Genomic DNA, 144,179 nt, shown 5'->3' on the forward strand with positions numbered 1-144,179 from the left:
GTGGCACACTCCGTTTTAATGCATATTAATGAACTTAAACGGCCCGCTGTAGAGATGAGACAATAGGGTGGAGGAGGGCTGGCTGTGTGCACAAAGCCCTGCTCTCTGGTGAAGCAGAACATGTGCAGCTTTACGTGGAATGACTCATTCAGTGCAAAAAGAATAATTGAATAGTTAATATTTTTTTTTTTTTTTTCTGTGTTCTAAATGTTTCGCCATACTGCTGTGTTACTACCAAAGACATTTTGTCATTCAAGTAATAATTTTTCTCAAATTATCCAAATCAACTCTCATTAGCAGAATGTAGCTCAATTTCCTCTCTTTTGACACTGATTTTCTAATATTTTAGTCGTAATTACATGAGTTGTGATGAAAGTTTATTTTGCTTTCGAAAAGGAATGTCGTAAAGGAATGATTTGTATTGAATCGTATTTGTATGTTCTGTTATTATTTAGTTGTTTATACCAGTAAAATAAAACATATGGAAATAACCCATATAAAACTTCACTGTGAAGTTTTGATACTGTCTGAAAGTTTGGTGGTGGCAGCATTGTACTGTGGGAATTCTTTTCTTCGGCAGGAACAGGAAAAGCTTGTACGATACTTGTTAAATACAATATAATCCTGGAGGATACTTGTTAGACGCTGTAAAACAGGCGAGACTAGGGCTGGGGTTACCTTCTAAAAGCAAAATGGCATTATACAAACGAACAGACCTACAATAGAGTGGTTACATTTAAAGCATATTCACGTGTTAAAATGGTAGAAAAAAAAACCCCCCCAAAGGACTTGTTTGGTTCTAGCACACCACAATCCACAGATATTCATTTGTAAAAAAATCTAAAAACAATGTATCCTTTTCCTTCCACAATTATGAATTCCTTTATGTTGGCCTATCACACAAAATCCCAGTAAAACACAGAAGTTTGTGGTTGCAATGTGAGACAATGTGAAATAATCAATAAGTATAATACTCTTGGAAGGAAGTACTGATAATCTGAAGTTGGAGGCTATGAGCAGATATCTTTATTACATCTAAAACATGCCTGAATTTACCTGCTGACTCTACCAGCCTTAGTACAAGTTTCACACAGGACGATAACTGGTGGCGCACTGCCTCCAACCTAAATTTCCTGTGCAAATAATCATCAGTTGTCTGTGTAAATGACCCAGTGCCCAATGGAAACTTGATGACCATTAAAAGGTTAATAAAATGGTGTTTGCATAAACTGTATGGTGTTCTTTAGATTAGGCTTGTGTTGAGGCAGTAACGGTCCTCTCACAGGTTAGCTGATAGCTTCACGTAATTAAGTAATTTGTTTATAAATGATTGGGGTGAAGTTAAAAACTACAATATCTTTTGTTAAAGTGAACTCTTTCTTAGGAAGCACTGATCAGTTTCTGCCAGGATATGACTTCCTCAAGTAAAATAAGCTTAAGCTGTCATTATGGGGCCCGGATATGAAGGCAGGTGTTTTATGCTTGACAATCTGTGTCTATATTTGATGCTTTTATTTTAAAGTAAGAAAGGAAAAACGTTTTGATATGCCCTGATGTGTTGACAGAGGCAACAAACAACGGCTTCTTTTCGGGCTCGGTTGACTGCAAAAGCACAGAAGAAGCAACTAAAACTTTTAAATGGTATGTGTTGCATAATTTTAACTATTCTGTAGAAAATTCTAGATGATGACAGCACAGATACCATCTATTTGTAAGCATTTGCCGCAAAACTAAATGGCTGTTTCATAGTTTTAATAAGTGTGAACTGCATTTGATCATTTCACCATTTAAAATACAGACACAATTTAGATTGAATAAACATTTTTTTCTATTTGTAAAAACACAAAAAGGAAGCATTTTCTATGTGCTCTGGGCAACCTTATGATTACACTATTATAGAAAAAGAAAAAGAAAAACACGTTAACCCTGGAATAAAACAACATGCATTCTGAGTGATCACAGACCATTTGAAACACAGATTATGGAACCTGTCCTCATTTTGTGAAAACCCAAATTTGGGATTCCTGTTCTCCCAAAAGTAAAGTTAGAATCTTGTCTCTTTGGTTCTTGTGAACCCAGTATTGCCTGTTATGATGGATATATTGTTACATTCCTACTAAACGAGGATAGTGATCTGCTGCGGGTAAGAAAACAATTTAAAATCCCTTCAAGAATCATAAACTATCTCGTTAAATTAAATTCAATAAATAAAATTGCAGATTTTCTCTGCTTCAGGGGAAGAAAACACAAAGAGGGAAGTTTTCGGTGGAATTGGTACAGAATGCTTGTGATGCTGTGGACCCTCCTATGGGGGCCAAAGAGTAAATCAGTTTAAACTAAACCACGCCCCCATGTTTTATTCTGGGGAATTTATCAGTGCCTACACACTGAAAGCTCTGCAATCCAGACTCAACAAGAGAGCAGAGAAGAAGTACTGGACAGGCTCCCCATGCCCACAAACGCAGCATCCGAACTGTTTCTTCACTCCTGTTGACATTAAACCCTGCAGCTTTGACAGGATGGATTTCTTGGACATGCGCTCTCCTTATGACTACACGTTTAATTTCTGGAACGATTATCTTGGTCTATCCACTCTTGTCGCTAAAAACAAGATCACAAGCCCGTCCTGCAACCCAAACTCCATCACAGAGTCTCTGAAAGCGACCCTGGGTTTGGAGGACGACTCTCCGGTTTGCTCCTGCCTGGTCGGGCAGGGCAGAGACGCGGACGGACCCCTGGACAGTTGCTGCTGCTGCGGGGCGGCCCCGGGCTCCCCGCCGATCTCCATCTACGACCTAAAAGAGCGCATCTCTCTCCTCAGACCGTACGAGCAGCTGGGGGGCAGAGAGTCCCCCTCCCACGGAGGGAGCTTCACCGCCTTCGATCTGTTCTCCGCGGAGCGAAGGCGCAAGCAGATTCAGAGGGGCAAACCGGAGCCGAAGGTGTGCGTCTTCTGTCGGAATAACGGCGCCCCGGAGGAGGTCTACGGCACCCACATCCTGAAGACGGTGGACGGGAGAGTCCTGTGCCCGATTCTCCGGGCGTACACCTGCCCCCTCTGCAGCGCCAACGGCGACAACGCGCACACCATTAAGTACTGCCCGCTTTCCAAGGACCAGGCGAGCCAGAGGGTTCCCAAGGGGGGCAGAGCGTTTGGCAAAAGACTGAAGATCTTCTGAACGACAGCAGAAATAAAGCCGAAGTTGCACTGTTTAAAATTACGAATGAGAGGGAGGACGACTTGAACAAAACACAATTCCTATTTGTTTTCTATGTGTCACAGCTTTGTTTGTAAACGCTTTGGTCTATATTGTAACCGTATGAGCACATAGTTTAAACTCGGACGCATTGTGCGCCATAGTCGCCCCTTGCACTCTAAAGATAGGAACCAAAGTACAGCTCGACCTGTGAATGACCACTTCCATGCTGCCATGTGAAGTTTAAACAGACAGTCCTGTGCATGCAGCCAGCTCATGACATGCCAACGTAAGTGAATATGCAGCTCTCTTTATACTAGGTGAATGTCTGTTGTCCACTGGTCTGTGAGTGTAAAAAGTCCAAGAGGCCAAGATGCAACACTTTCTTACATTCAGCACATATTTTCCTGAGATAAAGGTTTTCTACCAAAGGAGTACACTTTTATACTGAAACGTATACCACAAGGTGATTTTTTCTGGACTGTTTCTATGTTGGATGTCTTATATTCTGTGAGTTGCAGTGATTACAAATTTCAGCTAATTGTACAATAGAGGAAAATGAACCTGACATGCAATTCTGCCTAAACTAGTTCCCTTTTGTCCAAAAAAAAAAAAAAAAAAAAAACGCTTGTTTTTTTAAATGTGGATTCTTGTAAATGTATAAATACTTTTAGAAATGAAAATCCTGACATTCCAAAGTCTTTAAATGTGAAAACGTTTTATGTACTTATTTTGACCTTACGTGCCACTGGGGAATATATTCACTGTTAAAAACTTCTGAATAAACATGTGATTTGCAGATAAGTGTGACTACATGCCACTCTGACTTTAACTGTGGAGATCCACGAACCAAGGACTTTTTAATGAAGTCAAACATAAATCAGGAGTCCTTATTTAAGAGTATCTAAAATGATCAATAACTAAAATACACAAGTGTGCCCCCTAATGCTTAAAGCTTTCAACAGCAATATCACTACAGATTTTAAGGTAGAAAGCCTTAAAATAACTTCCATATTTTAATGCAGTAACATTATCTCTTTCTGAAAATTTTAGAAAAATCGAACCATTCATTTTTCAGTTTATTTGTTTATTTCACATGTTAAGAAAAATGCTTTTAACAAAACCCACTTAGCACAATTATTGGCAATCCAAATTTTCCCATATTTTAATAATAGTGTCAGATTGACTGAATTTCTAATTAGTAATCTACATCCTTCTGTTTTGTTGGGTAGAAATCTGACATAAAACAGAGGCCCATTTCTTTTAGCCACGAGGCCCGACAAGGACCCATATTTATTTTGTAACCACGCTCAGCGAGCAGTATTTTCACTGCTAGAGAACTACAGCAAACATCCTAGGGTTTTCAGATCTTCATCATAATCATTAAATAACATTTATGTGCCCATGAGCAGTTTGGAAAGCTTTTTCTGTCCCACCATCACAAACAGAAACACGTGGAATTTGCTAAGCTCTCGAGAATTTGAGCACGACTGTGTGTCTTGGTCAGATGAGACTTTTGGAAACAAACTCTCTGGGAGGGTTTGTTGTGAAGCATAGGACGAACATGTGGAAAAGCCACTCATGCTCACAGATAAGTATGGTGAAGGATCTGTGATGCTGTGGGTCTGTTTTACTTCTGAAGGCCCTGTGAACCTTGTGAATGTGCACGACACTGTGAACTCTGTGAAATACAAGGACATTTAAAAAAAAAAATCTAGTGGACTCTACCAATAAACTGGATTGTCACTAGCTCTTTCAACAGATCCCAAACATAAGGCCACTTCATTAGTACCCTGACTAAGATCCTAAAGAAAATCTGTAGGGTGAGCTGAAGAGAAGACCGCATGACAAAGGATGATAAAACCATGTAAAATGTTATAGAAAATGACTAAGTGCTGTCCTATCGGCAATAGAGGTTTGTACCTAGTAGTAAATAATAATAATAATAATAATAAAAATTGCCACAAAAGAGATTCATTCATTTTAAGACATTTTACACATATTAATCAGGCATTTCAATAAATGTCGCTGGTACTCAAGATTAGAAGTCCTTCAGAAATCTGCAGATGGATTTTTCACATGATCTAGTGTTAGTAAATATAGCAAATAAACTATGACCACTGATTATTATTATTAAGCCCACATTTTAATAGATATACACTGGCTACACGCTAAAACCGATTATAACCTCATCTAAAAGATAAATAACTGCTAAAGTATTCACAAGAGAAAAACAGATCAATATATGCTCCATCCTGGTTTGTTCTGTTCAGTCAGTAAACAGACCGGCTGTGCAAGGAGAGCATTCATCAGAGAAGCAGCCAGAAGGCCAATGGTAACTGCTGAAGAGCTGCAGAGAGCCACAGCTCAGGAGGCAGAATCTGTTAGCAGAACCAGTTAGACATGCGATTCACAAATCGGGCCTTTATGAAAAGTGGTCCAATTTGGTCTGCAGTTTGCCACAAACTACCACTACACACCATCCTGAACACACTATCCCAACATGTTGGTGGCAGTATCATGCTATGGGGAAAGTGGGTTCTACATAGTATTGACTAAAGGGACCTGAAATGCATTACACGGTTATGAGACACGTTTATATGTATTTTCTTTTTTATTAATTGGATTTTTTATTGTGTTATATTCTTTCCACTTCACAGTTATTAACCACTTTGTGTTGGGCCAGCGAATAAAATTATACAAAAATACATTAAAGACTGGGGGTGTAACAAGTTGTGAAAAAGTTCAAGAGGTATGAATACTTTTGCAAAGCACTGTACAGCTGTTTCATTATTTCGCCGTCCTTCCCTGTTAAATACACAACTAATAAGCTATTGAATGAAAATATGGCACACAAGAAAGAGTCGAAAATAAGTTTTATCCACCTTTCCTGCCAACAACACCACACATCAATACCCATTTTTTCTAAAATCGTAAGAAGGAATTGTCGCCTCAGTAGTGCAGCACAGTGTTGTATAATGGCGCCACCTGCTGGTTCATTTATTATTAACAGATGAAAATGTATTCGGCTTGGGAAAAATGTGATGTTTAAAATACAGGCATTCAAGGCTGTGAAAATGACACTTCACAGCTTTTCTCTAATATACTAAGCTTTTGGTTTACCTTGGTGTTATTAGCCTGGATGTGCACAAAATCCTCTGTGTCGATTAAGACCTACACTGATAGTCATCTTTCTATGCTTTGTTGTATTCTACGGACATCTTAACCAGCAGATCATTGTCCAAGGGTCAAGTTGCTTGCAGAGCAGCATGACAAAGCCTGCCCGGGTTTAACAACCTGTTCAGACACGTTCATCAGTCTGAACATGCCCACCAATAAATCTGTGTCACCGTGCGTGGGTCGTAGCTGTTCACTGCATTGGCCTGATGCTTCTCAGTCAACAAACAATGATTTATATGTACACTCTGACTCTTTGATGAATGATAAACAACAGGGGGGGTTTTGTGTATCGGCACCTTCTTCATCAGTTGTGCCTCCCACACACTGTCAAAGTCAGGACAGCTGGAGAGCATCAATGACTCATCAGTTTGCAATCTAATTAGATCAGATATATCTAGACAGTCATGAAACAAACTGTAGAAATGCAATCTGTAAAGCACATTTACAACATTATAGATGCCAATAAAGTTAGAGAACACTGTAAAGGAAAGAAATTATCTGCAGCTAAATAAAGCATGGGATTCTACCTTCTAAAAACACATTTAAAGAAGAGGTAGAACATCTATTTAAAGTGCAGAATATCTTTGAAAATGTAATCTTTCCTAGAGTACGTTTCACCCCTGGGAAAAATGTGTAGTATCTTTTGACTTTCTCACACTTTCTGTCACTGTTAAGCCATTTTCAAAAGGGTTTACTGTATTTCTGTCTCATTTAATTTCTGTGTTAATATTTGAGATAATTATCTAATCCTGTAATGAAGGAATAAAACATAATGATATGCATTTAGAAAATTCTAAAATGATTTAGAGTTTATTGTTGTCAAAGTCCTTTTAAAGGCACCATAAACAAAGATCTGCTCCAAAGAATTGACTTGAACTTTCTGACCTATGTTAAGTGTTACTGAATCTCCCTGAACACAACATCCCTGCAGTGAAACACAGTGGTAGCAGCATCATGCTGTGGGGATCGGCTTCTTGGGGGCTGAAAGGAAAATGGTTAGAGTTGAAAGGAAGACTGATGGAGATAATTACAGAGCTATACTGGAAGAAACCATGTTAGAAAACCTGACTCGGTTGTAGGTTCATCTTCCAGACCACATCATCCTGCGAAACATGGAGGTGGCAGCTTATTCTGTGGGGCTGATTTGTTTTAGTTCAGATAGCTGATGGCCAGAATTAATGGGAACATGAACTGAACTTAATACAGAGCAACAATGTATGAAATCTAGTTATAGACTGCAAAAGACTTGAGATTGGGGCAGAGGTTCACCTTCCAGCAGGACAATGACCCTAAACATACAGCCAAGGTTACAATAGATCGTGGATGTTAAACTTTAAGTCTTAAAGGACCAGGGTCCTGCAACTCAAATGCTTTTGATTTAACACACCTGAATCAAATATTTAGGTTATCAGCAGGGCTTTGAAGAGCTAAATGACATGCTGAGGAGGTAGTTGACCCATTAGATTAAGATCTGTTAGACCAGGGACATATCTAAAAGTGGCCCTTGAGGACTGGAGTTTGACAGCCTTGGTATAGATCAAAACATGTTCATGATTTAAATAACCCAGTCAAATCAGAGACATATTAAGAAACTGTGGCAAGTCTTGAAAATTACTTAACAAGGATGCACTCTGTTCAGTTTGACAGAGTTTGAGCTATTTCGTACAGAAGAATGGGTGAAAATCTCAGTCTCTTGATGTGTAAATCTGGTAAATCCATGCTCCAAATGACTTGCAGCTGTTATTGCACTGAAAGGTGGGCCCTGCTTTGCCAGTTGCTGCCTCGTTTTATTTAGATTTATCTAAGCCTGCAGTGAGAGAAGGAAACAAAAAAACAAAAAACAAAAATAAATCTGGAAATCTACACTAAACGTGAGCTAATTGTTTTCAAAGTCCTCTTAAAGACAGTATAAAGGAACGTCAGCTTTGACACAGTGACTCTGGCTGCCTTGCAGAGAGAGATAGACTGAAAAGCAGGATCCTCTCTCTTCACTGCAGAGGCTTGCTATTGGTCTAGCAAATGCTGACAGCAGTGATGTTTCTCTGTGGAGGAGGGTGGGAGCAGCCTCACTCTATAAAGGCTCAGGATCTGCAGCATCACTGAACTGGTGCAGTGCAAAACGCACACACATCGTCACTGATGGTGTGCAGAACAAGGGGGACATAAAAAAACCTTCAGAAACTAAAACATACATTTTTTCTTAAAACCCCAAAAAAAGACATAACAAAAAAAACCATCATGAGCTACGAGTTCTTCTTCTCTCACCGACGTCCTTGGGACAGCTACAAAGGCTCCCGACCTACCATCAAACCTTCCATGTCTGCCTCTCTGTACTCCTCTCCTCGAGCTTCTCCATCTGGGAAGAGGATCCTGAAGATGGCCTCCTCTTCCCTGCCAGACGGGTCTCAGAGGATGGATCTGATTCAGGCAAGCACCATCAACACAGAGCTGCTGGAAATGCGGTCCCAGGAGAAGGAGCAGCTTGTGGACCTGAATGACCGCTTCGCCACCTACATCGAGAAGGTGAGGCACCTCGAGCTGCAGAACCGAGCCCTGCTGGCCGAGCTGGATGCATTGAGGAGGAGGCAGAATGACCCATCCAGGCTGCAGTCGTCCTATGAAGGGGAAACTCGGAGTTTGAGAGCCATGATTGACACAGAGAACAACGAGAAGTTGCAGATGGAGGCAGAGAGGGACTACCTCAGGGACGTGTACGAGCAGATGAAGGAAGGCTATGAAGAAGAGGCCAGGCGCCGATTGGATGCTGAGGAGGGCCTGCAGAGAGCCAGAGAGGAGGCGAGCCGGGCCGTGCTCTACAACTGTGACACAGAGGCCACCGTGGTCTCTCTGTGTGATGAGATAGTCTTCCTGAAGAAAGTTTTTGCAGAAGAGCAAGCAGAGCTCCAGGCCCAGTTGCAGGTGGCAAACATCAGCGTGAACGTGGAGTTGTCCAGGCCTGACCTCTCCTCCGCCCTGCGTGACATCCGGGCGCAGTACGAGCGGCTTGCCAACAAGAACATGCAGGCCGCTGAGGACTGGTACAAGAACAAGTTTGCGAGTGTGGCGGAGATGGCCAGCAAAAACAACGAAGCTGTGCATGCCATCCGGGAGGAGACTATGGAGTACCGCAGGCTCCTTCAGTCCCGCTCCTCTGAGATCGAAGCTCTCCGGAATGTCATCAACTCACTAAACAAGCAACTGGAGGATCTGGAGGACACACAGGCTAAGGAGGTGGAGAAATACCAGGTAAGAATGATAAACACTTTGCTGCACCTGATGTGTTTTTTTCTCCTATAATACAATCAGAATGCTGTGTTATTATGATTACAACTTTCCTATCATTTGTGATGATGTGCAGCTGTATTTGATCTATTTGTAGATGAGGATAAGTGAACTGGACCAGGATATTACTGAAGCAAAGCAGGAGATGGCGCGCTACTTGAGAGATTACCAAGACCTTCTCAATGTGAAGATGGCCCTTGACATTGAAATAGCTGCATACAGGTGAGAAATTGTTTTGTTTGCTCTAAGAAAACTCACTCCGTTTGCTGTGTTTGATGCATATGCTTTGTTTGTCTTTTTTCTCTTAGGAAACTCTTGGAGGGGGAAGAGATTCGGCTGACCTACCCTTCCTTTCCAGCTCTGAATTAAACATAAACGTTTCCAGCGTAGAGAAACACTGATTTCGTCCCATCCCTTTTATCTGTTCCTTAAACGTTCTTCCCCGCCATTATTTCTCCACTCTGCCCTCTCCCTCACCTTTCCTCTAACGTCAGTCTCTCCAAAACACCCGTTCATCAACCCTTCCAAGAAACAGACCCAAAACAAAAACTCATCTCTCTCAAGACGGCAGCGCCCTTGTGCTAAACAAGAGGTCCATAAGAAGTCCCCCTTTTTCTACACACGTCTTGACACCACACACCATGAAGATGGCGACCTGTCCGACGCAGAGTGGCTGCACTGCATTAGTTATGAAATCATGGCAGGTGGCTGTATTGTTTTGGCTGAGTTCCTCTTTGTGAAGCAGGCTGAGGTCCAAGCAACTGTGTTAACCGCTAGACTTTCTCAAAGCCTCTGTATCCGAACATTTGACCAACTGTTTGTGAAGGAGGTGGGAAGAAATCCAGCTATCTCTCAGCGCTTGGATTTTATCTGCAGCATTTTTTCACCTGGAACTCAACCAATCATTTAAGCAATGCCCTGCATCCGGTTCTGCGGTAATAATTTAGAACATATTTTTAAATCAGTGATGACTACAGATCTTAGTCTGTTCTATGACACAGTAGTGCAAAAATTTGTCGAATCTGCTCTTTATAAATTAATAATTTGCTCTTCAGATTTATAATAAACTACACAAATTCCAAACTAGTAAATGCTAAGTAATTTAAGGGTTTTCCCTTTAGGATTTGTTTGTCTCATAGACTATTTGCGCAAAATTTCCTCTACAAACTTATTGAAAGCTAGAAAAATATCAACATGACAGATCTATCTACGGGAACTCCTTGTTGTTTGTCGGCTGATTTCAGATCTAATCGGTGCTTTAAACCTGTGAAACCCGTGCAAAGTAGGCACCATTATGATCCATGTTCTTGTAACAACGAACAACAAGCTGAATAAACACATAACTGACCTGCATCAGTGTATTTGTGTATTCATTTGTATGTAAGATTGCTTTAGTTACGTTTTATTTAAGCCATGTCCTCTGTTTGTAACCTGAACAAGACTTAGATCTTATGGAATTTCTGATTCATACATTTTATGTATTTTAGGGCGTCAGAGACATTTCTTCATAGACTACACGAATTAGATCAACTGGAACTTTGTAAATTACAGTAATAAAACATCATGCTTATGTGCCTTCCCACTTATAGCACGGATGCATCTTTACTGAGTTGACAGATGCCCTGAAACTCTAAATAACTTCTAACAAAAAACTCTAAACAGAACAAAGTTAACTGCAGATGCAGCAGTATGACAACATGAGTAAGCAACTTTTGGATGTACTTCACTTCACTCGGGTGACTGAAAGCACCAACACACACCTCCCACTGTCACAAACAGTTGAGGAGAGGTTTCCCTGCAAGGAGGGAAAAGACTATTTTTGTGGTTAATAATAACAATAAGAGATAACAATATTGCAGTCACGATGAGTGCAGAGCAACTGTGTCACCATTAAGATTATTCATCCCATCTGGGTCTTTTGAAGCTATTTTGGCCTAAGGGTACTCTGAAATACATCTAAAGCAGCCATCTTAAAAGAAATGAGTTTAAGGTTTCTCTGAAGCTGCTGCTCTTCGGTTTTAGAAAAAAATCTGCTGCAAATAGAAGTAATCCGTGTTAGTAATGCCTGAAAGTTGATATGTATGTTGATATTGGCAGAAATGATCTTAATTACTATAAATATACAACACTCTGGCTCTTATTTGTTAAAGCCCAAAATGTTCAGATAGATTGGATGGAGATGGTCTTTCAACATAAATTTTCAAGTCTTTTCCACAAATTCCCAGCTGCATTGTGGACTGGGCTTTGACTGGGCCATTCTAACCCATGAATAGGCTTTGCTCTAAAATATTCCATTGCGGCGCTGGCTACATGCTTAGGTCCCTGAGCTGCTGAAAGAGGAGCTTCTACCCCAGTCTCAAATCTGTTGCAGCCCTCAAAAAGATTTTCTTCCAAAATTGTCCCATACTTTGCTCTATTCGTATCAACACACCAGGTGTGACCAGCTTCCTTGACCCTGCTAAAGAACATCTCCAAGGCATGATGCTGCCATCATCATGTTTCACTGTAGGGATGGTGTGCCCAGGATAATGTGCAGTATTATGGTTTCTCCACACATACAGTTTTGTATGCAGGCCAAAAAGCTCAGTTTTAGTTTCATCTTTCCTGAGCACCCACTTTCATATGTTTGGTGTGTCCCCTATGTCTGGTGTAAACGTCTTATGGCTTGCCTTTAACAATAGCTTTCTTCTAGACAAAGGGCCAGATTTGTGGAGAGCACACCTAGGGGTTGTCTTGTCAAGATCCTCCTCTAAGATGTGGATCTCTGCAGCTCTTCCAGAGGCACCATGGGCCTCTTGGCTGGTCAACTGATTAGTTCCAGTCAGTCAGTCCGTTTAGCTGGATGGACATTTCTTGTAAGGGTTTCCGTTAGTTGTTCAGAGGTTGAGATTGTTTCCTAACCAAATCCAGATTTAAAGTATTCCACAACTTTATCTTCATTATGCTGTTTGTTCACTCAGGTTCTCTAACAAACCTCAAGCCACATTTTTAAATAGCTTTTTGTAAAAACGTTAAAATGGATGTATCATTTTCCTTTAACTTCACAGTTATGTCTTACTTTTTGTTGTCAATTACACACAACCCCAATACATAAATTGGTGTTTGTGCTTGTAACGTGAAAAAAAAAAAAAAAAAAAATACTTTACTTAGACTTTATACAAAATACTTTTTCATGACACTGTAGGTCTAAAGGTGAAAATTACTATTTCGTGTTTTAGCTTTTTTTTTATTTAATATAAATAGCTTAATGTCTTACATAAAAATGATGAAAAAAATGATAAAAGTTCTTGTTTGCCTACAAACAACTGGTAAAAATATATTTCAACATGACCCGTTATTTTGAGCTTTTAACAATCTGAAACGCTTTATACCATCTGCCGACAGATGGCAGTAAAAACACCAATAACGTCCGGCCTTTTTATTACTTCCGCTTGTCATAGGACACAAAAATGGCTGCCATGTTGTGTCTCTAACACTTATGTCTCAATGTTAGCTTTCTCCACAGGTTAAACACCTCAGTGCTTTAAACCAACAGACACACTTACCAAACCAGGTCTTCATTGCTGCCGACATGTTCCAGGTCATCGGTGGGAGGAGCCTCCAGGCGGTCCGGCTCCTCGCGCCCAGGAGCGCGGTGCTCGTGGAGGCTGTGCGGGGCCGAAAGTCCCGCAACGACCCGGTGGCCAAATCTAAAGAAGGGCGAATTAAAGTGCCTCCCCCCGTCGATCCGGTGGAGATGGTGGTCCTCAAGGAGAGATACTCGGAGTACGAGCTGATCATGAGGGCGCTTCGGTATGTTTACTTCTTAGTGTGTTTCAGTCCGAGGTGGGGTCACTGACTCCAGGCTACTCAAGTCAGTCAGTGGAAACACTGTTGATTTATTCTAAGTTAATTACTGTTGCAGAAAATAAATACAGGATTATTAGATGGCACACAGCTTCCATTGCTGTTATTTGCTCATTTTTTACATATTGCATTTAAAAAACACAAATATTACTCAAGATATTTCTTAAAATTAGTTGTACCTACATAAAATATAATGTCAAATAAGGCAAATTTCTCTTTGTGGTATTGAATCGATTTTCTTTGAGGTCTGACCTGCTGATTTCAGTTTTGACCAGGGGTGCACCGTTTGCAGTTTTCTGGCTGATAATCGATCATGGATCTTTAAAAAGCCTGACCTGCCGATTCCGATTTTGGCCGATTCCGATTTTTTATAACTGACAGTGTTGGGTGTTATAATGTCACAATACACCTTCAATGTTTGAATCGTATTTGTTTTTTAAAAACATTGAACAATACCGGTGAAACACTACAAACTTGTTTTAAATGCACATGAGGCAGTGTTCTCATATATAAATGAAAAGTTTAGAGCATTGCTGTTCCTTTAGTCTTTTATCTTTCTTAACTTTAAAAGCAAACACAACTTGCAAAATAGGTTAGACAAGTAGATGAGATCACTGGATAAGATCGGTGGATAAGATTGATTTCAGGTGTAGGTTTCGGCCGATCACCCAAATTAAATTCAAATTAAATTGAATAGGGATAAGAATTCAGATTTTTGGTATTTGACCTTCAGATCATTAAACAGAGCCAATCAAAGGAAAACTATCCGATCCCGATCACTGGCTGAGTGATTGGTTTTAGAGCAAAATGCCTCTTTTCCATAAATATTTCAGTCAAACTTGACTGTGGTTGAAATGTTCAACTTGTTCTGCCAGGCTGGAGTTCAAGGAGGAGGTGCTGCGTAAGAAGTACGAGAAGGAGACGGGTTCGCAGGCAGAAGAGAAGTCGAGGCAGGAGAAGGAGGAGCATCGCGCCCTGATGGACTGGAATGATCAGGAAAACCTCCAGATGCTGAAAGCCAGGTTGGGAAAACTTTTAACAGAAAATAAATAATTAGGGATTCAAAGTTAGGATGTCGTCTCAGTTTTATATGTGACATGGTTCAATCATCTTATATTAGAATATTACGGATCCAAAAGGAAGAGGAGGAAGCTGAGAGCAAGACAGTGGAAGCTGCCATTCAGCGTGAAGAGGAGCTACAGGAGTTCATCAGACAAAAAGAAAAAGAGATTTTACAGCTGCAGGTATACATTTGGCACATATGCAAGCCTCAGTTGTAGTCAATAAAATAAATTCATTAAGCTTTAGATTAATGAGCTTAGTACAAATTCCCACCTTTGTTCAGTTGATCTCACAGTGATATCTGTTTGAACTGCTAACAGGAGGAGGCTAAGAACTTTATCACCTTGGAGAACCTGGACCAACGAATCGAGGAAGCTCTGGACAATCCAAAGAATTACAACTTTGCCATTGACAAAGAAGGGAGTGTGGTCAAAAGGACAGTGCTACAATGAAGCGGCTGGTTTGATATGTGTGTGTAATTTTTTCATCAGGACTTTGATCAGAACTCAGTGGTCCATTTTATTCTAGGAAATGATGCTTTCCCAACCTGAATGCTGGAAATAGTTAATGTACCTGAGTACGGAGAAACATCCTGGAATCTCTGAAAACCAGTTCATGTCTGGACCTGGAGGTTTAACTCCCAGCCGTCATGTTCCACATCACATTTCTGGTTTGTTCCTTTTATCAGCTGTTACCACAAAATGATCCATTAAACATCTCCCTTACTCAACGCTGTGTATATTACTGTAAACATGTGCAGCTTGTAGACGTTTGGAACATTAAAGTATAAAAATGCGATATATGACGTAAGTATTAGACTCCATTTATTTGTTTTTAAATATTAAGTCACTCTGGAATATGTCACCAACATCTTTGTAAGAAGTTACTGGAGGGAAATTGTGTCTAGGTAACTTACAGCCTTCAGGTAACAAAACTGGGTGTAAAGCGAAGTTTTTGTTCACAGTGCTTTGTAAAAGCAATTATATCTGTTGCATTTTTTTCAAATTTTGTCACATTACAACCTCAATATGTTTTATTAGGATTTTATGTTTTAGATCATTACAGTATAGTGTATAATTGTCAAAAATACATGGTTTTCAACATTTCTATGAATAAAAACCCCAATTGTTGCCTTTGAACTCAACCCCATTCACTATTACATGCCCAATAAAATTCAGTACAACCAATTGCTTAAGTCAGTTAAGCAATAAATAAAGTCCGCCTGCATGCAGTTCAGTCTCTGTGAATCCAGGGGTTCTGTGACGGCCTCAGAGCTTGTTAAAGAACATCAGTGGACAAACATCAGTTTTTGATCTTAAGCACACTTTGGTTATGCAACAGGACAATGATTCAAACACATCAGCAAGTCCGCCTCTGAATGGGTCAACAACAAAGTTTTTGAGCGGTCTAGTCAAAGTCTAGAATTAAATCCTATTGAAATGGGGTGGCATGACCTTGTGCAAGCTGTCCTTGTGTAAAAAACCTCCGATGTGGCTGAATAAAAAAAAAAAAAAAGGTTCTGCAAAGAAGAGTGGGCCATAATTCCTCGGTAGAGATGCAAACCCTTGATGACAGGTGTGACAGCAACTAGTTATTAAGTTTAGTGGGGAATTACTTTTCCATATAGAGCCATGCTGGTTGGGATAGCTTTTATCCCTGACTAAAAGTCATTATGTGAAAACAGTATTTTTTGAATTACATTGGAAATCTTTGATCATCTAAGATTCGTGTTGATCTGAAACATTTAAGCGTGGCAAAAATATGATATAACCCATTCATAGAGAGAACATGAAAACTCCTCACAGAAAGTTATCTTGGAGAACCAGATATGCTCCACATATGGAACATCTTGCTTGTAATCATTGCTTCAGTTCTTAGCAGCTGAATTCTGACAAACATTCAGAGATAAAGAAAAAAGTACAACAAATGGCTTACCATGTGCTCTAAACATTTCATAATATTCTTGTAGAAGTTTAGTTTTGTGTGTGACAGCAGTGAGTTGAACACGACCCAAAGACATCCTGCAGTCCTGCTGTTTAACTCCAAGTGGCGCTCTATGAAGCTCTCTCCTATTTTCTTCACATCTTGAGTGATTGCACTTACACCTCATGGACCAGCTCATGTATGACCACAGACCTGTGGAATTTTATTCATTCAGGCCAAGTGTGCATGTTTATGGGATGAAGGTGGTCAGAGGTCAGTCAGTCAGTCATTTTCTACCGCTTATTCCATAGTGGGTCGCGGGGGAGCTGGTGCCTATCTCCAGCAGTCTATGGGCGAGAGGCGGGGTACACCCTGGACAGGTCGCCAGTCCATCGCAGGGCAACACACAAACAACAATGCACACACTCATTCATACCCCTAAGGGCAATTTAGAGTGACCAATTAACCTAACAGGCATGTCTTTGGACTGTGGGAGGAAGCCAGAGTACCCGGTGAGAACCCACGCATGCGCGGGGAGAACATGCAAACTCCATGCAGAAAGATCCCCGGCCGGGAATCAAACCCAGGACCTTCTTGCTGCAAGGCAACAGTGCTACCAACTGAAGACCTCAAATAAAACTCCAGAAACCTGCCCCAGCTTCATTGCGCAAATAAATGAGACCTTTACTCTCAGCTAGTCAAAAAGAACAGGACTTAGAGCACTTTTAATATGGATTTCCAATCTAAATTGTATTGTAATTGTGTGTAATAAGGCACTCCATCTCTTACAAAAGGTGCATAATAATACTACATACTTGTGGGAGTAATCTGGTATGAAGCTGTGCACATGGTTATTGTGATTGTCTCTCTATGGTATTGAAGGGCTGGATTAGCATTGGATTGGGATGAACCCAGATCAGAAGGGGCCAACTAGCAGCATGTTTTACAACTCACCCAGTCAGAACATCACGTTTGTGTTTATGACATCCTGAGGTCTGCAGATTTATTTGAAAACAGATGCTTTTAAAATGCAATGAAGTGAAGAACGTCTGGTCTGTTCGGTCTCAAAGATGCAGAAGGATCTTTCATTTTAGCTTTATTTGATGCAGCGATGTGGTTATATTAGCATACATACACATCTTCAGGTAAAGGCAGGTTCTTTTTGCAAGTGCAGAGGGACGTTAATGACTAAAAGACTGGAATAATCCCAGGCTGAAATGACATAGAACTTCAAACTGGTTCAAACGTCTATTGATTTGAAATAATTGGCAATAAACACAAACTGTTTATGAGCATCTTGATACTGGAAATAAATACATTCTGAAAATATTGTAATTGTTCTAACCAATCAAGCAGTCAAAAATTGCATATAGAAATTTGGGATGGAAGATAGATTTTTCGAAGGTGTTTGTTCACATTTAAGCTTCTAGCTATCCTGATCAAATCAGGACATAACGCCTAGTGAAAAAGAAAACAGGTATTTTTGTCTATTATACACAGTTTGAGAGCACTAGGACACTCATAAAGATGCATTTCGGTAAATTTGTTCTCTGCCCCCAGTACCGTGACTTGGAAAAATATTTATACCTTTTGCACAACCATGTTTTATCATGTTACAACCACAAACTCACCCTCTGAATAGTGTATCATCTCTGCTAGAGTACAGCATCTCCACAGCATGATGTTGCCACCACCAAGTTGCCACTAACATCAGTTGGTCTATTACATTAAATCCCAATAAAATATACTGGAACCCTGTTTGTTGTTGTAACGTGCCAAAGGGTGAAAAACACAAGATGTATACCATTTTCAAAGTCACTGCAGTTCTGAGGCTTTTGATTGTGTTCAGGTTACTGAAGACAATTTAAATATGGGTTCAAGGCTTTACTGAGGTCCATGGCTGGAATCATAAAATAATAAAAGAAAATAAATCTAGTTACATCATGTTTAAAAACCAAACGTTAAAGCTTCATTCAGGTTTTGCAGCTAAAACATTCAATCGAAAGCTGTACATCATGTCAAACATAGACTGTAAGACTATAAAATCTACATTTGTAAAAAACAAAAATATAAACTCACATTAAACTAGAGGACATAAACATTACCACTTGAATATTCAAGTATAATTACAAGACAACTATGAAGAAATAATGTGGTAGGGATTCATGTAAGCACCTTGAAGTGTTTGTGAGTTTCTGTATGAACTAGGGAGGTTTATATCTATTCATCCATCCTAAACTGTCGACTTTTCCATCTAGACTGAGTCCTGATTAGGAAATCTTGTTGTTTATCTGTCCAGGGTATTTCTCAAATCTCTTCTCTGCCTCCTCACTGAATGCATCGCCTGCAAGACATCAAGAACAACAAATAAGTAGCACCATTTGTATATTTCAGCAAATTTCACATTGTGTTTTAATGGGTTGGGTGTTTCAGGGTGGTTACCAATGTGGCAGTTATGGAGCCAAATCCTATGTCCATCATATTTGCAGTTGCATCTCATGGCATTGTTTGTGAAGTCGCTCTCTGCCACTTCATAATTTGGATTGATCACAATCTGAGTGGGTCAGAAACACAAAGGCAGATAAAGAGGAGTGGCTGCCCTGGATTTGATCCATCAAAAGCTTCAACTTCGTAAACTCAAGGTAATAATCAAGCAGATTAGCTCATTTTTATCTCAACGAGAGGTTGTCACAGAAAGATCTGTAAATAGGTCACAGAGAAACAGGATAAAACCGGTAAATGCTAAGCGGACGTTTGCCACTGCCTCTCGGGTTTCAGACTTGTTTGGATGTTCTCACCTGCATGATGTAGTTTCCGGGTTTGACGTCTGTGATGTCAAGCCACTGGCAGTCAATGTCATGGCGGTACAAGTCCCAGCAACCGACGGTGATGCCCTGATCGCCAAAGTTGGCACACTCGTATCGTTTTGAAATACCTGATCAATACAGAGGGTGGGTGTTGCAGTTTAAGTCTATAAATATCAACTCACAACATACTACTTAAACCCCAAATTATTTATACCCAATATTTTCATTATACCAGCATGTTTCTTCTGACTGGAAGTAATATTACCTTTTTTCAAGGGGCCCAGCCAGAGTCCCAACCTGAATTTGATTGGGAATCTTTGCATGGAGCTGAATACTAAATGGACTCATGCATAAGCTGTTTCATGGTGGTATGGTTTTGTGTGTTTTGCAGGAAATGTGTGTGCATTTGATCAACTGATTTTGTGTGTGATCAGTTGATTTAAATAGTTAAATACAACGTGCCCACCTGCTTGTAATTCAAATAGCTGATATCCTTTTTCTTTCTTTTCAGCCTCCAGGCATGATTTATGATTTTAAAATAGCTGGCCATTGTGAAAAACTTTTAATTCCTCTTCATGCTTTGGCCAATTGGTAAAGAGCAGTGTGTTCACGTTACATTTTGACCCTACTCAGCCCCGATGTTACCTGCTCCTCAGCAGGGGCCGAGAAAGCCAGTAGCTGGCTGCAAAACCCAGTAATGGAAACACTCGCAAAACGGGATGAGTGGAGTGGAGCCCACCTTAGAGAACCGCCATAAGGGGATGGCAAGAAGGCTTTCCAACCTTAAATACTCAGAGCTCATCTCCACAAAGAAATCACCAACTTACTGGTGAAAACGTGCAAAGAAAGTGGTCAGCAAGTACAAGAAAGTTTTGATTGCTGTAATACCTACAAAGAGTTTTCCATTAAGTACTGGGAATGGTATAAAGAATTTTCTACATGCCATTACTTATCAGAAGCAAACTTCTTTGTTGAATGAAAATATCATCAAATAATAAAAGTGTGGTTACACAGATTTTTAGATGCAAAAGAGCCTAAACTTGTCAAGGCACGAGACTTACCTTCTTGACAGTCTGTGTCCTCCAAGCAGAAACTGGCTTTGTGGCCTTCTGCCACTTTGCTGCCATTAGCATTCAGCAGATCATAGTGGGTGAAGATATCCATGCTGTGATAGTGGCTGTGTGAAAAGATGGAATGCTATGTATCAGACCTAAACTGAAAAACGATCCACTCGAAAGTCAAAATAATGTTTACTTTGATAAATGGCCAATCAAGAAAGCTGTGGTTCTTTGTGGCTAAGTTGCTTTATTCTTTCCTGAAATATCCAGCTAATAGTAAAGAATTAAAAAAAGTGTACCGTACCATACAGTGCCTTGCAAAAGTATTCCGACCCCTTAATTTTTTTGACATGTTACAATCACAAACGTTGATGTTTTCTATTGGGATTTTATGTGCAAGACCAACAAAAATTAGAAGAAAAGAGAAAAAAGGTTGTCTAATAAACAAATAAAAACGAGAAAAGTTTGGTATGCGTATTATTTAACCCACCTGAGTAGAAAGGTCTTTCAGTATAATTAAAACTGCAAGACATTTGGATTGTGTCTCAACCAGCTTTCCACATCATCCAGGGACTGTAATATTTGCTTATTATTCTTTGCAAAAATAACTCAAGTTCAGTGACATTAAATGTAGAGCATCTGTGAACATAGATTTTCAAGTAGTCTTGCCACAAATTCTCATTTTCCTTTTAGGCCTCAACCTTCACCAGACCATCCTAAGTCATATAGTATTGAGTACAAATTCAATAAATGTAATTCGTTTTAATCCAAATATGACTTGTAATTTTTTAGTTTGGTAACCTTAAGATTAGACATCAATAGCTTTATGAGACCAAACATGGTCTTTAACCAATTTTTGTGTTGAAAACCTAACTCCTTATACTGGTTTAGCACCATGATCCAACTCGGTCATGCTAAACCAACTCACAGCTGTACCGGTAAATATCTGATGCAAAACTGGGTTTGAAAATTAGCCCATATTAGGTAATTTTTTAACCAACAATTTTTGAGACTAAATAATAAATGTGGTGTAAATCCAAATGAAAAAGATTAAAAATCCAAAAATGTTCTTCTTAAAAAGGTTATTTTGACCTCCAATAAAAATATGAAACATTAACAATTAAAAGCCCTGGTTTTTTATATTTATGTTGCATTGTTTGGTGCTTGTTCTGTCTTGGCTTCACATTTCTAACTGAACTGAGGATGTAATTCATTTATAATTACATTACCCATGACAGGAATGCCACACCCACGAGTGCCGCCCTGCTTTTGGCTTAAAGTCAGCCCTCCCGATGTTGCGGATCTCGGATGAGAAGCGGAGCAGCCGTCTGTGTCCGTATGGCCAGTTTGCTTTTGCTGCAGATTTAGACAGGCAGTCCTCCTCAGCAGCACAGTAGAGCATGTGCAGAGGACGATCCTCAATATAAACTGTCTGCTGGACCAAAGGAGCATTCAGAACGAGGTCAGAGGCCGCTGGATGCAGAAGGGGAAAACAGCAATGGGATTGTGTTATTGTTTCATTTTGAATTTCCATTCAAAAGTATATATTTGTGGATGAATAGAAAAAAAAATTGAAACATTTTTATTCCAAATTTTATTTAAATGATGTGAGTCTGAACATTTATATGAATAAAACATCTAATTTTGTTAAATTTTCAAGGCATTTTCTTTTGCTTTAACTCACTCTCTGAGCAGATGACTCCTGCTGCAAACTTAGCGGCCGCTTTCTGGCAGCTGACGGTTTTGTGATGCTGGCACTGACTCAGAGCCATCTCGTTTCCTGTGCACTTCACGCCGCTCATCACCATCTCTGTAACATTGCTGCTGTCCCAGTACCAGGTTTCCTTACCGGGGGTTAAATGGGGAAAACAAAATAACAGAAACAAACAAACAAAAGAAAGAAAAACAAACAGTACACGGTGATGAGGACATAATCATTCACATGTGGAGCTTCTGAGTGTTCAGTTTTTATGCAGCTTCTCTGTAAAACAGATGTGCAGGACCTGGCTGCTCACTAGGGACATGACGTTTTAGACCTCTTGAGGACAACTTTCATCAGGAAAAAGTGTTCGAATTTAAGACAATCTCATAAGACACTATTAAATAACTCATTGATAATATATTGATTTAATTACGAATTATGTTAAGATATACATATACAAAAGCCGTGCAGAAGTAGTCACACCCCTTGAATTTTTTTCATATATTTTTTGTCAACACAACCACAAACTTCAATGTGTTCTATCGGGATTTCAGGTCACAGACCAACACACAGCATATTAATTGGGAAGTAGAAGAGAAACGAAGCCTAGTTTTCAAGATGTCTTACAAGTATAAAACTGAGAAGTGGTGCATGTATTTGTTTTCAGATCTTTAAACCATGTATCCTTTCTGTTCCAGATCAGAATGATGTGCCACCCTCTCTTGGTCTATAATATGAAATCGCAGTAAAATACACTCACCGGCCACTTTATTAGGTACACCTGTCTAACTTCTCGTTAACACAAATTTCTAATCAGCCAATCACATGGCAGCAACTCAATGCATTTAGGCATGTAGACATGGTCAAGACGATCTGCTGCAGTTCAAACTGAGCATCAGAATGGGAAAAAAAAGTGATTTAAGTGACTTTGAACGTGGCATGGTTGTTGGTGCCAGATGGGCTGGTCTGAGTATTTCAGAAACTGCTGATCTACTGGGATTTTCACCCACTACCATCTCTAGGGTTTACAGAGAATGGTCCGAAAAAGAGAAAATATCCAGTGAGCGGCAGTTCTGTGGGCACAAATGCCTTGTTGATGCCAGATGTCAGAGGATAATGGCCAGACTGGTTCGAGCTGATAGAAAGGCACCAGTAACTCAAATAAGCACTCGTTACAACCAAGGCATGCAGAAGAGCGTCTCTGAACGCACAACACGTCGAACCTTGAGGCGGATGGGCTACAGCAGCAGAAGACCACACTGGGTGCCACTCCTATCAGCTAAGAACAGGAAACTGAGGCTACAATTTACAGGCTCACCAAAATTGGACAATAGAAGATTGGACAAACATTGCCTGGTCTGATGAGTCTCTATTTCTGCTGCAACATTCAGATGGTAGGGTCAGAATTTGCCGTCAACAACATGAAAGCATGGATCCATCCTGCCTTGTATCAATGGTTCAGGCTGCTGCTGGTGGTGTAATGGTGTGGGCGATATTTTCTTAACACACTTTGGGCCCCTTTGTACCAATTGAGCATCGTGTTGACGCCACAGCCTACCTGAGTATTGTTGCTGACCATGTCCATCCCTTTATGACCACAGTGTATCCATCTTCTGATGGTTATTTCCAGCAGGATAACGCGCCATGTCATAAAGCATGAATCATCTCAGACTGGTTTCTTGAACATGACAATGAGTTCACTGGACACAAATGGCCTCCACAGTCACCAGATCTCAATCCAACAGAGCACCTTTGGGATGTGGTGGAACAGGAGATTCGGTGTACCTAATAAAGTGGCCAGTGAGTATACATCGATATTTGAGGTGTGATATTTTTGTGATGTATCATATACTGTTATACTTCTGCATATGGCTTTATTTTTTAGAATCAAATATGTTATTAACATCACTTTTAACAAGAATCAGATCAGAAGATTCATTGAATTTTTCACTGTACATAAAAAGGCAGACTTCTTTATTGTTACTGGATTAGTGTTATTGAATTCACATTTATTTTTTTAGCTTCATACCTTATGTTTTTGTGAAAGATTCCCATTACCTCTGCTATGATGTTTAATCACCCTTATATTAGAGCTGTTTACACAGTACCTCAATAAACTGTAAACAGAATTTATTTTTAATGGCAATGGAAAATATTGAGACATCACTATTAAGTGTTTTAGCTTGCTTGTTTTGTTTATAATTCATCTGATGGGCCATAAAATGTTTTAACTGTTTGCTGTCTACCTGTTGAAAACATTTTATAATTTTTTTTTTTGGTCCTACTTACAGTGACAGCATGCATGGAGTAGCCGAGCCCTAGCTGCCTGCAAGCCACCATGGCCTCCTTTGTGGTCCAGCCTGTGCTGCACACTGTGCCCCACTTGGACCCAACCTGAACCTCGACCCGGCCTTCATAACTGCTACGGCCGCCCACTATCCGGATCTGCAGAAATGTCCTGCTGGGAGTCAGACTGGGGACACAATTCCTGTCCTGTCTGCGAACTATTTAAACTTAAATTACCCAGTGTTTAAACGGAGTCCTCAGGCAACGGAAAATTTGTTGTTGAAGCAGCCGTTTGGTTAGTCTTTTGAAGGAAAGGAGATCAGCATGTTTTCCAGATGAGGTCACCATGTGACTACAGGGGTTAGAAGCTTTGTATGTGCCAATTTTAGTTCTTTCACATGGAACAGGCCTATTAAAAGTATGTAATATTCCATGTCCAGAAAAATACATATTGCATATAAAAAATTATAATAATACTGTCGTACATTGATGCATAGTTCTGCACATTTATGATGGACAAAATAAAACTACATTTATTTCAACAATAAGAATGAAGTAAAGCCTGTTCATATAAACACATTGATAACATATGACTCCTGGTGTCTTATTTTAATATAAATGCACAAGCCATAAGCAGTGGCTAGCTCCTAACATTAGATTCCTCTGGGTGTCTGAATTGAGCGAGGCTCTTTAGTTGCCGCTGCTGAGCCAGACACATTATTATGTGACAGTAAACACACTCTAGTCGCTGCTGCCAAAGAGGCTGGATCCAGTATCTCAGATACAGGAATAAATTAGTTTTTTCTTCTTGAGTTTGCCAAGAAGCAGACCAATGCTGTGGTAGGACGCTGCTGAAAAGTTTACATACACTTAAAGTGGCTTTTTCATGGTGGAATGATGCTACAGGACACTACCTCATTACATTTAAATAACGAGAATTAGGTGAAATTTGAAAATATTGTGCCTTTTGTCTAATCTACATAGTGTCAAACTTATACATACAGGATCAAATATATAAACATACACCCTAATAATATTTGTTCAAATATTATGTCCCACAGCTTTTTAGCCATCAACAAGTAATTGGCTTCCTTCTGGCTGGATAGTGTTCATTTAAAATGATTGGTTTCTTGGCACTGACATGGCTTTTAGTCATAGTCCATGAATTTTTGAGGCTGTAGCCATTCCAGATGCTATTAGCCTGCTTTTTTCACCCTAAACCCATCTGAACGTGTATTTGGGATCATTGTTCTGTTGAAAAATCCAACTGTGTCCAAATCTAAGATCTGCTGATCTGCAGGAAATTTGAAGAATTCGCAGGTAGTCCTCTTTTATTATTCCATTTAAATTCTGCAATGCAGCAGTACGACTAAATGGATCCTAAGTAAGATGCTACTACCACCATGCTTGACAGCTGGTGCCTCACCTCGACTTCTCTAAACATAATCCTTGTTATTGTGGTGGCCAAAATCTCTCTTTTTTCTGGTCTGACCATAGAGCTTTTCTCCAGAAAATGTTTGGTATGCTCATGTGGGCAGCTACAAATTTTAGTTAAGCTTTAAGGTGTCCATTATGGAGAATGAGGTTCTTTCTTAGTCAGCATCCTCTCAGTTTAATGTTAAACCTGCTTTATATAGGACAGAGATACTGGTGGCATAGCAGCTTCTAGTTTATGACAGGAGCTTCATAGTTCCTTGATTGTTCATGGTTTGTTGTTGAACATTAGAATTAATTTCCTTCATTTAACCATCTGAGTCAGATGGTTAAATCTTGGACACTACTGGGTGTCCAAAAATAATCCCAAAAACGTCTAAATAGGTACTGGAATCGAGATAGCAGGCTAGCATTAAGTTTCTGAAAGCCTATTGACTGTTTGTGAACTAAGTCTGATTAAAATCCATGCCTGTGCCAGGAACCAAGTGATTTAAATGAAACCATTGCTGACTGGTCAAATATCCAGCCATAATTATGACAACACCTTGCTGATGGCTCCAAAACATGTCAGTTCTTGGAAACTTTGCAAAGGGAGGTTTTTCCAAATCTATGTGTGGGTGTGTTTATATTTCAGCCTCTTGGAAGGAGGATTAAAGGAAATCCGCAATAAATTCAAACATCTAATTCTGAAGCTAATTCTTCTAGTTGAAATTTTTTAAGCCATTTGTTGCACATTTGTTCTACTCAGAAAAACGGAGATGTCCAAATGCATCATCCATTTATGCCCATAGTGAGAACATGTTAGTTTTAACTGACTCTGTAAGAGGAACACATCAAAAGATTTTAAATAACCTGTGCAGATTCCTAAGCAGAACCGCTCATCTCACACTGGGTGTACCTGACAGTATTTTAAATCACCATATGCAATATATACCAAAAGAATGTAAATATTACTTGCAGGCCCTGGTTAGCGTAGCCCAAACCCAGCTGCCTGCAGGCCACCATGGCTTCCCTAGTGGTCCAGGTCTCACCACAGATCAGACCCCAACTCTCAGTCCCATCTACGTCAGAGCTCAGCACCTCCACGCGGCCCTCATAGCGACTTCGTCCGCCTGTGATTCGGATCTGTGTGAGACCGAGGGGTTAGGAGACTAGAAAGCAGCATGTAGATACAGAGGGAGCAGATTCTTCAGAAATCCTTCTGAAACAAGCGGAAGCTCGTATTTTGGTCAAAAATATCTCTGCTTATATAGGATAAAAGCTCAAAGTTATTAACGGTAATAAAGAAGAATTATTAGAAAGCTACATGTGAGTTTTTGCAACGACGTTGCTCCTACAGTTAGGTTTGCATCCCACATTTTTGTAACCACAGACAAGTGTTAGAGAGGCACATAAACATGTACAGGAATATTTTTTGTGACATCAGACACGGAATCTCATATATAATAATTATATAGACTCATGGTGTTAAACCCTAATCGGCTAATTAACCCAAAACGCCTGTTGAGGTTTTGAACCTCTGAACCACTAAATGGTCTCTCAGTCTGGGTCAGTAGGCTATAGAATCAGGAAGAAGAGTGCTGACAGGACATATGTCCAGAAGACAGTCATTGACACCCTCCACAAGGAGAATAAGCCACAAAATGTCATTGCTAAAGAGGCTGATTGTTCATAGGAAGCTGAGTGGATGGTAGGAAAGATGCGTCGGCAACAAGAATAACCACAGCCTTGAGAGGATTGTCACACAAAAACCATTAAAGAGTTTGGAATCCTACACACAGGCTACAGGTGTCTTACCTGGACTAATAAAAAAAGAACTGGACTGTTGCTCAGTGGTTTGCATTTTAATTTGGAAATCTAGGTCCCAATGTCTGGAGGAGTGGAGAGGCACAGAATCCATGTTGCTTGACGTTCAGTGTGAAGTTTCCACAGTCAGCGATAATTTGGGTGGCATGTCATCTGCTGGTGTTGGTCCACTGTGTTTTCTGAATTCCACAGCATAACAACATAACCATCCAGCAGGAAACCTTAGAGCACTCCATGCCTTCTTCTGCTGACAAACTTTATGGAGATGCTAATTTCATTTCCCAGCAGGACTTGGCACCTGCCCACACTGACATAGGTACCAAAAGCTGGATCAGTGATCATGGTGTTACTGTGCTTGACTGACCAGCAAACTGGCCTGACCTTAACCCCTTAGAAAATCTATGGAGGATTGTCAGGAAGAAGATGAGAGACCAGACCCAACAATGCAGATGACCAGAAGGCCGCTATCAAAGCCACCTGGGCTTTCATTACACCTCAGCAGAACCACAAGCTGATCGTTTCCATGCCGTGCTGCATCCATGCAGTAATTCATTGCTAAAGGAGCCCCAATCAAGTATGGAGTGCATAGAAATGAACACACTTTCCAGGACCCTGACATTTCTGATTCAAATATTCTTTTTTGTCAATTTATAAAATCAAATTTTTTGAGAGACTGAATGTTAGGTTTTCCTTATCTGTAAACCATAATCATCAACATGGCAAGAAATAAAGTCTTGGAATATTTCACTCTATGTGTAATTAATCTATATATGAGTTTCACACTCTGTGTGACAAAAAATATTTTCAGGATAGTAAAATATATTTAAATGTAGCTGGAAACAGACACAAATGAAAGCACAGAACAGAGCAGAAAATAAGTATTTTAAATGTTTTCTTATTCTGCTGTACTAAATATATCTGAAACTAATACAACCTAATTTGAAATACTCAATAAGTCAATTTTTAATTGTTAATCCAAAATAACAGAAAAACACGACAATAACGTCAAATTAACCATCCAAATAGTTTTAATCCACATTTTAGTAAGGAGGTTAGGTCTGACCGAGTTCTCGAGGCCCATGTAAGGGATGTTGCAGCGAACAGCGGCATCTTCCATGTGCTGACAATCCTCTGATGTGATGTTTTTAAATGGGCAGTTCCAGATCGACTTCTCATTTCCAAGACATTTCACCTCGTTCAAATAGATCGGACCCATTCCTGATAAAACAGAGAGGCAGTTCTGTGGTCAAAGTAGTTAAAGGATTGTATGGAGCAGATTCAAAGACGGTTGAAGGGGAAATACATTTTTTAGGTGAAAAGAAAATATGCTGTGCCTTGGAAAAATATTTACCTCCCTTGATGTTTTTACTAAATAGTTTTAAATTACAACCACCAATGACAATGCATTTTTTTGTTTTAGATGATTGACCTATGCAAGTTAAATATTTGTGAAGTGGGAGGGAAAGGATGCATGGTTTTTAAATAAAAATCTGAAAAATGTTGAGTTCGTTTGCATTTTTATTAATATCATTTTACTTACCAAGATGTCACCTAATTAGTGGATACAGTCTATTTGTGTTTAATTCAATTTCAGTATAAATTCTGCCTCAGAGGTTTGTGAACAAACAGCATCAAAAAGACCAAGGAGCAAAGCAGATAGATCAGGGATGAAGTTAGCTGAATACAAATGTGTGGCCACACTTTTCACTAATTTAGAAAACCATGTGTCATTTTCCATCCACTTCACAACCTGTGCTATTTGTGTTAGTCTGTCAAGTAAAATCCCTCACCTTGTCCCAAGCGGGCACCAGTAAGAGCTTCCTTTGCGCTGCCGAAACCAAGCTCCCTGCAAACAACGCTGGCTGACAGCAGGCTCCAGCGGTCATCACACACTGTCCCCCACTCATTGTCCTTCAGCACTTCAACTCGGCCTTCTCCCAGCCTGGCGCCTCCTTTCAGCCTCACATTGCTCTAAAACACAAGGGGCACATTTCTACATGTAGCGGTACATTTAGAAGCCTCATCGCTAAGCAGTCTGGCAGATAGTAATAATCTAATTTAAACAACAATTTCATCAAGTTACAGCCCTTTGCAAAAGTTTGTATATTATTGAACATTTCTACATTTTGTCACCATACAACCAGAAACTTCAATGTATTTTATTGGGATTTTATGTGACCCACCAAAAGGCGTAATAGTGAAATGGAAGGAAAATGATACGTGCATGTCGGTTTTTACAAATAAAAATCTCCAAAATACAGTGTGGGGTGCATTTGTATTCATTGCCCCTGAATCAGAACTTGTGGGTATGTCTCCACCAGCTTCAAAAATCTAATAAATTGCACAAAGGTTTGAGCTCAATCAGATTTGATGGAGAGGACCTGTGAACATCACTTTTCAAGTTATGTACCAGATTCCCAATTGGATTTAGGTTTGTGCTTTAACTGGGCCATTTGACAGCGTTTTTATGAATGCTGTATGCTTTGCTCTAAGTGAATCAAATTTATATTTAGAGTTGCCCTATTGATATGCCAACCTCTGCCTCAGGTTCAACTTTTTTGCAGCCACTAACAGGTTTTCTTCAGTTATTTATCTTACAATCAGCTCTGACCAGTTTCCTTATCCCAGCTGAAGAAAAGCATCCCCACAGCACGATGCTGCCACCAGTACGTTACACGGTATGCACGGTGTGTTAAGTATAATGTGTTTTTTGACACTCAGTTTTTCACATTGGGCAAAACCTGAATTTTGGTCTCATCTGATCAGAACACTTTCATCCATATGTTTGCTGTGTACCCTACATGGCTTTTAGGAACATTACAAAATGGACTTCTTATAGCTTTTTTTTTCAACAAAAGACCCTCTTCCTGCCACTTTTCCATAATAGCAAAATATATTGAAGTTTGTGGTTGTAATGAGACAAAATGTGAAAAAGTTCAAGTGTGAATACATTTGCAAAGATACTGCATTTATTTAATAAAATGCTACCTATTAAAATGTTTCATTTGTCTAGCTTCTATTTCTGATGATTACCGAGATTTTAACTTTCTTTTTCAAACCGCTGTTTTGCATAAACAGGGGGCCGGGCATACAGCTCACAACAACCGGCATGCCGCCTGCACAGGAGGATGTGGCGTTTGGCTTGCTGAACTCTAACGGACAGGCTGCCAGATGGACCTCTGTGCCTGTACACGCCAAAGAGTGGATGAGGTAGTAGTTCTTTTGGCGCTCCAAATACAACCTGAGGGGAGCAGAGATGGGGAAACAGACGGTGGTGAGTCAGTCACTTCCTGAATTGCAAGACTTGGTTGTATTTACACCATACAGACAAAATAGTAGCATTTAGGTCATGCAATAAAATATTTTTCCACAAATGACCACATGAACAAATCGAGAAAAATAAGACTGTGTGATAGATATCACTCAAATCTATAAAATAGCATCAAAAATATAGTTCTGAAAAGTAGTTTTTATACATTTTTGTTTTCTTTTTAAAACCTCACCGCATATACAAAATGGTTTATGATCTTTGTTAGGAAATTGAAAATAAGACTGATTCTCACTTGCAAAATTGCAATAAAGGAAGACATTAGATTCCTAAAATTTGGATGGAAACCTTTTTTAATTTCAAATGGAAAATATATCCCACATGCTAGCATAACTAGGCTAAAAGAGTATAACTAGGAAAAGTTTTGGCTTTTAAATTTTCATCTTTATAGTCGTTTCAGTTTTGTATTTTAATTTTGTTAAACAATAACAAAAAGGACAAAAGAAGTCCAGTGAACTTATAATGAAGAAATTAATTGTGTAATTAATATAGATTTCAAAAGATTATTAAGGTCACTTTGCGTTGCAGCAAGGTCTCAGTAAGGAGAAAACTAGTTGGGTTATAAACTTCTAAAAGTTTGAAATATTTAAATAATGTGTAATTTTAGCACAATAAATATTTTAGTACTAAAATTCAAACAGCTTCAATGCAAGTAAAAATGGGCATGATTACTGTAATAAAACCTCTGAGTAAATATACTCAGAGGTTGACAATACTACACAATAATATAAAAAAATTTGAAAAAGTAAAATACAATCTGCTATTAAAAATAGCTTAAAACCAAATTGAAAATATGTTATAGTTTCACTGAAAAAAGACCTGCTTCCTCCCATAGTCCAAAAACATGACTGTTAGGTTAAGTGGTTTCTCTAAATTGCGTGAATTGTGCGAATGAGTGTGTGCATAGTTGTTTGTCATGTATGTCTCTGTGTTGGCCTGCGATGGATTGGTGGCCTGTCCAGGTATACCCCGCTTCTCGTCTGTAGACTGCTGGAAATAGGCACCAGCTCCCCCCATGACCCACTATGGAAGAACCGGTATAGAAGACGAATGAATGAATGAAAAAATACCTAGTAATAATAATCTATAAAATATTATGCTATATATTACTCTGAAGCATGTTGCACTGAAGACATCTGTGTCTTTCAGACTCCTCCTTTTTGTAGCACTTTGTTTATCTGCTTGCTAACAATAAGCTTGTTATGCAGCTATTGTTTGGTTATTAAGTTTGTTATGCTTGACCTATTCATAAAGAGTTTTTTTGCGGAACTTACTTCTATATTCTGTACAACAAACCATTTGGCGCCTTTGTTTACCTCAGTTGCCTGGCAACTGATTGATAACGATCCAAGGTGTACCCCACCACTGACCCTCCTACCCCTTAATCCCATCTTTTGTTTTGAGGTACAGAGGGTAGTGTTTCTATCTATATCCTTTGCTAACTACAAAACTAAGACTAACTTCAGCTTATCAACATAGCTTTTATTCAGATGTGAAATAGGTATCAATCCTTGTATCTTGAACATATCTTTAAAGATGCTTATTTTGTCTTATATACTTTTTGTTTTCCTATAAATAAAAGACCTTGACTTTATCGGTTTAAATGCATAGCTTGTTTTTATTTATGAAGTTTGTAGAAGCAGCATAATTGAGCAGTAGCTACCTTGCAGTAATTTCAAGTTTGGAACCTTTGAACAACTTCTGATACTTTCCAACCACAAACTTTAGTGAATTTTATTGGGATTTTCTGATAGATCAGAGGAAAAAGGGGTTAAACTCTGAAGTATAAGGAACAGGATTAGGAATAGGTACATTTCGCATTTAAACCGATACAGTACCAATGCTTGTGCCTGGGAATTATGTAAGTTCTCAACGGTACCAATTTTCCGTACTTTTGTGTGTGTTTGTTTGATAAGAAAATCTATAATTTTTTTATTTAACATATTTATTTCTCAATATGTAATCTTTAACGAATATGTCAAAGCAACATCCAGCTGTTTGTAATGTAACATCTCAGTTGTTTCAAACATTTCTTCTCCCATGTTTCTGGCTGCAGACGACGAGTCGCTAACGGATGCCGGCGTGCTAACAGTGCCGAATGTAGGAGTTGTAGCCGTAGATCTGAGGCTGATGAGAAAGATATTTTGCTTAGCCAGGTGTTTCCTCAGGTTAGAAGTATTCCCAAGGCTGGCCTTGCACTTCGCATCACAAATATTGCAGTGAGCGTAATCTGCATCGCATTTTGAAAAGTGGAGCCACACTTTCAACCGCTTTCTATCAGTCATGCTTTGTTGACTGCACCAGCGGCTACTGACGTCATTACGTTCATGTCCAGCATGGAAAATTGCCCACTCCTTCACTCTCTCATTTAGGTACCAAAACATGGTACTATTTGATTTTACGTGAATAGTTACTCAGTAGTACTGACGGAATTTGGTCGGTACCTATAAAAGTACGGAATTTGGTACCCGTCCCTAACCAGGATTCATGATTTTTAACATTATGAGTGAAGTGCATTTGTATTTGCCCCTTCTGACTCTTACTTTATAGAATCACCTTTTGCTGCACAAATAGGTCCAAGCCTATTGATGTGGACTGAACCAGACTGAATATTTTGGGCCATTTTCCTTTGCAAAATAACTCAAGCACTCTCAGACTGGACAGAGATTGTTTGTGAACATTAATTTTCAAGTCTTGCCACAGATTCTCAATTAGGTCTAGGTCTGCACTTTGACTGGGCCATTCTAACGCGTGGATATGCTGTAATCTTAACAGGTTTTCTTCCACAACTACCCTGTATTTAGCTCCATCCATGTTCTTATCAACTCCGGCCATCATCAGTATTCCTACATAAAGGTAGGCGTCTCCACAGCATGATTCTGCCATTATCATGCTTCATGGGTGTGAGGGGAGGGAGTTTGTGTTTAAGGAGATTGTTAATTCTGAATTTTATTGTGGGGTATCAGAATAAAAGGGGCTAAATAAATGTGTATGCCTAATTTGTCTGATTTTAATTTGAAGTAGGTTTTTAAAACCACGTATCATTTTTCTTCCACTGCACAATTATGGGATATATTGTACTGGTCAATGTCATCATCTCCCAATAAAATACATAATAGTTTGTGGTTCTATTTGACAAAATAAAATGTTTATAAATTGAGTGCGTATAATGACTTCTGCAAGGCAAAATAGTTTTATGTTAGACACCATCTATCAAGTGAGTTGTTTCTCCTCAGATTACCTTTTGCCACGGTTGCTCTGTTTAGACCTAGAGTTAGCTTTAGCTTTGGATGGTTGCCTGCAAGGTAAAAACGGGTGAGACTACACAGTTCGGAGGTGAAAAACAGGCAACACAGGGATAAAGAAATCATAGCAACATAAGTGATATGATGCACAATTATGGTAAAACTGTAGTTACACCATTTAAAAAGATGCGTCACATTCAACACAGTTCTCAAACATCGGACTATATTGGCTGCATTTTGTAACATCACACTTTTTTCAAGATGCTAACAAAGTATGTACATAAAGGTAAGTTGAACTAGACACACCAATCTGATATACACAAACAAAAACATAAAAATTGCCAAAGAAAAGTATATGGACATCTTTTTATATAATATTCTGGTAGGTAGTTTATGTCATCGGCACTGAAGTAGAAGTACTGAATGTACTGTTGGTAAGTCCATATACTATAGCTTTGGTACTAAACAGAGTGATCAATGACATATAGTAAGTACAAAGTAAACTATTCTGAAAGTAGCTACACTTTAATGTAAATGTGAACATAAAGTCCCAACATTTAACAACTTTGGACTTTGTATGGCACTGCTACGTGAAAAAGCCTGTGTCACATTCACCAGTAAAAGCCAAATGATAATGTACTGAATCACAACATGTTTCGTTGATAGATTCTTCAACTGTCTTTGTGCAGAGGATAAATAATAGTCCCCTGGCTCTTAATAATATCTAGATGATAGATTTTAATCTGGTCAAGAGCTAAATCAGGTAGAATCAGCAAATGGCAACATCATACAACACAAAACAAACTCAGATATGGGCCACCATTTTAATCAAAGAAAACGTCATACTTTCTTTGTCAGTGTACCCCACGAAAATAAACTCCAATGTATATAGAAACAACAAATCAAATGAAAAAATACCTGAAAAAAGTCAAACTGGTAAAATTGCATAACATCGTCATTTAATATTAGAAACAATTTTAATCATTTTTCATGAACACAAACCTTAAAAAACTAATTCTAATTAAAATATATCAGATATGTCTTAACTTGTTGATAATACCAAGTAGAAGGAATTGTGGCGACACCCAATGACTGCTGGGAAAGGACCCCAGCTCAAACCACACCATCTACACCTGCCTACTCTGAAAGGATAGACAGGTATGGAAGATGGTTGGATGTCTAAATTTAGTTTGTGGACGGCCTTTGTCCTCTATTGAAACCCAAATCTTTTGGAGAGATATGTATTCTGTTTTTTTTTTTATTTGATACAGAAAAAGCTGTTTAAAATGTAAAAATAAATAATCAAAATCTTAATTCTCTCACAATTTCCCTACATAAATACATGGCTTTTAAAGGTAAAAAAAACATTAACAAGAAAAATTGTAAAGAGATTTTCATCAGTATGCACAGGCATCACATAAATGACATTTAATATATATGTTTTGTGACCAAACTCAAAAAGTATACTTTAATTAAAAAGACATACCAGCTAGTTTATGAAGCTAAAGGGAAGAAAGGAAGACTGATTTTGTGTTCCCTCTTTATGGCAGGTTATATAGTGTCATGTACTACTAACTAAAGGTAAAAACACTAGATCTATGCCTCTAGAGCATAGATCTAAAGTTTTGATCCTGAACTTTGAACCAAAAAAATGTATATTAAACAAAAAGAGGTGACGATTATTCCGCTTTATATTTAAACATTTCACTTTTATATATGCATATACTTTCTTTTTTTCAGTTTCAACTTTCTTTTTCTTCAGGTTCAACTCTTTTATTAAGGCGAACAAGCATTATGGCTTTCATTAATCTCCATATTTGTTAAGGCTTGCAGTCAAATTTAACTGATCAGGAAATCTGAGTCGTTTCAAACAAACATGGCAAATTCTTTGCAGATTCTAACAGATGGAGCTCTTTTCATTTTGACCTCTGACCCAAAGGCCTGCAAGTAATTTAGTAAGAACCCAGGACCCCTTCAGAAGGGCATGCCATAAGGATGAAATGCATCTCTAGCTTCTATAACAGATAAAAAGCACTAATAAGCGGAATAATATGCCAGTTTACAGCCAATGCAAAGGCAGGTGCTGACATCTACAAAATTTAGGTGAAGGAAAAGGTAGAAAAATCCTTTTTGTTTGGTTGCTTTAACAATCGTAATAAAATGAGTTTAAAACAGAAATACTTTAGGTATGAAAATGTAAGGAATACATCTTGGTAAGATGGCAGTCCGTATCTGTGCAATGGTGTGGCAAAAAGAAACATAAGGAAGTATTCCCACACAAGGTAACAAAATGTTTCCGTGTATGAGAAGTTTAAACAAGCAAAGAGCAGCAGCAAACTACTATTATCTAGAAGCAAAGGTCTATTTTCTAAGCCAACAGGAAACCCACTGCCAAAAACTACAGGCAAGAGAGGACAGACCAGAGTGGGTTTTCCTGCAACAGTGTACCTTCCACCAGCTGAAACATTAACCTTTGGACCGGAGACCCTCTCAGCTGCTCGCTTTTTCAGATGTCTGTAACAGTGAGACAGTCAAATTCCATCACATACAAGAGAGAAACTACATGCAAACACTCATTTTAACTGGCTGGATGCACGATTCTTACACAAACTGTCTGTGTTCTACACCATTTATTGGTGAGCAATAAACAATGCGCCGACGATGGCTGCCTCGGAGCTTCGCTCTCTCTTTCTTTGTGTATTTTGTGTGTTTTTATGTTTTTCGAGCCACAGTTCTGTGGTCTCATTCAGTAGAGAGGAACGTCTCAACATCAGAGAGTCCTCTCTTGGGATTTTTTTTCCCCATCTTTCATCGATCTGAGGTTCACTGAGCTTCTGGCAAGCGGAGCTGCGGCAATATACGGGATACTGCGTCGAAAGCGCCAGAGGGGAAAGCGTGCTGGCGCGCTGGTAAAGCTCTGCAAAAGAGGACTTCGCACACCACTGCCTTCAATCCACCTGGCAAATGTCCGCTCTCTCAACAACAAGATGGACGAACTGCTTCTTCTTACCGGTAAAAACACGGACCTCCGCGGATCAGCGGTTCTCTGCTTCACCGAGACATGGCTGAGTGAAAACATCCCGGACCGCGCACTGCTGTTGCCGGACTTCCAGCTGCTCAGAGCGGATCGCAGCGCGGAGCTATCGGGGAAGAGGCGAGGAGGCGGAATCTGCTTTTATATAAATGAAGATTGGTGCAGAGACATAAAATGCTGGAGAAAACATGTAGTCCTGATCTGGAGGCATTTTATATAAACTGTAAACTGTTAGGGAGAGAGTATTCCTCGTTTATAATAATTGGTTCATATTTTCCACCGCATGGCTGCACTTCTGCTGCGGAAAAACATCTTGCTGAGCTGATTACAGACGTGGAGAAAAGATACACGGACTCTTTCATCACAATACTGGAAGATTTTAACAGAGCAAACCTCTCCCATGAACTCCCCAAATACAGACAGCATATTAAGTGTCCCACCAGGGACAAAAACACACTGGACCATTGTTACACAGCTTTAAAGGACTCATATCATGCTGTTACCAGGGCTGCTCTGGGTTTTTCGGATCATGATCTAATCCACCTCATCCCGACCTACAGACAGAAACTAAGAGCTTCCAAACCCAAGGTTCACACTGTTAAGAAGTGGACTGAGGAATCAAAGCAGATGCTACAGGCCTGCTTTGAATGTACAGACTGGACTGTTTTTGAAACCTCAGCCACTGACTTAAACCAACTAACTGATGTGGTGACATCATACATCACTTTCTATGAGGACGTGTGTGCAGACCAAGACCCTTCTGCACCTTTAGGAACAACAAGCCATGGTTTACTCCACACCTCAGGAATCTGCACAAGGACAAGGAAGAAGCTCACAGCAGTGGAGATTGGGCACAGAACAAACTAACAAAGGAGATCAAAGCAGCCAAGAGAAGCTACAGTGAGAAGCTCAAGAACAGCCTTTCTACTGGTGATACTTCGGCTGTGTGGACTGGTCTGAGAAACCTGACTGCCTACAGGAGCCACCCCACCCATCCTGAACAGAGTCGTCTCCTGGCCAACCGTCTGAATGGCTTCTACTGCAGACATGACAAGAAGCCATTCACACCTCAAATCATCCCCTCTACATCCCATTCAGGAACAAGTTCTTCCCACAAAGCTACCAACCCCCTAACATCAGATCCTCTGCCTGCACTAAAGATCTCAGAGGAAGATGTAAATAGGCTCTTTTAGCGCATGAAAACAAAGAAAGCTGGAGGACCTGATAACGTCTCCCCATCATGTCTGAAAGCCTGTGCAAATCAACTCTCTCCGATCTTCACCCGGATCTTCAACAAGTCACTGGAGACATGTGAGCTCCCCTCCTGCCTCAAACGATGCACCATCATCCCGGTGCCCACGAAACCCATCATCTTAGGATTAAATGACTACAGGCCTGTAGCCCTGATGTCTGTGGTAATGAAATCCTTTGAGTGGCTGGTTTTGAAGCACCTGAAATACATCACAAGCCCCCTGCTGGACCCCCTGCAGTTTGCTTACCGAGCAAACAGGTCGGCAGATGATGCTGTTAACTTAGGTCTACACTTCATCCTGCAACACCTCGACCACCCAGGGACGTACGCCAAGATCCTGTTTGTAGACTTCAGCTCGGCCTTCAACACCATCATACCAGACATCCTCCACCAGAAGCTCACACAGCTCAACGTCCCAGCCTCCACCTGTCAGTGGATTAACAGCTTCCTGACGGACCGACGGCAGCAGGTGAGACTGGGAGCATCTTCTCCTGCAGCAGATCAATAAGTACTGGTGCTCCCCAGGGGTGTGTTCTATCCCCACTCTTCTTCTCTCTCTATACAAATGACTGCACCTCATCAGACTCGTCCGTGAAACTCCTGAAGTTTGCAGACGACACCACTGTCATTGTTCTGATCCAGGACGGTGATGAGTCTGCATACAGACAGCAGGTGGATCGGCTGGTACACTGGTGCAGTCAGAACTACCTGGAATTCAACCCACTCAAGACTGTGGAAATGGTGGTGGACGTTAGGAGAACACGACCACCAAATACTGCCCTCACCATCCTCAACAACACCGTAGCAGCTGTGGACCACTTCAGGTTCCTAGGAACCACCATCTCTGAGGACCTAAGATGGTCTTCACACATAGACACTGTTCGAAAGAAGGCCCAGCAGAGACTGTACTTCCTGAGGCAACTCAAGAAGTACAACCTTCCACAGGAGCTGCTGATCATCTTCTACACTGCCATCATTCAGTCTGTCCTGTCTTCATCCATCTCAGTGTGGTTTGGCTCATCCACAAAACAGGACAGGTCCAGACTGCAACGAATAATCAGGTCTGCAGAGAGAATAATCAGGGCTGACCTTCCCTCCATCCAGGACTTATACAGGTCTAGGGTCAAGAAAAGAGCTGCCAAAATCTCTGCAGACCCCACACACCCTGCACATAAACTGTTTAGAGTTTTATCTTCAGGCCGCCGCTACAGAGCACTGTTCACTAAAACCAGCCGCCACAGAGACAGTTTCTTCCCCCAGGCTGTTTCTCTGATAAACATTCAATAGAGTGCCAAAACAGCATACAGATGTTGCAAATGCACCTTTTTATTTATATATGTGTATATTTGTATATTGTATATATGTATATTTTGTAATGCAAAAACAAAAACCAGAGAGCAAAGTGTACCGGAGTCAAATTCCTTGTTTCTATGTACGAACTTGGCAATAAAGCTGATTCTGAACATTTTTGACATTCCATGGGTCTCTAGTAGATCACATTACAGCGCTCAGACCATCAGAGCCTCATCAGAATTACATAGCTCTTCCTCTTTTTGGTTTTATGGTGGCCGTTTTTAATTAGAGCAACTGAGCTTCGCCAGACACCAGATTCCTCGACCCTAGGCTGCTCCCCAGAGCCTCACACACGCCTGAGAGAAAACACACATTTTCCCTCGTGCTACTGTGAACCATCTGCAGAGGGTGAATGAGGAGACCTGAACCAGAGCCCAACCAGGAATGTGTGCCCTCATTCACTAAGGACCAGATGGAAAAAAAAAAAGAGGGTAAAAAAATTGCAATAGTATTTTTTGGTTTCCACAATAATCACTAAAACTGAAACCAGAGGGGACACAGAAAGTTTTACACACTCAAATCAAAAATCCATAATGATTCCTAATTAAATAATAATTAGTTGCCCAGTTTTTTTGCCCTTTAATTTCCTGCTGACAGATCTTTTATTTCTGCTGTGAAAATTGAATGCACAAGCTGATAAATATTCGCAATATTCACATCACACTATTGAGTATCTGCCTTGTGTTTCAGTGGCATAGGATGACCTGCTGCCATAGGTGGATAACATTCCAGCATTGCCTTGCTACAGAACTGATACTGTAGCATACGCAATTTGCACATAAGTCAGGCTGCCATGAATCTTCTGCAGCCTGATCATCACAGTTCTGAGAAACCCACATATGATGCACAGGAGAGCCACTGCTACAGAATTTACATGAATGCAAGTCAAATGTCAGAATGCCATTGTTTAATCTCACTGCACACTATGCAGACGCTTTGTTTGCACTGATGAATATTCACTCAACACCATATGCTGAATAGTCGAAGCAGCTCAAACTTATGGCAGTCTGTCCTACTTTCTGATTAATCCAGCTCTTATATATATTTGTACCCCCATCCCGAGATGGTCGTTTGATCCTTAAATGTGGAAGAAAAATAAAAAAAGAGACATTGTACCCCATCTTGATTTTACAAACATCCTTTGTATGTTCATTATACAAAACGGGCATATCAAATGGGTCACACATACTTCAAAGATATGGCTGGACTTGATGTTCCACATATTGTGCTTCATTTTCTGGCTTTCAGGCTCATATATTGTTTTTTGTTCAACACGCCAGCAGAAATTGCAAAACAGGAAACAATTTCACAGCAGCTTAATGATCATTCTTTAGCTTCTTCTCCAAAACAAACAATAGAGGCCAAGAAGATGACTCATGTGACCCTACAAAAGCATAATTTCTATCTTAACGAAAACCATAAACATTCACATATGGACAACATAAGACACAGAAAATAACAATCATACAAACATTCACTTATGTCATGAGAGCTGCTGTCACTTAGGACATTTGGCATACTGTAGACAATGTCTGCACACATTCCCCTTCATAACTACAGTGATCAGCTGCCTCCACAGTCTTAGCTCTCTAACAAAAAAGCTGAGAAAATCCAGCTTGTGGTTTGGTCAAAGGAAGGACACTTTTTCTTCTAGTTGGAAACTACTGTAATGACAGCGAAACCTAAAGGAAATGTCCCATCTTGAGGCAATGATAGTGTCCCCAAAACCTTCCCAAACAGGACAATCCCTATTGTCAGGACTGTGTGATAATGTGATTATACCTGAAAAGTTCTCCCTTTATCTGTTCTATTTCCATAAAATAGAAATTGCTGACAATGTGTTGCATAGAATGTTTCCAAATTCAAAAAGTAATTGTGATAATCAACTATGGTGTCAATACTGAAAAAAAATATTGTTTTCCTCATTGACAAGGCCAAATAGAAAGGACACCTTCTTCCAGTTTAACGGTTTTTACATATCAGGACCTAATAAGAATGATTTGTTTATTTCCAGCTTCTAAAGTTTTTCAAATCCATACCTTCAAAAGATCCAACCATGTCATTATTTGTTATTAAATAGAAATTAATCCATAGTGACCACTTCCATAAGAATGCCTATACATATTCTTAAAGACGAAATCGTTGCCACCCATCAAGCTGTTCCATTATTCTCACAGATTATCCATAAGGTCAAATATTTATGACAGTAGGCAGCTAAACTCTTCCCAGGATTCCTCTGGGTACCTTGCAGTCAGTGAGTCGAACGGGTCCACGTCAGCTCACAAAAATATTCCAGAGTGAAATGTGAGATCATCTGTCCAACAAATAAAGCATGGATAAAACCTTGTCACGCATTAGTACACTGATCCCATACATGGCTGTAATGTGTACGAGATCAATGAGAAAAATAAATAAATAAATTGTTGCATTGTCCCAGTCAAGGTCCAGACTGAAATGCTGTGGAAAGTCACAAAGCTGTGATTGAGCAAATGTCAGCAAAGTTCAATGAACTGAAGCAACATTTTTAAAATGCGTTGACCAACTTTCTTTCACACAGATTAAATCATAGGGTTTATTTAGCTTTTCCACGCGCAGCATTGCTTTTTCAAACATCATCTTTGCTCAAAAAGTCTGGAATCTATTGTATGTTTTTGTTGGGCTAACCTCAAGCTAACTTGAAGTGGGCTTAAATAATTTTAGAAAACAGTACGATTCCTAAGCCTAACAAGGCCAGATCATTTTCATTTTGTCTTGATACATAAAAACCAACATCAGCTGTACTTTGATTTCCTCATGGCTGTATTTATGTTTCATGCAACCAGATGGTAATATAATGTGACATCCATGAAAAACAGTTTTAGCTTAAACCTTACAAACTTACCACAGAGTAGAGTTTTAAAGACTATAGTTGAGCCAGTTGCTTACTTGTAGAAGTTCTTGTTGACCTTCCTTTCATGCGGGAATCCCAGCATGCCACAGACTACGTGGGTGTTTTTGATTGTCCATCCCAAGTCACAGATCTGTGCCCAGCCGTCTTTGTGTTTCACCTCCACCACACCCTCAGTGATGGGCAACTTCTTCCTGCCTGGGGCAATGACAGAACGGAGTCGCACCTCCTCCACTTTCTTCTCATCAACTTGGGCCTGAAAAGAACGGGAAAGCCATAACGAGATCAATTAATGCAGGAAAATGTGTTTAACTGATTTGTGAATTAAATGAGTTGACTTCAAAACATTCTTTCATGACAGGGATTTAACCACCGCCAACGCTTAATTACAGAATCCTCATTAGCGTAATTAATTGTTCCTTATTTTTATATTACCACTATATCCCAGATTTTCTCTAGCATAACAAATTTACAGTGAGTCATAGCTGTATAAAAGAGTAATATCAGATCTCATCACACATATGAAAGCCAGATTTGGAAAAAAAATGGCTGCAGCCAGAGATTAAAGTCTGGTCCCATTTGACTGAGGCACAATAACGGACAAAGATTGGAATTTAATGTTATGATCAGTTTTCCTACAATGCATAACAAAGGGGCATCTTGAAAGCATTGAGCCTAATTCTAGAGGGTAATACAGATTTTGATGAAACTAAACTGGTTCAAGCTGGACCATGTGTGAACGTACATCAAACACACATGAAAGTTAGCATACTCTCAAACTGTGGTTCTGTTGCCAACGCTAACCTCAGATGAGCATACATATTTATACCAGCTGGATTTTCTTTTAACATTTTCTTAAAGTACGTTGAACTCTATAAGCCTGCGTTGCCACTACAGGAAGCAGGAAACTAAAGACTGTCTGCATAATCACAGCTGTGGAAGCAAACATCTCAAACAGTGGGCCTCAAAGTCAGCGCCTTGCAAAAGTATTTCAAACTTTTTTCACATCAAAACAACAAACTACAGTGTATGTCACTGGGATTTCACGTGATAGAATGAAACAAAGTAGGGCACAACTGTGATTTTGGTTTATCACATAAAGTCTAAATAAAGTACATAAATTGTTCTCTCATCAAACTTTGCAAGACACGCTGATAAGGGTTTTGTTCATCAGTAGAGCAAAAAAGGAAATATGTGATAAGTTAACAAGTACAGTAAGATACAAATTCATCTCGGAACAATAGTATTATTACTGCTTTTACCACACATACTGTAGAGCAGAGGTGTGTGGCAACCAGAGGTCAAATAGCACAGAGGTACTGAATCAACACCATTTTACATAAACCATTGTCATTAACCTGAAATGAAATTCTTCATTAATCGAAGAACTCAGAGGAAACAGAAGGTCCTCAGTGGTTTTTTATTTTTAGCAACTTACGTCAATAATGTTTGAGTCTACAAAACCAGGAATCCTCTCATCTTTACAAACAACTCCAGCATCTTCATCATGAGTGCAGTCACTGTTTCCCCATCCTCGAGACTTGCAGAGTCCTATGCTCTTCTCACCTCCATTACACAGCACATTGTCCAACCAGATTTTTCCTGTGAAGGCAGCAAACAGACACTGAGGCTCCAGTAAAACAAAATATCCTTGCATTCTGTTGTGAAAAACTAATTTAAAAAAAACTTTTTTTTTTTAGATATTGCACAAGCTTTCTTCCCAGAATTTCAATGGAGGCTAATCTAAATGCTATTGGGTTTTCTTCAGAGATTATTCTTTATTAGCTACATCCCTCTTCTCGTTAACTCTCACCAACTTCGCTGTCCCAACCGAAGAAAAGCATCCCCACATCATGATGCTGCCACCACCATGTCTTTGCATGGGTGATTTCTGTCAGAAATTGCGTTTTGAATGTAAGCCAAAAAGTTCAGTGTGGGTGTTCTTATATCATAGCACCTTCTTCCATGTGTTTGCTGTGTACTCTCTGTGGCTTGTGGCAAACTGCATGCAGGAATTTTTATAATAACTAATAATGGTAATACATCTGAAAACATTTTGGTTGCACTAGGTTTTAGAGAGTTGTGTCAGAGTAAAGGGGGGCTGAATACAATACATGTCACACTTTTCAGATTTTATTTGTGAAGAAAAAATATAAATAATGCATCATTTTGCTGGAAAGTTTAGTGGAAACTTTACAATATTACAATACTACTGTATGTGTTGGTTTTCAACAAGAAACTCTAACTGACTGTGGTGGAAGGAGACACATGTCTTTTAATTTAGAGACAATAAAAACTCAAACAGGACGATATTTATTAAAGTTAAAGTTAAATGCGACTGACTGAATGGGGCTCTTACCTTGGCCTTTGCCGTATTTGGCGCTGTGAATCCATCCAGTGGCCGAGACAAAGCCCAGCTGACGACAGAGGACGTTAGCGTTGGCTATTGAGAAGTCGTCATCACAGATGGTTCCCCACTCTCCTTTGTAGAACAGCTCTACCCGCCCCTCATTGTGTTTTCGGGGGTACCCACCCAGTCTGACCTTCAGCTGCTCGGGCTGAGCCTGAAGTGACCCAGATGGAGTAGATGCCAAGTTGGCTCTGCTTGGCGGTGTGGTCTGGGTTAAACAATGAGGAAGCCACAACCCAAACAGAAGACTGACCACTAACTCCTGCCTGTGCCTCAACTTCTCCATTATTTCAGCTGCATGCCAAGATAAGAAAAAGACAAGAGTGAGGACAGACGTTTTTTAATCTTGAAAATGTATAAAGTTGTTTGATTAACAACAATTTACTCTGCATGTTGGGCCCTCACATTTGTTAACTTGACCTCTTAGAGTATCTGTGCACATCCTTGTATAAATTCAAGGGGTTTAAGGTGGATTGCAAAAAGCCAAAGCACTGTTGCTTGAACTACAACAAAGAATAATTTAAAAAGGTTCAACAAATACAAAAATGTCCCAGAATTGAGCAGAAACCAGTCCAGCATATATGAGGAAGTTAATGTGAGTGAGTTGAACTACTTTGGCATTTTAATTCATACCATTTGGTCAATGTTGATTTGATCTAAAAGGATAACAGCAACAGCTTAAGACCTGTAGGCCTAAAGTCAACCTCTCAGGATTCTTAAACCTGAACCCATTCATAACAATTCTCAGATTAGTAATTTTTTTTATCCTTTTAACTCTTAAGATAACTTGCTAAATTACTCATACCCCTTCAACTTCAGGAGATTTTGTCATGTTACAACAAATGTCAATGTATTAATGTTTAATGCACAGATCTTCATTGGCATTACAGTCAAATGATAACTGACCAGCTTTTTGCATGTTTCCACTGTTACTTTGGTGATGAGCTCCAAGTCTTTGAGGTTGGAAGATCTCATTTCCATCACCCTAATCTTTAGCTCCCTGTACAGATTCTCTATCAGACTAAAGTTAGGCTACTCCAGACTGATTACTTTTACTTCCAGTCACAGGAAACACTGGTAAAATCAAACTTATATCTTTCAGGGTGTTAATAATTTTGGAAGGACTTGTGTGTCTCTACCAGTTTTACAAATCTAGACACTGAAATTTCTGCCCTTTCCTATTGTGCAAAATTGACTCCAGCTCAGTCAGATCGGATGGATAATGTCCATGAACATCAATTTTTAAGTCTTGTAGCTGCATTTAGGTGTGGACTTTGACTGCGTTATTCTAACACATGAATATACAGTCATTTGATCTGATAGTGAAGCCCTGACTGTATGTTTAGAGTGTCCTGCTGGAAGGTGAACCTCAATCCGGATTCAAGCTTTTTGCAGCCCTTAACAGGTTTGTTTCCAGTATTGTCCTGTATTTAGCTTAATCTGTCTTGACATTACGTCTGACCAGCTTCCCTGCAGCATGTTGCTGCTACCCACACATTTCACTGTGAGGTTATGTTGAGGGTGATGGGCAGTGTTAGATCTCCATCATACAAATCAATTTGCATGTGGGCCAAAAGGTTCTGTTTGGTCTCATCTTACACAGGCTTGATGTGGAAGAGGTTCCTCTACCTGAAAAATGAATCTCTGCATCTCCTCCAGAGTTACCAAGGGCCTCTGGAAAACATGATGGATGCTCTCAAGAGTTGCACAATATATCCAGTTTGTTATCACATTTTCAATTTGTGCAATGTCACAGTTGCAGAGGACTGCTTGGATCCAATATTTGGTGCTGTTTATTTGCTGTGCATTAAAGTTCTGCAAGCAGATATAATCTGGTCAGCTGGATAGTCATACCCTCTACTTGACCCTGAAACCTAATACAGATTTTAGTGGCTGAAATGCTATAGTTCAAGGAAAATGGTGGGAAGATTGTGACAATGAAAATCAAGCTAAGATGAAGAGTGATGAAAAATATGAGTTAACTGCCAGCAGCGTCACCATCACAATATTAGACCCCAACTTTTCATCTGAATGTTTTCCTAAAATTGTGCAGCCCCAATGCTCTGCTCAACCAGCTTGTCAGTTTAGGTGGACGGGCATGTCTTAGCAGGTTTGCAGTTGTGGTATACAGATGCTCAAAGCTTGGGATATTGTTATATAACCTAACCTTGCTCTAAACCTCTCCACAATGTTCTCCCTGACCTGTCTGCTGTGTTAGTTCACTAATGGTTCTCTAACAAACCTCAGAGGCCTTCAAAAAAACAGCTGAAATCATACTGAGATTAAATTGCACAAGAGTAGACTCTACGGTGGGCTGAACTGCACTTTAGTTTGGGCTATTGGAGTAAAATTTGGCTGATTTCAAATGTACACCTCACTTATCAGATTTTAGTTGTGAAAGAAAAATGAAAACCATGCATTCTTTTCCTTCCACTTCACAACTATATACCACTTTGTGTTAAATACATACATTTGTTGTAACATTAAAGAATAGGAAAAGGTTTCAGCAGAATGAATAATTTTGAAAACAGTGCATTTAGTTTTTTTCATTATGGGTCAAAATTATTCCACAAAATTCTTTTCCACAAAATATTCCTTATAAAGTTTTTAATCTGCTCTGATTCATATTTACTTCTGCGGCAGGTGGTTTACTGGGCGCTACATAGGCCTCCTATTGATAACTGAAGAACTGGACTCCTAAGCTTTTAGTGAGCGGCAAATGCTTTTGGGACGGAGCGTTCTTCAGTGACACAAATACCGTAGTGTGATGTGTTTGTACAGGAACCACAAATCAGACTTACCCTTTCCAAAACAGAGTATTGGACTGAATACATACTCTGAGTCCGATTTCACAGTGTTTGGAAGGACATCCATGTTTAACAAGCTTTGGTGTGGAAGAGCTTTTGGTGGTGGAGCCACTGTGTCTTTGAGCTGCATTTTGAAGACATGTTCTGTAACCTAACTGAGTATCGAAGTGAAATGTGTCTGTTTTAGCAAGATCAAGATGTAGATCCCAAAGAAATACGAGGGAAACAAGGTACCAATCTAGGAAAAATGTGTCACAAAGAATGTCTTTATTGTTTTACGTTGTAGACTGCAGTTTCCGCTTTGAAAGGCTTTTTTGCACATGCAGACATGTTTTCTTCTATTTAGAGTAGGATTATTACTATAGGATCAGATCTGCAAACCTTTGATTATTTAACTAATGGAGCTTGATGTAAAAGATGTATGTTTGTCTTATTTAAACAACTGCAATAATTCTCTGTCAGCCATCTCTAACACATCTGTTCCTGGTCCCCCCCCAACCAAAACTAAAGCAGGTACTTACTGTATTAATGTGCTATACTAAACACTAAACACTAAAACCCACCAAGCAGAGCTCATTGTTTCCACATGCAGATCGCTCTGTCATACTAAAGTCCTCCAGTGCAGCACTGCATAGGCCCACAGTTGCCATGTCTTCTATAATGATTGCCACCCCTTCTTAAAGCAAGCTGGTGTCCTCAGAGAAATTGTATAAAGGATTTTTTTTGAAACAGCATCTATAAGTTATGTGGTTAATAGAATAAGCTATTTAGCAAAAGTAATCCTTTAACTTTTTTACATTTTGTCACATTGCAGCTGCAAAGTTCAGTGTGTTTTAGAAGCTTTTCATGTGACAAATTAGCAAAACGTAGGGCATTACTGTGAAATATCTTACAAATTAAAATCTGACACATGCACTTACATTCTAATACTTTATTCTAGTAGCATTATATAAAGTCCAGTGCAGCCAGCTGTATTCTTTTTGGCCTTTATGAAAAACACTATGTGTGAACTAACTTTAACAGACATGGAAATGACAGTTTTATACTTTGGGGATGCTTTTCTTCAGCAGGGACAGGGAAGGTGGTCGGAGTGGACGGGTAAATGGATGGAAATAAATACAGAGAACATCCTAGCAGAGAAGCTGTTAGATGCTGCAAAAGACTGCATCCAACAACCCCAAACATACAACTAGAGCTACAATGGTGCATTAGCTCAAGGCAAAGTCCAGATCAAAATCCAATTTAGAAACTGTTGCAAAACTAGAAAATGGCTGCTTACAGCTGTGTAAAGCTATAGCTGTAAATGTAGTGAAAGGTGATTCTACAAAGCACCGACTCCGTAGGCTAAGCACATACGCATGCCACACTTTTTAGGATTTTGTTTTTGTAAAAGAAAAAAACAAAGAAAGTCATGTCTCAGTTTCCCTCTACGTCAGAAATACACAGTAGTATGCCTTGGTCTCTTACATAAAATCCCAGTAAAATACATTGAAGTTTGCAGGTGACAAAACTCAAAAAGGTTCAATGTAAATGTAAGTTCATGTAAATACATCATACTCATGAACAGTGAGAGATAAGACTTTGATTTGAAAAAGTGTGCTACTGTGGAAAATGTGGTGTCCACATGGTGTCTTGTCCTTCTGCAGAAAATAAATTGCTTTGTCTTTTTAAATTCTTTAAGACATAAAGAAAACCCACCTTTAAGGGTGTTTGCACCATGCTGTGGTTCATGAACATTCTGAACTGCATATTTAGCCAAACAACTTTTACTGGAAAAGTGATTACAACAGTATTTACTATAAAAAAATAATTTAAAAAGACCATAAAGTGATTTTTTTCAGATCCTTTTCAAGACAAAAGGCTATTTCTCGACATTGTTTTAACTTTTATCAGATCTTCCAATCCTCTAAGTCTCAAATTTCGGTCTGAAATGGCAAATATTAGTCAACAGAAGATTAAGTTTGCCATTTTTAAACCAAACAAAATTTACAGTCACACTAGTGGAGTGAATGGATATTAAAAATAAATAAATGATCTAAAAAGTAAATTCAGCTTGATGCTTTTTTTCTCAGTGGTTTTTTTTTTTTTCACTGACTTCTGTTATCATATCTAGGTGGTTAAATCGTGACTTTATATTATACTTATAACTGTCCAATAAAACCATATCTCTTACCTTATGGTGCCAGTATTAAGGAGGTTGTAATGGTTCCAGTGGAGAGAGCGGTGCTGGTTGCTTAATCTGTTGTTCCAGAACTTCATGGACTGAGGCCCCTTCGACAGAAGATTGATAAATAAATCAGTACCTGTTTTAACTCTTGTCCTCCATCAATCACGGGTACAATCAGCAGGGCAGCGTCCCACCAGTTGCTCCGTGTGGCGACTCTTGTCTTAAGTTGCCAGCTGTGCAGCTTTCACAGAGGAGGAGGAGGAAGAGGAGAAGGAGGAGGGGGAGGATAGGACTTCAGCGTTGGAAGGAAGGGGCTGGATTTATTCCCTGGCAAGACACTGACCCTTTTCACATCTGGTCTGTAGCAGGGCTCTCTCTCTCCCTTACGAAATGCTAAAAAGCTGAATTTTTGCTCCTTCCTCAGACAGACGTGTAAGTGCCTGATGAAGTGCATGTGTGCTGAGAAAAATTTCCAGCCACACTGAATGTTCTTTTTTTTTCTGAGTTACATGTTAGTGCTGCATTCTGATAACTGCCACATGCATGGAAATTCTCATTCCTCCTTGCTGACAATAATGGAAGTCCATTTCTTCCACTGAAATAATTTCTAAAAATGTATTCCACTTTATGTCTTTCAATTATGACAACTATTATAATTATGAGGTTCTATTCCATAACTTCACATCTCATAATCTATCTCTATATCTCCTATATCACAATTGTATCTAAGCATCTCATAATTATGACTTCATGTATCATAACAATGAGTTTATATCACATAAATTAGCCATCATGACTTAGTATCTCAGACCTATAAGAAACCATGAGATATGAGAATTTCATATCTCATGTTTAGCATAGTCATAATTATGACTTAATATTTCAGAATTCTGATAAACTATGAGATATGAGATCCAACTTATACTATCTCGTAATTATGACTCAGTATCTCATAATTATAACTTTATAACACATGATTTAGCTATCTTATAATTATGACACAATATCTCATAGTTAAGTCATAGCAACTTAGCATCTGATAACTATGAGGAAATATGAGATATGAGATCATATCTCAAATAATCTCATAATTCTGAATACAAATCTCAGCTACCTCATTATTATCACTTAATATCACATAATTTAGCTATCTTATGATTATGATTTTATATCTCATAATTATGACATTATATCTTATAATTTAGCTGAGTTATAATTATGATTTAATATCTCATAACTATGAGAAACTATGAGATATGAGATCATATCTAATACTATCTCATAACTGTGACTTAGTATTTCACAATTGTGACTTTGTCTCATAGCTATGTCATGATTATCACTTTACATTTTATAATTTAGCTTATTTGTAATTGGGATTTAGCATTTCAGAATTATGAGAAACTATGAGATTCTACCTTATATTATCTCATAATTATGAATTAGTATTTTGAGATTATGACTTAACTATGTCATATTTATGGCTTAGGAACCCATAAACATAAGAAGATATGTCATTATTTTCAACTGCTATTTAGCTATCTCATAATTATGAAATATAATCTCTTAAATTATAAGATTTAACTCTGTATGGTACAATGTTGCTCTCAGGCAAAACAAAAACAAAAAATGTCTTTAACATTTGATAGTTTGCAGCTATTTATTTATTGATTAAATCATTCTTGAATCGCTACTCTTGCTTGAGGCAGCAGTGAACCTTTATGGTATCAGTACTGGAGCATGACATTTTTAGTGTGTGTTTAGGTATGTATACAGCAGGTAATTACATTAAAAATATTACCAGTTTTTAAGATTATTATTAAATATATTTCTAAAGGTGCAATTGACATTAAATCCTTACATGTTGGTAACAACCTATCCAGTTCACACATAGAAATAAATAAAACCATAGACAACCATACATCAAGTGATGGTTAAGTGTAATAAAATGGTATAACACATGGAAAGGTGTTGAGCTTTTCATTTAATAGATTGACATAAAAACATGTGTTGGTGATGACAGCTCTAAGATGACTCCTGGATAAAGAGGCTAGTTGTATGAATTGCTCAGATGTAATTTCGCCCAATTCTTCCAAACAATCATCAAATCCTGAAGGTTCCATGGACTCCTTCTATGAACTCTAAGCTTCAGTTGTTTTTGTGGATTCAGGATCCAGGTCAGGTGATTGGCAGGGCCATTTTACCAGCTTTATTTTCTTTCTCTAAAACCAACAGATAGTTCATATGGCTGTTTGTTTGAGATGATTATCTTGCTGAAACATCCTTCTTTGTTCCATCTTCACCATCCTGGTAGATGTCATCAGATTTTTATCAACAATGTCCATTTTTCTTTCTGCAACAATATGAAGTCTGTCAGCTTCATATGCTGAAAAACAGCCAAACACCATCCAAACTTCACCTTTGGTATGATGTCTTCAGGGTGATATGCAGTACCTTTTGACCTCCAAACATCCAAAGAGTTCAGTTTTATTCGCATCTGATAGGAATATATTCTCTTAGGATTTTACAGGCTTGTCTAAATGTTGTTCAGCAATTGTTGTTCTCCCATTGAAAATGTGTGGCACATTATGAAGCACAAAATATGATAACAGAGACCACCGGACTGTTGAGCAACAGAAGTTGTACATTAAGCACGAATGGGGAAGGATTCCACCTACAAAGCTTCAGTTACTGTCCTGAGTTCCCAAACGCTTATGGAGGGTTGTTAAAAGGAAAGGCGATGTAACACAGTGGTAAACATGTCCCTGTCCAGCTTTTCTGGAACATGTTGCAAGCAACAAATTCAAACAATTGTCTGTTTCAACATTAAATCTCTTGCCTTTGCAGTGTATTCAGTTGCATATAGGTTGAACAGGATTTGCACATCAAATGTATTCTGTTTTTATTTACAATTTACACATCAACCCAACTTGATTGGAATTGGGATTGTAAATGCTAATTTCAGGTCTTTCTGAAGCGGTCCTTTGCTCCTGGAAAATTCTTTGTCTGCAATCTTGCAGGACCACTTTCTCATGGCTGCTTTACGTTCTTTCCACTTCCGGATTATAGCTCCAACTGTTCTCACTGGACCCTTTAATAGTTTAGAAATTCTTCTGTGGCCAAAGGCCTCAGTGTTTTGCAACAAGGTTTGTGAAGGTCTTTGATTGGTTTTCTCATCATGAAATGTTTCTTGTGTAATACTTTGGTAATTAACCATTTGATAGGCTATCAGCTTGGACTGAACCAGCTGATTTTGACTGAAAGGATGACTTTGTAGCTACTAATAGATTTCAGCTGGTTATTTTCCATTCTTTTCTGCACCTCCCTTTCTTCATATGTCCAAAACCTTCTCTGTTATTTGATTTTATTAAACATAAGCTTCTTTATGGAAATCTATTGGTTGATTTCCTTGTGTGTACAGGTAGGATGGGTTGTTACTGACATCTGGTGGGAATTTCATGTCAACTGGACCTTTAGAAATATATTTACAAAGAAAATGGGCGATGTGTTCAATGCTTATTTTACCCACTGTATATGAAAAGTTCTAAGCCATACCATTCCTTAGGTTTCTTTGTTACTTACAGTGTAATGAAGATAAATTATGCTTGCAGTTATGTCAAGTTCAGTTTGACAAAAGACAAGTCAGTGTTAGAATACTGTTGCACAAATTGATGCCTAAACTCAAAAGTTGGACACTTTTTGATACTGCAGTATTGTAGTTCCTGTCTTAGCCTAAATAATTAATGTAACATACTTCCTAAAGTTTTCATTTTAGAAAAGAAGCAATAAGCTGTATGAAAAAAACACATTTTTAATAGATTCAATAAATTCAAATTCATCAGGAAAAAGAAATTCATTTTCTATGCAACATACAAGAAAGATGGAAACATTACAAAGATGATCTTAAATCATTAAGAATCAAACTTAATGCTGAACAGATTTTATTCTACAAAAAAAAAACCCAAAAAAAAATAACATGTCAGGCACTTAAAATCTAATTATAATCTGTAGTTTTCAATCACAGACAATGAATGAGACACAGATTATGGTCCCTGTAATCATAAAAGGATGCTGTATCATTACAATAGAAAGAACAGGAGTATAACTGCCTATAAACAGAACAGGTGTGGAGAAAACATTTTACACCTCCATTGGAGGGAAACAAGAGTTTCACCATAAAAAAAAATGCATTAACTCAGAATATTAGAGATTATAAACATTTTGGACCTGTAGTTTCTGTGCACATTTCTCTAAGTATACTAAGCTCTCCTCACAGACATGAACTGGCCTGAAGGCACTTCAGTAACACAGATGGCTGTAGATGTTCTTGTACAGCAAGTGGGCTCGTTAACTTAACAAGCATTGATATTTCAGTCAAGAGAAGAAGTGACAATAATATTTATCAGTCATAGAAAAAAAAAAAAAACAGTGTAAACATAACATTAGTGAAATTTAAGGACTTTATTTATGGGTAAAATGCCTAGAGCATGCAGCAACTGGTAAAACCTTGGCTGTCCCATTATTCAAACCCCTCAAATTAGTTTCAACCACAATGAAAAGCTCAACATGTAAGACAGGAATCGGATGTTAATAACTGTGGTTCAACTTAAAGAGTAACCATGTGGTTCATGTGATGACTTGTTTACTCTAATAACCTTTAATAATTAAAAGCAGCTGGAACTAGTTTCACTGTAGCAACAGTTGCTACGATTTCAGTGACTTTCAAAAGTCTTGCTAAAAGTTTCCCATTTATCTTCTCTAATATGAAGACTGAAACCAGAAAAGATCATCTTAAGGTTTAGAAGTGCTTTTAACAACAAGCACTTATAAAAAGGGCCAAAGTAACATTTAGCATGCATCATCCTAGTACCTTTGTGAACATTTGGAGTATTTCAGTAAAGTGGCCTAGAACCGGACACCCATAGAGGGGTAATGACCAATAAGCTCCAGTCAATAAGACAAAACTACCTGATGACAGGTACTTTTAAATAAAGTACTTCGGGCAACATTGTTGGATTTCCTTGAAAACATCAAATCTGAGAAAGTTCTGAAAATACTAAATCAGTCAGACTTTCTGCATCCAACTTAAACCACTGTCCTAAAGACTGTTCACAAACATCTTACCAACATTCAAGGACTTACAAGCGTGTGACACCTCGATTGCAAACAGGTGGACTTCGGCCACAACAAACTGTACTAGTAGGTGGCTCGGGTGACGTCATTCTAAAATGGGATTCCTGACAGTCTAAAGTGCTTCTGGTTGTTGCAGCAGATTGACTTTTGGTTCCTTGGTCGACAGATTAGGATGGATGCAGAAGCTCCAGCAGGGCTCCAACGGCACCAAAGTAACCCTAGAGAACAAAAACAGCATGAAGGAAGAGTGAGACAGCACTTTTAGTCAAGACTAAACATCGGAATGCTTTGAGCTGCTTTGCATTTAGACATGGGTCAGTGTCTGGTATCAAAACCTACTAATCCATCCACTCTTTAGTTAATGTTAGCTAGCTACGAGCACCATGTCTGGAAAGCAGCAGACAGCAGACTTTAGAGCCGACTTATTAGCCAGCTGATATCTGATTGGTAAATTATTGGCATGAGTGCATAAAATAGTTCACCCTGACTCTCCATCTGTCTATGTGTGTCTAAGTAGGAATAATTGCTGCTTTTCTGTTTAAAATAAAGAAATTAGACCATTTTGTACCTTTTTTGTTTTAAACGTATGCATAAATACAGGGTTTTACTTGCCTCATGTCGAAGGAAAAGAGCTTTGAGCTGGCCTTTGGACCAGTAGTCCATGGCGTAGGCCAACAGCTTCATAGAGAGGGTGTTCACTCTTAGGAAGTTCCCAACAAACACCACTCGCTCAATGTTCTGAGCAAAAAACACAAAGCATAATGAGAAGTGGTAAGAAATATTAAAGGCCGAACAACAACAACATTATCTCCAACAACTGGAGATAATGTGTTTTTTCCTATAATGTTGACCAAATTAACACCAGCCCCACTCCACTTCAATCTGATCATCCACAGAGCTATCAGGTGTGACCTCCTCTACGCCTTCATAGCCCTGTACAATGCTGCTTGATCAAAATGCCACAAGGCAGCACCGTAAAGAGGCTGAAAGCACAAAGGAATGAGATGATTCTGCTTAAGTTGATAGGGAGGCTCTTCTCAAACCTTTTTATACACCACCAGTCTGAACCAACATTCCAATATTTCTGCAGAGAGCAGGAAAATGAAGTATTAAGTCTGTCAGAATAACATATGTCTTAACATGTTTGACTTCACCTTCTTATATAAAACCAAATCATCTTAGAACAGGCTTAGACCAGAGATGCTCCAAGAAATTGGCTGTTGACCAGTAGTGGCTAATTTTAAGTTTAATTGACAATGAAGGACTTGATAGGCCTGCCGGAAACTCGAAAACATTTTTCCAATCAGCAAATGCAGTATGAAGTTTGTTCGTTCGGTTTGGTTGAAGTCCCTGAGCGAAGAAGACTCCATCTTAGGCATTTTCATATCAGTGAGGTGCTAAAATGAAGTCTGAGGAACACGGACCTAAGGAGCCATTTAAAAAAGGAACCAGTTTTATACGACATCCCAAGAGATGTCTGCAGGCCACTCAGGCAGCAGGAGTGCGAGAGCACCGATAACAGGAAGGCTGAATGGAGTACCGCAAAGTTGCCGTTTTATGCTTTTGGAAGGATAGATGAGGTCAAGGATCAACATCCTCTAGAGGAATACACATGGAGACTGTTTCTGTTATCCTAGCCTCACTAACCTTTAACATAAGATGCAAAAACCTGTTTAAAAGTCTTCTCCAAAATCATTCTGTATGTGTTGTAAAATGACTGATGAAGACCACAAGCTGAACACGCTGGTTTGTTAAAGTTGGTTTCTCTGTATTCAAAGTGTTGTTGGAGTCGTCACCTCACCGGGTCTTTCCCCCTCTCCATACAGCTAGGAAGCATGTGATGTTGTGCCAGAAACCTTTGGATCTCTTTGTTTCAAAATAGTAAAACTGTGTTTTACAGCGACTGCTCTCCAACACGTACAGTGCGACGCCACCTCTGCTTCCAACATGAAGGACTGACCGTAGCAGGAAGACAACGGAGAAATATTTTGAATGCTGTTTATATACTTTTCTATAATATTGTTAAAAAATGGAATTGGATAAAATGTTTAATCGGCAGCCCACGGCTTTACAAAAACAGGTAATGGGAAACTGGCAACACCGTTCTGATTGGTGCCCCTCTAGTGGCGGATAGTACAGATGTTCCAACACCAGGGTCCCCAAACTTTGACATGATTACCACATGCATGTCACTAACCTCATTGAGAGCACACATCCTGGTGATGGAGCCGATGTTGTTGGTGATTGTGACCAGCGTTGCTCTAGCCAGGTCCTCCTTAGACACAGACTCCCTTTTCTCTTTTGACATCATGTTGCCAAAACTAGATCAAGGAAAATGAAAAGATGCGTATTCAGAGGTTTTCTGCTTATTGCATAATTCTCTGTAAAATGTATTTATAACCAAATGTCAGTTTAGGCCGAGCACTGACACTCAGAAGACTAGAGTTCAGAAGCTGGAATTAGATGATGGTCTCCTAACTGATCTGTTATTTACAGATGAAACTTTAACAGAAAAAAATTCTAATTCGTAGTTGAAAGTGGCGTAAACCTAAGACTGCTCAGGTTCTCCCCTGAAGTTCTGCTGATGCTGGAATCCATCACAAAGAGGCTTGTGGCCAACAGTTAGAACAACGTAGCAGCTGTAAACCGCACCTTGAGGCCACAGCCCAGCCCGGCAGCCCAAACCTCTCATAGTCTCCTCCGTAGATGTCTCGGACCAGCTTGTCCACACGGGTGCTCTCTCCCTGAGAAGCCATTTCTAGGGCTTCCTCGAAAGTCGAGCAGCCAGTGAGAAGGCAACACAGGCCGAGGAAGGTCCCGCCGCCCAGGCTGTCGACACAAACCGATTAACCAGATGAGACTTTGAAATTCTCCCAGATCAGTTGGGGATATTTAACTGGAACAATTAGCAGTGCCATTAAAATTTTACATCATAATAAGAAAACCTATTAAAAAAACATTGTCCATATTAGCTGTGGCATCAACTGTAGCATATAGTGCTACGTTAGTGCCCTGCAAAAACTATTCAAACCCTGAGAATCTTTGCACATATCAGGTTACAATCACAAATTTCAGTGTGTCACTGGGATTACAGGTGATAGACCACAAGGACACGACTGAGGAAAAGCCATCCCACAGCATGATGGTGCCAACATCATGTAGAATTTCCCAAGCTCACAGCAATATGCATGAAGGCCAAAAGGTTGCGTTAAATTTAGGGCTTTTATCAGATTAATCGATTAATGAAATAATAGTCAGCTAATTTAGTTATCGAATAATCGTTAACTGGATTATACAGACTCTAAAATATGCCATTTGCTGAAAGAACCTACTCAGAGTAATTAGGCCAAAATTGTATAAAACATATATGTAGATTTTGCATTTAAGATGAAAAATATTCTTTGTCTGTAAATATGCTTCATCCAGAACTCCTTAAGTAGCATAGCTTTAGCTTCACCTGGTTCAAATTCTGTAAAAAAGGTATGAATCCTTTGTAAGGCATGATGTGACTTTAGGGGCTACTTACACAGAATATTGTAGAAAAATACATTCATGTAACTATATTGTTAACATTGATTAGACAATCTCATTTTCATTGTTAACCAAAACTTTGCATTGCAGCAGCATCACAATGTGGTTTATGGTTATAGCTGGCACAAACATCTTTAACATCCCAGAGGACTTTGTAATAATATTACTACTTCTAAAGTTACTAAGTACCAGGAAGTCCAAATTATTTAGCACCCTAGTTGCAAAGGCAGCTAAGCGTTACCTGGTCCCAGTGACCCGTTTGTAGTTGTTTTCCGAGTAGACGGCCAGGATGCTGACTCCAGAGCCGATGTTGACAAGCAGCATTGGATAAGGATTCTCCAGTGTGTAGGGCTTCTGAGCGCAGTGATCCGGGTCTGTGGGATCTTCAAAGTAGTAACACTCCAAGGGGCCACTGGACATCACCGAGTCAATGTACAGCACTCCCCGAACCAGGCAGTCCAGCTCGTCCAGCTTGTGAAGCTCCAGGTCTGCCATCTTTTTTTTGTGTGAGACAGACGCAACAGGGTCACCATGATGCAGTGCCACTGAGGAGTTTACATCCACTCATTACAGGCATAATGATCATTCATTTGGGGTTCTTAAAAACACATCTGAACTGATAATACAACAAACTAATTTTACAAACAAAACGCGGCGACACTATGAACAGCTTCCAACATCTGCACACACTCCCTAAAAAGTCCCTAAAAAGTTCTAGTTCAATTACCTTCAAAAGTCGCATCATTAGTGAAATGAAGTCCACCTGTTTGGAATCTAGGTGTCACCCGATCTGTCAGTATAAACACACCTTTTCTGAAAGGCTTCAGAGGCTAAAACACCCCTGAGCAAGAAGCATCCCACCATAAAGACCAAGGAGGTCTCCAAACAAGTCAGGGTGGGGTTACAAAACATATCCAAATCTTTGATGTTGCCCTAGAGCAACATCAAATCCATAATCCTCAAATGGAAAGCACCTGGTACCGGAACAAACCTGCCAAGAGAGGTCCGCCCACCAAACTCAGATCGGACAAGGAGTCCATTAATGAGAGATGCAGCACAGAGACCAAAGGTAACCCTGAAGGAGCAGCAGAGCTCCACAGCAGAGACTGGAGTATGTGGTCAAACATCCAGCTATAACTGTGCCAGGACTTACTTGATGACAACAAACATGAGCAGTTTATTCACAACCTGCTAAAGGACATTTATCCAAATTATCGGTGAGGGTTGTATTTATATTAGAGTATGTATGTATAACTTTGACCCTGTGTGGATAAGAGAGACTAATCTGCATGTGTGGTCAGGGGAACACAGCAACAGGAAACTGGAGGGAGGGGAAAAGAAGTAGGAGAGATTTGAAAACGGAAACTTTAAGCAACTGAAATGGAGCACTGACATTTTAAAAATCTGTGAAAATTTATTTTATGTTTGTCTCCAAGAAAAGTGAATTTAGTATAAACTGCTGCATCAGTTAGGATTTAGCTTATCGTTTTCAACTGCTCGACCAGCCTCTGGCTGTATTTTGGATAACCCTTTTACCTATCCCTCAGAGGTAAACGTTCATTCTAATTTTAATCACTTCATAGATTAAGGTTAGACTGCAGACCCACCGTACGGAAATCAGACTCAAATTTAAAGGCCCCCCCTCCTGTAGCACAGAGAGTGGTATGGAGGCTGGAGAAGTGCTTGTTACGGCCCATCTGCAGGAAAGCAGGCAGGTCGTGCGTGGGGAAGCGGATGAAGTGCAGGTTCCCCGTCCTTCCGCACAGCGTCAGGTCCTGCAGCTCCAGGTGCACATCCCTGATGCCTGTGGTGCCGTAGGCGGTGTTGGAGGTCAGGAAGCGCCGGATGCTCTTCAGGTTCTCCACCTCTTCCTGCTCCTCTTCTGCAGTGATGTCTTTAGGCTCAAAGTACACCAGTTTCACCAGGGTGCCTCCAATATCCATTCCAAACCAAGGAAATGCTAAAATGTGTGGAAAAGCAAACAGCCATTCATTATATATTTTTATAATAACATGTTGTACAAAAATAATGACCGATAATTGTGTTGGGTTTTTTTTTTTTTTTTTACAGCCGGAATGAAGTCATTTTCATGTGACGCAACTGGCCTAGAAAATTTTAAGCAGCTTCTTTCCTACAAGGAGTACGATGTGTACCGCGAACGCCATCTTGTGCGAAATAGATTCTGGCTGTTTACTGCCTCTATGGCTCATTGATATTATAGCAAAAGCCAAACGAAATCTTTAGTTTTCCAATCATAACAGCCTTTCCACCATCGGTCTTTAAAAAAAAAAAAAAACAAGCGCCATCACAATAATTCATCTTGAAAACCAATTCAACACCGACGTTCTTTGCAGGGACCGCCTCATGTTTTGTGTACATGCAGCGACCTCCTTTCTAGCACTGGGAACACCTACGCGGCCTCGTCTTCTTAACCGAGTCTTTCCGATGCCTCGCGGTCGAGTTGGACGCCAGCCGCTCGGGTGTAGCTCTCCCAGCGGCCCCCTCATTTTGGGGCTCGTTGTCGAAGTAACCGGGCATCTCCTTCTTGCACCGCGGCAGCTTCGAGGGCGTTTCGTCTTCTTCGTCAATATCATCGTCGCGTTGATGGCAATTAAACGCCATTGAATTGGCTAATTAGCTACATATATGATTTATGCTATGAGAAAGTAAACAAGTGACGGTGATTAATGGGGAAAATTCAAACAAAAGCCAAACAGCGGAGATAATTAGCTGGAAAACCGGAGTCGTAAATGGCTGAGCTACATGTCCTCTATGTTCGCTGTCAAGAGAGGTGTGGGCGTGGCTAAGAGCTGATTGAAGGAAGTCTGAACCAATTAGAGCGCGATTTCACCAGTTTACAAAGCTATGTTGAAGTCACTTTTCTTGGATTTCACCACATTTAATAACGTTTAGTAGCTCCCTATTTAGATACATGTTTGCAGCCTATCAATAGTTTCTTATATTTATTTTCCAATGATCAAAGTGCTTTAAAATCAAAATACGATAAAAAATATTCCTGACAAATGAAATACTCATAAATTCAAGGTCAGACATTTCTCCCTCTTTGAAGTTCTAATAAAATTGAATTATTTTTCTTTTTTTTTTTTGTAATAATCTGAGCTTTACACTTAAAAACATAGATTGAACTTTCCCCTGTCTGACATAGACAGTTCCTTGCAAGACCTTCAACATTTTGTCACATGACAAATAAAACTGCCATTGTATCTTATTGTCATTTCATGTTATTAAGGATTGCAAAATATTGGAAAACTGTGAAGGGAAGTGGAAATCTTGAATGTGTCACGAGCCTTTGTATTCAGCCACCCCAAGTCAATACTTTGTTAAACCACCTGTCAGACTGTATGGAGCGCATGTGCCAGTTGCAGTTTTCAGGTCCTCCCACAGATTCCCAATTAACTTTGGGTCTTGACATTTACAAGGCCATTCTAACACATGCGTATACTTTGATCTAAACTATCCAACTATAGTTCTGACTGAATGTTTAGGGTTCCTTGACCCTCTGAAAGCCTAACCTTTGCCCCGGTTCTTTTACAACAGGTTTTCTTACAGAATTACCCTGTAATTAGTTCCTTCATTTTCCCCATCTGTTCTGAGCAGCTTCACTGTCCTTGCTGAAGAGAAGAAACCCCACAGCATAATACTCCTGCCACCATGTTTCAAAGTGGGGATAGTGTATGCAGGATGATGTCTCTGTGTACCCCCCACACATTTTGCATGGAGGCCTAAAATTGAAATTTTGATCTCATCTGACTAGAGCACCTTTTTCCACGTTTGTCATGCTCCCTACATGGCCTGTTGCAAACTTTAAACAACAATTTATCCACTCTTTCAGTAAAGGCCAAGACTCGTGGAGTGTGCTGATAGTTGGTTTATCAAGTGTTCTCTGCAGCTCCTCCAGAGTTACCAGGTGCTCAGTCAGGGGTCCGCAACCTTTACAATCTGAAGAGCCATTTTTCCGCACTTCTAAATAAATTTTGCCTGGAGCAGCAAAATCTACATGACAGATAGCTTATCAAGTTTTACAAATACTTACTAATTAGGGCAACACGATACTCTGAAAACTTGCCAAAGGCTTTCAATCAGGTGAATGTTGTGCTGATGATTTGACATGCAATAAGTAAACAACTACATCACTAACAAGTGTTATTATTTTTCTTCTTTGGGCTCATGCAAACAGAAAACCCAGATAGTCAATACAGCTTTTAAGAAATACATTCAGTTCATTATTTCCATCTCATCAGTATGGTCTTCTTGAAAAAGGTGCATCCATCTACAGAAATACTTTGTTGTACTTCCTTTTTTTTCCCTTAATTCCACCCAAAAGCAATTTTTTGCCATATATTTCATATAGGGATATTGTGATAGTGAAGAGTTTGTGATATATTGTGCTTACTACATAAGAAAAAAACAGTCAATTTTCTATACCGCTTCTTCCATGGTGGGTTGAGGTGAAGCTGGTGCTTATCTCCATCAGTTTATGGGCAGGAGGCGGTGTACACCCTGGGCAGTTGGGAAAAAAACAAAAACATTTCACCTCATTTCCTAAATTTGTTGTTTTAAAAAAACACACCATTGAAGATTTAGAATGAGAAAATGAGCACATATTTTGGAAAAAGGTGAAAGTGTTTTTTTTAAAAAGCACACTGGTTTCAGCTTAATATTTGGAGCTTAGGGTGTGAATTCCTGTTAAAATTCTTTGCAGATTTTACATGAAAGCCTTTCTTATTGCCTTTAAATATTAAAATACTGCTCAGTTCTATAACATTACTGCTCAAAGCCACTGTCAAGGTCCTGAAGAGCAATATGAGGCTCCAACTGCTTCTGGTGGACAACTATATCTTGGAACGTCAGCAGTTGTGCAACACTTTAGCTTTTTATTAATGAAGCTTAGCATACAATTATATAACCTAACTCTGCTTTAAAATTTTTCCCCAACTTTATACTAAGATCAAACGACAGATGAAAGCAGTGAATCTGTCGACTAAAAAACAGTCGACAGATTCACTGCTTTAATCTGTCGACTGTTTTTTAAATTAATCAATAATCGGATAGAAAAAGGTGCTTAATAGCAGATTTTTCTACAGAAATTGAACCGGCTGGAGCTAAAACTATACCACTTCAGGATTTCTGGATTGAGCGTATTTACAGACAAAGAAGGTTTTTCATCTTAGATGCAAAATGAATAGTTTTTGTACAATTCTGGCCTAATTACTGCTCTGAGTGTTCACCAAATAGCATGTTTTAGAGTCTGTATGCTCCAGCTAATGATTAGTCGATTACTAAATTAGTTGACAATTATGTCAATACTCGATTAATCAAGATTAATGTGATTGTTTCAGCCCTACAGTGAACTCATCTCAAGTACAAGAAAGATCCTGAGTTATGTTTCCACGCACACAAAATATGTAAAAACAAATTCACATTTTATCATTGTATTTTATTGATGTGACTGTTGAAGTGAATAGATACAGACAGTCCATACAGTTCAAGCAGAACTTCAACAAGGTCAGAACTTAAGACACTACAGTTTATCTCCAGCAATCCAGCTCATATGTTCTTGCACATATGTAAAACCTTCTAAACTAACTCTTTTAAAAGTGTGCTTTTTTATCAACAAGCTATTTACAATGAATTTTGCCACTATACATAATGAGACACATATTTCTAACAAAAGAAGGCAATCTATCACCAAGCAAACTAAAACCAAAGATGTCCGCTAGATAGCAGAAAGCATGAATTAGCAAAGCACTGATAGCCAAAGTGGCTCTAGGACCCTCCAAGTTAGGCAGGATGCTCAATTACACAGGAAATTAAAAATGCTATAATAAAGTTACATTAACTACATTTTCTATTAAATGTTAAACCATTTAAACCGATAAAATAATGTAAAAATCAGCAGGTACAAGTTAAAAATTATTCTTATGACATACTAGGACCCACATTCTACTTATTATAAAACACTTTAAAAACAACCTGGGAACATTTAGTGCTCCATTTGATTTGAGGGGGTCCTTGTTCTGAAACTATGAAACAGAAAAAAATACCCATGGTTAACCTGATTCCCTGCATATATGCAAATAAATATAGAGTCTAGCAGGTATTTGTAGCCCAGCTTCCAAGTACCAACAGAAAAGAGTTCAAATGTAATAAGCTACTTGCAAAAAGTATTCTCAGCCTATGAAGTGCCTCCACATGGAATCAAGTTACAACAAACCTTGTTTCATTGTATTTTTGGGGGATTTTATAGACAGACAAACACATAGTAGAGCATAATTGACAGGTGGAATGAATATACTTGCTTTTTAAGCATAAATGTGGTGTACTTATGTATATGATGCTCTGATACCCTTAATTAAAACTCAGAGCAACAAATTGCCAAGAGAGGTCCTTGCAGGGTCAAAGTACCTATCTCCAGGGGTGAAAGTGAGCCGGTACGGTCAGGTACTGCGTACCACTAAAAGATTCAGCGTCGTTACGCAGTACCAGGAAGAGGGAAGAACGGCTGTCTGCTATGAAACAGTCATCCAGAACCAGTTACGACTGCAAAAATTCATGAGCACACAACGATCAGATCCGCTATCAGCAGGCAGTCTAAAACACGACTTAATCTGTTTATAAATATAGCTTTCTTCCCCTCATTCCACATAGTTTCTGAACTGTTCTGCTATGATGGAGCCTCAATGCTCTTGCTTTCTCCTCGGAGCTCGAGGCTTTTGTAAATGCCCAGCGTTTAAAACGAGCACCGCTACGTTTAATGTCTGTCTGCTCGCTGCTAAATTCCCCAGTTAAAAGCAAAGGGAGAGAAACTAGTTGTGTTTCATGTTATTTTGCTGAATTACAACACATCACGGCTCGAAAATACCGTTACGACCAGAGATTGACATACGCTACGAGAGCGCATGCGCGCTTACCTCCGAAAACAGAGCGGTTGCCAAGGAGATCGGTGCGTTCGATTTAATGGACTGGGAAATTTTACACAGGTGGCGCACAGACATTAAAAACCGCAGCTTGCATTAGGACATGACGAATAAATCACTTACCATCTACAGACTTTTAAATAATAACAGCGAAAACCGAACTGTCAATTTTTTTATTTAAATGAAATCAAAACTTGATCACAATGCAGAGAATAATAACCTCTTTGTTCAAAAGAAAAGACGGAAACTGAAGATGAAAAGTTATGCATCAGAAAGTGGTTTATCACTTTTTCATACATGTAAGTTCTTTAACAATTGAAATATATATATATATATATATATATATATATTCTACATTGTCAAGTGACTCTAATTTCTGCCTTATACAGACAGCCTACAGTAAAGTAAAATATTGATACGTTTTAATTAGTTTGAGTTTGGACTTTGCTGAGATATAGCCAATAACAGGCTTTGTGTTTTTACTCCCCAGTGCTCTCAGTAACTCAATGAGTTGGACTGAAACTAAAGTTGATGTGGAAAAATAAAGGGCATCGCTGAGAAATAAAACATTTTTTTAAAATCTATTAATTTTTAAAAGAGATCTCAAGGGGGCCACAGATGAGTTACAACACACACACTATATATATTATATTACATATATAATATATATATATATATGCATGCATATATATATAATATATATATATATGCATGCATATATGCCCCCCTCTAGCTCCGCCCCTAAGTACCGGCAACAATTTAAAACTACTTTCACCCCTTCCTATTTCTAGTGATCACTGGGTGCAACCCGGGATACACCGTGGACACACTCACTCCTAAAGACAATATGGAGACACCTATAAAGGTGTCAGATTTTTAAACTATGGGAGGTAGCTGGAGTACTCGTAGAGAACCCATGCGTGCAAGGTGGAGAACATGCAAACCTCACACACAAAGACTACAGTCTGGGCTTGAACTCAAGGATCTTCTTGCTGCAAAGTAAAAGTGCAAACAACTGTGCCATGGTGGAGCACCATGTGTCGAATGTAACCTCAAACCCAGCTGTTCTGTGAAGGGCTTGGTGATCTGTTAAGAGAACAAACACCATCATGAAGAAATAACCAAGATTTTCCTTTCATTCATCTTTTAACTTCTACTTCAGTTATGCAGTACGTTGCTTTGGTCCATCGCAAAGAACCTCAAATAAATACATTGTGAATTTTGGGTGTAAAGTGGCAAATGTGACAAATGTAAAGGGTGTGAATACTTTTGGGAGGCACGGTACACAACCTCAGTTTCATCAGGCACCTTTACAAAAACCCACATTTGCAGCATGTTCAGAAATAACCTGGGATGCCACCTCACTTCAGTGAAGTGTCCCAACTAAAATCAACAACTTGGATTTGGTTATTTTATCATACAGGCAAAGTCATTCACTGCTGAACACCAACATATAGAAATCATTGAAATGATCAAAGGTCTGGCATGTCAGCTATCATAACTACAGATAATTATTAAACTGCTGCCCCACGCCCTCTTAGTGCAAGGATTCTGATAAGGCACCATGCCCCTGTGATTTTCAGCTACTATTCTCACAGCCTAATCTCTGTCTTTAAGAGCATTAAATCGCCTCATTTCCTTATCATCAGCAGAGCACAGGCCAACACTCCAACTCCAGTGGCGATCAGAATGTACTTTGTTGTTGATTGGCCGTCACTGGAGTTCGGACCTTTGGTTTTCTCTGAACTCGGCAGGGGCCTCTGCTCAGAGGAGAAACCAGCTCCTTCCAGCTCAGGGGGGTTAAAGCTCTCACTGCGATGGCTGTTGAAACGCGACACAGTATCATCTGCAGCCCTAATGGATGGCAATACTGCAGCGAAGCTTCCTTTGGCTGGTTCTCCATTGACAATTTGAAGTTGTGGCACTGGAGCTTGACCGTCTAGGTTAAGGATCGATGACGCCTCTGCTACGTGTACTACATTCTCCATCACTTCAAAGCTCTGATTTGGAGACTCGTAATGATTCTCCTCTGGTTCACTGTGGTCGGGAGCAATCCCGCTCTCCTGACATGGTTGTGCCGAAGTCGCATTCTCAACTTCAGGGCCGACTGCAGTGCAGGCAGGGAGGAGGGTCTCTGCGTCTGATGCAGCCTCACTTATTTCCAGACGCTCACTGTTGCCGGAGAAAGGCTGCAATGGGAAGTTGGATGCCTGGACTGGAGGACTGGCATGATTATCTGGCTGGATGCTGATGAGGTGGCCAGGTTTGCTCAGGCACACTGTGTTATCATCACGATCTTCATGAAAATTGTCTCTCCTGTTGGTGCCCAGCTCAGGAGAGGTAGAAGCTGTAGCTTCAGTCTGTGGTCCACCTTTAAAAATCTGCAGAAACAAATCATTATAGATGTCAGTTTATTTAACTTCCTCATATGAAGTTTGTGAAAGTGGTATAGAGTTAAAACATACTCAAACATTCACTTTCACATTTAATGAAATGAAAGATGTTTACATATGGATGAACGAAGTTGGAACAAAAATCTGTATTGTAGAACAAGAAGGCGATGGAGCTGCAGAGCAATGTTTTAACGTTGTACCCTTTCTCTTCTGGAAGTCTGCCATATTATGAGCAAATGGCTGCTCTGCCAAAGAGTCACACCTATCATTGATTACAGTAAACGACAGTAAGAAGCTGCTAAATGGCACAAAGACGTAACTGTGCCAGCAGAAGTAAGGAAAAGGTGCAACTACGTTTCAGCAAATTTGATTATCTAACGCTGGATTTCAAAATCTTAAAAAATTCAAATAAGCAGAGAATAGCAGCTCATTCAACTCATACAGTGGCTTGTGAAAGTTTCCATATTTCTCGAGTTTCCCCACATTTTGTCAGGTTCCAACCGTAAACTTCAATGGATTTTATAGGGAGTTTATGTGATGGATCAACACAAAATGGTGCACAGTCGTGAAATAGAGAGAAACGGATGATTTTCAAAATTTCTTACAAAAACAAATCCAAAACAGGGGTTGTGTATTTAGTGCTTGAGTTAATACTTTGTAGAACCACCTTCACTGCAATTACGGCTGCAAATATTTTAATAGTCTGCCAGCTGGCAAATGTATACACCAAATGTGTTTGTCCTAGCTCTTTAAAACTGGATAGACGACTCGAAATGCGGCCAACGATGCCAAGTCTCCGGATCGATCTGTTTAAAGTAAAGTGACAGGACATATGTGGCATTCCGGGGCGTAAGAAGTATTGACCTTTCCAAATCTTTCGGAGCTTAGGGTGTGAATTCCTTTCAAAGTGCTGCCAGACTTCCTGCAAATGGGCTTAAATGATTTTCAGGCCTCAAAGACAAATACTGGCACAAAACGAAGAATGCTTCATGAAGCTTCACTGGCACACCGCTACAATACACTTAAGCCCAAAATAATTCACACCCCTGAACGATTTACATTTTAAATGATTTTAATTGAACCAATGTTTGTTTCTGATTATCTACTAAAAAATACGATTTACTTGGATTTCTAAGAAATTGGCATGTCAAAAAGTATTCACACCCTTCAGAATAATCAACGGATAAATCATTTTAGGCATCAGAGCAATTCAATTCTTCTTATATTTACTGACCAGCTTGCATGTTTCCGTTGGTATTTTGACAATTTATTTTTGGCGATGAGCTTTAAGTATTTGAACTTGGAAGGCCTCTTTGCCATCACCCTAATCTTTAACTCTTTCACAGATTCTCTATCAGATTCAAGTCGGGACTCTGCCTGGGCCACTCGCTCCAAAACGAGAGAATTACTTCCAGTCAGAAAAATAATGTTGGTCACATACAAGAATCTGTTGAACTCTGGCTCTATGTTTAGGGTTGTTGTCCTGTTGGAAGGTGAATCTGTGCCCCAGTCTCACGCCCACATCCTAACCATGGCTGTTTACCGATGAAGGAGCAGTGACAGTGAGTTAGCTCACAGCCACAGAGCAGCCAGCGTGTTCTTCAGGTTTAAAGCAGAGGCATGGCCCGGTTGTCAGTGAATTAAAAGACAGGCCGACAGATTTACTGGGGAAACTGGTAATCTAATTCAGCATCAGTCTTTCATCTGACACACATTACTTTGATGTTAAGATCATCAATTTTCTTTATCTCTTGTTTAGGAAATTGTTGATAGAAAAACGTATAGATAAATCACAAAGAGCTTGATAAATCTTCCCAGGCAGTAATTACTCTGTCGTTCACCAGAAACAAATAGGGAAATGTCAAAACACTACATTATGAGCCTAATAAAAGGGGTTTAAATATCAAAATGGCCACAAAAGCTGATCTCGTAAACCAACTGCAGGTAGAATTAGGCTTGTTCTTCTAGATTAGATTAAGCATTGAATGAGTATAGGTTGTTATTCACCTGTGCAGCTGCACGTTCAGGGCTCTTCTCCGGCTGAAGAACAGCTGTAGGAACTTTGTGGTCTGGTGGAGTGGTGTCCTGGACTGGATGTTTCACTGGTGTCAGAGTTAGAAGAGAAGACCCATCAGGCACTTCGGAGTTTATCGGAGTTGAAGATGGACACTGCTGTTGCTTGTCATTTGTGGCGGCTGCTGTTTGTGGAGGATCTGGATTGAGCGATGTCTCTGTCTCACTGTGTGGGACTATACTCTGCTGCTGAGGTGACGTCACAACGTTGACAGCAGCCTCTTTCTTTTCTGAGCTCATATTTCCTGGGACTAAACTAGTATCACCAGATGCATCTCGGATGTCTGATTCAGAGTTTTCCTCTGGCTCCTGCTGAGGAACAGTTTTTTCCTGTAGCAGCAGGGGCTCGGCTACTTGAGCAGGGGAGGGAGGAGGCGTGGAAGGAAGAAGTGGAACTTCATCCTGAGTTGACTGCGGAGGCTCAGGGCTGGGCTCAGGTGGGGAAACAGCCCCTGAAGCCTGGACTGCTGTGATCTGCGGGACCTGCTGCTGAGCAGGAGTTCTGACAGGAGGTGGGACCTGAGCAGCTGGCTCAGGAGGAGCTGGAAGTGTTTCCGCTGGCTGAGCTATAGTGGCCTGACCACTTACGGCGCTTCCAGAAACGGGCGGGTGATTGGCAGCTGGTGTCGGATGGACATGAGCCCTGACGACAGTTGTTGGAGCGGAGCCAGAACTGGAATCTAGGACAAAGCAAACAGCTGTGATATTTATGTTTGTTTGTAACTAGAGCTCTGTGAAATGTAGTGATCCCTGAAATTATACTGAAATGTGCTTATTATTGACTTATTTAATGTCCAGAGAGCCACAAGACATAAAACCTTTTCCCTTTAAAAGATAAAGTACAGTATCCCCACAATGTCAAACTAAAGTTGAAATTTGTCATTTGAATTTGTAGCTTTTAGCTTTATTATCAGGGTTCCTGCATATTTTTCCAGTTATCATTCCTTTTTTTTTTTTGATATGACGGATATGTCAACAGTGTTCATACTTAAAATATGAAAACTGCTATAATCAGGACTGATAGATGGGTGGATGGATGGATGGACAGAACTTTTAGACAGTGGGACAGGAAATAGAGCCCAGAATTAAAATAAAATCCATGCTTGGTATTCTTTTTCCATCATTATCCAAAACATAATTATCCTGACTGCTTAGGAACCCTGAGTTACTCTGTGCCGGGTTGACCTCTCTGAGAAGAGAGCGTTTTACTTCAGATCTACATATGACCTAACTCATTGCAACATTCATGCAAACATGAATAAAGATGAGTTTATAAACACCTTAGATTAGATCTTGGCCAAAAATAGACCCACAAATAATTTTTCTGTTTGTAAAAACAGCACAGAGTAGTACTGCTCCGGTTTCCGGAACTGTGAAGTTCATACCAATTATTAAGCCACGTGACACTAAAATGTTTTTGAACAACATAAAAAAAAAAGAAGCTTAAACTATCATTTTTCACAATATTTGTCATAGTCTAAGCCATTCCAGAATGTGGTTTTGGTTGATTATTAAGATACGTACTGTTAACGCCTCGCAGAGAGTCGTATTCTTGCCTGATCTCAGCTGCAAGGTTTGTATGCTCACATGCCTCTAGTGCCTGGATGAACTGCTCCGGCCAATTTTCTCTTCTCCTTAGACAATCCAGGAGAAGCACCATGCCATCATAATTCCCAGACAACTCCCGTTTTGCCTCTATATTTTCCTACAATTAGATAAAGAAAAAAATACAGAAAAGCTTTGAGGGTAGTCATAAAACATATAAAACCAAGTTTAAGCAGTGGAACGTTTACTCTGCGTAGTAGTGTAGTTTGTTACTTGGCTGTAAAGTCCCAAATATTAAGAAGACAAAAAAAAAAAAAAACCTGTTCAGCAAAAAAGACTATATATTTAAAAAAGACAAAGTATACATAGCTGCCTGAGCCTTTAACGTTTTAAGCTTAGTATATAAGTAACATAAAGGAAGTAGAAGTAGTAATAGCGTACAGTGCCTTATAAAAAACATTTACTTGCATTTAGCATCATCAACCCCCCCTTAAACTAACCAGCTTACCAGCCTCACAGCATCATGCTGCCACCACCATGTTTCATCATGGTTCAGGGTGCTGTGCAGTGTTAGTTTTCCACCTCAGCGTTTTGCAAGGAAGCCAAAATGTTCCATTTTTCTCACATCTGTTTCACCCTTCTTATAAAGACAAAGTTGTTGACAAATCCTCCCAGCTGAGCTTTGGATCTGTGCAGCTCCTCCAGAGTTGCCATGCAGCTTTTGGCTGCTTCTTTGATTAATGATCTCTTGTCAGTTTAGGTTTGAGGGTCGTGCCGTACTCTTTCCATTGTTGGATGATACACTGAACAGTGTTTTAATGCTTGCACATTTTTTTACAACATAGGCTCCCTGCTAGAGGCGACAGAGGGCAGACAGGAAATAGAGCTTAGGAAGGAGGAAGACATTTGGCAAAGATCTCCAGCTCTGGGAGTCGAACTCGGGACGGCCACTTTCGAGGACTGTCGCCTCTATATATGAGTCGCGTGCTTAACCCCTACACCACCAGCGCCGCGCCCGTAGGCTCCCTGCTTTAAACCTCTTCACAACTTTCTCCATATTCTCTGTTGTATTGTTTGATCTTCATGGTTCTGTTGGTTCACCAATGTTCTCTAAAATAACCCTGAGGCCTTCACAGAACAGCTGGATTTATGCTGAGAATAAACAACACACAGGTGGACTGGATTTATTAATAGGATAACTTCTAAGAGGAATTAGTTGCACTGGATTTCATTTAGGCGTATCAGGGTAAAAAGAGTTGAACACTTAGGCCTGACACACTTTTCAGGTTTTCATTTGTAGAATATTATGAAAGCCATGTATTGTTCAACCTCTTAAGCCCTAGGGTCCCCTTACAAGGGGACTTGGTATGGGAAGAAACTTGTGCCATCAGAAACTGAATTTGAATTGCTGACTGAATCTGTATTTGTGTAATTTGAAATTGAATGCATTGGTTTGAAAATGAATTTCACTAAACTGAAACTGAATTCATTTGCTTTTAAAATGTATTTTGTTGTATTAAAAATTCATTTTGATTACTTTCACTTTCAGGTCTGAGATTCAGTTTTTTGTGTCACACATCCGGATCCTTGAAGCCACAGATTAATCAAACACAGATTTAATAATTCACGGATGTCATTCACTATTGCTGGGTCCAAATTCAGGATTGCATTATGTTGAAAGATGCATTTGTAGGCCGATAACGTCCTGGATGAGGCAACGAATGCTGTCCAATCTCCAAGGTCCCAACAAATGCGTCCTTCTTTTCCCCAGATTTGAAGGATGGGTCCGGTGTGTCTTCCATGTCCCACCCTATCCCATGATTCATTGCGGGTCAAAGTAGATTGTTCAAACGCCGGAGGACAAAAAATTGTAAATAAAATTATATTGCGCATTCTGTGAAACAAATGAACTTTTACAATGTTTTTAGACGAGAATGTAGTTGTTTAAACCTAAAATATCTGATCAGTTTATCAAGATATCGCTTAATTACACAAATGCACCAATGTGTGACAGAAAAAACGGATTTTTGGAACTGAAATTGAATTACAGACCTGAAAGTGAAAGTAGTCAAAATGAATTTTTAATACAACAAAATATATTTTAAAAGCAAATGAATTCAGTTTCAAACCATAAAATTCAGTTTCAGTTTAGTGAAATTCATTTTCAAACCAATGGATTTATTTCAAATTACACAAATACAAATTCAGTCAGAGTAATTCAAATTCAGTTTCTGATGGCACAAGTTTCTTTCCATAACTTGGCCTCTTTAGCAACAATAACACACTCATAGCTGACTAACTCTGAGACTGACACACACTTGTCATAAGTCCAGATCTTAATCTGAGACTCCTCTACAAAAGTATCAACTTCATTCTTATATCCACTGACCAGAGCTCAAACACCAACATAAAAAACTTTAAACATGTATAACATTTCAATTGCTTGTTGTGTTAGCACCACACTGGCTACAGATGTCACTCAGATGTTGGAGTCACAATGTATTGCGTTCATTTCCTTCTTTACAGCAATAGTAAGAGGTTTTGTATGTAAACATCTGTTTTTTGTTAGGCAGAATTTAGTTTTTTGCATTCAAACCTCATTTACTCAGGCCCAGAATAATTTACTCTCAAATTTTCACATCCACATCATCCTCCAGGACCTTTCTGTTAGTTGATACCAAGATTAGCAGTTTAGGCATTGTACAAGTTGAGAAATTTTGTATGAAAGTATGAGTGTCCATTTAGACCCTAGGGCTTTAGGGGTTAACTTCCACTTTACTAATACAGGTCCTTCTCAAAATATTAGCATATTGTGATAAAGTTAATTATTTTCCATAATGTCATGATGAAAATTTAACATTCATATATTTTAGATTCATTGCACATTAACTGAAATATTTCAGGTTTTTTATTGTCTTAATACGGATGATTTTGGCATACAGCTCATGAAAACCCAAAATTCCTATCTCACAAAATTAGCATATTTCATCCGACCAATAAAAGAAAAGTGTTTTTAATACAAAAAACGTCAACCTTCAAATAATCATGTACAGTTATGCACTCAATACTTGGTCGGGAATCCTTTGGCAGAAATGACTGCTTCAATGCGGCGTGGCATGGAGGCAATCATTCTGTGGCACTGCTGAGGTCTTATGGAGGCCCAGGATGCTTCGATAGCGGCCTTTAGCTCATCCAGAGTGTTGGGTCTTGAGTCTCTCAACGTTCTCTTCACAATATCCCACAGATTCTCTATGGGGTTCAGGTCAGGAGAGTTGGCAGGCCAATTGAGCACAGTGATACCATGGTCAGTAAACCATTTACCAGTGGTTTTGGCACTGTGAGCAGGTGCCAGGTCGTGCTGAAAAATGAAATCTTCATCTCCATAAAGCTTTTCAGCAGATGGAAGCATGAAGTGCTCCAAAATCTCCTGATAGCTAGCTGCATTGACCCTGCCCTTGATAAAACACAGTGGACCAACACCAGCAGCTGACACGGCACCCCATACCATCACTGATTGTGGGTACTTGACACTGGACTTCTGGCATTTTGGCATTTCCTTCTCCCCAGTCTTCCTCCAGACTCTGGCACCTTGATTTCCGAATGACATGCAGAATTTGCTTTCATCCGAAAAAAGTACTTTGGACCATTGAGCAACAGTCCAGTGCTGCTTCTCTGTAGCCCAGGTCTGGGGAATGCGGCACCTGTAGCCCATTTCCTGCACACACCTGTGCACGGTGGCTCTGGATGTTTCTACTCCAGACTCAGTCCACAGCTTCCGCAGGTCCCCCAAGGTCTGGAATCGGCCCTTCTCCACAATCTTTCTCAGGGTCCGGTCACCTCTTCTCGTTGTGCAGCGTTTTCTGCCACACTTTTTCCTTCCCACAGACTTCCCACTGAGGTGCCTTGATACAGCACTCTGGGAACAGCCTATTCGTACAGAAATTTCTTTCTGTGTCTTACCCTCTTGCTTGAGGGTGTCAATAGTGGCCTCCTGGACAGCAGTCAGGTCGGCAGTCTTACCCATGATTGGGGTTTTGAGTGATGAACCAGGCTGGGAGTTTTAAAGGCCTCAGGAATCTTTTGCAGGTGTTTAGAGTTAACTCGTTGATTCAGATGATTAGGTTCATAGCTCGTTTAGAGACCCTTTTAATGATATGCTAATTTTGTGAGATAGGAATTTTGGGTTTTCATGAGCTGTATGCCAAAATCATCTGTATTAAGACAATAAAAGACCTGAAATATTTCAGTTAGTGTGCAATGAATCTAAAATATATGAATGTTAAATTTTCATCATGACATTATGGAAAATAATGAACTTTATCACAATATGCTAATATTTTGAGAAGGACCAGTATGTGCTACTTCATAGTGGTCTTTCTCAGTGAAATACACTGATATTTGTAACGTCACAATATGTGATCAGGTTCAAGGGGTGTGAATACTTTTACAAAGTAATGTTTCTGTTTTAAATGCAACTGACAATAAAAAAAAAGAACAGACCTCACGCCTGCTACGTTTATATTAGATTAAAACAAAAACAAGTCGAGTTACAGCCGTGAATCATTATCCCCTGTTAAACTTACCCTGTCATGAGTCGTCAGGCAAGGAAGGTGGGTTATTATTTCTCTCACTTTCACCTTGCTAACGATGGTCGGCATATTCCGCCGCAAATATCCATTATAAAGTCTGTCACTGGCAAAGGACATCTGGAAAGTTACAGAGAAGTAAAAGTAAAAAGTCAACTTTTTGTATTCATTTATTTTCTTCACAACATGAAAGATCTTGTCAAGAACAAAGATTTAAGAAAAAAAACAACAACACTGAAATGATTTTGGATCAAATGAAACTGAAAGTGAAAGAGAAGTTTTTCTCCCTAACAACAATGAAAAGAAACCAGTACTGACACTTTGGCCTGACCACAAAAGGTTTTTAGTTTGAGATATAAAATCCTTTCCAATCTTGCAGCGATCAAGCCTCAGCTAGTAACTCACTAAATGTTATCTGTCCATGGTTTGATATCTGAGCTGTAGATGTGCAGCTAAAAGTTTCAACGCTCTCCTTCCCAGACTCACTCATGCATTTTCAGGGGTCAGAGACAATGGTTTAGCCTTAAGTTTTGTAATGGATACACTTTAAGCCCTGTGTTTATTGTACATAAACATCCTAATTACGTAATCTGGTGAAAGGTATAGTCCAGGGGTGACCTTTTCAAAAAAAAGAGTGTTAGTAGTGTCATGTTGTACTCCCGCTACACTATGACAGACAAGAGAGCTCTGCAGTGGGTGGTAAGGGAAGCTGAAAAGGTCATGGTAGGGTCTAGGATCTTTTTCAGAGCTAAAAAGCAGCACTACATTAACTTTTTGAACTGCTCCCAGAAAGCAAATGGAACCTCTTCATCAAAAAAGAACCACCAGACTGCTACACAACATTCTGCCTCAAGCTGGAAAAATACTGAAATGCTGGTAGGATTACGGTAATGAAATAATTGCTTTTGTTTACATATTGTATCTGTTTGTATTTAGAGATGCACCAATAAATCCCCCAGACATCCGAACTGGACAACCTTTCCTGGATCGACTCTGAGTGGTGAATTTTCTTTCCTATTTAACAGATCAAATCTACAAACTCCCACCAATTATGTAAATGCTGTATTTTCCGTTGGAATCAATACCACCACCTCTATTACAGAACCTGGCACACATCAGTCAAAATCAGAATCTTCAGGTCAGACTTTAAAGAAAAACGGAAGGCAGCGTTGGCCAGGAAAAGCCTGATCGGTGCATTATTACTTGTGTTTACTTGGTGCGTTTTCTGTCATCTATCTACCCTTTGATTATTCACTGTAACACGTTAAATATCCCAGGGTAATGCTATCTCGTTTTGTGGTATACGCTTATTAATACACAATCAAGATTTAATTCAGAGTTTTAATCGCAGCAACAGTAGTTTGCCTGCAGTTGCAGTAAATAAATAGGAAAGTCCGGCTAAAGATATCACCCAACACAGGGCTTGGTTTTTCCAACACACACACACTATGACAGTCATAATACTCAGTATGCAGGCCAAAAAAAAAAAAAAAAAAAACTTCAGAAAGCGTGATTATCTCCAAGGAGGCATTTAAGGGTAAAGCGCTGAGAGATTGCAGATTAACCGGAGAGGTTTGGTCCGAAGGAACAAAAGTGCACCTTGACACAAGGGCAAATTATTTGAAGCTATGCCAAATGAATGACCTCTAACTGCCAGGTCATGTCATTTTCTTGCCAGTCTCCTTGGCTGTCCACTGCTGTGAATCAAATTTCAGGCAGAGCAGATCTGCACTAATACAGCTTTATAATCTTGTCATGACCGCATGAACTTCGACGGAGAAACGAATCAGGAAATAACTTCTCGAGCCCGTTGTAACGTAAAACAGCTGACTGAGTGAGTTTGTTCGTGAAAATGGGCATCAAAGTGGTCAGCAAACGTTTTACTGGGAAGTTTGAGGTCATTTAGTAACACCAGCAAAACAGAGACATTTTGTTAAACACATAAATTCGTGCTTTTAATGATCAAAACAGCATCATTTATCTAATAAAGAGGCTTGGCTTTGAGAATAAAATAACTACATAAGTTGGTAAGTGTTTACAAAAGGTTGTAAAACGCACAAAAGTTAAATAAACGCCAATACACTACAGAAATGTGAATGTATAAATTACCACAGTGGCTAGCTAAAAGGAATTAGCTTATAAAATTGTGTTCGAGCAAATTATTTCATACGACTCAACCTAACCTCTATCAAGAAGGAAAAGTACAACAATGACGACCTTAAAATATTCTTCCTGCGCAACATTTACCGGTGAGACGGCAAAAAAACATCAAGTAAAACTCACTTTGATTGCTTGACACCCTTCGTAATTTGTCACGACGTCGCAAACGCTGCTCCTCTGTCACTGAATCCTCGTGTGTTGGGTTCTGCTCAAACATCTGCGCAGCGGCTTGCCAGCACTCCGTTCCCGCCCTCTGACTGGACGACTGTGATGTCAACTAGAAATCGCTCCAATGGGAAACTAGCAGTCGTTGACATGGAGGCGGGGCTTGGACAATCCCCCCACAGTGCTGAGTGATGAGATGGTGGCAGAATCATATTAGATTGTGACTTCTGGTGTACATCTGTGTCTAATCTCGTACCGGTATCCATCAGATGGACTAACATTGACAGAGAGAAAGAGAGAAAAGCCAGAATTGTATTATGTGTTAGATTACATACAATTTCTTCCCTTCATTAAGTCACAAAAAATATAACTTCTAATATGGCATATGATTAGATTAGAGGTCTGACATGCACTTTGTGTTCCCCTTCAGTCAAATCTTTCTAAAACTTCTTTTATCTGCAGTTGTAGCTACTAGTCTTTTGTCGTATGTCTCTACCGGGTTTGCTCATTGAAACATTGAAACTTTTGCCTGCTCTTCTTTGCAAAACACCTCAAACCCTGGCAGATTGACCAGTAAGCATATGTAAACATCAGTTTCGAAGGCTTGCCACCGACTGTCAATTTGATTTAGGTCTGGAGTTTGACTGGGCTGTTCAAACACATCTTTCATCTAAACCATTTCATTGTAGCGCTGTCTGTAGGCTTAGTGCTGATGTCCTGCAAAGGTAAATGTCTTCCCGAGTCTCAAGTCTTTTAGACCTCCAACAGGTTTTCTTTCAGAACATTTCTGTATTTGGCTTCAACAATCCTCTCGCCACTTCTGATCATCTTCTTTTTCCCTTTCTCTTCTGAAGAAAAGCATTGCACAGCATTATGCTTCTACCTTCATGTCCCGCCATGGGGTGGTGTTTTCAGGGTGGAGTGTTATTTTTCAGACATGCATATGTTTAACATGCATTGCAGAAAGTTCACTAAGGTCTCACCTGACCACAGCACCTTCTTTTGCATTTGGTGCGTCCCCTAAATAGTTTGTGGCCAGTTTAGAAAAACAGACAAATATCTCATTCAAAAAAAAATCTAAACACTATCACATAAAAGCATTAAAACTTGAGACATAATCCCATTAAATGGAGAAACCTTAAACTTAGAAAAAGTAAACAAAAATATCTAAAACATGATAAATTGCACTATGATTATGTAATTTTTGACCTTTATGTGTAAGCTGAGGTAACAGTGATTTAAAGGAGCAAGCACTTTCTGAACATCTCGGTTTTTAGACAGTTGGTTCCAGATCTAAAAAGCATATAAACTAAATGCAGCCTCCTCCTCTTGTTTAGTCCTTCTCCAGGAAACACAGAGTGAAGAGGCCTAAGGGGATCTGAGGGGTCTACATGGTTTCTACCTGATTAGTAAGTGAGTAACCTCTGAAATGTATTTTCAGTGCTTTATAGAATTATTATGTAAACAGACAGCCAGTGAAGTGTTTTAAGGACTGGTGTAATACTGCGATCCATTCTCCTGGTGTTTGACAAGACTTTGGCAGCAACACTTTGGATGAGCAGCAGCTGCCCGATTGTCTTTTTTTTTTACGTAGACATGTAGAGGTACCATTACAATAATCCAACCTACAGAAAATAAGACCATCCATCAGTTTTTGGGCCCTGTCTTGGTAGGAATCCATGATGACACCCAGTGTTTTGCTTGCTCTGCTGTTCTTAGTCTAATGGAGAGTAGTTCAGTCTTGATTTTGGGACCAAAAACAATGAATGTTCTGTATTGAGTTAGAGGGAATTATGACCCGCCCACTCATGGATATTTTGGACACTGACTCAGTGACTGTACTGTACTATGGTCAAGTGAGGACACAGGAGTACAAAATTGTATGTCATCAGCATACATATTGCAGGATATGCTGTAGTACCTGTTGATGTTGATTAAAAGCAGACCAAGAATGGGGCCTTGAGGTACCCCACATGTGATCTTTGTTTGCCCTGATTTATAATTATTAAATGTCAAATTTCTCTCTAAATTCAAGATTGGAGCTCCTCATCATGATATCAGACAATCCTGCCAACCTTTCAAATCTTCCAGAAAGCACTCAGATTTCATAAAACCAAGTCAGAGATTGCTGCTTTGTGTCTATTGCATAATATCCTAATGAAATACATAGAATTTTGTGTTTGTATTGTGATGAAATGTGAAATGTTGAAGGGGTATGAATACTTTGGCAAATCACTATATGTACAGCTGCTAATGTGAATGTTTCTGCTTTTATGTAAGGATAAGTGCTTTTATTTGCAAAAGATTTCAAATGCTGTATTCTGCATGTACTAATGTTAAACTCAGTTAATTTCCATTTATGTAGGCAAGAACTTATTCATAATCCATGCCACACTTCCATCCTCTTTTCATTGCTCTGCTTTTAATCTGTTTACTTGCAGAATTATGCAGACTGCAGTATGCACAGCTTTAAATGACCCTTTCCAACTACTAATGTTTCAGTGATGTTATGAATGAGTGTTTTTCCTTGAAGAGATATGCAATATTATTTACAACATGATGCACATCCTTAATTCTGTTAGTCTAAAATGTTATTCTTTTTTTCTCTTCTTACAAAACATTTTGTTCATTTGATTAACAAAACATATGAATTGCACTTTGCCATTAAATTGTAGATGTAAATTACAAACCATTCAATGAGTTTTTCCACCCTCTTACTGCGGGTGTGTACTGAGCATTACAGATTAGGTTTCAGTTCCAAAGCAGGGCTCCAGGGGTCAGGATGACATAAGGTTGCAAAAATATAATAAATCATTTCTGAACCTGCAAAAATAAAGACAATCACAGAAAAAGAAATATGGATACAGGTAAATGGAAATTTGATAAATGTAAACATAAATGCAAAACAACAAACAACTTAAAAGGAAAAAAAGGAATACAAAGGAATACAGGACTGGGCTCCAGTGGTTAGAACATTGAAATTACACTGAATAAAAGCAGGAGATGTAAATGTAGTACTGAAATAATCAGGTAGACGGATGCAGGATGAACTCTTGGGGGAGTGGGAGCAGACGAGAAGTGAATGGTAAGCTGGTGGCTGGAAAGCGACACTCAAGACTGAGTGGAACAAAAGCAAAGAAAATGAAGAAATGACAGGAACCAGAGACTAAACAGCAGACAATAAAAGAATGTGTCACAGATGACTGAAGAAAAGCCTTGTTGTCTTTAAAATGATATGAGACACTTTTCTAGGTTTAAATACTTCTGGTCAAATTTACATACACCATTGTGGGCATGACAATCATATATTTGATATGATTTAGAGTTTTTGATGATGCATTAAAAGCCCTACAATTTGAAGTGCACTGATTATACAACATACAACCTTGATCTTCTAAAAACAAGAATTGGTTGTGCAAGTTTGAATCTATTTATGATATTCTGTAATCCACACAGGGTCTAAAAATTATATTTACAGTCTCAAATATATATAGTCATGTTCAATAAATTAGAATATGCGTTCTAATGAGACTCAGATTAAAATTACCTTTTGAAAATAAAAACATTTAAGCAGGTATTTAACATATTTTCATTAAGCCCACATTTCTGTATGTATTTCCTAATTGGTCTGATGTTATATTCTTATCTTGAATGTTGTGTTTCCATTAGCTGTAAGTGGAAAATCATCAGAATTAACAAAAATAAAAATGGTGGAAAACATCAGTCTGTGTGGAATGAATCTATAATGTATTTCACATGATGAACTGAGTTTCTGCTGACTAACTTTTAATTTCAAGGGAAGTCAAAGAATATCAAGTATTTCACCAGTACTACCGGCATTTAAAACACCCCACAGCATGATGCTGCCTTGACCATGCTTGACAGTTGGTATAGTTTTCTTTTGGTTTTAAAGCATCACCTTGAGTTGTCCAAACATTCTTGTACCAACAACTGAACAATCCTTGTTTTTAAAAATTACAGAAGTTGTATGTATTACCATTCCATCCTGATAGATAAATGCTTCAAATTAATGATTAACACCCCAAAATAAATGACAATGATTTCTAAGATGAGTGCATGTAAATGTCTGAAGGAAACTGTATTTGTTTGTTGTTTTTATCTCACTTTTGCCTTCTCTAATTCCTTTTATACCAATATTATGCCTATAATTTATCTGAACTTTCATTATCAAAGACTTTTAAGAAAAACATAAATAGACAATATCTAGCAAGCAGGATAACAGAGTTTGAGTGGAAAAGAAAATGAAAGCAGGAAACATGTTTGCTTGAGGAATGGAAGAGTGAAATGCTTGGTTAAAGCATGAGAGTCTAGGTGAATATGTATCTAACCAGTAGGTGGCGCCACTTACTCGTTTGTTTTAACCAAACAAATGGAGAGGTGTGCGTTAAGTCAGTCTCTGTAGGACACACTCTGCTGCCCAGCTGTGTGTTAAAAACGACAGAGATTAAGGGAAAGAATTTGGTGGTGGATTACTAGAAGGATACCAGGATGTTGTTCATTATTATGTTAACTATGGATTAAAAATGTTTAAAAGGTTGACTAATTTCCCAATATGGCCACTATTCATACATTTTCTGTTACATTTAATGGTTTTCCAAAAGTGGATCCAGATAAATAAACGTTACCCTCACTTTTTGTGGCTGCAGTGAAAGTGTCACCAATTTCTCACGCTGGAATCAGTTTTGTCCGCCTGGGGAATCCCCACTGTCTGTGAAACAGTTTCATTTAGTCCCGTATGGCTCTTATTACAACTTTGTGAAGTCTGCAATCACAAATGTAATTTTCCCAGCATGGCTGTGGAAGCTGCCCCCTCACTTTAAATTATGGAGTCACTGTGAAAGTGAAAATAAATTGTGAACCCAACATGTAGTAAAGAATAAATTGGATGTATTGACCTTGCAAACAGTTATTTTAAAATTTCACTCTTTTAGAGAAGCAATTATCTTTAATTTAGATCTTTATTTTTTCTTTTAAAAACAGTTGCTTCTGTGACTCAAATAATAGAAAACTGATACAGCACTAAAATGGGAATGAAATTTATAGACAAGAAATGAAATGTTTTGTTTTATTTTTTCCACATTTCTGAAAACACTTGGTTTGCATGTTGCTGCCTGCTGATCCACAAAATAAAAACTAAAAAGGAAACAAATATCATTTAGATAATCTAGAACAGGGTTTCCAACCTGCAGCTCCAGAGCCACAAGTGGTTCTTTGGACCATCTAAAAAGGCTCTTACTAACTTTTGTACCAGTAATATTTTTTAAGATCTAAGTGTCTTGTCATGAGGTTGGAAACTATGTGTTTTCCTTACATCACTTTCCACAAATATGAACATCCCATAGAAAAAATATAACCATCCTCTTTTTTCAAACGTTTTATGTTTTCCTTTATTTTAAAACCTAAAAAAAAAAAAAAAAAAAAAATGGTGGCTCTTTATAAATGACAACACATTTCCTGCAGTAGATGCATCACAATGTAAAAGGTAATGTAACGTTTGTGGCTGTCAGCTAGTTTTATTTAGTTGGAAAGAGGCCGGAAAACTGTATATGGAGGACCAATAAAAATGGCTCTTTGGATTGTAAAGGTTGCCGACCTCTGATCTAGAATTTTGTGCATGTTTAGATGTTTGTCTTTAATATTATTTTAAATTAAATAACAAATAGGTCAAATTTTAAGATAACCAAACATTAATTACAGTGACCTTCAAAAGTATTCATTCACCTGCCACAAACTTCGCTGTGTGTCTATTGAATTTCCTGTAATAGAGTAACACATAGTAGAGTATAGCTGTGAAATGGAAGGAAAATGATGATATTTTACAAATAAACATTTAAAAAAGTTGGCATTTGTACATCTAGAGGCTGACATTTTTACCACTACTTTGTAAAACAAATCCCGCTCAGTCAGACTGGATAGAGAGCGTCTATGAAGTGTAATTCTCAAGTCTTATCCCAGATTCTTAAATTAATTTAGATCTAGACTTTGGCTGGTCCATTTGAACAAATGAATATGCTTTGATCCAAACCTTTCCATTTTAGGATTGGTCATATTTTCGGAGTTTTTGTCCTGCTGGAAGGTGAACCTTAGCTCTTTCGCCCAGCCTCTAACAGGTTTTCTTTTAGGTCTGTCCTGTAAGTCTTCTTGTCAATGTCTCTGCAAGCTTGGCACACATTATGAGTATTTTCTTCCAGTTTTTCTCTGCAGATCCTGTAAAGCTCAATCGGGTTAAGCAGCATCAGCTTGGTTGGGCCACAGAAGGACTTTTACAGACTGCTCCTGAACCTCCTCCTTTGTTATCTTGACGCTGTGCTTCGGGTCATTGTTCTGTTGAAGATGAATTTTCACCTTAGAATGAGCTCCACAACCCTTTGATGTGGGCTTTCTGATACAATCTCTCTATATTTGGCTGCAGTCAAAACATCCACATAGCATGATTCTGCCATCGCCATGCTCAACAGTAGGGATGTCATTAGCCAGGTGATAAGCCGTGCCTGTTTTACTCCAGATATGCAGCTTAGAGTTCAGGTCAATTATTCTTGTTAAAAAATGTTTAATAGGCAAGTTATGAGCAACGTGTTAGTTAAGCAGCTGACTGCAGATCCAAACAGGAAGCTTGGCTATATTAACCAGATGATTTCAGCTTGTTAGGCTTGTGTTGCTCTATAACAAGCAAAATGGCAAAAAAGTAGAACATTCTGAACTTGCAAACCAGTGATTTCTTGGGTAGTGATTCCACATAGTTGCTTAAGTCAAAGTATAAAGATTAAATATTGCTAAATAAATGTTTTACATAACAATATTATGTGCATGAGTGGGTTCTCTTCAGGTAGGTTGGCTTCCTCCTATAGTTAGGTCAACTGGTCACTCTAAATAACCCTTAGGTATTGGTGTGGACATGCATGGTCCTGTCTGTCTCCATGTTGCCCTGTGATAAACTGGCAACTTGCTGCTGCCTACCTATAGACTTCTAGAGATAGACAGCAGCACCATTCAGCTGCCCTGAATGGATAAATGATCATACTGGGAGAATCTTATATGGGCCATTTCATAATGCTGAAACCATCCCTTCTCAAAGTAAAATCAAAGCGTCCTTTAAAATGATCTATCTGCATTGTAAAAGTCAAACGTCCAGACTGTGATGTGTTTGTTGGGATTGTTAGAATTTGTAAGTTTTCTGGCATTGAAAATGTATTATTTTTGGTGTTATAAGTTTTGTAAAAAAAAAAAAAGGTCAGTATCAGCATTGATGTTGCTTCCTAAAGCAAATTGTAAAAATGTATTTTTACAAGTAAAAATGTGTGGCCAAACTCTTAAGGGTTTTGCATAAGGCCAAAATGTGTTCATTACATTGTCACATTATGTACAAAGGGTTTACTTTAAAATTCTGATGTGGTACTGTGGCACGGCTCATTGCTGGTCAATCCGACGGTATCGCTGGTCTATTTCTATATGCTGTCTCTGGAAGTAGGTGGCACTGTTTGTCTGCTCAGTCTCAGGGTCCACCACAGTCTCCAGTGTTCATTTAAACTAGTGAAGTGTAAATAGAAAAACAGGTCACAGCCAACAGATTTGGTCTCTCATGAGAAAAAGGTAACAAGAGGAAGAGGTGGATGCAGAATGTAACACAGCTGAGAGTATTTGGCTGCGGAAAGTAGAAACACGAGCTTTTTTGAATGAAATTATATGTTTGTAAAGTTTGATCAACACTCAAGTGGAGAGGTGTTAATGGTTGTTATTTCTCATGCGATCTAGTCATCATAACACTGCATAAATAACAAAGCATTTTTCATGCGCCCTAACTTCCTTTTGTGCAACACTACATGCAACCCAGAAACAGACAGTAGCCTTTAGAGTCCTTTTTGACTAAAAACCTTTTATACCTTATCAGGCAGACCCTCCTCTGCAGGACAGAGGATACACAGAGCCCAACAAAGCAACGGCAAGAGCCTGAGGCAGCATCACCAACGCATCATGGTTGACTGACGAGGAAAAAAAAACCCGACTAAGTACTGCTTTGTAGAAAGAGAAGGATTGCATTCTTTTCAATGGCTTCAACCATAAAACTCCAACTCTTTGGCATTACATGAAATATTTTCGAATAGTGAGACAAACACTTTTCATCCCAGGTTTAAATAGTTACTGATCTCTCTGAGCTCCGCATCTCTTAGAAGCTGGTGGGTATCGATTTTCGGGGGTAGGACTCAGACATGCGTAAATACAAGACAGACTGAGGACTGTAACACACATCACCCAAAGGAGTGAAACATCATTCTGTTTACCGAACAATCAGCCCCTGAAGCACAAATCTTTATGACAGAGTATTTTGGTTTTTTGCAACGCTAGTCACTGCTGAAAAACCTGAACAAGGTCAATCTGAAACCTGAAATCTGAAGAAATGATTTGTATTAAACAAAAACAGTAAACAGGGGCTTGTTGGAAGCCATTAACAGAGGCTGACGTACGACAGTTATCCATGTTTAAGATTTGCCTGCAAAAACAAGAAAGCAACCTTTCTACAGTGACTTACTGCATTCAAACCCCCTGAACCTTTCCACGTTCTACTCTAAAACATACTTTAATCCAGTCTGACTGGGCTTGAGCTGTTTTGGGAAGAAGAATGAGCCAAAAAGTTTAGTTTCTGGTATGTGAAGCTGTTAGAGATATAAGCCAATTGATACACAGCTGTAATTGCAACAGAAATTGAAAACCATTTATTGTTTCCTTCCAATTTACAATTAGGCCCTACTAGTGCACCACTATCTGATAAAATCCAGATAAGATACAATAGAACCACAAGCTTCAGTCTAACACAGTGGTGAAAATGAATACTTTTTAAAGTTGCCACAGAAGCCACAGACTCTCAGGAGATATACTCACTACTTTAGAGCTCTGGAATCATATATTTTTAAGGAGAACTACTAGCTTTCTGTACTTACTTACCAAATAAGTTTGCATTTAGGTGAGGTGCATATGTAACTGCAGTGGAGACACAAACAGCAGAAGAAATACTAGAAGTTTAGTTTAGAATGGCTTGAACTCCAGATGTTTTCTGAAGTAAACTAAGATTTACTTGTGAGAATTACATAAACAAGTGCAGCTGACTTCTTCCTGACAGCTTATGTTAGACAGCAGTAAGCTGGTTACATAAAACTGGTAAAAAAAAAATTAATCTTAGTGCACATTAAGCTCTTAACTCATTGCCAGTTGGTCTTTTGGCCTTTGATAGTCTTGTGGTGTTACTTAGATTACAGATGTGAGGGGTCAGAGTTGTATTGCCCTGTGAGCTGTTTTCCATGGCCCTCAGACAAAGATCTCTACGAAAAGAAAGTATCTCATACTGAAGAAGATGGGCTGCTGCTGCAATGTCCAGGATTCTGAACTTGCAAATCTACTGAAAAGAAAGGTTGACCAATTGTTCATGGTTGTTAAATGAAGTAAGGCCAGATTTTAGTGCAACGTGATCTGGAAAGAAGAAAAAAGATCAAGACCTTTTATCTTCATTTCCCTGGCTCTTCTTTTTTTTTTTTTGAGTAAACCTACTCTGTTTACAAAGCTATTTAAGGCTTAGTTATTTTTTAGGGATTAATTCGAAAACTGCTGAATCTGCTTTTAGCTTGGAAGCTCTTGGAATCAGCTGCTAGATGTGCCTTACTTCCTTTTAAGGTTGTCAAGGGGGTAAATATTTTAGGTCAGTATCTATATATTTATACTGTGTTTTTGTCCCACAGACATGGTTTATCAGTATACACCCTCCACATTACTGTGTAGTTTCTTTGATTTATTTAATTAGATTATTTTGCATTTTAATTAGGAAAGAGACTTTGCTGCAAACGAAATAAATTAATTATATTTCTACCTCTTACTCCCCCCTCCATGGCACCCCTGGAACCTAAAGAACCCACATAAGGAAATATACAGTATAAATATATTTGTTTCCTGTCTGGCATCGGCAGGGATCTCTGAGCAGAGACCAGGGCTAGGGACCCCGATGTGGGTACGGCTCTGGCCAGTTGGGGAGCTGCATCTCAATTTTAATACATTAGTGACATATAGGGCTTTTAGGCTTGGCTGTTGTCAGGAAACAGTAGGTTTTCTTCCAACATCCAAGCTTTCTACCCTTCTCAGCAACAGCTTTGCATTTCCAGGTGGCAAACACACACATACACACACACACATTGGGTCATCATCTTATTAAGAGACCAGATGTCAGTTAATTTTCAGGCCTGTCTAGATGTTCGTCCTTTGCTTTACACCAAACCCGCCTGAAATGTCTATTACTGAAAAGCCCGATCCTAGTCTCATGTCACCAAAAGGACATATTTTAAGACACAGAAGAGCTTAGCAAACTTCAGATTTTAACAGATGTAATATAAGGCTTTTTCCTGACATGACTTGCACTTAGATAGCATCTTACGGTTGTTACAGCGGCTTGATGAGCTCAGGATGACACCCTTAGCTGCAGTTGCTTAACAGTAAAATTTGGAGATCTTTTTATCTTCCTTACCATCCAGAAGAAACCTGCTTCCATCCATCTGTGTGTTTACCAGTGAAGCAGTGGCTGCGTGTGGCTCTCACTCCCCTGCAGATTTGACATTTCAGTCCACCCTGGTGAAAAGAAAGGTTACCGGTTCAAGAGAGGAAAAAAAGGCCTCCAAAGCTCTGCAGCATGATTTCACTTCTACACATAATTAATTCATTGAGAATGGACCCTTTCTCCAAATGTTTGCCCTCTGGTCACTCAGTATTTTTTATACTATTATCCACTCTATTTTTAGTTTTCATCAAAGAGGAGGACATCGCACTGCATAACAGATTTTTCTTCACACAGTAAATATGTTCATAGGAGACTTACTAAATTGATATTTGTGATTTTGCCTGTAACTATCCAGGTGCTGGATATATTTTGTATCTTTTTATAATTATTGTATCATTGGGGTTAATAAGTTAGCTGTTTTAACTTAAAAAAATGTGTTCTGTTGCTGATGCTTTGCAAGTTTTCCGTAAGGACTGCTAACTCTGGAATCCACAGGAAGAGGGATAAGGTCAGCGATTGTCACAAAAGAGCAGATCAGCTTCCAATTACTATTGGAACAACCACAGCCAGTTATGGTTTGTCACTGTGAGTTTCAAGAGAGAAATTTAAGACACATGCTTTAATTGACAAAAGAAAATAAAGCTTTTTCGTATGAAGATATTTTCACATTTTGTGAACATTATAACCACAGACTTTAATGTATTTTATTGGGAGTTTCAGTGAAGTGGTAAGAATATACCATGTGGTAGCATTCTTAGATGAGTTGTAAATTTTCCCAGGTATGCCTCCAATAGTTTGGCTCTTCTAGAGACAGAAATGTTTTCCTATTCTTCTTTTCAAAATAGCTGAAACTCAAACGGATCTGATAGAGCGCATCTCTGAACAGCAATATCGAAGTCTGAATATCAGTCTGGACTTCAACTTCACCTTTCTAACACATCAACATACTTTGATTGAAACCCTTCCATTGTAGCTCTGGCAGTATGTAACAAATTGTTGTCTTCTACCTCCACCGCAGTCTAAACGTTTCTTCCAGAAATGGCTTGCATTTAGCTCCATCCATCTTCCCATTAAATGTGGTAAGCTTGCCTTTCTGTGTTTAAGAAGCACATCTTCACAGCATGAGGCCACTGTCACCATGTTTGACCATGAAAACATCATGTTCAAGGTGATGTTTCATGTGTTCTAATGACTCGTTGCAAACTGCAAATAAGGCTTCTTATGACTATCTTTTGGCAATGGCTTCCTCATTGTTACTCCTCTATAAAGGCCATATTTGTGGAGCACACAGCTAATGGTTGTCCGGTTGACAGATTCTCCCACCTGAGCTGTGAATTTCAGATTCTCCAGAGTTATTATCGGCATCTGGAGCATCTGAGAATAATGAACTCTTTGCCTGTTAGTTTAGGTAGATGACCATGTCATGGTAGATATCCCACCGTTTCATCCTCTTTCCAACATCAGATGATTGATTGAACAGAGTTTTGTAAGACGTTCAAAGCTTGGGATATTTTTTTATAACCCAATCCTGCTTTTAAACATCTCCACACTTTCCACTTTCTCTCTGATCTGTCTGTTCCTTTTTCTTCATGATGCTGTTTGTTCACTAATGTTCTCTAACAAACCTCTGGGGACTTATGTCTGAAGGCAATCTGTTGCTCTGGATTTGATTTTAGGGTATCAGAGGAAAGGGACTGATACAACTGCACACCACACTTTTAAGATTTTGATTTGTAAAATATTTTTAAAATCATGTATCATTTTGTTCCACTGCTATGCATTACTTTGTCTTGCTCTATCATAAAGAAGCAAAATAAAATAGAAGGAAATTTCTGGTTGTCACATGACAAATTGTGGAAGAGTTAAAAGTGAATGAATACTTTTGCAACATGCTGTGTCTCAGGCTAATAAAACACAACTGTAGTAACACATATACACAAATTCATGACCTCTGTTTGAAGAAACAGGGAAGCGGAAATGTATAAAACATTTGACCTGATCTACAGTGCCAGAAATCCTTGCATTACTAAAATATTGAATACGGATCTAAGCTCTAGCAAATAATTCAGTGACATTCACTACTAGACTTAATTATAGTGAAGAGTCTATGAAAATTCTGATGTGTGTTTGGATGTTCATGTGTTTGTGTTAGAGAAATCATAAGAGATTACCTCTGGAGGTGGTTTGTGAACTGGAGCACAGAGACCTGGTTGCTTTCAGACGACCTCCTACCACTGAGACAACCTTTCACTCTGACAGTCTCTATTTAAGCTATGAAGCAAACAGATGAAGACAAAAGAATTGCTGCAATGCAATTCATGCTAATTTAGTTGGTTTTAATTTTTCTATTCACATTGTTTTAGATTACCAGGCACTGATCAGATGCTTCATTACAATTTACATTAAAACATTAACATTACGTGTATTTTAGCCCTAGCATCAATGCATCACCTAACTTCATTTTATAATTGTGTTCAAAATAATAGCAATGCTTTTTAAAAAGTAACTACAGCTTAAAATCCTTATAATCGGTTTTCTATATCTGAGAACTGTTTCACTTCTGTGTTGAATGGATTCAACCAACTTCTTGTACCAACTGCTGGTACCGGTGGATAGATATTTCAGCTCAGGAGAATTGGACTACATTCCACGTTTCCTCTGCAGTTCTCGGTCCTTCCTTAGAACGAGCATGTTTAATGTCACCCCATCAGCTTTGTGTTGGATTTTGTTGGATTCATAATGTTAACCATGTTGGTCGGGAACAAAGTTGCTGGTTGCTTACTGGCGTGTTTGAGGCCATTGTCTTGTTGAAATGTCTCTTTAAAGGGGGTTTCATTTTCAACATGACCTCCTCAATTATTATTTTTTTTTACTCGGGGTGTCTTCTTCCTGATAGCTATGCTACAGTACTCACAGGATCTGAAGAAGCCTCAAACTAGAGACACTGTTGTTCTGCTACAGTCTCACTGAGAGGGGATCCTCAGGGCTGCCCAGTTCTTCATTTTATAAGACATACTTCTTTGCACAGCGATCTCCAGAAACTCCAGAGCATTGCCCAGAACAGAGCTAGCTTTCTTTTTAAGTTTGTTGAGGTTTTTAAGTTACTGGCTCTGATTTTGCTATCCAAACAGATGATATTAGTAGAGATCTCCACAATAGACGTATAGAAGAGCTGTTGCATCTAGCTGGAAACACTGAAGAACTTAAACTTCTTCAAAACCTACAGTCTGCTCTGTCCCTTCCCTTGATCACTGAAGTATTTATACTCCGCCAGCACCTCCACTTCTTCTCCCATGATGCAAATATTGTTTGATCTGTTCCTGTTTCTCCTAAAAAACAGTCATCCTGTTTGTCTTTCTTTCATTGTGAGATGATTGTTTCCACAACATGCTACAAAGCAGTCCACCAGTCCACCAGTTCTCTTTTACTCAGTAAAAAAGTGTACAGAGTTAAAACGTATGGTGAGAGTACAGGCCTGTGTGGTGCTCTTGTGCTGCTGACCACCTGGCTGAAAACACAACCTTTCACTCTCTCATACTGTGGTCTGTTTATTAGGTGGTCACTAATCCAGACAATTGTTGAGGCATGCACCTGCTTTTTCTGGGGGTCTGACATAGTTACTTGGGCTGAATTGTGTTAAATGCACTGGGGAACCAAAAAACATTGGTATTGGGCATTTTGCTCCCCATTGCAAATAGAAGTCATTGTAGTTAATGTGGTAATTCACACTGATTCCATGGCGCTGCGGCGTGACGGAGAGCCCTCCTTTGTCATCCGTCAGAGATACGGATTGAGTTTATTTTTGAGGGCGACGAAGCGCAAACACGTGAATTTCAACAGGGGTAAATTTCACGGATGACGGAGATAATGTTGGATGCATAAATGGATCCTAAAATGCATCCACTGTGAATTGAGACGCATGCCAGAGCAGACGCGGAATGTAGTCAATGTGAATTAGCGGTAATAGTGCTGCCTGCTTTAACTAGATGAAAGTGGGATTGTTCAATTAAATGTAAGATGGCCAATTCCTGCTGCTTGTTTGCTTACTCAGGTGAGCAAAAGGAGGTTCTCCAGAACCTTCATGATCTGTAATTTAAGGTCTTTAGTCCTTAAGAACTGATGAAAATGATTTCTTAGGTATTGGAACAAGACAGAATGTCTTGCATGGCACTGGAACTTTCTTCTGGGTCAGGTTAAGGTTAAAGAGGTGCTATCTAGGTTATATTCAGACTTTCATCGAGCTGATCCATGCCCCCACACATCTCTTGTATTGTTCTGTTGGAGCTTGCTCTCCAGCTTCTTCCTGTCTTGAGTGTTGACTTTTTGCATACTCAATTATTCCCTCTCTTCCTCCCTGAAGGCACGTTTTCCCTGTTGAGCAGTTCATTCAGGTCACTGATGATACAGGGGGGTGTTGTCCATATAGTGCTGTAGTCTTTCCCACAATCAGTCATGCCACTGATGTCATGTGGCTGGTAGGATCCACCCGAGTCTGTAGTTTCAGAACAACCCACCAGAGCTTCTTCGGTTCTCTTTGGCTATCTTCTCACAGTTCGTTTTGTCACAGGTTGCCTCTGAACAATAGGGTTTTAATCAAAGAACAGGGAAGAATAAGAGTATGATCTGCTTTGCCAAGAGGAGGTATTTCAAAGGTGGTGTATGCATCAGTGACATTTCCTTAAAGGTAAATCTGTCTTGTTTTCTCTGGGAAAGCGACCCACCAACCATTGAGACAATGGAAGAGTACCGGAGAAGGAAACATGGTTGAAATCACCACATGTATTTTTTGTGGCATGGCAACAACATTGGTGATGACATCACAAGTGGACTCAGCAGCAGCTGATGGTGAAATGTTTGCTGTTGTTAAGACAACATTGATGAACTCCTTTGGTAAAGAATATGGATTAAAACATACAGCTAGCAGTTCAGTTTTACTACATCACTAACACTGTGGCTGGATCCTTGTCAGCACTTGAGGTTTGTTTATTTCGTTTTCCAGAGATCTCAGGTTCCCCATTATGATCAAAGATGGAGATGGTTTGAACGTTCTCCTTGTTTCTCTCCAATATGCTCCTTCTCTGAATCCACTGTGTTTAATTTTTGACTCCTATGTGATTTGGGGTCACATTTATTGGTTTTTATTGAGTCTTAGTTACACATCATAGCATCTGTCCAAAGGAAAAAAATCAGCAAAACAGCAACAATTCTTCCAGCCCCACAGCATCTATAACCGGAACAGAAAAACTAGAAAAAGGAAGAAGAAAAGTTTTAAAATCGCAATGAATGTAACTGAACTACTCCAACAAGCTGTCACCACCCTAGAGGAAATCTTTACGTTTAAATACCTTCACTTCGACTTTTTGTGCATACAGTTTAATGCAAAACATAATACTATTAATATTCATGCAACTTAAAAGTTTGGCCGTTTTGATTGAAATAACCCCTCCCCACTCTCACGAAAAATTAGAAAATATAAAAATTGAATGTAAGCAAATATAACATTCTACAAAATAAACCAACAAATAAATAGAACTTAATATAATTAAGATGTGTAAATGCCATCTGTATTTCTTCTCAATAAAATCATAAATAAAGAATAAGAACAAATAAAGAAAAAAAAGTCTGTAAAGAAATGTTTTGTCTTTTAATTTAAACTGAACACTTTAGACAATGAGTAGCCTACACATACTTAGTGAATATACGTAAATGATGCTTTCACTGAAACAACATTTATGACGTGACCTAAATTGCACCACTGGATTAGTTGTGAGTTTAATACGAAAAAAGGATCTCTGTTTGAACTGTGAATGTAACCTCTGAGCGCTCTCTATTAAATGGAGAGATTTGATCCATGTCGAATTGCATTTTATCTCTGATTAAAATAATGTTTAATAGCCATGAAAAAGAAAAACAATGACACTCCTCATATGTAAGTGTGTTTTAATACTGTAATGTGTCACACAAAGAGAATCACAACTAGATTGCTCGAGTATCCATATGTACAGTTGTATTTGTACAAATAATTCCCACTATAAACAAAGATGTCCTATAGACAAAGCATCAAAGCTGCAAGCAAGAACAAATATTCAGAACTAAAATATAAAACGTAAGTAACAACAGAGCCGGCCCAAGGCTTCATGGGGTGTACACATAATTTGATCTGGGGCCTTCCAGCTCAACTAGTGCACCCTCCCCTGTATCAGCCATATATTATATATCCATAAAAATCATCATTATAATTTACAACTAGAAAGTAATATTTGTCACACAATGCAATATATTGATTGACAAAGAAATGGAAGATGCTTGTATTACATTCACTTCACAAAAAGTAAAAAAGAAACAACAATCTAAAATATTTTTGCTGAAAGGTTTTTATAGCCTGACTTCAGAGATTTACATCTAAACCATAATGCACACTGTAATGAAAAATATTTAGAGTATTAATATTTCTCCTGCTTGAAATTAAACATTTTAAACAAATAAATAAATAAATAAATTATACCTTTAATTATATGTATACAAAATGTATAGATCAGATTGTTTAAAATGTGCTGCACATCACCATTACCGATAGGCTTTACTGACTAATAGCATTTAACATTTTAAATCTTGAGGATCAAAAGTGTAAACGTGTAAAATCGAGCTTGTCAATTCATGTCCTCTCATACAAATATCTGTACTCTATTATTTTGTGACAATTCTAGTGTTCTTTGCGGGCCTCCTGCTGGTGTGGAAGCACTAAGGAGCTACATAGTTCGCCAGTGCCTCGGGCCGGCTCTGTACAAAACATGATAGTGTAGAAGCTTAAGTTACATCTAATCATGCTCACAATACCAAACTGGCCACTAAAGCCTTTAATACGGGTCTGAGTGGTGGGTGGACAGACCACAACGCAGCCACTAACAAACCGAAATCGTCTGCTAGAAAAGTTCATTACAACATCTTCTCCTCTTTCTCCCACGGAACTGGATCATGCTCGTCCTCTACGTGCGTATTCCTGCGCCCTGTCCAGAAGTGTTCCACGTCGGGGAACGTCGCCTCCTTCATCTGAGAGACGGCGTTGCCCACAGCGTTCGCCCCGACATCTGCCCCGTTCCCCTCGGTCTGCGGGCACCTTATGGCGGGTACGCGCTTGTTGCTCCTGCAGGTCGTAATGAACCAGAGCGCAACCAGTCCTTGGCGCACGTCGTCGTACATGATCATCAGGATGACCGGGGACAGGGAGCTGCATGCGTAAAGCAGGACCTGCGCAAACATCATCAGCCCCACCGGGGGTTTGTTGTAGCCCAGCCTTATCCAGGTGAACGTCCCCCACTCGGGCAGCAGCATGAGGCCCAGAGCACCGCTTAAACACAGCAGAACCAGGACCACTTTGCTCTGATGTTGCGGGCTAGGCGCGTGGTTCACTGCAGTGTACAGAGTCTTGGTGTAGTAGGCGATCGTGAAAATGACCGGTGCCACAAATGTGACAGTTGGATAGATCTTGTAGAACAAACTCATAAAATCAGACGCGCACACCGGCATCTCGGACACGCAGACAAAGTCGCTGCCGCGCGACAACAAAGAGGCGAAGAGCATCTGCGGGATAGGAAACATCATGGACACTATCCAAATGAACGCCAGGGCTCCGTGGACCCACGTCGGGCTGTAGAGGGGCCCCGAGGCGGCGGTGCGTGGAATCAATGTATGTTTGGCTTTGGTGGTCGCTGCCAGAATTAAAGTTTTGGCGACAACACAGGAGTGCTGGAACCAGTCTGTGGTTCGGCAAGCAAAACTGCCCAGGGTCCAGGTCTGCCTGTAGTAGGTTACGGCGCGCACTGGTGCGCACAGTAAAAGGATCACCAGGTCCGTGGAAGCTAGAGAGGCGAGAAGGGCTTTCACCTCAGAGCCCCTTCCGTTCCTGAAGTCACGGATGAAGATCAGTAATACCAGCAGGTTACACACCGCGCCGGATACGCAGATCCCGATCAGTAGGACTGGCATGACCGTCCTGGTGTCCTCTCCCAGGAGAAGTTGGGCTCCTCCGACGAAATCAAAAAAGGAGACATTTGCTGGTCGATCAATATCCATCTCCTCCACTGTAATTCTAAGGTTTGAGTTCCTCAAAAGTTATATTGAAATTCTTCGTGGATAAGAATTTCAGCTCAATTCTGCCCTAATTCTCAAGAGACGCAAAGCGGAGGAGCTGTCCAGCGCACCGCAGTGCTGAAACTCTACAAATGGAACAGCAAGTGGGAGAGCAGGCTGGTAGGTATGGGCTATTTCAAGTGCTGCCATTTAGCATCGTCAACCACGCACGTCACTTTATCAGTGTGACTCCAGGCTACAGCGCACATGAAGGCCAGCCCATCTCCAACCTCAGAGGAATCACAGCTCAGAAAAACAGGTTTTCACACCCCTTCATTTCTTTCACATTTACCATGTTACAACCAGAAATATGAAATGTGTTTTATTGGAATTTAATAGGACAGACCAAGACAAAGTAGTATATGCTTGTGAAGCAGCATGAAAATGATACGTGGTTATAAAATGTTTTTTTATAAATACAAATCTAAAAAAGGACACTTAGTACCTTCAGAAATTAGCAACAGAGTTCATTTTTGTGTTATTTAATCTGCATAAATACAGTTGATCTATGAAGGTCTAAGAGGTTTTTAGAGAGCATTAAGAAACAGGATCAAAAGAAGCAGCAAAGAGGCACATATCGTTGGAGAAGCTGCAGAGATCCACAGCTCAGGCTGTTTGTAGGGCAATTACTGTTTATACACAGGTGTAGCCCAAAGTTGTATGGGGCTTTGAGCAGAATTTGATTTTGGGCCCCCTTTTTTTGCTAAGAACATCACCACCACTAACAGCGTTTCAATAGAGATTTGGTGAAATCTGGGAGAGAGGGTCAAATTTAATTGGCTGAGCTTAAAAGCAATCGTGAATAATTGGTCAATATTTGCTGATGTTTTTGTGAACAAACCGTGCAAATCACAAAGATTAAGCTCGGAGCATCAGATTGTTTCTACGTCAACACAACAATCAAACAATTGATTATTCTTTGCATTTTTACAAAGTAAATTTGACAATTCCTTTAAATCTTACATTTTAGTTTTAAGCCACTTAAAATATGTAAATGTATCTAAGCTGAAACCATCCAATCAAATTCAATAGTATTTATGTTCTCAATAAACAAATACAATTTGTGTTCAAATTAAAGCATTTATTTGAGGCCCCTGATAGGTTGGGGACCCTAAGTAGCGGATTAGTTTGCTTATGTCTAGGGCTGATTCTGGTCAAGCATTCTATAAATCTGACGTTTATGGAAGAGTGGCCAGAAGAAAGCCATTGTTCAAAGAAAGCTGTTTAAAGTTGGCCATGTAGGGAACACAGCAAACATGTAAACCTGACATCAGAATTGAACATTTTGGAAAGCAGAACTCTTTGAGTGGTGGAAAAAAACAAAAAAACAAAACAAGGATCCTATATCATCCTGAGCACACTTTCCCCCTCAGTGACACATGGTGATGGCAGCATCATGCTGTGGGAATGTTTTTCATCAGAAGGGACAGGGAAGCTGCTCGCTGCTCAGACCAACTGAGAAATGGTGGTGAGCCTTAAAAATTGCTGTTACATTCAGTTTGACTGAGCTTGAGCTATTTTACATGAAAGAATGAACAAAAACATCGGTCACTGCTGCCAAGTTGTTTAAGCATGGTCCTCAAGTTTTAGATGTGTCCTTGCTCCAATACAGCTGTTTCAAATTGTTTGAATAGCTCCTCAGTATCTCATTTTCTGCAGGATTCTGCTGAGGACCAATTCATTTGATTCAGTGGTGTGTTGAACCAGAGAAGCACCTAAAATTCACAGGTAACCAGCCAGGACTGACCTTGGGCACCTCTGTGTAAGGGACGTAATCCAAAAGACTTGCAGCTGTAACTGCAACAAATGTGGCTGAAAGCATTGACTAAGGAGGGGATGAATAGAAATCCATGTTGCACTTTTCAGATTTTTATTTGAGTGACATAATCGTTTTCATCCCACTTCACATTTATATATTACTTTGTTGGTCTATCACATAAAATCCCAATTAAACTTATTGAGATATGTGGTTGTGAGTTAATAAACAGGTATGAACTTTCTAAGGCTCACATATGACTTTTCTGCTATTTATCAGCGAAAGTCTCTCATAAAAGGTGAAGAGAAAATGTCTTATTAAGCGCATCCACTGACCTTATTTTCAAATGACATCAGCTGCAGCTGAAAATGGATAGAGTTATGGCAAAACTGCAACCATACCATGTTGTGATGCACTCAGCCCTAGCAGCCTAGATACATGTTTGTTTATCCTGGATATCCATGATGTACCTTGCCTGTTCCCCTTTTGACTGCTGGGAGAAGTTCCACCCGTAACCAGGAAAAATCTTGTTTCCTGTGTGAACAGAATCCTTCAAACTCGAAGGAGTGTCCACATATGTGCTTCATAAGTTGCTCTTCACCAGTATGATGCTACTTTTATAATAATTAAGAGCAAAATGCAGTGGAACGGCAAACAAAAAAGGGACGTGATTCTTACATTTATGGACACTCTTATTGAGGCTACCTAATGTTGCACCATGTTGTCCTGTTTTTTAGGACAAATGTTCTTAAATAATTGCAACAGTACAGGGTTAGGGTTCTCACATTTAATTTGGAAATTCCCCTTAGAAAATGTGTTGTGGGCAAGTCAGGACTACAGACCATACAGTTCACCACCAGCACCCGGTTCTTCCGGAGGCCATGCCTTTGTAATGTGTGCACAATGGGGTTTTGCATCTACTCGTTAAAAATGTATGAATGTCCCTGGGAAAAAAGTATGTCTTGGAGGCAGCATATGCCGCTCCAAAATCTTGCTGTCCTTTTCTGTTTAACAATGCCATCGCAGAATTGTGAACTAGTTTTACTAACAGTACTGGTTCTGATACAACTCTCCCTGAGGGATCAGAGATCACCGGTGTCCAGTTGCAAGGTTCAAGGTTACTTTATTTGTACCCAAAAATATTCATCAAAACATAAAAGTTGTTAAAAACAAACATAAAACTCCACACATACATAGCCACTACCACTACGTACACATGCTCCCTTTGAAAGCTCAGTCAAGGTTCAGTTCAGGCTAAACATGCCCAAAACATAGTTTTGAAACAGTTCAATGATTTTCTTATACATTTACATTGCACAGTAAAAGTATTCATGCATTTTCAGCTTTTTTTTTTTTTTTTTTTTACATTTTGGCACATTACAACAGCAAACCTTAATGTTTTTTGTTGGTATTTTGTGTGACAGATCCATACAAAAACTGCATAATTGTAAAGTAGAGGGTAGTGGGTAAAATGTTATGAATGGCAGAAGGTTCGAATAGTTCGAAGGTTCACCTTCTAGAATGATAACAACCCTAAATTTACCGCCAGACCAACAGTAGAAAGATTCAGATGAAATTATATTCATGTGTGAGAATGGCCCTGTCATACGGGTCGAGCGGTCATGGAGGTGGGACCCAAATGGCAGCAATAAACACAAGCTTAAAGCGACGTCAAACAGTGCTAAACCACACCAAAACCACCTGAACAATGAATGACAGTTTGCTGAAATACAAATGGATCTAAATTAGAAGAAACCATTACCAGGGACAAAACAGCTGCCACTATTGAAGATGGAAAATAGTACAACAATATTTACATTAATTAGTTTGAAAACACATTATTTACAAACTGATCCAAACTAAAAATATTTTAATTTAATCCCAATAATTATTCCATAATGAACATAAAAAGTACCATCTTGCTAAACCCTTGGTAGTCCCTTAAAACAGTTTGCATTTATGTTATTACCTTAAAACAGTCTTCTAATAGATATGATTAATCTATCCTTAGGAAATGAATATGTACCACAGGCTTTTATGGTAGCTGTAATCTACTTATGAAAAAACTTTAAGAAACATTCTCTTGATCAAGATGACTTAATAAATTACAGACCTATTGTTGGAATAATTGAATAAAGACTTGTCTTATAGTTTCTCCTATTCTTTAACTTGACTATTTGATCTCATAACCTTTCATGATGTTTGTGTGAGTAAAGGATGTGTGAGTTTGTCTGCAGGCAAAGATCATAAATAGGAGCTGAACTAGCAGAGAAGGAAGCAGTCCAGTTGAGGAGGTCATAAAGATGAAGGCGGATTACACTCAACAAAAGGCACAACTGACCCTACAAGTTGGAGGAGACTGTGGGAAATGTGTTGTTAATGGATAAAGCTGTTTATGACCTGTTTACGATGCAGTTGTTGTTTTCCCCCATCCTTTAGAGAACAATGTTTTTGTAAACTAGGGACCCCCGAAAGACAATAAAAAGAGGAGGCGGACAGATGCTGTTCAGAGCGGTGCGAGATCTGTAACTGAGCATATCTTGACCGTTTCTCCTCGCAAAGCGAGTAAAAGGAACTAATACTTTGTCTCTCTTTTCTTTTTGTGTTGTTATAAGTATTGTTAGGTTGGTTAAACCTGACACCTATATCCAATCTTCTGTTTTTATCTAAAATATTTGAGAAAATAGTTGCTAATCAAGTGTGTGAATATTTACACAGTAATGATCTATTTGAAAAGTTTCAGTCATATTTTACGGCTCTTCATAGCACGGAAACAGCAATAGTGAAAGTCACTAATGATATTCTCCTAGCCTCAGATAATGGACTTGTGTCTGTACGTGTTCTTCTAGATCTCAGCGCTGCATTTGATAGAGTTGATCACAATATTCTCTTAGAAGGGCTAGAATATGCTGTAGGGATCAGGGGAACAGCGCTAGGCTGGTTTAAATCTTATCTGTCTGACAGATTCCAGTTTGTTCATGTAAATGATAAATCATCTTTAAACTCCAGCATGGGATACATTTTCACTTTTATGCTGATAATACTCAGCATTATTTATTTATAAATCCTGATGAGCCCAACCAGTTATATAGCCTACAGGCATGTCTAGAAGACATAAAAACTTAGATGACTAAGCTCAATTAGAATTTTTTCTTTAATTCAGACAAGACAGAAGTTTTCTTCTTTGTACCAGAATCTCTGAAAAAGAAACTGCTTAGTCAGTCACTTAACCTGGATGGCATTAAATTGACCTCGGATAGTAAAGTAAAAAATCTTGGTGTTATTTTTGACCAGGACATGTCATTTAAATCCCATATTAAACAGGTTTCTAGGATTTCCTTCTTTCACCTCTGGAACATTGCCAAAATTAGAAATATCCTGTCCAGGATTGACGCTGGAAAACTAGTCCATGCATTTGTTACTTCAAGGCTGGACTATTGTAATTCTTTACTATCAGGATGTCCACTAAATGCAGTTAAAAGCCTTCAGCTGATTCAAAATGCTGCAGCAAGAGTTCTGATGAAAATTAAAAAGAGAGAACATATTTCTCCTATTTTAGCTTCCCTTCATTGGCTCCCTGTTAAATCTAGAATAGAATTTAAATTTCTCCTCCTCACATATAAAGCCCTTAATGATCTAGCTCCATCATACATCAGAGATCTGATTGTTCCATATGTTCCTAACAGAGCACTTCGTTCTCAGACTGCAGGTTTACTGGTGGTTCCTAGAGTCTCTAGAAGTAGAATGGGAGGCAGATCCTTTAGTTATCAGGCTCCTCTCCTGTGGAACCAGCTCCCAGTTTTAGTCCGTGAGGCAGACACCCTGTCTACTTTTAAGGCTAGGATTAAAACTTTCCTTTTTGATAAAGCTTATAGTTAGAGTGGCTTAGGTTATCCAGAGCTATCTCTGTAGTTATGCTGCTATAGGCTTAGACTGCTGGAGGACATAATGACCACTTTCACTCTCTCTGCTACATTCTCATACTTGTTGTGATTATGAATCTGAGAGTATTATTCAATATTTAATATTAATATTTTAATATTTTATCAAATAATATTTTGATCTGTTAAGGGTTGTCCTGTGAATACCAGCCCAGTAAGGCGATGGTATTAGGACAAAATAGAAAGGTGTGAGACGAGCTCTGACATTATTGAACAGTATAAACTCTGCACATATATGGAATGAATTCACACAGTTTCTTAAAATACAAGAATTTATTAACAAAAATAAGTCAAGTCAAAGTCAAACATATTTCAATCAACAAACTCTTTAATATGCTAAAACAATCCAACTAAACTACCAAGCAGAATTAAAGAATAATGAAGACTAATGGGCTATGTACAATATAAACAAGTTGATTAAAGATGATTGAAAATCATGACCGAAACAGTGATGCAACATTACCATGCAATGTTTATGTTTGAGAACCAAGGATTATCTTGAAGAATCTGGAAATGGAGTTAAGTTAGTCTTGGAACCAAATTAGGCAATAATCAGCAACATTTAGACAACCACTCATAATGCAAGATCAGATAAAATTATTACAAGATCAGATAAAATATTATTTTAATAAAATAATGTTTTAAAGAATGATCTGCTGAATAAAACCACCCTTCTGGATGACTAAATATCAATGGCGTCTCATTAGCTGCCTTTATTTATTGAAACAAATATTTAAGGAAATATTACTATGTCAGGATCTGAACTGCTGATCATGTCAGTAATCAGTTTCCTCACTAGGTGTCGCAGGAGTCCTGGAATCTGGAGGCTGACAGGTGCAGCCTATCTGGTCATCAGCCACGGTGCTATAAGAAGGAGGACTGCCAGCACTTCAGTGGCTGACTGTTTTGCCCCCTGTGGTATTACACCCAGCTCTCCTCGAATCTTGTGTTTTCAAGTGTTTGTCAAAGCTAAGCTCCTTAGTAACTCTACTCCTTCCACACGGATCTTGCTCTATGCATCGTTACCTTGTTTTAAAAGAATCTTTGGAAAGTCCCACGGACCGTGAACCTCACCAGACATCTTACCTTGGCTGGTAGCCCGACCGGATCAGAGTACCGTTTCAGTTGCGAACCTTGTCCACCCTCCTCGAAGGATTACCTCCCTGGCTCCTGTCGGCACCTCACTCTGGATCAGCACTCAATCCCGACGCGTTCTCTCCCTTGTGGACAAAGTTTTAGCTTCCAGCTAACCTCCGGAGTAGTGTCTGGGCGGCTCGTTGTGTCCGCTGACCACACTGCACGTTACCACGGGATGCGGCTCCTGTTATCGTCCTTTCAGACCGGGAAAAAACTGCTCGACTCTGCGTCGTAGAGACAGTGTCTCTACAGGGAATTCTCTGGAACACAGTTTGCTTCTGCAGGCCTCAGAGAGAAAGTAAAGCAGTGCTTATACCTTAATTTCCCCCTTTTTTTTTTTTTTTTGAATGAATACCGGGTACACAAACCGTCATTAATTCGTACTTAACTCCGTGCATATGATCGATGGTCGTATGGCACCCTTGGATCCAGTTTGAAGAGTTTGTCTTATCCGGTCCCACTGGAGGCCGTGTGGAAGAGGCAGGATGTAGCAAGATCGGTGCTTTTATTTGGACACTGGTGTCACAGGAAGTCCGCAGTTACCCCGTTTCCTGGCTGTGCCGGGAGTAGGTTAATGCAATTTATTTTGAAAGTTCTAGGAAAGTCTGTACTGGCCTTTCATGTTGTAACCATGGCTGTGGGTCACAACATACTACTCTCCAATTTTGCATTATTTGCCCATTTTAGCTTTTACCTTTATGTTCTCTCACTTTTTTTTCTTTCTCTTTCTAGCAGCTACATCTGACCTAGGTCTGTGTTTAGCTGTGGCACCTTCCTGGAGGGGGACATTGGCCAAGCTTCTGCTCGCAAAAACGTAATGTTCTCCTTCTACAGATACACTTGTCCCTGTCTTTCAGTGTTTAACCCTGACTCTCCCAGACATAGCTAATGGCTGAACGTCTACTGTGACTAACTGTATGTGCTCTCTTTCATACACTGGACTTGAACGCTGGCTCAGAGTTCATCTACTTGGCTGTCTTTTTCTACTAGATGAAGCCTCTAAAAGAGCTATAACCATTAATGTTTCACTTTTCTTTCCTACAGAAAGTACTCCTGGATCAGTGCTTTTGCGTTCTTCTTGTCTCTGCTTTGTTCTCTCAAACCCCCAGTCGGTCGTGACAGATGGCTGCTCACACTGGTTCTGGTTCTGCTGGAGGTTTCTTCCTATTAGAAGGGAGTTTTTCCTCTCCACTGTCACTACATGCATGCTCAGTATGAGGGATTGCTGCAAAGTCAACGCCAGTGACTGTCCACTGTCTCTACATGGTCATCCGGGAGGAGGGAATGCTGCAAGTCACTGACTGGATGCAATCTGCTGGGTTTCCTTAGACAGAAAACCTTTTAACCAATTTGAATAATGAAGTGAATCCGACTGCACTGTTTGATAGTTAGGATTAATTGGAATGTATGTACCTGACTTGGAATCTGTATGATTGGACTGAATTGACTTTGTAAAGTGCCTTGAGATGACATATGTTGTGAATTGGCGCTATATAAATAAAACTGAATAGAAAACTGAATTAAATTGCTGAAAGGTTTAAGTTAACAATTATTGTCTAGTCAATTTTTCACAGACAGAACACTAAGATAAGGCCTTTTAACTTAGTGGAAGGCATGCCCAGACACATACACTCACATATTCCAAGTAAACAAAATAAATTAATTGAAAACCCATTAGTTATTTAACTGTGCTGTGCATATGTTTTTTTTGGCTAACATCTAAACAAACAGGCATCTAAAATATTAATGTAACAGTGACTCATTGTTATGGACCCAGTCAAAGTCCAGACCTAAATCTAGTTGGTTGTGGCTTATCTTCAAAAATTACTGTTCACAAATGGTTTCAATCCAATCTGACTTAGATTTAGCTATTCTGAAAAGGGGAATGGGTACAAATTTCAGGTTGTAAATGGAAAGTTGCTAGAGACACACCCTAAAGGACTTACAGCAATGCAGACACAATTTAGTTGTCGAGAGATCAAAAACTTTTTTACCTTGATCAACTTAAAAATAAAGCGAACTGATTGTGAAGGAATATCTAAAATCAGCCTAATTATCGGTCTGATGGTGGCCCTGAAATTCATGACACAGAATGCACCATGGCGAGGTGTTTGCTCGGCTCAAGAAGCCTCCGGATAGTGATGCAGGGGGTTTAGAGGGGTAAGGGGAGGGGTTGAATGTGGAGAGGTGTGGGTGCCCACTCAAATGCTGTCACCTCCTCTAAGAGGGATGGTTGCTAGGAGACCAGCACTACCATCACAGCATGGGACAAGAAAGATGTGTTAGGTGTCATGAATTAGTGTGGGATATGGATAGATGGAGAGATTTTAAAGGGGACTCTGGAGCTTCAGATCTGTTTAATGATCAACTACAACAGAGTGGCTGAAGAAAGAAGGCCAAAGTGAAATTAATTACCCTTCATTACTGAGGACTGCACCTCTGCTTGTGCCATAAAAGCATCCCTCTAAATATATTGCAAACTGTGTCTTCAGAAGTTAGGGAAATATTAGGATGACTTGAGTTTTTAGTTACCTTACATAAACGGATGCAGTGACACAATTTTACCTGAATAAACTGTCTAAAACCAAAAACAGCTGGCTGCCATTTTAAAAGGTAAATAAAGATAGAAGTGATATGCCTTTAATTTAGAGGTTCAGCATTAGGTGATATTATGAGTAAAGGTATAGTAAACAATTTTTACAGTCCTAAAATACTGAATGTGAGCACTTGTGAATCTGGAATCTTGTGCAGCCTTGGTATTTATGCTGGGGGCTATATTTTTCTGGACTTCTTCTTATAAAAATGACATGAGAAGAAGTGCGTAAAAAATATGTCATCACGGTCCATTAAACTGGGCACAGGAGTCCCTCAAGGACGTATGCTCAGTCCTTGGCCCTTTTACTCTTCTGACAGAAGAGTGCACTGACAAATTCAATAAAAATAGCTTTTTGGTTTGCTTACACCTACAGCAGTCATGAACTTATCTGTAACAATGATGGAAGAGTTTACAGACAAGAGGTGGGAAAGGGTTTGTGAACATAAGCTTAAAAAAAGCAGTTCTTTTCAATCTCCCTTTGCCTAAAGTGAAAATTGTTTTGCTTTCATTGCATTCGATGTGTGGGTGAAATTACATTAAAACAGAATTTAAAATATGTGTAAAAACATCTGCAGATATTTTACAGTATGATAGAATTCTGCACGTGGGAGTGGTTAATTTTTTAATAGGTCAAAATTCAAAACTGTTCATCAATAAAACATCTAAGTTATATTCACGTGGTTAACATTTTTTCTTCAAAAGAACATACAAGCACACATTCAAGGCATATGCGGGAAGCATCTTCCATTAGGACACATCAACATATGAACTTGGAAGCAAGGGATCTATCAAGTAGCAATACATTTAAAAAGACTATCTCCTTGTTGTTTGAGTTTTTCAAACTTCTCAAAACTGTTTAACATTTAGTTCTGGTAAGAACTATACATAAATGTTTTTATCAGCATAAAGGTTTTATTTGAACTATCCTTCTTCCAGGGTAATTAAACAATTATACAAACAAATTCAACAAATTTTTATTCATTGTGGAATTGTTCAAATCCACATACTGTCCAATGTATACATACAGAAACCACGTAGTCCCACTAACATTTTGTTGTCTCTTAGGAAGTTGCACAGAAGCCGCACACTTTCTGGTATAATTCTGTCTGGATATTTAACCACTGTTTCTGGCAGAATTAATGGAGTTCATTTAAATTGGTTGGGTTGGGTTAATCATAGTCTGTAGAATGTTAACAAGGGCAGAGATGAGTGACATCCTGAAAATACCAATTTTGTTTATCAAAGGGGTCAATTTAAAACACTGAACAAAGTTTAATGTTGCAGCTGAACAGCGATCGCAAGCACACATTAAATCTGGTTTTAGAAAACTTACATTAGCCATACTAAATAAGCTCCCTAAAAGGCCCTGATCTCAAGGGTATTGATTATAGGTGGACAGTCCTTAAATGCTGGGTCTGTGACAGAAAGGCAACCAGTTTACATAAACTCTAATTTTCCAAGAATATCAAATATCCTACCAGAACAACAGCAGAAGCTTGTTGATGGCATCAAAAGGGTGTGGTCAAAGTGCAAATAGGTAAGAGAAATTTACCAAATATTAGTGGAGATGTATGTATATCTTTGAGCCTAAATGGATCATTTTGACCCTCTTTGGATTAAACATGTGGGTCCATTTCTGGTTTTCAAAATGGCAGAAGCTGTATGTTGTATAACCATTCATCTCTGAGAAAAGAACAGTTAAGAAAAAGCATTAAAGGTCCAAAATTAGTATACATGCCACTCATGTATACTAATGTTGTGTTTTTTATACCAGAAATTTGGCTATTTGGATTCGCAATTGAGACATACCAGTAAAACTTTTAAGGTGGTTGGAAATTCACAACATTTATTGTTTTTCTAAATCTGGCACCCCAATGTGGCCTCAGCAACTTCTGCTAACTGGCTATCGACAAAATATCTCCTGGATGTTATATAAACACGACACTCTTCCCCAGCACTCCCCTACCAGCTGTGTGCTGATGGGACTATGCCGCTGATTGATAAAACTTCCACCTCTCTTCTCTAGGACAATGGCGCTTCTATGAGTGTTGACAGTCTAATTCTTGCAAACACACTCAGACTTATATATATTCGCACCCTCAAGATTCCACCGTACCCTTGCTGAATCTTTATTTACAGGTCCTTCTCAAAATATTAGCATATTGTGATAAAGTTAATTATTTTCCATAATGTCATGATGAAAATTTAACATTCATATATTTTAGATTCATTGCACACTAACTGAAATATTTCAGGTCTTTTATTGTCTTAATATGGATGATTTTGGCATACAGCTCATGAAAACCCAAAATTCCTATCTCTCAAAATTAGCATATTTCATCCGACTAATAAAAGAAAAGTGTTTTTAATACAAAAAACATCAACCTTCAAATAATCATGTACAGTTATGCACTCAATACTTGGTCGGGAATCCTTTTGCAGAAATGACTGCTTCAATGCGGCGTGGCATGGAGGCAATCAGCCTGTGGCACTGCTGAGGTCTTATGGAGGCCCAGGATGCTTCGATAGCGGCCTTTAGCTCATCCAGAGTGTTGGGTCTTGAGTCTCTCAACGTTCTCTTCACAATATCCCACAGATTCTCTATGGGGTTCAGGTCAGGAGAGTTGGGAGGCCAATTGAGCACAGTGATACCATGGTCAGTAAACCATTTACCAGTGGTTTTGGCACTGTGAGCAGGTGCCAGGTCGTGCTGAAAAATGAAATCTTCATTTCCATAAAGCTTTTCAGCAGATGGAAGCATGAAGTGCTCCAAAATCTCCTGATAGCTAGCTGCATTGACCCTGCCCTTGATCAAACACAGTGGACCAACACCAGCAGCTGACACGACACCCCAGACCATCACTGACTGTGGGTACTTGACACTGGACTTCTGGCATTTTGGCATTTCCTTCTCCCCAATCTTCCTCCAGACTGGCACCTGATTTCACAACGACATGCAGAATTTGCTTTCATCCGAAAAAAGTACTTTGGACCACTGAGCAACAGTCCAGTGCTGCTTCTCTGTAGCCCAGGTCAGGCGCTTCTGCTGCTGTTTCTGGTTCAAAAGTGGCTTGACCTGGGGAATGCTCGCACCTGTAGCCCATTTCCTGCACACGCCTGTGCACGGTGGCTCTGGATGTTTCTACTCCAGACTCAGTCCACTGCTTCCGCAGGTCCCCCAAGGTCTGGAATCGGCCCTTCTCCACAATCTTCCTCAGGGTCCGGTCACCTCTTCTCGTTGTGCAGCGTTTTCTGCCACACTTTTTCCTTCCCACAGACTTCCCACTGAGGTGCCTTGATACAGCACTCTGGGAACAGCCTATTCAGTTCAGAAATTTCTTTCTGTGTCTTACCCTCTTGCTTGAGGGTGTCAATAGTGGCCCTCTGGACAGCAGTCAGGTCGGCAGTCTTACCCATGATTGGGGTTTTGAGTGATGAACCAGGCTGGGAGTTTTAAAGGCCTCAGGAATCTTTTGCAGGTGTTTAGAGTTAACTCGTTGATTCAGATGATTAGGTTCATAGCTCGTTTAGAGACCCTTTTAATGATATGCTAATTTTGTGAGATAGGAATTTTGGGTTTTCATGAGCTGTATGCCAAAATCATCCGTATTAAGACAATAAAAGACCTGAAATCTTTCAGTTAGTGTGCAATGAATCCAAAATTATTGAATGTTAAATTTTCATCATTACATTATGGAAAATAATGAACTTTATCACAATATGCTAATATTTTGAGAAGGACCTGTATGTGTGTGCTGCTTACCCCTGCTGAGGTTTTTTGTACAATTTCAGACTCTATTCTGCTCAGAATAGTCTGAAATATGACTTTTTTCCCCCTCCTATCTTACTTTACCTAAATGTGTGATTTCATTACTTTTAAAAGATTTTCAGATTTCTCAGAAAGATTACCAGCAAAAGCCAAATATTATTAGTATATAAAAATTTTATTACAGCTGTTTTTACACCAATGACCAGAGATTTGTAGATTTCTTGAAGGATTCTATTACAACAATTTCATACCAGTGAAAGCCAAACATTATTAGTATTTAAAAAGTTTGGACCTACCAGTGACCCAGCTTCTCTACTTAGACTTCAGTGAGCGCCCATGACTGTTCTATATGAATGATGGGACCACAGGTGCCTCATCCCAGCAACCTCAAGGATTAATATTATAATTTTTCTTCTAGCACCGGATTAATTCCTTACCACAGAGGACTTAATGAGCTAATTACCTCTATTAGAAAGATTGGATTATAACCAGCTCTTACCAGTAAACCCCCAAGGATTATTAGTGTCATTTGATTTATTTTTCTGTGTTTGATTTTCTGTATCATTGTAATGTTTTTCCTCGTGTACAGCGCTTTGAGTGCCTTGTTGCTGAAAGGCGCTAAATAAATAAACTTGACTTGATTTGACTTGACTTTATCCAACTGTTCACACAAGCTACAATTTTACCTATCTCTAACCAAAAGGCAAGCGATTGTGAAAGTGTTTTGGCAGTGTTTGGTCACTTATGTTCATAAGAGATAGTTTGTTATGAAAGGGAGCAGAAGGTATTATTTTTTGTATTTTACTGAAAACCAAAACTCCGTGGAAATCAGTTTGAGTACCACTTTGAGGTTAATAGGTCAGGAATACTGGTGTATATATTCTCTTGAAATGTTTCTATACATTTTTTCTTATATTCTAAATTGTCTTAAAACATGTTTTCACTTTATTATTAGCTATTTGTGTATATATTAATAGAAAACTACACTAATTAATTTTAGGTAATGTCTGTAATGTTGCAAAATGTAGCTTTTATGATCCCTGGGAAAAAGCACTCTCATTTCTGGAAGACATTTTCCACTCTTTCTACTTGTGCAGAGCTTCAAATCATTGCACTTTCTTATGAGGAAGATCTTCATGTTAGCTTGCACGGTTTATCTGAAAGTATTCAATTGTTTAATATGTCTTTAATAATTCTAAAAGGAACATCATTCTCTCTGAAAAGTTGTATTCCTTTGAAGTAATTTTCCATGCCTTCTGGAGCCACTGGTTATTTTTCTCAGCAGGGTCTTGCATAGACAGAACAGTCCTTACGCCTATTCGCTGTACTTTTAATTGTAGAGCTTCTTCTTGGGAGACGACCAAAATCAACTGAGAGGAACAAATGTCCACAAGTCTCATTTCTTCCTTTAGATCCCTGGATCCACCACTCAAGCCCCGACTGGGTCAGTATTGTATGAGAGTCGGATCCCTCACATTCCCCGCAGGCTAGCACCGACCCGGAAAGCGACAGAATAACAGTAAAAGGGAATGACAATAAGAAGAGGTAATACACAAAAACCCTGCGTAGGGTAAGAGTAAGTAATGTTCCCTTTGGAGATATCCCACAAGACAAACAAAGAGGAAGCACTTCTTCATCTACAAGGATGTCTGTCCTAAAAAGCTGGCCTCGCAATTACAAATGCCTGTCCCACATCCCTCGATGCAGAAAAGCTTTTACAGTGGTAAAGAAAACTGGTGCGTTTCATTCAGAAAGATCAAGGGTTGTCTTGGTAACTGGTATTGATGTTATTGTTCAGAAGTGGAAAACCGATTTGTTGTTGATGCTGTGAGCCTGTTTTACATGAACACTGAGCCCTTTCAAGCCCCCAGTAGAGCACCACCATCAAGCTGAACTGACAGCTCCTAAAATGGATGAAACCTTGCTAGTATTCACACCACTTGAACATTTCCACACGTTGTTACAACAAACTTCAGTGTATTTAATTTAGATTTTATGTAACAGGCCAACATGAAGTAGTGCATGATTGTAAGGGTAGAAAAAGCATACATGATTTTTAACAGTTTTCAAAAATAAAAAAACTCCAAAACAGTGTGCTGTGAATTCGTCTTCAGCCCCCGAGTCAATAATTTGTAAAACCACCTTTAGCTGCAATTACAGCAGCAAGTCTTTCTCTACTAGTTTTGTGCAGCTAAAGACGGAAGTTTTTGCACTTTCCTTTTTTGCAAAATAGCTTTAACTCCGTCAAATTTGATGGAGAGCATCTGCAAACAGCAATTTGCTGCCACCACCATGCTACGCAAAGGGGATGTTGTGTTCAATGCCCTGTGCAGTGTTTTTTTTTTTTTTTGCTACACATGGTATTTTGCATGTAGGCTAAAATGTTAGACTTTGGTCTTATCTGACCATACCACATTTCTCCACCACATGTAGTGTGCCATTCATGGCCTGTTGGAAACAGCAAATGGGACTTTTTACAGCTCTCCCTTAACTGACTGAAGTAACTGACTGTTTGGACAGTCATTTAAGTATCTGTGGGTTGTTTGCAAAACCGCTTCTTGCCTTAAACAGCACATACAATTCAGCTTATTAACAGTTTTAATTTGCCTTTATTAGCTTTGCAAGTGATTGCAGGAAACATAATGATCATCACAGTTTTGTTCATTTGAAATCAGGTATCATGCAAAGAGATAAACGAGTCTCTTTAGCAAAAGGGCAGACTCCCCTCCTGCAAAACAGCAAATAATTAATGGCATCTTTTTTTATAGTGTGTGAGTGGGAACGAGGGAGGGGGGGGGTGACGGATGTTGGTTTTAATCATAAATACATAAAAAGCTAGGACATATCCTAATGACTGCTCAGACATATGACATTAGCAGGTGCTGTGTATGGTATGACATTCAGAATTTTCACTTCCTGCCTTTAAAAGATTGTTTCTTGTGTTGAAGGTTAGGTTGATGCTGCTACCTGCTGTGCTCCTGCTGTTTCTTGTCAGGGTCTATCAAATCCCAACAGTGATACTGCAGCTACTTAAGTGCACCTGTCAAAACATTAATGTGCCGTTACAGGGAAACAGTGTACTTCCAGTACGATATTCCTCAATGATTTCATAAAGACTATAGTTTGAGCTTTGACGAATTCCCATCTGAGTTGCAATTAACGCCTTTGACATAAGCTGGACACTCTGTCTGCAATCTGTATACTGTGAGGTTTCCAGGCCTTCATGTCACCTTTTAACATGGACTAGGGTTGAGGGGACCATACATGTGACAAGAAGAACTTTGATAGAAGACTGCCACCATGTGACAGAAGAGGGTAAAAGCTTTCCTTGTAAAACAGCAACCAGAAATGATTTTTTAAATCAGAGTCAGAGACAAAGTATTTGCAGGGCTCATTAATTCCCAGAATAAAAACAACAATATTGCTCATTGTGTGTTAGAAAAAGAGTTTTAAGAAATAGCAAACAGTTGGTAGGAACAGCTCTTAGCAACAGATGTTTTTGAAACAATCAGACTGGCCTTCCTGTCCTTCACCACTAGATGGAGACATCGATGCATTAGTTTTTTTTAGCAGTTGTGAAATACAGAAACACACGAGTGAACTATTGTAGTTTGGGTGCCTTTCTTTGATAACGTTGTTTGTAGAGTTTTCTAGACTGATAAAACGATCAGGCAATAGAAAAATCAAGTTGCTTTTGGGAATAACAATAACTACTGATGTGTTTAATGTCAACATCTACCATTTCTAAAGTGCTCTATTGATTTTGATTTCTGGCATTTTGTAGTGTTACAACCACAAACTGCTTATTTATTAAGACTTTGTGTAAGAGATCAACAGAAAGTTGTGAAACTGGAGGAAAATGATACATGTTGGACTTGAAGTGGAAAATGTTTCTTTCAGAATTACAGCTATGCACATCTAAAGACTGAAAACTGCCACCTATTCCTTCTTAGCACAACAGCATAAGCTAAGTCATTTGGTTGGAGAGTGTTTTCCAACAAGTATCTCGGGGTCTTGTTCACGAGTGGGGGAAAAATGGAGTGAAAGATTGACAGACAGATCAGTGCGGCTGCCGCAGTAATGGGGGCGCTGTGCCGGTTCGTTGTGGTGAAGAGAGAGCTGAGCCGAAAAGTAAAGCTCTCAATTTACCGGTCGGCCTACCCTCACCTATGGCCATGAACTTTGGGTCATGACCGAAAGAATGAGATCCCGGATACAAGCGGCTGAAATGAGCTTCCTCCGTAGGGTGGCTGGGCACTCCCTTAGAGATAGGGTGAGGAGCTCGGTCATTCAGGAGGGGCTCTGAGTAGAGCCGCTACTCCTCCACATCGAGAGGAGCCAGTTGAGGTGGCTCGGGCATCTATACCGGATGCCTCCTGGACGCCTTCCTCGGGAGGTGTTCCAGGCATGTCCCACCGGGAGGAGACCCAGGGGACGGCCCAGGACACGCTGGAGGGACTATGTCTCTCGGCTGGCCTGGGAACGCCTTGGGCTCCCCCCGGAGGAGCTGGAGGAGGTGTCTGGGGAGAGGGACGTCTGGGCGTCTCTGCTGAGTCTGCTGCCCCCGCGACCCGGTTCCGGATAAGCGGAAGATGACGAGTACGAGTATGAGTATGAGTGTTTTCCAACAGAAGTCTTTGGATCTTGTTCCAAATTCTCAGTTGGGTTTACATCTGGACCAGGGCTGGGCCATTTTAACATATGAATTTGCTTTCGTCTAAATCATTACATTGTAGCTTTGGCTGTTTGCTTGGGGTTGTTGTGCTGCTGAAAGCTCAACCTCCACCCCAGTCTTCCCTGTACCAGCTAAAAAAAACATCTCCAGAGCATGATGTTGCCACCACCATGTTATACAGTGGGTATGGTATGTTCAGAGTAATAAGCAGTAGTCTTTTGCCACATGTTGTGTTTTTTTGGACTCATCTGACCATAGCAGCTTCCTCCACATGTTTGCCTGGTCCTTTGCATGGCTTGTGGTGAACAGCAAACACAACGTCTTATAGCTTGCTGTCAGCATTGCCTTTTATCCTCACCAATCTGCTATAAAGTGCAGATTTGTGGAGTGGAAGACTACTAGTTGAGCATAAGTGTGATATAACTGCTAATAAAAGCCTTTCTGATATATGAAATATGTTTTTGTTGATGTAAAAGAAATGTAAACACCAAAACATTTGTTAATTACATCATGAGCTTTTGAAGACCACTGCACACAGAAAAGTCTCTATCGAGGTTTGAACATTGAATAAGTATGATGACCAATTTTCAGTTTGCTTGAGGAATCTACAAGATCTTTATTTAAAATCTTCTGATATTTTAGAGTTTAAGATAACAAGCACAAGGCCGGATTGTCCAATGGGCAATCAAGCCACGGGCCCGGGGTCCATTTCACAAAGTAAATGTCCAACAGTAAGATTATTTGAAAACAGTTAGTGGTGCTAATTTGGAATAACATAGACTTTGGTTACATTTGATAATGAAAAAAAAGTATTTTTTTCAATTTGGAGTTATTTCAATGTAGATGGTCTGGTGCACAATTTCACTGGAATGCATCATGGAGTTATTCTCTGTAGAAGCACTGCTGATGAAGAAATACTCTAGGTCTTGATGGGAACCGGATTCAACACAATACATGCATAATGGTGTGATGGGCCACACCCAATACATTCTGTGGTCCCTGGTTCCCTGTGAACAGTTTAAGAAAAAATCTTAGGTTTTAGGTATGGCAGAAAAAGCCAATAAGAGGCACCCTGACATGATGATTTTTTTGGTTTACCCACACTCCAAACCCACCTTCTTTAAATAAACCAGCACCTAACTTGCCATTGTTTTATAGAAAAATCTGAAGTGTAGATGTACTGTACCGATGGAAGTGAGATGAGGCAGCGTGTATTTACATAAACCAGAGTTACACCACAATGTCTAGTGTCTTAATATTGTTTCCTGCTTGCTGAGAAACATCGTTTTACAATAATATGGCGTAAATCTGGTATAATGGACAACATTCCCAGTGTCCTTCTTGTTGAGATGGGGTGGTGTCTTTCAACACTCACTGCCCAGGGGCCTCAGCAGTTTTGATTTGGTTCCACCCATGGTTTCCAGGTCCTGTGGCTTAGAAATATGCCCACAGTATCACAGATCGTCCCCCATAATTAACAGATTGCATAGAGCGCTTTCCCACATATTAGAATAAAATAGCTTGTTGGGGCAGTGATGGTAATAAAGTCTAACAGCTGCTGGGAGAAAGGATCAGTGACAAAGCTCCTTTGCACACCTAGAATGCAGCAGTCTGTCACTGATCAAGCTCTCCAGTTCTGCAACAGCTTCATGCATGGAGTGGGAGGCATTGTCCAACACTGATGTTATTTTTGTCCTTCTCCCACCATTTGGACTGGGTCGAGGGGTCATCCTTGGACAGAGCTGGCCTTACTGACTGCAAACTCCAGTTAAAATCCCATTAGAGATCAGAAAATTCCAAGTTTACATTTGTCCTGGTAGGAAACACTGAGCTAAATAACAACACCAAGAACAACCAGAACTCAGGCGAACTGAACTCAAAGTCCTACAGGGAGGTATGATTAATTAACAATATAATGTAAAACATTATGCATGAGAAATATTAAAAACTGTTTTAGTTACAATTAAGGATGTTCATATGGTCACCAATAATCGTGCCACTAGTGATTTAGTCAAAAACATTTTTAGAACTACTGAATAAACTGAATATTTGTATTGCTGGATTTTTCCCATATTTTCTCATAATATAAGATTATGCTATGCAATGAAATGTCCCTGTCCTTTGAACGTTGGGTTTGTACTTTTCTCATTTTGTGGTTCGGTATACTTTTGGCCTTTTATGTATTGCTTAGATTCTGATTTTGAACTGTAATCTTAGTTCCTATTTTATTTTGAAATCAGTATTCTCTTTTGGTCTTTGTTCTTATTATTTCCTGTTTTCCTGTCTCGCCCTGTGTCGTTATTTACTCTTGGGCTGGGTTGTGTTCTGTTTATGGTTTGTACAATTTTCTGGTTTCTGTGGTTTTGTTTCTCTGCGTCCCAATGTTTTAATTTCTGTTTGCTCGCAACTTTCTATCAGTCGCTCAGTCCTGCTCCCCTTGTTGCTGACATCCATTCTGCTAATTCGCTGATCTGTAAAGCTGCCCAGTAATCACCCTTCCCAGTATTTAAGCACTTATTTTCCTCTCATTTCTCGCTGGTGTCTTCTGTTCATGTATGGTTCCTGCTGTGGAGTTTTCCTTCTGTGGTCACTTCTGGAAATTCATGATTCTCCTAAAATTCCCCTCATTGTATTTGATTCTGGATCATTTAGTTCTGGACTGTTATTTAAAAAACATTCAGCATTCATTATGAGGCTGCCTCACTCCTGCTTGCATTTGGGTCCTCAAACAACACAGTAAATAACAGCCAACATACTTTTTAGGCTTTTTACACATATTTTTCAGGGGAGCCAAGTTTTCCCACATCTGTGTGTATCATATTTGAATTGATCACCATCATTCTTCTGGATTGTCATTGCCTTGCAAAAGTATTCATACCTGTTGCAAGGCACCGTAACTTCAAAGTATTTTATCTGGATTTTATGTTATTAACCAACATAAAGTAGAACACAAATGACGTTTAGGTACAATGACAAGAAACTAGAAAAGATTGGTTGCTTATAGTATAGAGAATAAATAAGTAATGATTTTTGACCTTTTTATGACATTTGTACGATTTATAAAGTGCTTCATTTAGATTTCTGCATTTTGTGGTGGTACAACCCCAAACCTTCATTTAATAATGTATTAAATACGTGTGATATTAAAGGAAATGATCTTTCTAAATTGTTTTTTTTACAAACAAAAATGTGAAAAGTGTGGCATACATTTATATTCAGTACCATCTTTGTTTCCAATTACAGCTGCACGTTTTTTGGGGTATGGATCTACCAGCCTTGCACTTCTAGGGACTAACATTTCGCCAATCCATTTATGCTAATTAGTTCAAACTCACTCAGATTGAATGGAGAGAATCTGCAAACAACAACTTTTAAGTCTTCCCACTTTGATTCATTTTGGAATTTGACTGGACCATTCTAACAAATGGATATTCTTTGATTCAAACCATTTTACAGGTTCTTCTGCTGCAGGGTGAGCTTCCACCATAATCTTAGCCTTTTGTAGCCTCTAACAGAAAATATACATTTCCACAGCATGACACTGCCACCACCATGCGTCATTTTGAGCATTGTGTTTTCTGAATGAGGTGCAGTGTTAGTTGTGGTCTCATCTGACAGAGCACCTTCTTCCACACGTTTGCTGTGTCCCCTACATTACTTGTGGTTAATTGTTTTTTAACACTGGTATTGTTCAGGCAATTCGTCCATTAAAGACAGATTTGTACACAGCAGGGAATAAAATCATCTCCTCCATGTGCGCATTTATAAATGCATTATTTATTGAATTTTGTAATATGTTTTCAAGCTAATAAAGGCTACATTCTCTCTCTCTCTGACACATATACACACACATACACATACACATACACACACACATGCCTAACTGAACTGCTTAAAGTTAAAGTTTAATACATGCCATAAGAGACGAAATATGTTTTGTTTGTGGACCCTGCACCATGAAGAAAGCTCTCTTTGTCTAATCGAGATAACGTCTACATTCTCAACTTTATGCACACAAGGCCCTGCTAATCTTGTTCTCCATCGGCCCCTGTGCATAATGAAAATGGCCTTATCATGATGTTGGCCTCGGGGTGACGTCGACTTTCTCTGTCGCTGCAGAGGACAAGGTGAAAGCCACTGAAACCACGTGACCCGGGGTGGGAGGGGGGGATCTCCTAACACCCATAGGTGCCGTCATGGGACAAAATGCGAACAATAACTGAGAGAGAATAAAATGAAGAGTTCAATTGGAAAGCGATTAAAATGAATAGAAGCTTGGACCAGATAAGGCACATCCCATTTCCTCATCTATTTAACATTCATTGAATTGAATAATCCGGTCTTATTATCGTAAATTGTCTGCATATTTACCCTGAATATGCTAATTTATGTTTGCTGCGAGCGCTCTGTGACTTAATAATTTTTTCATCAATATATGCATATCTCTGGCTTTATATAGCTATCTCTAGAGAGGGAATGGAGAGAGAGGCAAAGACCTCGAGACACAGTTACATAGAGCTCTTTGAATCTGTAACTTTTCTATTCTTTTTATTTTTTTATTTTTATGTTTGCACTTTGCCCAGAGCCATCCCAGTTACATTTCAATCAAAAGATTCATTGTAAAGTCATTATCCCAAACTAGGCTCTGATAATTGGCTGTCATTTTGCATAGTGGTGGCACGCTGCCTCCGGGCCAAATGACTGTGGTCTTATCGTTCTCTTTTAAGGAAAAATAATAGACAATTTATCATTAATCTTTTCCAGGAAATAATAACAAGTTAAATGTCATTCTCCGTGTCATGCCATACAAATAAAATTGTGTTGCTCTAGGCCCGAGCTGATCACTGACTGACCTATCCTCTTCATTGTGAAGGTAACAGAGAGGTTCAGCACAGGCACAGAGAAACTATTACCTTAAGTCCTCTGCGCTGCATTAATATACATGTTATACTGGAAATAAGGATGTTTTCCTTTGTGACCCTGTTAAGGGTTTAGCCTTTAGTGATTGTGTTGTTCTTTTTTCTTTAGAAATGCTTGTATTCAGGTTCTTAGGCAGCAGTATTTACATGTCATCAACTTTAAAAGCTGCAGTTTTCAATTAGTTTATTGTTTCTCAAATGTATTCCTAATAATAAGCAACCTATTACACTGGATTCAAATTGAATATCAGGCATTTTCACTGCTTTATTTGTTTTAATGCTACAATGCCCTAGTTTTTCCTGTTGAATGCTACTGAAGTTCATTTGGTCAACAGGTCATAAAGATGCTTTAAGTTTGCACCTGTTTGTATGATTGTCATTTTGATTTTAAACTCTGGGGTGGTACATTCCGATTAATTATAATACACCAACACAAAGTAGTGTATAACAGCAAAGTGGAACATAAATGATTTACAGTTTTTGTGTGACATGTATTTGTATTCAGCCCTCTGGAATGAACCCATGTTTCTCAAACGTTGGTACAACTACCACTGGAGGTTTGGAAACCACTGGGATTTGTTAGTTGGTATAACCAGTGACCAGGGCTGGGGTAGCAACTAGTTATATGAATGTGAGTAACAAAATAAAAAAGGAACTTTTAGGAGCAGTTTTACTGTGCTGTACTTTTTACATCTACTTCAGTAACCTTGTCTTGAAGTATAGTGACACTCACTTGAGAACAATTTTTGGTTACCCTACCCACCTCTAGTTGCTTTGCTGAGTGAAGAACAAGCACACTTTAACCAATAAACACACCAGACACAGACACAAACCTACACAGTTTGTGTTAAAGTGAGACCTCTTGTTTAAGACAAGCTTCGTTGTTCTAATGTTATTTATGTTCCAGCTGCTGAGCCTGTTGGGCCATGTGGAGGTCAAGTGAATATACAGTAAGCAGTAGATATTTTTACTGGAAGTACTTCGGACTAACATGTATTTATTACCTGCTGTAAGTATTGGTATTCATGTTTCTTCTCCCTGTTATTTTGTAATGTTGTAATATACTGCAAGTCTTTTTTATGCTATTCTTTAAAATACAAGAACGTTCCCTTAACTTTATGTTTTTGTTTGACTAATTATATACTTATTTTTACAAACTAAATCAGATGTTATAATTAAACAGTTGATCAGTAGCATTTTTGCCAAATACGTTTTACTTTTACTTTAGCAATGTTTTGGATGACTTAATGTTATTTTAATGTTTTTGTGAAACTCCTCATAATTTTTATTACACCTTACATTTGTTACATTTGTGTTCTTTCAAACACTTTGTATTCTATCAAGGAGATATTTGATGATACAAACAATCTAAAGTTTAGAAAGGCACTTTTTTCTCACACTTTTTCTGCTTTAGTTTTCTTATATGCAAGGCAGCCATTTTGGATTATGAGGTCAGGGTTGATGTGAAACCTCCAGTTCTTCCAGTTAGGATTCACAGGTGCTTTTCTGTTTGTTTTTCCAACTTCTTAAAAGTGAACACCTGATTAAACCTCAGCCTTCAGCTCTGTATGCAGTGCCAATGGACAGGATTGAAAAAGTGTAGCATCCGGTGTATGACTGTTTAAATATCAAAATACTTTATTAGTGCAAAAGGGAAATACTTGTTACAGTTGCTCAGTTAAAGTGTTCATCTCAAATAGAGGAAAGGGTGAACTAAAGAATGATAAGAGAAGAGAAAAAAACAATCTGTAAATATAGGCATAAATAAGAAAAAGATTTAATTAGAAACAAAACTGCCCAATAAAACTCTCTATTTTAAGCAGGGTTGAGCACACAATAGTGTTTTGTCTGGACTCAGGTTGGAAGGGTTTCCTGTGGCGTTTTGTGGTGCATCTGGACTGTCCTTATGGTGATACCGAAAACGTGAAAGATGCAAAATCATGAAGCCAAAGGGTTTTACTTTTACCCACAGCTGTTACTGATGGGTTTTTAAAGTCTATTTCTCTTGTCATGGTAAAAGTTCAAGTTGTTATTTTGACAAAAGCTGCAATGCTCAGTAAGTGACCCTGATTGTCATGAGGGCCTCATCAGTAAACAACCTCAGATAAATGGCAGAGTGACCGCACTCATTCCCATTCGTTGGTTGGATTAGGCCGCAGCGACGGAAGGAGGCAGAATGTCTTGCTTGGCATTCAAAGGCAACTGCGGCCAATAGAGAGCCTGTTTGAACAGGGATCAATTATCAATCAGTCCACAGACGAGAAGCGGAGATTACCAAAGCTATTCGACTCGTGTTGACAAATAAATCTCCAAGATCCTGTCAATGAATGCAAAAGGACAGGCGCCTTTGGCTTTGACACTGGCCACTGCTGAAATTCAGATTAGAGTCCATCTCAGAGGCAGATTGAGGCTGTTTATGTCTGCTCAGTCTTCATACATAGGTCATTTCAGCAGTAATCCCCTGACTGAGCCCCACTCAGGCCATTATGTCTTTATAGGCTCATATAGAACTGACGCTTTGTCTACAAGCTATATTTTTTCCTTAAACCACTCCGTGCTTCTATGTATTTTCTGTTAGTGATCTAACTGCAACAAAAGCCTCCCTAACAATAACTTTACTTCAGTGAGACATTGTGTTTTGTCACATTAAAACCACAAGCTTCAATAGTATTCAGTATTTAATTTGGATTTTATGTGATTCGGTTAAATAAAATTCAGTGCAGACAGTTGCCTTTAGAAGTCATTTAAGTAGTAAACACAGTCCCCAATGTGGTTAACCTAATCTTAGACTTAATCCAGTTGTTCTGTGAAGACCTCAGAGGATTGTTAGAGAACATTAGTGAACAAACAGCATCATGAAGACCAAGGAACCCAGCAGACAGGTTAGGGAGAACGGTGTGGAAAAGTTTAACACAGGATGTGGTTTAAAAACAACATTCCAGTATCTAACAGAGCGCTGTTTAATCCGTCATCTGAATATGGACAGAGTATTGGACAACTGCAAACCTGTTACGGTCCCTGGCCTCCAGGGGGACTCAGGAGCGACCTTCCTTTTTTCTTGTGTGTTTCAGGTTTACCTTGCTGCCACATGAGTAATGTGTTGCAGCTTGTCAGCCACTTCATATAGAGCTTCACCTCAGACCTCAAAAGCTGGAGGAAGTGAACTTGACTGAATCTGTTCTTGGATCTGCTTTGAAGGAGGACAAGCTACTAGGAGCTGAACCTTCAAAACCAGCACCCAGCGAGGAAGAATTGAATCCAATGTCAGACAGTTTTCTCCCCCCATCATTGTCACGTGAGTGTTTGAGCCAAGCTCAAGAAAGTGATGAAACGCTCAATAAATGCTTTGAGTGTGTGAGTGATGCACCAGATGGAAACAAAGCCCATAAGTTCTATGCTGAAGATGGGTTACTCATGAGACAATGGATCTCAAGGCCTGCTTTGCAACAGGAGGGTATTGAGGAAAATTGGGGGTTGGCACGTCAAGCAGTTATTCCTAAAGATTACCGGGAACAAATACTGCAGCTGGCACATGAACATCCATGGTCAGGTCATTTAGGAATTACTAAAACCTATGACTGCATTCTGCAGCATGTCTTTTGGCCAGGACTGAAGAAAGATGTTGCCAGGTTCTGTAGAACATGCAAAGTTTGCCAAATTGTGGGTAAACCTAACCAGAGGTTGCCACCTGTTCCCCTTAAGCCCATTCCTGCAGTTGGTGAGCCTTTTGAGCGTGTTTTGGTAGATTGTGTGGGTCCTCTGCCCAAAACAAAAACTGGTAATCAGTTTCTCTTAACAGTCATGTGCGCTGCTACTCATTTTCCTGAAGCCATACCACTTAGGAAAATCACAGCACCCACCATAACTAAGGCTCTACTCAAGTTTTTCTCAACTTTTGGTCTGCCTAAAGTTATACAAACTGATCAAGGCAGTAACTTTCAGTCCAAACTCTTCAAGCAGACTTTCCAGTCTTTTGGTGTTAAACATATTGCTTCTACTCCTTATCACCCTCAGTCACAAGGCGCACTTGAACAATGGCACCAGACTATTAAGGTCATGATGCAAAAGTATTGTCTTTAGACAGGAAAAAACTGGGATGAAGGACTTCCTTTCTTGCTGTTTGCAGCCCGAGAAGCAAAGCAGGAATCTCTGTGGTTCAGTCCTGCTGAATTGGTCTTTGGACATGAAGTGAGAGGACCACTGAAAGTGTTGAAAGAAATCTTACTACCCACTTATGTTATAATCCTCTTAAAGGGTCAGCGGCGATGTCGGCTACCCACCCGACCTGTCTTGAAACAAGGACCAAGGAGTCTGACACGCACGCGAGTCAGAGGGCTCGAAGAAACCCCGTGGTGCAATGAAAGTGAGGGCTGGCACGCGCTGGCTGAGGTGGGATCCCGGGCCCCCCTGTGGCCTGGGTATAGGGGCGAAAGACTAATCGAACCATCTAGTAGCTGGTTCCTTCCAAAGTTTCTCTCAGGATAGCTGGCGCTCAGCCTCGCAGTTTTATCTGGTAAAGCGAATGATTAGAGGTCTTGGGACGTTGCTGGGTTGTAACAAAACCTACCAAGACATAGTTGTCCACTTAACTGACAGACCAGACAAGCACAGCATTACTCAGAGAAACAGCCAAGAGGCAAATTGTAACTCTGAAAGCACTACAGTGATCCCTAGCTCAGGTGGGAGAATCTGTCTACAAACCAAGGTATAGGAAGTCCTGTTTGCAGTTCACCACAAGCCATGTAGAGGACACAACCACCATGGTTGCAGGAATTCTGGTCAGATGAGAACAACGCTATTTTTCTTTGCCAATATGCACAAAACTAAAATGGCACATCACCTTAACACATCATCTCCACTATGAAATATGGTGGTGGTAGCATCATGCTGTGGGGAGGGGAATGGTTTAGATCAAAGCATATTCATCTGTTAGAATGGCCTAGTCAAAGTCCAGATCTAAATTCAACCTGTAGCCGGACTTAAAAACTTCTGTATACATACACTCTCCATCCAGTCTGAGTTTGAGCTATTTTGTAATAAAGATTCTTCAAAACTTAGATATGCAAAGGAAAGTTGACATTAACAAGACAAAATATGAAAAGGTTAAAGTTGGTATAAATGCTTTCGGAAGGCCCTGAGGGTGATTTAAGAATTGTTTCAAAAGTATTAGAGATGTCGATCCAAAACCTGTTCCCTTAGTTGATAAGAATTGGGCAGATTTTGGACAGCAGCTGGTTCAAAGTATCAGAATTCGCCTAAAAACTGTATCCGTATTCAGATTTTACATATATCATTTCAAATGTGGCTTACAGCCATACCATCCTTAACACGCCCAATCTCATTGTTGCCCTGCGATGGACTGGCGAACTGTGCAGGTGCGTTGTAGAAAATGGCTGACTGACTGACTGACTGACTGACTGTCCAACTGTAATTTTAAATGGACAAAAAGCTTTTTAGGAATGACAAAAAAGACATTATTTTTAAAACCCTTGATTGCCATCAAACTTCTATTGCCTCCTCAGCAACACAGTATCTTTTTGCTATTTGTAGTTGATATTGTCTTTGCATTGTATGTGCTTTCAGAATTTCTTTTTACTTACATTCAATTAAAAAAGGTGTAAATTTTGGCACTTAGAAAGTGTGAAAAGTGCTCTATAAATACACTTTACTAATTAAACGTTATGGATTGGTTTATATTGTCCTTAGCTGAAACTAACTAACCTCATCACACACTCCCATGACAAACCATCTGTCTGGACATAACAGTTAATATAATGGTGTTTAATTGTAATCTTGGTGATGAATTCAATCTTAACGAATCAAGTTCGGCAGTTGGGGGATTTTCATTTGCTCCTCTCATACAAGAAGTCTCATCTGCTCAGCCTGTTGCGGAAACATGCAAAAGACCAGAATTCACGTTGCTGTTTGCTGATGCTAGCTTCACAAAGTTCAAGAACAAGCTGGTATCCTGTCGAGCGATTAAAAAAGAAGGATTATCTTTGTGCTTTTGTGCTTCCTGACTGCATTAATAACGGCAGTCAGTGTTTCAGTTTGGAGGGCAGATTGAAGGTTACTGAGGGCCCCAAAGAGCAAACAGTCTTCATGTAATCCTGACCTTCCCTTGTTGACCGTGACAGTTAAGACACATAACGGCTCCCTGGACACGTCTGGGTGGCCCTGAAGACGCAGAGGGACAGAGGAAGGGCAGACTCACAGGCCCAGAAGATGTCTGTGCAAGAGATACGTTGCATTTATTCAGATTAGGCAAGGTAAATACAAGTTTTATTAAAATGGATACACTAACATTTGATACACTGCAGATGATTTATGCATCCCAGAATTTGACGGGCCCCTCAGTCATTCAATTCAATTCAATTTCAATTCAGTTTTATTTATATAGCACCAATTCACAACACGTTGTCTCAAGGCACTTCAGAACAGTCAGGTACATACATTCCTATTAATCCTAATCATTGAACGGTGCAGTCGGAGATAGCTTTTTATTCAAATTGGATGAAAAGTTTTTCTATCTAAGGAAACCCAGCAGATTGCATCCAGTCAGTGACTTGCAGCATTCCCTCGTCCCGGATGAGCATGTAGAGACAGTGGACAGTCACTGGCGTTGACTTTGCAGCAATCCCTCATACTGAGCATGCATGTAGTGACAGTGGAGAGGAAAAACTCCCTTTTAACAGGAAGAAACCTCCAGCAGAACCAGGCTCAGTGTGAGCGGCCATCTGCCACGACCGACTGGGGGTTTGAGAGAACAGAGCAGAGACACAAAAAGAACACAGAAGCACTGATCCAGAAGTACTTTCTATGGGAAGGAAAAGTAAATGTTAATGGATGTAGCTCCTTTAGTCGTTTCACGTAGAAAGAAAGAACAGATAAACTCTGAGCCAGTTTTCAAGGTTAGAGTCTGAAAGAGAGCACATAGAGTTAGTTACAGTTAAGCTCAGTCAATTTCCATGTCTAGGAGAGAGAAAGGGTTAAACACTGAAAGACTGGGCTATGTGGATCATCGGTAGAGGGTGAGCATTAAGTTGTTGCCAGCAGAAGCTCAGACGATTCCCCTCTCCAGAAAGGTGTCACAGGTAGACACAGAGCCAGGCCAGGTGTAGCTTCTAGGAAGAGAAAAGAGAGAACAAGGTTAAAAGCTGAAATAACAGCAAACAATGCAAAATTGGAAAGTAGTGTGAAAATGTAGCGAAGAGGGTGAAAGTGGTCGTTATGTCCTCCAGCAGCCTAAGCCTATAGCAGCATAACTACAGAGATAGTTTCAGTTCAGATTATTTAGTTAAACGGCGCTTATTTACAACAATGTCGTCTCAAGGCACCCCACAAAGGGTCCCACTGATGGTCATTGTTATACTAACAATGGAAGACTCCCTCCCTGATAACCTAAGCCACTCTAACTATAAGCTTTATCAAAAAGGAAAGTTTTAAGCCTAGCCTTAAAAGTAGACAGGGTGTCTGCCTCATGGACTAAAACTGGGAACTGGTTCCACAGGAGAGGAGCTTGATAACTAAAGGATCTGCCTCCCATTCTACTTCTAGAGACTCTAGGAACCACCAGTAAACCTGCAGTCTGAGAACGAAGTGCTCTGTTGGGAACATATGGAACAATCAGATCTCTGATGTATGATGCACAGTCATGCACAGGAAATCCCAGTTATAAGCCTGTTGCAAAAAACGTTTGAAGAATAATCTTTTTATTTGCTGTACCCTTCATTTACACAGCCTTGCAGAAGTATTTACAGATGTTAACCTTTCCTTTGCAACATTTCGTCCACTAGCTTCAGTTATATTATACTGTATATTAGTGGAATTTTGTGTGACAGACCAACAGAAAGTAGCACATCCTTGTAACATGCAAGGACAATGAAAAACACTAAACACGCCTCATGCTTTTGTATTCAGTCGCTTTGCTCTAATACTCTCCACTCCCATTTGCTCTTTCCAGGTACTCTAGCATCCTTCCACAGTCCAAAACATGACTGTTAGGTTAATAGGTCTCTTAAGTAACCCTTAGGGATGAGAGAGAATGGTTGTTTGTCCTGTGTGTCTCTGTCATGGACTGGCGACCTGTCAAGTGTGTACCCCGCCTCTTACCCAGTGATGGCTATTATAGCCCCCCCCCCACCCAACACGGAAGAATAAGTGGTGGTGGCAGTATCATGCTGTGGGAAGGCCGCACAAGAAAACTGTTCAGAACTGATATGGATGGTGAAAACTAAACTGAAACGATATGTTGAAAATACATTTCTGTTATCCTCAATTATCTAGGAGATAACAGCAAATATCATGTAACAACATATACTATAACTAACTATGCTAATAGGTGCACTTAACTACCCTAACAAGCATTTGGAAGTTTTTTTTTAAAATAATCAGAGTGAAAATATCCATTAGCCATTATTAAATTAAACTTTCTGAAGACCATCATAAGACAAGTTGGGGAATTTGTGCATGGGGTACCCTTTTCTCATCATTCTTGTCTTACATTGAGCCTCTCATATTGAGTCCCTAGACTGGCGGGGGAATGGGATGCCGCTTCTCTGACCTAATGACCTACAGGGGGTCAACGAGAGCAGCTTTACCAATCCCAACTTTATAAAAACGCTGGTATAAGGTCCTCATGGCAATTAACCGTGCCCAGGCAACCCCAAACAGTAAATGACAGGGAGCTTCCATGACTTCTGCATTTCCTGGGATACCAAACACAGAGAAAGATCTGTTCTCTCCCATTTAGATTTGCTTCATTTTTCTTTCCCACTTTTTTTGTTGAATGTTTAAGGCTTCTGAGAGGAAAAACTGCTCTGTCTCTGTTCTCTGCCTTTTTTTCTGTCTCATTAAGTCTGTCCTCTTTGGACTTGTTGGGAATCACAAACTCAGGTCACAATCAGGTTGTTGGTTGTACATTTGTAATAGGAGAAAAGGTTAAAGGAACCATTTGTGCCCTTTTCTAAAGTTAAATATTAGCAATATAAGAGCAACTAAGTCACATGTGAAAAAATAAACACAATGTAAATTAAATATGTATCCTGAAAAAGGAAGTGGACAAGAGATTTCCTCACAACCTGATAAATGTGACAAACCTTTGTAAGGTAGACTGAGTAAAAAAGATATTCACTGTAACTATGGACGTCCAAAGTTGCTGCTCTTATTTCAGGTAAAGTAAGTTTATTTATAGATTCCTACGCTACAATGCAGGTATTTTTTATGATTTTTAATGGAAATAAGGATAGACTTCTATGCTTCTTAGAAGATAACAAAGGACGTGTTATGGATGAGAAGGTGCATGGCAACTGCAGACGAGGCAGCCAGCTGAACGAGCTGACTGAGTGAGGACGCATGGGATGTGGTATGCTTGAAGATGGTAGGTGCAGAACCACAGAACAGGCTGATAATGTTGATTATTCATTATTTAGAGATGATTATTTAGCACAAACTCCTGTTGTTTCTTTCCCAGACGCCCGAGCAGTATAGCCCAGTACATCAGCTGGTTACAAGTTCGCACGATAATTATAAACTGTCAATATCTTCCTTCTTTAGGTTTGTAGCGAACAAAGACCCAGGACAATGAGTTGTGTATCAAGCTACTGAAATTATTATTATTTCCCTTTCATTTACAAGGTTTTCTCACAAAACGTACTTCTGGAAAACGTTTGCTGTTTTTGTAGTTAAACAACCTATTTGTAGTTTATTAATGAGTTAACCACCTTACCACCTCTTCTCTTTCTAAAACGTTTTATGCTGCATTAAACAACACATTTCACCAAATGTATTACCAGCATATAGAGTCTAAATCAACTGTACTTAAATTTTTAACTAACATTTAATGCAATCCAAGCAGTTACATTACTGCTTGCAGTTATGTTACGATAACAATACATTTACAATATATTGTCCCATGGAGACTAAATGCAGGCTGGTGAGCGGCCTTGCTGACTAAGGACTCCTACTAATTTCTCCTTTACCAGGAGCTGTTTGATCTCTTTGATCTAATCCAATGTTTTGAATTGAGTATCTTGGGAGTTATCATCAGCAACATTTAAAGTGCTCTAGAAAGATGTCTTATTACAGTTAGTTTGTAATAAAAGGGCAGAAATCTTTGGATCAGTGATCCACTAACAGCAATTGCATTTTGTTTTAATGGCTTGTTCTTACCGGGTCTGTACACATTTTCACTAAAATAACCGTACAAGATGCAGAAAGTAAGCATCACTTCAAATATACATTTTTTTTCTTTGTGAAAGTTCTACTCATGTGGGACTTACGTGGGAATATGCCTTTTGACTTAAGCGTAAGGAGCACTTGGGGGATTGCGTTTGATGTATGAAGGATTGCTGTCCTGCATCGACTCAGGGACAAAAGCTCATATATGTCAGTGTCTTTTTCTCTCAGCACTTCATTGGGTGGAGGAGCCCCCACTGGGAACAGATTAGCATCCTCATGGGGTACGTGGTGGATGGAGAGGAAGTATCAGAGCAGGACAAACAAGGACAAATCATCCGACTGACACTCAATATTCAGACAAGCAGTCAGCAGGAGGGGGGTGCCATGCTGCAGGCCAATTTTTATGTGTCTCCTCTTTATTTTCCCTCTTTGGCAATCCATGAAGTAACAGCCAAACAAGGGGGGAGAAATTGAGCTTTTATTTAGCACATTAAAAACTGTGGTAATAGTGGCTTAGTTGATCATTCACATTTTTAGAAAAAGACGTGACACATTTATAAAGACATCAAAATGTTTTAAATGAAAATCACAAAAACAACCAAAGTGAGAGTAAATAGATTTTCACTTCAATTAATTTAAGATCTGTTCTTTTATTTAGAATTATCAATATATTTCGATTTAGAAGAAACTGCACATTAAGGAAGAACAGTTAAAAAAAAACTTGTTAAAAATAAAAAAATTTGTTTTTAGACCTATGTTCACCATCAACAGATGGCGCCAGAGTACAAACTTACTTGCGATGGCATCCACAGAGACGCTCCAATAAATTAAAATCTAATGCAACACGGAAGAGGATATTTAAAGTGCAGGGCTTGCATAGCATAAAACTCCCTCTAATTAACTCTACTGGATTTATATATCTGCTGAATGGCATCTAAACCACAAATAAGAGTGCAGCGGCAATGTTTCTGTCTGCGACCTTTGACCTCTCCTTACTGAGTGACTGACAGCAGCTGAGGTCAGCCAGCGGCTCTTTCCCACATGGCCCTCAGCCACAGTTTATCAGATAATTAAAATATAAATCGGACAAAGACCACTAAGCCTCCAGTTAAGCGTTACAAAGGGAGAGCCCCGTCCCCAGAGTTGTTAATACAACACCTTCTTATTGAGGACGCAAAGAAAAACACACTGCTCTCTGCCAGCTGTTCAGCAGAACAGACTGTTGTGTTCATGGTCCAATCAACAATGGGCATCGGTGCATTAGGAAATTCGGAGTGTATTGATGTTAAATCTGTTGCCATTTTACCACAGTCCATTTTATGTCTACTTCTAAATATTTCTCCAATTCTTAGTGGGCAGTTTTATTAATTCTAACCTGCAAAACATCAGTTTGAAACATTTTACTGTATTTTGCCGTGAATTCTAATAAAAAAAAAATTGGATATAGAGTGCCATTGTGTACTGTTCTTTTTCCAGGGTTCAATAACAACCTCAATGAATTTTGCAAGCAAATATGGGTTTTACAAGTTTGTATTTAATGTAGATTTAATTTATTTACATAAATGCTCAAATGCACGAATAAACCCCAAGTAATATTTAGTCAAATCTCTCCTAGCAAGTTGAAGAGCAGCCAATGCTAAGTGAATGATTGACAGTAGAAATGGTTGTGTACATTTCTGTTGGTTTGTTTCCTGTATGGACTCTGCTTTTCATATTAGCTCATAAATGTCTATATAAGCATCTTAAATTAAATTTAAGATGCTTAATGTGGGTTTTAGCCATCTGACCTGGATTTTCACCTGCGATGGAAGGAAATTGGTTAGAATGTTGAAGAACAACCCTCAAGACTATTATACAGGTCCTTCTCAAAATATTAGCATATTGTGATAAAGTTCATTATTTTCCATAATGTCATGATGAAAATTTAACATTCATATATTTTAGATTCATTGCACACTAACTGAAATATTTCAGGTCTTTTATTGTCTTAATACGGATGATTTTGGCATACAGCTCATGAAAACCCAAAATTCCTATCTCACAAAATTAGCATATTTCATCCGACCAATAAAAGAAAAGTGTTTTTAATACAAAAAACATCAACCTTCAAATAATCATGTACAGTTATGCACTCAATACTTGGTTGGGAATCCTTTGGCAGAAATGACTGCTTCAATGCGGCGTGGCATGGAGGCAATCAGCCTGTGGCACTGCTGAGGTCTTATGGAGGCCCAGGATGCTTCGATAGCGGCCTTTAGCTCATCCAGAGTGTTGGGTCTTGAGTTTCTCAACGTTCTCTTCACAATATCCCACAGATTCTCTATGGGGTTCAGGTCAGGAGAGTTGGCAGGCCAATTGAGCACAGTGATACCATGGTCAGTAAACCATTTACCAGTGGTTTTGGCACTGTGAGCAGGTGCCAGGTCGTGATGAAAAATGAAATCTTCATCTCCATAAAGCTTTTCAGCAGATGGAAGCATGAAGTGCTCCAAAATCTCCTGATAGCTAGCTGCATTGACCCTGCCCTTGATCAAACACAGTGGACCAACACCAGCAGCTGACACGACACCCCAGACCATCACTGACTGTGGGTACTTGACACTGGACTTCTGGCATTTTGGCATTTCCTTCTCCCCAATCTTCCTCCAGACTGGCACCTGATTTCACAACGACATGCAGAATTTGCTTTCATCCGAAAAAAGTACTTTGGACCACTGAGCAACAGTCCAGTGCTGCTTCTCTGTAGCCCAGGTCAGGCGCTTCTGCTGCTGTTTCTGGTTCAAAAGTGGCTTGACCTGGGGAATGCGGCACCTGTAGCCCATTTCCTGCACACGCCTGTGCACGGTGGCTCTGGATGTTTCTACTCCAGACTCAGTCCACTGCTTCCGCAGGTCCCCCAAGGTCTGGAATCGGCCCTTCTCCACAATCTTCCTCAGGATCCGGTCACCTCTTCTCGTTGTGCAGCGTTTTCTGCCACACTTTTTCCTTCCCACAGACTTCCCACTGAGGTGCCTTGATACAGCACTCTGGGAACAGCCTATTTGTTCAGAAATTTCTTTCTGTGTCTTACCCTCTTGCTTGAGGGTGTCAACAGTGGCCTTCTGGACAGCAGTCAGGTCGGCAGTCTTACCCATGATTGGGGTTTTGAGTGATGAACCAGGCTGGGAGTTTTAAAGGCCTCAGGAATCTTTTGCAGGTGTTTAGAATTAACTCGTTGATTCAGATGATTAGGTTCATAGCTCATTTAGAGACACTTTTAATGATATGCTAATTTTGTGAGATAGGAATTTTGGGTTTTCATGAGCTGTATGCCAAAATCATCCATATTAAGACAATAAAAGACCTGAAATATTTCAGTTAGTGTGCAATGAATCTAAAATATATGAATATTAAATTTTCATCATTACATTATGGAAAATAATTAACTTTATCACAATATGCTAATATTTTGAGAAGGACCTGTAATCCGGAAGGTGCTGAAACATCAGTGTCATTGTCCACGGTGATATGAGTTTTAACGTCAGCATAGGCACAGAGAGAGTGCCAGCTATGAACAGCACCTTCCACGACTGAAATTTGCAGCTGCACACATGAACAAGCCAAGTGGCTGCTGGAAAAAAGCTTCATGGCTAGATGAGACAATGATTGAGCAGTTCGCAATCAATAGCTGCAAGAATGTTTGGAGGAGTCAGTAGAAGGCTTCAAAATCTATGAACACTATCAACTATCAGTCATGGTGGTGGCAGCATTATGGCGATGGTCTGATTTTGCATCAGTGATGCTGTGGATAAAAAAAAGAAAAACAACTAACTCTTAGTCCTTTAACATCAACTAGAATCAACAGCTAGACTTTGAAACATAAACACCACTGGGTGTTCCAACAGGACTTAAAACTGGTCTGTAGGACCTCAATTCCATTAAAACCCTGTGGACAATGTTTAAAGGTGAGGTGTCTGTTGGGAAAACAACCAGTTTAACTGAGCTCTAGCAGTCTGACAAGAAAACTGGCTGAACCAAGTAATCAAATATTATTGAAGGTGTATGTATTTATTTGAGCCTGTATAATTTTGAACTGTTGTGAATTAAAGAAAATCTAGAATAAATTCAAGCTTATTCACAGAGTTATAGTTTGAAAAATCACTGAAGTGCATCAGTCCTCCCTGGAAAAAGAACATATTCAAAAACATAATTGAAAGCCCACAATTATTATGACTCCCGATGATTAATGTATCCACATTTCTGAAAGGAACTGTAACCCTTTTCCTGCTCTGTTTATTCATAGTGGACTCGTAGAAATAAAAATGTGATTGTACATAATTGCGAAAGTTGAAGAAAAAAAGAAATTTCAGCTTTGTTTACATTTACCTAAGAATCCCCGAGTTTTTCTTTTGGCTTTTCACTTTCAGGGTTCGCCACAGCCAGTCATCTGTCTCCATCTAAGCCTATCTTCTGCATTTTCTTCTATTACACTTACTACCTTCATGTCTTCTTTAACTCTATCCTTAAATCTCCCCTTTGCCTCCCCTCTAGGCCTCCTGTCTGGCAGTTACAACCTCAGTATCCTTCTACTGGTGTACTCACTATCCCTCCTCTTTAAATGTCCTAACCATCTCAGTCTGACCTCTTTGGCTCTATCTCCAACACATCTAACATTAACTGTCCCTCTGATGAACTCATTCATGATCCTATCCATCGTTATCACTTCCAAAGATAACCTCATCATCTTCATCTATGCTACCTCCAGCTCTTCCTTCTTTCTCTTCCTCATTGCCACTGTTTCTAAACCATATAACAACACTGATCTCACCACCGTCTGGTACGCCTTTGCTTTAATCCTTGCTGATGCTTTTTGTCACACAACACACCTGACACTTTTTTCCACCTGTTCCAACCTACTTTGACATATTTCTTCACCTCTTTTCCTTCTCTCCCTCCTTACTGTCCAACTTGTCATACAAGTCATTATATGCCCTTTGTTTGGCCTTAGCTACCATTACCTTCACTTTATGCTGGGTCTTCCTGTTCTCCTGGAGAAACTCTTCATTCCTATGTCCCACTTCTTCTTAGCTGATCTCTTTCTCTGTACCAACTCCTGTATTTCCTCAATCCACCACTAAGTTTCTTTATCAACCTTCCTTTCAGAAGACATATCAACCTCTCTCCTACCTGTCTCCTGATAACACTAACTGTAGCTATCCAGTCATCTAAAAGCACGTTCTGGCTACTCAGAGCCTGTCTCAACCCCTCCCTGAAAGCCACACCACTTTATTCCATTTTCAGCTTCCACCACTTTGTCCTCTTCATCTTCCTCACCATCCGAGTCATACTACACACCACCATCCTGTGCTGTGTGGCAACACTCTCCCTTACTATTATCTTGCAGTCAATGAGTTCCTTCAGACTACATTGTCTAAACTAGATGTAATTCACCTGTGTTCCTACCTCCGCTCTTGTAAGTCACCCTGTGTTTCTACCTCCGCTCTTGTAAGTCACCCTGTGTTCCTGCCTCTTCTGGAAAAAATATTCACTAAGGCCATTTCCATCCTCTTTGCAAAGTCTTCTACCATCTGTCCTTCTGCATTCCTGCTCTGGATACCAAACCTGCCCTTAACTTTCTCACCACCACTGTGCACTGCTCCAACTTGTCCATTGAGATGTGCACCAATCTCTCACCCGTGGAAATACTCTACACAATTTCTTTTCCCATCCATACCATGGTAGAACAGCTTGAACCCCGTTACTAAGCTTCTAGCCTTGATATCTTTCCACCTGGTCTCCTGAACACACAGTATGGCCACCTTCCTCCTCTGCATCATGTCAGCCAACTCTAGCTTTTCTTGTCATAGTCCCAACATTCAAAGTCTAAACTCTCAGTCCTAGGCTCTTGCCTCTTCTCTCTCTGCATACAGACATATCTTCCTCCTCTTCTTCTTCTATTTCTTTCCTCCTCAGTGTCTCCTAAATGTGATGTGTGGCCACAGCTGTTCTGATGTTCATCAGTCTGGGCCGGTTCCAGTGTAACTTATCAGGACAGGAGCATGGCATTTCATTACGTTAAATCAGGGGGAGAAATGAGCCCTGCTTAGGTTTCTAATTACTCACTTTAAACTCTAAGTAGGCCATTTGCTCTCTTGTGCTCTAACTGGATCCACCTCAGGCCTTGTCTGTCTGTTTCTCTTGGCTCGAAGGAAATTGGTGTGTGTGCGTGTCAGCTGCTGGCCTTTACTCAGGCTTGTGTTTGTATGTGTGTCTGTCTGCATTCAATCTCAGCATCTCGCTCTCGGATTAGTCATAGTTATGTAACAGCTGTTGGAGTCAGGACCTGATGTGAATGTGGGAGCCTCATCAGGGGGTGATTGGCAGCTCAGCTCCTAGCATAGTTGGAGTATTTCTCTTTGATGTGGCCCTGAGATCAGAGCTGATCTCCTCACAGGCCTCTGTGTTAGAACCTCTGTGCTGTCTTTATGACTACTGGAGATAATGTCTTGATTAGATTACTTTCCCAAAAGTAACTCTAAATATTTAAAGCCTTTATTTAAAGCTTGTTAGACACTTTCCTCTAAATCAAATATGTTTGGTGTTTATGTGGATCCAAACACCGCAAGAATCCCAAACTAAAGAATTAGCGGAAACTTGTATTTGTGTTAAAAATTTTCTTTCAAACTTGCAAGTTCCAAATCTTATTTCCGTAAAGGTTTATTTAATAGACCCAAATACAGGATACAGTGCCTTACTCTAACATTTTTACATTTTGTGACATTGCAACCACAAACCTAATATTTTGTAGAACCACTATGCTGCAATTACAGCTACAGGTCTATTGGGTATGTCTCTAGCAGCTTTGCACATTTAGAGACTGAACTTTTACCCATTCTTGTTTTCAAAATAGGTCAAGTTTCTTCACATTGGACTTTTACGAAGCAATTCTATGGTATTAATAGGCGTTGGTCAAAGCCATTCCATTGCTGCTCTAGCTCTATGTTAGGAGCGCTGGAAGGTGAACCTTTGTACCAGTCTCAAGTTTTTTATTGCCTCCAACAGGCTTTCACCCAGGATTGACCTGTATTTAGCTTTGTCCATCTTTCCTGCCACATTTTAGCAGCTTCCATCTCCCCATTGAAATAATATCTTCAGGGTGATGTCCACAATGGACATTTTAAATGCAAGCTTAAAAGTTCAGTTTTGGTCTCATCTGATCAGAACACCTTCTTCCAAGTGTTTTTCTGTGTCCCCCACATGGTATTGTATTTGTGGTGTGCACGACTAACAGTTGTCCTATCAAGAAAGTTCTCCCACCTGAGCTGTGGATCTCTGCAGCTCCTCCAGATTTACAGTTTGGGTCTTGGCTGTTTACCTGATTAATGCTTTCCTTGCTCAGCTTGTTAGTTTAGGCTTAGGGGGTCATGTCTTGGTATATTTGCAGTTCTGCCATAATCTTTTCATTTTCAGATCGTGGATCAAACAGAACTCTGTGAGATTTTAAAATCTGGATATATTGTTTTATAACTTGGTCCTGATGTAAACTTCTCCACATCTTTATCCGTGACCTGTCTGTTCCTTTCCTTGATCTTCATGATGCCTTGCTCACTATTGTTCACTAACAAAACAACAATTCTTGCTTGAAAGAACAGTTTTTGGTGGATGCGCCTTTCATATTAAATCCTGAAACCTTCACCTGTCACATAGTATTCTGATTAAAGATTTTGATTATTTAGAATCTTATGCCTCTTAAGAATTCGCCAAAGAAAGAAATAAGACAAAACATAATAAATCAATGTTAAAGGATTATCTTTTTTGAAAAAGGAGAAACATATCAGTTCTTATTTAGATTTATTAGAAAAAGGCAGGTAAAAAATTATTTATACCCTTCTCAGTAATCAATGCAAAACTCATTCTTGGCATTACAGCATTCAAACCCTTCTTATTACTGGCTGCTGACCATCTTTTTGAATCTTTCCTCTAGTATTATGACAATCTAGAAATGTGGAACATAATGTTATTATTAGTTCCAGTCAGAGGAAACACTGGAAAAATGAAACAATTACTTTATATCTTATATAGCATCTGTCTTGGAGTTTTAGAATATATGACACGACTTTCATCAGCAGTTCGGGTTTGTTGCATTCAGGAAATGGCAAATATGTAAATGTACATTTCCTGAGTTTTCAAATAACTTCTTCATCTTTATATTTGAGAAAAAAAAACCATTATTGGTCTAAATTAATTAACAATCACATATTCTGTAAGTGGCTGCACAGTCTTTCTGCATGGAGTTTGCATGTTCTCCCCGTGCATGTGTGGGTTCTCACCGGGTATTCCAGTTTCCTCCCATAGTCCAAAAACATGACTGTTAGGTTCATTGGTCTCTCTAAATTACCATTAGGTGTGAATGAGTGTGTGCATGGTTGTTTGTCCTGTGTTGCCTTGCGATGGACTGGTGACCTGTCCAGGTGTACTCCGCCTCTGGCCCGTAGACTGCTGAAGATAGGCACCAGCTCCCCCAGTGACCCACTATGGAATAAGTGATATAGAAGATGAATGAATGTTCCATAATTATTTATCATACATCCAATTTAATCAATCGTGGCTCTTTATGTTTGAGTTTCTCTGAAGAATATCGCAGCTTTTATTCTGTTTAATGTCCTTATTTGCATCAGAATTTAAAGTTTCAGTACATGATAATCTATTAATGCTTTGTCATGTACAGATCATACATATATTAGTTTTAATTAGAATTCAAAAGACACAAAAATAATGATCTCAGCACAAATTGTTTTATATTCTATCTTCTTTTTATACGAGTTTACTCTTCTTGCCACCACTCACAGCACAGTGATCTTCAGCCATTCACTAAATTATTATTTTAATTTTAACTTTTGCTGAATGGCTAGATCTACCAATTCTTACTAAATCATTGCGTTCCTTTGATTAGATCCTTTAAAGGAAAACGTGTTAACATCTGTTTTTAAGATGTAGAAATGTTTAAAATATTGATTTCATTGTATTATATGTAATTATCCTTACCACTCAAAGACCATATGCTCTGAACTGAATTTAGCAAGGAAGCAATACTACAGGTTAACCTATTAAAACCTCTTAAATCTGGACTAAACCAGAGAATATTGCAACGTCTTGCAGACCCAAGTGTTGTTTATCCAGAACATGACCTCTCCTAGCTTCGTCCACTCTTTTTGGTGAGTAGACTGGCTGTTCACTAAGAATGATACATTTGGATTTATTTATCTTTTTTATAAAAAAATAAAAACATAAAACCATATTAAATAATATGAAATAAATTAATAAAAAATGTAAATTAATATAAGCCGAAATAATTTAAATGATGCACGACCATGTGAAATGCACTTTTTTGAACGTACCTGAATGGTTAGTGGTTATTTTCATATAATGTCCAAAAGAGGGCGCTATAGGCCTCAACTCCAAACAAGGATCCATGCTCATCATTCTGTGAAGTATTTAATTAATTAGTGATATTTAGTATCAGTATCTGGTTCATCATTTATAGATGACACTACAGTAAAATAGACTTAAGGCACTGCAAGCCACAAGAATACAACAATAACGTTGGTTTAATAGCAAGAACATTCTAAGGTTTGTCTACAACTGAAGTGTAAATATTAAAAGCTGTAAAAGAAAAGTAGATCATGTATCATTTAATAAAATTTAGTAAGTGTGCAAATCCAGACTTGTGTTCACTGGTCAAATACTTGTATTAGTCAAAAGGCTATGAGAGTTTGATCTAGATTTCCATCCAAACTCTTTGTTCTGTGGGTAAAACCCTGATACTTCATGCAAAGCTCTTCACTCTTGCAGCAGATCCACACTGTTTTGATTTGCATGAATAAAGCGGAAGCGTTTCACTGATGTACCTGAGGTCATAGATGGGTCACAAGCTTTTGAAATTTAGTCTGTGATCTAAAGATATAGCATTAATTCACATTCAGATGACGACTGTGCAAACTATTCGAAGTGTTTCATTATTTAAAAAGAGAACAACCTTTAATCCTCTTTAAGGAAATGAAGGTCTAACTAAATGTTATGTTTAGTGGAACACAAACGAATTTTATTTTGAAGTTACGTTGTTAGACACGTCAGAAGCGTTACATGTATGCTGGTCAGATACCATTATTATGTGCAGGCTGTAAGTGATAATAAAACTTATGAATTCAAGAAAACATCACTTGTTAATCTGTACAGTCAGCATGATATACAAACATCACACTTCAGTTTCACTTACTGATGTCAACTGCATGTAGGATGAAGCAAATGACATTTAGACTTACGCCAATCAAAACGCTGTGCTGCTCTGCCAGAATCACATCTTTCCATCTTGGCAATGCTACGTTTTTTTCCAATGCCTCTTCCAAAGAGTAATTATCTACAGATTTTCCCATGTTTTAGAGATATATTTTTTTTACTCTATAATAATGTTCAGACGGCGGAAAAAGATTAAGGTTATTTTTGGTCCCTAATTTAAACAGGCATTTATAGCAAACCCAAAACTTGTTTATTCCCAAACTTCATTACTGCCATGACTATTAACTTCAGACCCATGCCTGGTATCTAAAATGATTTAAACACAGTGGACAAATTGTCTGTTTTTCTGCAGCAGTAACAAGCTAATTGTGTAACAGTCAAAAGGTCATTATTAATTGTCCCCCATGTTCTGCAATCACTTTTCTAGTTATTTTAGCAACTTACATGAAATTGTAACACTGCCCAAAGCTGTGATCCAAATTTCCTGACAAAGTTTTAATACAAAAAAAAGGGAGTGTATTTGAGATTTCTGTCAGAAAAAAGCATTGGAAGTAAGAAACCTAAAGTTTTAGCCTCTCCTTGCACTTTAGATGTCATTGAGATGTCTTAAGTGGACCATTAGTCTCTGTCTTGGGATTCGCTTTGTTTACTCAGATTTTATCTGAGTGGAAACACTCAAGTGGTTCTGTCAAAACAACGGCAAGAAATTTCCTCAAAGAAAGAAAAACTTTCCTGTCAACCTTAAATTAGTATAATAATCTGTATGAGTAGAAGCAGAACTAAAGTTAAAGGCTGGCTTCTGTCAGTTCAGATAGTTGTTAAGATTATGAATATGAATATATTATTTAATATTAATACTTTTATATTTTATCAAATAATATTTTGGTCTGTTAAGGGTTGTCCTGTGAATACCAGCCCAATAAGGTGGTGGTATTAGGACAAAATTGAAAGGTGTGAGATGAGCTCTGACATTATTGAACAGCATAAACTCTGCACACACAGAATGAATTCACACAATTTCTTAAAATAAAAGAATTTATTAACAAAAATAAGTCAACTCAAAGTCAAACATATTTCAATTAACAAACTCTTTACTATGCTAAAACAATCCAACTAAACTACCAAGCAGAATTAAAGAATAAGGAAGACTAAAGGGCTATGTACAATATAAACAAGTTATAAACCATGACCGAAAGAGTGATGCAACATTACCATGCAATGTTATTTATGTTTGAGAACCAAGGATTATCTTGAAGAATCTGGAAATGAAGTTAAGTTAGTCTTGGAACCAACTTAGGCAATAATTGGCATATCTTCAAACAACCATAAAGCAGTATTTTAATAAAATAATATTGAATATCATTAAAGAATGATTTGCTGAATAAAACCAACCTTCTGGATGACCAATTCTCAGTGCTTAATTAGGTGCCTTTATTTATTAATATAATATTTATGGAAATATTATTTTGAATAAGAACCAAACCTTTTGGATAAATTGGTCTTAATGGTGTTTAATTAGTTATCACATTTAGTAAATTAATATTTAGGGAAATATTATTTCCTAGATTGGAAACTAAGAACCTTGTTGGGTAAATGATCTTCAGCTGACTCATAAAATAGGCGAGCACGTGTTCCTAGCCGTTGGCGGTTGGAGTTAACAAAAGAGGCTTATAGCTGGTTACCAGAATCAAACACATACCTTTAAAATACCATTGATAAAAGGGTTGAAATGCACAAGCATGGATGGCGCGTTATGGCCGATTTTCTGTCTTTAAAACCACCCTTTAAATACAATTTGTCTTAACTTTATAAACACAACACAGAACACATCCATAGCTGAGGGCTAGCACTTACTGTAGCTGAGTTTCTCAACTCAAACAAAAACAAACATCATCAAATGAACATTATTTAGAATATTTACCTCTAAACTGATCTTCTTTGCCCAAACACTACCTCTTACGTGAACAGTGCTGAAGAGAAGTTGTCCTGGGTGTTGAGGAAAACATCCACGTGTGGGTAAACAAAGGGTTAACTTGCAGCTAACCTTCGTAGATGTGGGCAAGGGCTTATAACTAGCCCAGGCTGAACCGTACGACAAAGGCATGTTTGGCTCCTTGAGTGGCTGCGATGCAGCGGGGTAGCGGTCAATATTTGGACGTGCACGCAGGAAGGCGTGCGACGCAGTCCCGGCCTTCTTTTCCAGGCCGTGGGGAAATTCGCTTCGATTAGGGTTGTTTCTGGAGGCCTCAGAAGAAACGCCAAGTCAAGCTTGTCTCTTTCCACCCTTTATATGAACGGATGCCGGATAGTCGAACAGCAAATCATTACATAACTTTGTTGCATGTGATCGTAGTCACTCTGGATCCAAGTTGAAGAGTTGTCTGCTTGCCAGCAAGAAGATGCTGTCTCTCCTTCCAGCTCTGCTGGGGATCTGTGTGGAAGAGGTCTACAGGTCCTTCTCAAAATATTAGCATATTGTGATAAAGTTCATTATTTTCCATAATGTCATGATGAAAATTTAACATTCATATATTTTAGATTCATTGCACACTAACTGAAATATTTCAAGTCTTTTATTGTCTTAATACGGATGATTTTGGCATACAGCTCATGAAAACCCAAAATTCCTATCTCACAAAATTAGCATATCATTAAAAGGGTCTCTAAACGAGCTATGAACCTAATCATCTGAATCAACGAGTTAACTCTAAACACCTGCAAAAGATTCCTGAGGCCTTTAAAACTCCCAGCCTGGTTCTTCACTCAAAACCCCAATCATGGGTAAGACTGCTGACCTGACTACTGTCCAGAAGGCCACTATTGACACCCTCAAGCAAGAGGGTAAGACACAGAAAGACATTTCTGAACGAATAAGCTGTTCCCAGAGTGCTGTATCAAGGCACCTCAGTGGGAAGTCTGTGGGAAGGAAAAAGTGTGGCAGAAAACGCTGCACAACGAGAAGAGGTGACCGGACCCTCAGGAAGATTGTGGAGAAGGGCCGATTCCAGACCTTGGGGGACCTGCGGAAGCAGTGGACTGAGTCTGGAGTAGAAACATCCAGAGCCACCGTGCACAGGCGTGTGCAGGAAATGGGCTACAGGTGCCGCATTCCCCAGGTCAAGCCACTTTTGAACCAGAAACAGCGGCAGAAGCGCCTGACCTGGGCTACAGAGAAGCAGCACTGGACTGTTGCTCAGTGGTCCAAAGTACTTTTTTCGGATGAAAGCAAATTCTGCATGTCATTCGGAAATCAAGGTGCCAGAGTCTGGAGGAAGACTGGGGAGAAATGCCAAAATGCCAGAAGTCCAGTGTCAAGTACCCACAGTCAGTGATGGTCTGGGGTGCCGTGTTAGCTGCTGGTGTTGGTCCACTGTGTTTTATCAAGGGCAGGGTCAATGCAGCTAGCTATCAGGAAATTGTGGAGCACTTCATGCTTCCATCTGCTGAAAAGCTTTATGGAGATGAAGATTTCATTTTTCATCACGACCTGGCACCTGCTCACAGTGCCAAAACCACTGGTAAATGGTTTACTGACCATGGTATCACTGTGCTCAATTGGCCTGCCAACTCTCCTGACCTGAACCCCATAGAGAATCTGTGGGATATTGTGAAGAGAACGTTAAGAGACTCAAGACCCAACACTCTGGATGAGCTAAA

The 144,179-nt window shown here is 39.3% G+C and overlaps 7 protein-coding genes across 14 annotated transcripts; 3 read left to right on the top strand and 4 right to left on the bottom strand.

Annotated features, from left to right (window-relative positions):
• The first annotated feature begins 1,775 nt into the window (after window positions 1–1,775).
• LOC124855521 (nanos homolog 1-like) lies at window positions 1,776–4,001 on the top strand. Its single transcript, XM_047345465.1, has one exon. The coding sequence runs from the start codon at window positions 2,352–2,354 to the stop codon at window positions 3,177–3,179; it is 828 nt and encodes a 275-aa protein (XP_047201421.1). The 5' UTR covers window positions 1,776–2,351; the 3' UTR covers window positions 3,180–4,001.
• Window positions 4,002–8,466: 4,465 nt separating this feature from the next.
• On the top strand, window positions 8,467–11,012 carry si:dkey-33c12.3 (uncharacterized protein LOC335380 homolog). Its single transcript, XM_047345924.1, has 3 exons — window positions 8,467–9,623; window positions 9,757–9,881; window positions 9,968–11,012. The coding sequence occupies exons 1-3, from the start codon at window positions 8,616–8,618 to the stop codon at window positions 10,026–10,028; spliced, it is 1,194 nt and encodes a 397-aa protein (XP_047201880.1). The 5' UTR covers window positions 8,467–8,615; the 3' UTR covers window positions 10,029–11,012.
• A 2,066-nt stretch (window positions 11,013–13,078) lies between these two features.
• Window positions 13,079–15,372, top strand: mrps26 (mitochondrial ribosomal protein S26). The gene is made up of 4 exons (XM_047345925.1): window positions 13,079–13,451; window positions 14,381–14,527; window positions 14,626–14,749; window positions 14,888–15,372. The coding sequence occupies exons 1-4, from the start codon at window positions 13,231–13,233 to the stop codon at window positions 15,017–15,019; spliced, it is 624 nt and encodes a 207-aa protein (XP_047201881.1). The 5' UTR covers window positions 13,079–13,230; the 3' UTR covers window positions 15,020–15,372.
• A 2,201-nt stretch (window positions 15,373–17,573) lies between these two features.
• On the bottom strand, window positions 17,574–50,381 carry loxl3b (lysyl oxidase-like 3b). Of its 6 annotated transcripts, XM_047345639.1 has the most exons (17): window positions 50,261–50,381; window positions 50,073–50,170; window positions 45,042–45,386; window positions 44,121–44,284; window positions 42,721–42,938; window positions 36,605–36,670; window positions 34,153–34,209; window positions 30,617–30,824; window positions 29,374–29,554; window positions 28,647–28,801; window positions 26,732–26,902; window positions 22,040–22,199; window positions 21,585–21,828; window positions 20,359–20,474; window positions 19,289–19,425; window positions 18,933–19,044; window positions 17,574–18,834 (listed from the first exon to the last, which is right to left on the bottom strand). In XM_047345639.1, exons 3-17 carry the CDS (start codon window positions 45,376–45,378, stop codon window positions 18,761–18,763), a joined length of 2,400 nt encoding a protein of 799 aa, XP_047201595.1. In that variant the 5' UTR covers window positions 45,379–45,386; window positions 50,073–50,170; window positions 50,261–50,381; the 3' UTR covers window positions 17,574–18,760. The 6 variants fall into 6 exon arrangements, with proteins under 6 accessions (XP_047201595.1, XP_047201596.1, XP_047201594.1 ...); XM_047345640.1 differs by lacking the exon at window positions 26,732–26,902 and adding an exon at window positions 24,347–24,502 and having other exon boundaries at window positions 50,073–50,312; XM_047345638.1 differs by having other exon boundaries at window positions 50,073–50,311.
• Window positions 50,382–53,857: 3,476 nt separating this feature from the next.
• pank2 (pantothenate kinase 2) lies at window positions 53,858–61,533 on the bottom strand. Of its 3 annotated transcripts, none has more exons than XM_047345790.1 (7): window positions 61,145–61,532; window positions 60,338–60,690; window positions 58,972–59,225; window positions 57,885–58,028; window positions 57,397–57,520; window positions 55,812–55,937; window positions 53,858–55,417 (listed from the first exon to the last, which is right to left on the bottom strand). In XM_047345790.1, the coding sequence occupies exons 1-7, from the start codon at window positions 61,350–61,352 to the stop codon at window positions 55,367–55,369; spliced, it is 1,260 nt and encodes a 419-aa protein (XP_047201746.1). In that variant the 5' UTR covers window positions 61,353–61,532; the 3' UTR covers window positions 53,858–55,366. The 3 variants fall into 3 exon arrangements, with proteins under 3 accessions (XP_047201746.1, XP_047201745.1, XP_047201747.1); XM_047345789.1 differs by having other exon boundaries at window positions 57,852–58,028; XM_047345791.1 differs by lacking the exons at window positions 53,858–55,417; window positions 55,812–55,937 and having other exon boundaries at window positions 57,404–57,520; window positions 57,748–58,028; window positions 61,145–61,533.
• A 4,294-nt stretch (window positions 61,534–65,827) lies between these two features.
• On the bottom strand, window positions 65,828–78,668 carry mavs (mitochondrial antiviral signaling protein). The gene is made up of 5 exons (XM_047345978.1): window positions 78,549–78,668; window positions 76,263–76,385; window positions 71,659–71,839; window positions 70,069–70,814; window positions 65,828–68,049 (listed from the first exon to the last, which is right to left on the bottom strand). Exons 2-5 carry the CDS (start codon window positions 76,383–76,385, stop codon window positions 67,300–67,302), a joined length of 1,800 nt encoding a protein of 599 aa, XP_047201934.1. The 5' UTR covers window positions 78,549–78,668; the 3' UTR covers window positions 65,828–67,299.
• Window positions 78,669–95,068: 16,400 nt separating this feature from the next.
• Window positions 95,069–101,208, bottom strand: LOC124885094 (G-protein coupled receptor 151). Its single transcript, XM_047344658.1, has one exon. It carries the CDS (start codon window positions 97,216–97,218, stop codon window positions 96,082–96,084), a length of 1,137 nt encoding a protein of 378 aa, XP_047200614.1. The 5' UTR covers window positions 97,219–101,208; the 3' UTR covers window positions 95,069–96,081.
• Window positions 101,209–144,179: the final 42,971 nt, after the last annotated feature.

This window comes from Girardinichthys multiradiatus, chromosome 19, assembly GCF_021462225.1.
Source record: "Girardinichthys multiradiatus isolate DD_20200921_A chromosome 19, DD_fGirMul_XY1, whole genome shotgun sequence".
NCBI lineage: Eukaryota > Metazoa > Chordata > Actinopteri > Cyprinodontiformes > Goodeidae > Girardinichthys > Girardinichthys multiradiatus.

Coding starts and splice junctions, on each gene's coding strand:
- mavs (XM_047345978.1), bottom strand. CDS start 76,385: ATGTCCTTTGCCAGTGACAGACTTTATAATGGATATTTGCGGCGGAAT. Junction 70,815..71,658: donor CTCTCTGCGAGGCGTTAACA/GTACGTATCTTA, acceptor GCTTTGTCCTAG/ATTCCAGTTCTGGCTCCGCT. Junction 68,050..70,068: donor CTGAACGTGCAGCTGCACAG/GTGAATAACAAC, acceptor TTGTTTCTGCAG/ATTTTTAAAGGTGGACCACA.
- si:dkey-33c12.3 (XM_047345924.1), top strand. CDS start 8,616: ATGAGCTACGAGTTCTTCTTCTCTCACCGACGTCCTTGGGACAGCTAC. Junction 9,624..9,756: donor AGGAGGTGGAGAAATACCAG/GTAAGAATGATA, acceptor ATCTATTTGTAG/ATGAGGATAAGTGAACTGGA. Junction 9,882..9,967: donor ATTGAAATAGCTGCATACAG/GTGAGAAATTGT, acceptor TTTTTCTCTTAG/GAAACTCTTGGAGGGGGAAG.
- loxl3b (XM_047345639.1), bottom strand. CDS start 45,378: ATGGAGAAGTTGAGGCACAGGCAGGAGTTAGTGGTCAGTCTTCTGTTT. Junction 30,825..34,152: donor CAGAGCAACCGTGGCAAAAG/GTAATCTGAGGA, acceptor TGCTCCCCTCAG/GTTGTATTTGGAGCGCCAAA. Junction 19,426..20,358: donor GGACACAGACTGTCAAGAAG/GTAAGTCTCGTG, acceptor TGTATTGATCAG/GTATTTCAAAACGATACGAG.
- mrps26 (XM_047345925.1), top strand. CDS start 13,231: ATGTTCCAGGTCATCGGTGGGAGGAGCCTCCAGGCGGTCCGGCTCCTC. Junction 14,528..14,625: donor CTCCAGATGCTGAAAGCCAG/GTTGGGAAAACT, acceptor ATCTTATATTAG/AATATTACGGATCCAAAAGG. Junction 14,750..14,887: donor AAGAGATTTTACAGCTGCAG/GTATACATTTGG, acceptor AACTGCTAACAG/GAGGAGGCTAAGAACTTTAT.
- LOC124885094 (XM_047344658.1), bottom strand. CDS start 97,218: ATGGATATTGATCGACCAGCAAATGTCTCCTTTTTTGATTTCGTCGGA.
- LOC124855521 (XM_047345465.1), top strand. CDS start 2,352: ATGTTTTATTCTGGGGAATTTATCAGTGCCTACACACTGAAAGCTCTG.
- pank2 (XM_047345789.1), bottom strand. CDS start 61,352: ATGGCGTTTAATTGCCATCAACGCGACGATGATATTGACGAAGAAGAC. Junction 59,226..60,337: donor TTGAGTCTGATTTCCGTACG/GTGGGTCTGCAG, acceptor CACAAAAAAAAG/ATGGCAGACCTGGAGCTTCA. Junction 57,521..57,851: donor GGCTGGGCTGTGGCCTCAAG/GTGCGGTTTACA, acceptor TCCTTGATCTAG/TTTTGGCAACATGATGTCAA.